The sequence below is a fragment of the Bos taurus genome, chromosome 17 (genome assembly GCF_002263795.3).
Source record: "Bos taurus isolate L1 Dominette 01449 registration number 42190680 breed Hereford chromosome 17, ARS-UCD2.0, whole genome shotgun sequence".
NCBI lineage: Eukaryota > Metazoa > Chordata > Mammalia > Artiodactyla > Bovidae > Bos > Bos taurus.
The window spans coordinates 63,376,164-63,516,172 of record NC_037344.1 but is presented as its reverse complement, the minus strand read 5'-3'; the positions used below and the strand labels follow the sequence as shown (position 1 = coordinate 63,516,172).

Below are 140,009 nucleotides of genomic sequence, written 5' to 3'. Positions count from 1 at the left end.
ACCACACTGCCCCCCCTCGCCCCCATTCCATAGGTAGAGGGAAGCACTGCAACTTGTTAGCCAGGGTCCCCCTACGAGTCAGGGGCCATCGCTATGGAGGGAGTCTGGCCTCACCTATGTGTCTTCCCACACTGAAACCCGGGGACCCCCTTGGCTGGCCCGCAGCTGGTGGTAAAGACAGGATGCTGATGGAGCAGTGATAGCTTTGGCTCCCCACTCAGCCTGCGAGTCAGGAAGGGCCCTACGCAGGGGTGCCATGTGACTCTCCGTACGGAGACCTGCCAGGCAGGGGAGTGGCAGAGTGTTCTGGGCGTTGGGAGTGGGCCACGTAGCAGGCCTGAGTGCTGGGGTATGCTGGATGAGGGGATGAGGTGGCCCTGGGGGTGGGGGTGGGGGGTTGTCCCGGAGACTTAAGTGATAGAGATTTAAGCAGGGGAGACAATCCAGTGTGGGCTCCTCTGACTCGGACAGTGACCCTGGACATCCCTTCCAGTCCCGTGCAGGGAGGGGCAGAAACCTCTGAGCAGTCTCCTCTCTCAAGGTTAGCTTCCTACCTGCCCCCCTCACCAACCCCCCACCCCCGCAGTAATCCTTATCACAGGCCTTAATTCCATATAAGCTCACCCACCCACCTTCTGAGCTGCACAGTTGTGGGCCAGGGCTGGACTAGTCTGGGTTTCTTAACACCCAGGGGCTCATGATTAAGAGCCCACTTGTTGGCTGTGTGACCTTGGGTGAGTAGCTTTGCCTCTCTGAGCCTCAGTCTCCTCCTCGGTAAGGAGGATAGCATCAGTGTTAAAGGATTCACTGAGGGCTGAGGACAGGCGATGGCATATCACAAGCCTCCCATAAATGCACATGCTCATGGCCAGTGGTAGCCTTATCTGCAGAACCTGGGCCTTGAATGGCTCTTCCAGTCCCTTTTGGAGCCAAAGATCAAAGACCCGAGGGCAGGTCAGGGACCCTCATCTTTCCAACTGCCTGTGCTGGGTCTCCCACCCGCCTTCCCAGGGCACCCCACGTGGTGAGCACACGTGGCTCTCATCTGAGTCCCAGGGGGGCCTGGGGCCTGACCAGGGGGTCCCCTTCCCCTGTCTCCCTTCCGCCCCTTCCTCCCTCCAGCCACTCTCCAACCGGGAGGAAGCGAGCCGAGCAGCTCATATTCATGAACCGTAATTCAATCAGGCGGAGATTCCTCTGGGCTCGGGGCGGGGGTGAGAACCGGGAGGCGCGCACAAAAGGGCCGCTTTATTACCTCCCGCGGGCCGGGAATTGCTGCTCTCCCCCAGCAGCGGCCGGAGCCGCCTTTATTGTGTTAACCCATTTGCGTGTCAAGAGCTATTGTGCGCTTTCTCTCCCGGTGTGGGGCGGGCTGTGCGCTGGCCGGTCACCTCCGTGGGCGCCGCCCACCGCCCTGATTGGTTGCTAAGTGATTTGCATCCAAGGTAATCACTTTTATCTCAGAAGGATGTCGACTATAATTATAAGCCACTGACATCTTTTGAAATCTGCCTAATGACTATTTTAGTCTTGCACGGGCTTGGGGGTGGGGAGGGGGTTTCTGGAGGGTGGAGGGGGTGGGGTGGGGGGGAGGAGGCTGGAAGCCGGATGGATTCCTCCCACCTGGACCGTTTGGTTCGTTAGTTGAGAAATATTGGAGTGTCTGCTGCGTGCCTGGAACAAAAGGGGGGTTGTGGATATTGAGGAGTTGGGGGGCGCGTTCCTGAGGATGGAGTTAGTACCATTTCAGAGATGGAAAAAATAGAGGCCCTGGGGACTAGCCACCTGCCCAGAATTATACATCCAGTAAGTGGTCAGGACCTAAGTCTGTCTGACCCTTAAATTCATGTGCTGGCCACTGAAGTGGGGTGTAGACAGACATAATAATAGTAATCATTCCTGTCTGGTACCTCCCAGGGTTTATGTCATAACCCTAAGACATGCAGGTGCTGTTACTACCTGCATTTTACCTGGGAGAAAACGGGGGCACAGAGAGGTTACATTACTGCCCAAGGTCACACAGCCAGGGAGGGGCAGAAACATGAAGTCTGTTAGCGTGACAGCCAGAAGCAGAGGTGCAGTGTGGGAGGAATGGGTAAGCGCGGGTTCCTGCCCCCCTCTCCCCTGCCCCTTTGTGGTTCCATTCAGTAAACAATGGGCATCAGGGTTGAGGGTACCCTGCCGGTCACTGTCTGAGTGGCAAAGCTCTAAGGAATCAGATGGCCCACAGCCTCCACGGAGCGTAAGATGAGTCTGCAACTGACTTGAATTCTACACAGAGCCAGAGTAGGGCTGGAGGAGGGACACTGGGCGGGTGGGAAACTGAAGCTGGTCGTGGAGGGCTTTCTGATAGAGGAGACTTTTGCTCTGGGCCCGGAGCACTGGCTGGATCTGCCCACTGGGGAGCGAGTGGGGATGTCACTGGGAAGGAGTTGGAGAATGCAGGGGCATGACCAGAAGGGCAGGGAGAGCTTATAGGAGGGTGGAGGTTAAAAGGAGTTAAGCTACAGGAGTGTGCAGGGCCTTGAGTGCTGAGCTAAGTACCTGATTTGTCCAGAGGAGCAGCCAGAAGCCAGTGAGGGTACCTGGTGGGGAGGGGTGCAGTGTGATCTGGGCACCCTGAGGCCAGTCTGCCAGCCTTGTCGGGCTTTGCAGACTAAGATGAACCCTGGCTCCATTTTCATTGGCTCTGTGTCCTCAGACAAGTCACCTTACCTCTCTGGGCCTCATTTGCCTCATCAAGGGCGTAATAGCAATTTTTTCACCGGCTTGTGGGTGGGATGAGGTTGAGTGTGTGGAAAGCTTGGGGGAGCTCAGACTGAGCCTTTCAGAGCTAGGTGGGCTCAGGCCCAGGCCCCAGGCAGTCCTCCTGGCCCCACAGCAAACCAGCATCCTGGCCACAGCAGCTGTTTGGGGCCCTGGGAGCCCCTGTCATTGTGCCGAGGGCACTGGGGACAAAGGCCCGGGGGGTCGAGGATAAGGCCGGGGCTGACTGTGAACAGGCTCCTGCGGATGGGGACTTAATGACTCAGGACTTAATGACCTAGAGTCTGTGGGGCGGGGCCTCCCTTAAAGGAGGAGGAGGGAGGTCCAGCCACCAGCTGTCGGCTCCAGGATTCGCTGCCAAGGCAGGGGCAGCTGCCCTGCAAAGTCCAGTCCTGAGCTTGGCACAGGGAGAAGCGGAGGTGGCAGGGCCTCCTGGCCTGCAGTCCCCAGGCCTGAACTGGCGGCTCGGCTTTCCGCATCAGCTCCCACATGACCTCAGTCTCCTCATCTGTCAGGTGGGCCAGAGGTCCACTTTGGAGGGCAGCTGTGCGGCTTGGCAGGAACCGACAGCAAGTAGGCAGTAAACAGGAACTGCTGTTTTGGCTTTTTGTTCATCCGTTCATTCAGGGAGATTCACAGCTCTGTGCTAGGCTCCCTGCCAGGAGCTGGGGATGCACAGATGAACAAGCCTAGTTGCCTTGAAAGGTGGTGAGGTCTCAGACACACACCATCCCAGTATGGTGGGTGGAGCGCCATAATACAGGAATTCACAGTGTGCAGGCCAGTGCCAGGAGCAACAACAGAGAATAAGGCAGATAGAGCCCCTGCTCTCTGGGGCCCTCAGCCTTCCAAAGCCCACTAGGAAATGAGAGATGGAAATGACTACTTCCAGCTGTAGTAGCCAGGGAGGCTCCCTGGAGGAGGAGGCACTCTCTGTTGCTAGCTTCGGGGACTTCTGTCAACATTTCACCGTTTACGGGGATCATAGGACCCTGCTAGCCATCTGTTTGCCAGACAGAGCTTTCCGCTTTGGCATTTTAATCCTCTCATGTTTCCGGGAAGGGCGTTTTGGTCCGAGGTGAGTAGGTGAATGCACTGAGGCTCAGCAAGGTGAAGCAACGGCCCGGGACCACGTGGCAGGTCAATAGACTCCCCTTCGTTATCCACACAAGCTTTGTTATTTGTATTAAGTCTATTTTGGCGGGGGGCTGCTCTGGATCTTCTGTGCTGTGTGCGGGCTTTCTCTAGTTGCGGCGAGCAGGGACGGCTCTTCGTTGCGGTCTGCAGGCTTTTCACTGTGGTGGTTTCTCTCGTGGAGCATGGGCTCTACAGCGTGTGGGCTTCAGTAGTTGTGGCTCCTGGGATGAGTTGCCTTGTGGCATGTGAAATCTTCCCAGACCAGGGATCGAACCTGTGTCCCCTGCATAGACAGGCGGATTCTTATCCACTGGACCACAAGGGAAGTCAGGTTGGCACAAGCTTTTACTAGTCCTCTGCCTGTGAGGGCCCTGGGCTGACTGGGGCTGTCACGAGAAGGATCCTTGTCACGAGAAGAAACTGAGGAAACCCAGTTCCGGGCCAGCTGTTGCTTTTATGAGCTCACGACCTTGAGCAAGTGACCTTCCAGCCCAGCCTCAGCTGTGTCCTCTGTAAAATGTCAAGGATGGCAGATCTGTGGCAGGTCTGGCTTGCCTTAGACTGCTGTGCCCTTGGCAGACATCGCCAATCAATTGCTGCCCTCTTTCCCCCCACTGAGTTCTTCCCCTGACCTTGGGTTCTTGCCAAGGCTCAGGGCAGGCTGCACCAGTCAATCAGCAGGGGCCTATGAGCTGAATGAAGCCCGCTTGCCTGCCTGGCCTCCGTGAGCTTGAGGGGTCCCTTCCACCCATCTCTGCAGGGTTTAGAGGACTAGGGTATCAGAACGAGGGATTTCTGGGGAGTCTCCTGAGGATGTGGGTGGTTCTGCAACCATGAGGACTGAGGAGGTGTGAGTCTGTCTCTCCATCTCCCAGAATGACCCACGTCCCTGTCTGCACATCCCAGCACACGCTCAGCGTGGAGTGTTCGAGCAGATTCAGGATGCTTTCAGTCTGGATAATAATAATGGCATTTATTGAGCTCTTCCCGAGAGTCAGGTCCTTCCTGGGCATCCTCTCATTCATCATTCCTCAGAAGCACCCGCAGCGTGCCTCTCAGCACTCTTAGGAAGAAATCTTAACCCATTTTAGACATGCGGAAACCGAGACGAAGAGCCAATAAGCAGAGTGGGGTTACGCACCTGCTGAATGGCTGAGCTGGCATCATCCTGATCCAGGTTTGGAAGTCCATAGCCCGGTACAGACCAGGCAGCCTTCCTGGAGGAGGTGTCGTGAAAGACCAGAGCCTTAAAGTTCAGTGGACTTCTGACCGGCAGAGCTGGGCCTTCTGGGCAAGGGAAGGGGTCTTTTGGGGTGGAGAGAATACCATGAGAAGCAGCTCAGAGGCTACAGGCAGGAGTGTTTAGGTTGTGGGACTAGGGTGTGGCTGGAGGTGGCTGGAATGTCGGTGGGGAGGGGGCCATGGTGGCCTTGGCATTGAGACTTGGCCCTCCCATAGTCGGGAATGATGGCAACTCTTGGAGCAGAGGAAATGACCCAGTCCTAAGTGTATTTATTTAGCACCTCACCTCCTGGGTGAGGTCAGCTGGTGCTTGGGGCTACCTCTGGTCAGCTGAAAACTTTAGCCTAGAACCTTGCCTGGCACATAGTAGGGAGGCATCCAAGAAATGTGTGCTGAATGAATCGATGGATGAAAATGCTTGCCGGATGGAAACACTCCTCGCTAACTTCCCCAGCTGCAAGGGGGAGAGAGGCCGAGTGCCCCTCTCCAGGAAACGCTGAACATCAGGCCTGGGGGCGGGGACCGGGGGAGTGAGCCGGGCAGGTACCTGGGGTGGGGGCTTCCCACCCTCCCTGACCCTGCTGCCTGTCCCTAGAGCCCTCTTAGACCTTCCCGCCTGGCTGTCCGCTCTCTTCACCGCCAGGCGGTCCGCTCTCTTCACCGCCAGGCATGGCAGGCAGTCTGGACCCAGCACTTATGGGGGGATAAAAGATGAAGGTTCGTGACCATTTTTTAACTCAATAAAGGGAGAGACAAGCTGCAGGCTGCAGGCCGGAGATATAATTAGTTCGCAGCAGTGGCGCTTTCTTGATTTAGCTTCTAAGAGAACAAGACAAGGATGTTATACCCAATTAGCAGTAACATCCAGTCGGAGCCTCAATAGGTGAGATAACAAGCTATTTTTATGACTTTTCTTTTCCAGCTTGGAGGGGGTGGGGAGAGGGGGGAAAGGGGGTATCGGGGCCTTACTTCTTTTCATCAGGGAACAATTATGAGTGAATGCAGGATTTCCCCAAGCCGAATGATGCATTTGTTAACCCAAATAAGCAGGCATGCCGGCGCGGCAGCTGGGACAGCAGGCTGGCATTCGGAGGCTGGGACTGGTGGGAGGGGTGCAGGCCCCTCACCCCCACTTTGGAAGCCCTTGGCAGAGGCTTCACATGCCGAGAGCCCCTAGGTGTGTCAAGGGGGAGCCCAGGCCCTGGAGATGTTCTGAGTGGCTGCCTTGATTTTCCTGCCTGCTTCAAAGAGGCGCAAGGAGGCGGCACCAGGTCCCCCGGGGGTGAGGATGGAGCCGGGTCTGGCCCTTGGCAGCTCTTCCTGGCACCACTCGAGACCCTCTCTGCCAACTGGGCCAGAGGTCCTGGCTCCTCAGCCTTGAGCCTGGCGTTGCACTACGCCTGCTAGACCTCCATTACGGTTTGCACTGCCCGACCACCCTCCTGCCTGTCCTGGGTCCCAGCCCCAGTGTCTGGCAGGGTCTTGAGGGATAATTACCTGCACTGTCTCCATCCTCATTACCCCCGCAGCCGGGGCACCCAGCACTGGCCAAGTCTCTGCCGGGCAGGGAGGCCCTGCCAAGCCCCACCCCAGCTTCCTGGCCACACTCCGGCTCCTGGCGAGGGCTGGGGGATGCCCAGAGAGGGAGCTGGCATGGCTGTCGCAACAGCCCATCGGCTCGGGCCCCAAGCCCAGAGCAGGTTCCTGGGCCTCCGCGCTGTCTTGCAGGATGCGGCCCTACCCCTGCCCCAAGTCCCATCTCCCCGTCCGTCCGTGTGGAGCCCCGCGCTCATGGCCCACACGACTGACAAATCCAGCCATGCAAAGTGGGAGTTTAATTGCAAACAGTTTTTATGGATCATGGGCCCATCTGTGCCACCATATGCAAAAGGAGAGAAAAAAAATTCCCTGTAAAAAAAAAAAAGTGTTTCTCCCTGTCCCATCCCCCAGACTCCCAAAGAAACAGTCGCCAAGGTTTTTCTGGCTGGGGGCAGGCATGGAGCTGGGATCCACTGTGGGGGCTTCCTTCACTGTGGGCCTGGCAAAGTCGGGGGGGGCGGGGCAGGGGTGAGCTGACCCCTGGGGCCTGACTGCTAAGAGGAGGCTGTGGTGTGGGGGTCCTCAGTAAACTGCCAGAAGTTCCTGAACCCATCGGGTTTTCTCTGGGCACTGGGCCTTTGCGTGTGCCATGGAGCTGTCCAAGTATCTACTGTTCTTTTTCCAGCCACCCCGAGGATGCTACTTGCAGAGCAGGACTTGGCACAGAGTGGGCCATGCGTAGTGTCAATATAAATGTGGGCCTGAGTGGGGTTCACGGATGAGGCACTTCCTTTGCCGTTTCTCGCCCAGGAGATACAGCCGCAGGAATTCGTTTCCCCCAGGTCGCCCAAGCCTCACAGACTTCCTCTCTTCCCAGTGGTCCTGGTTTCCTGGCCTCCTGCCCTGGTGCCCAGCCTGGCTAGGCAGATGAGGCCTCTCCAGGGGGTCAGCAGACCTCAGGAAGGGCTGGGTGGGCTTGGTTGTCTGAGGGCATTCGCCTCTGGGGCAGCCTGCCAGGGTCCTGTTGCTGCACCAGCTCATCCCAGCTGGGGGGCGTCAGATTGTTGTTTCTTCCTCTCTGTGCCTCAGTTTTTCCGTCTGTAAAATGGGGGTAAGAAATGGATGCGATACTGCCTGTGAAAAGCCTCTATATCTGTCATATCTCTTGACTCAGGGTCTTTGTTCACTGATGTATCCTCAAGTTCCTAAGCAGGACAGTTGACATTTAGTCAGTGAGTGAATGAGTCAGTGAATGAATGAACGCATGTGTGAGCAAGATATTTGGAAGACTCTCTGGGGGAGGGAATGAAACCCATGCTCCCGGCCTGCCAGAAACTTAGGGTTTTTACACCCTTTTTATTGGCGTCTAGAAACCACTCTGCAAACTATGGGGGTGATGAGTTCCATTCTACTGATGGGGAAAACTGAGGCTCAGAGAGAGCCAGGGACTCTCCCAAGGTCATGCAGCTGAAGAGAGGCCTGAGGGGTACCAGAACCCTCATCTGACCATGTCTCTGACTCTTACATTGTAGGTGAGGACGGGTAAGCCCAGCGTGGGCAAGGAGTTCAGCCAAGGTCACACAGCAAACAGCAGGCAGCGTTTGAGGGGTCCTTCCTAGTCCCTTGCAAGCTGAGGCAACTCAGCCTCTCCAGCCTCAGAGCTAGGAGAGCCCTCATGCTCCTCCCTCCTCCCCTGCCTCCCCCATCCCCCGGGTCTGCCCCAGGATCCCTGTGCATGTGGGTTTCCCCATCACCTTCATAAACTGGCAGCTCCAGGCCTCATGCTGGGGCGCTGATGCCCAAGGCCCCATGCTTGGTGCAGCCCTCCTGCAACAGGTGGTGGGGAAAGTGGGACCTCCTGGGCAAGCATGGGCCAGCCAGGCCCCTGGCAGGAGCCCAGGCCAGACACCAGGCAGCCCAGTCCCCGCCCAGCAGTGATCACCAGCTCCCGTTGTAATCATTAAAACTATTAGAAGGAAACGTTCGCTTGAAGCAAATGTCAGGCGCCGAGTTGTGCTTTGTAAACGCTCACAATTAATGCCAGTCAGGCCCGGAAAAAAGCCGGCCCGGAATCCTGTCTGTTTCGTCTCATTTGTCAGCTGGTGCCGCTCCGTGTTGCACATTTTCATACAATTGCTATAAACATAAAAGGGAAACTCCACAGTGTTCCCGGCGCCCGGATGGTGCGCGCCGGCTTAATTACTCGGGACTCTGCTGTTCACTTGGCTGCCCTGCGCCATTGGGGGAGGAGGGGGACTTCGTGCGGTAGGGTGAGGGCTCCCGGGGGTCAGCCAGGGAGATGGGTCGGGCTCCAGGCCCAGGTCTCCAGCCCTGCCTTCCACAGGTGGAGAATGACTGGGAAGCAAGAAGAAGAAGAAAAAAAAAAAGCCGGCTAAAATAGATGTGCAAGGTCCTCAAGGAGAAAAGAGGGGCTCAGTGCCCACCCGACTTTGGCTGGGAGCCCCAATTCCACCTCCTAGGATGATGCGTCAGGTATAAGGTTCATTGGCTGCCCGCAGCATGCCAGGCCCTGAGCCACTTGCCAACTGGGCTTCAGTTTCCCTACCTGATTTGGGAGTCATAGCGCAGTAGGTCAGGATTTCAAGCTTGCTGGGGCCAGGCTCTGGGCTGTAGGCATGAAGCTTTTTTGAGGGGGTTGAGATGGGCTACTCTGAGTCTTAGTTGTGGCATATGGGATCTAGTTCCCTGACCAGGGATTGAACCTGAGCCCCTGCATTGGGAGCACAGAGTTTTAGCCACTGGCCCACCAGGGAAGTCCCAAAGCAGGCTTTTCTCATTTAGTAGTTGTTGTTCAGTTGCTCAGTCGTGTCCAACTCTTTGTGACCCCCAGGGACTGCAGCACGCCAGGCTTCCCTGTCTTTCACTATCTTTCAGTTTACTCAAACTCGTGTCCATTGAGTCGATGACATCATCACAGGAACCTCTTGAGGGCAGGCAGCTCTTAGCAACAGGGAGCATGAGGCTCAGAGTCTCGCAGCCAGAATCGCTGGACCTGGGTCGCTGGCCTCTGAAGCCCAGCCTGGTATGCCCTTCCAGAACAGCTGGAGGGTCGAAAAGAGATGATGGAACTAAAAGTCCCAGCACACAGTAGGTGTTTTCATAAGCAGTGGCTGCTGTTATCCTGCTGCCTGCAGATGGGCCAGAGGCAGTCAGGGGCTCCGGCCAGGGCCTGAGGGTCAGCACCAACACATGTGGACCTTGCTGGGAGGAGAGTAGAGGAGGGGAATGGTCTATGTGGGGGGAAGCTGCCTGCTCCCCCCACCCCTAATTGCCTCTAATCTGCCTCTGAGGTGCTGGGTGCACGCCAGGCTCACATACCTAGCCAAACCCTCCACCCCTAGGAAGGTGGGTGGGTTGTCATCATTGACCCCATTGTACAGATGAGAAAACCAAGGACCAAACTGACCTAGGGCTGCAGAGCGAGAAGGTGGGGAAGCTGGAGCCAGATTCAGGTTTGGTTGCTCCAAAGCCATTTTCCTCCTGTCTAGCCCCCTCCTCATTGTGGCCTGGATGGAGGCCTGGCCAGCTTTACGAATCCACCCTTTTGAGCTCTCTGTGGATGGGGTCTTCCGAGGCCAGGCCGGCTTGGCAGGGACACGCCGGCCTTTGTGTCCGGCTCGGGCCAGGCAGAGCAGCCAGGGGAGTGGGGCGAGGGCGGTGCAGCTCAGCCGGCCAGGGACAAACGTTCAGAGCAGGAATAGAGGCCCCTTTGTGTGGAGCTCAGTGGGGGAAGGGGTGCTGCCAGCTGCCACCCTGTGTGACCGGGGAGGCCTGAGCCCTCCCCAGAGGCCTTGCAGCCACCCCCAGCGGACTGGCCGGGGAGCCTGCCACCTCTTTCCGCCATTATTTGCCTTCCTCTTGTTTCCTGGGAACCCCTGGCTGCTAGAGAAGCCAAGGTCAGCCACTAACCTGGTTTGCCGCAGGCCAGTATGTGCCAGCAATGGGCCAGACAGTCCACTAGGCCTGCAGGTCAAGGGCAGTAGTCCCAGGTTACAGGTGAAGACACTGGGGCTCAGGACAGGCGACTGTGCTTAGTCACACAGCTGGTCCTGGGGCCAATATTGGGCCGACTTCAGAGCCTTTTCTTCCCATGGAGTTGCCCTGTGTGTCCTGGGTCCAGGACATTTGAGATGCTGCCTCAGCTGCTGGGGTGGCCTGAGAAAGGCTGCCGGCTGTCTCTGTTGCCTGGGCAACAGGGTACCAGGCGTCCATCCATCCCTCCATCCTGGCCAGGGTCTGGGCTAGTGGCTGCATCTTAAAGTGGAGACCAAGCCCAGGAACCTGTTGAGGGTTGCCCTACCCATTAAACCTTCTCTGAGCTTCCCTTCCCTTAGCTTAAAAATGAGAATGAAATAGAATCTACCCCTGGGAGCATCAGGGATCTGGGCCGGGGCGGGGGCACCTAACGTGGTGATCTCAGTTACCTGCACACACCGGGCTGGGGTCTCTGGGAGAGGTGAGAGGGCAGGCAGTGGGTGGGTGGCAGGGATGTGAGGGTGACTCTTAGGAGCACAAGCGCGTGACAGGGGCTGGCTCGCTGGGTCCCTGCCAGAGCCCCATTTTGCAGGTGAGCAGACTGAGGCTCAGATCACTCTGAAGTGGCCAGGCAAGGGGCCCAAGGCCCTAAGGAGCCCAGGAACACAGGGAAGGTGGCTTCCCAGAAAGCCCAGCTCTTAGTTGTCTTCCTGGCCTCCCCCCGGCCTGCTGGACAGGTGCCCACTGCAGCCACTGACCAAGTCCCATTTGTCAGCCCAGCCTGTGGAGGCCCAGAACCGCCCACAGGAAGCCCCCAAAGGCCACATGGCTTCCATGGCACATTCCAGGAACCTGGGACCAGCTTGCACCCGCCAGGCCACACCCACCTCTGTGCCTTTTTGCTCAGGCTGGGGCGCCCACGTAGAGCACCTTCCCCACCCCACCTTCATGTGGGCAATCATGTGCCTTCTCTGCATGAGTGACTCCAACTCTCCTCTCCCCTAGAAGGGCTTCAAGTCCCTCCCCTGGGCCCCATACCCGACTCACCAATGCCAGAGCCCCGAACCTCTTTCTTCCCACTCTTGATCCACAGTGTGGTGCGTAGTTGGTCTTCAGTGAAGTCTGAACAAATACTCAGCCCTAGCCGTCAGACTCCAGGCCCCTGCCTGGCTTCGTGGCAGAAACAGATACAAACGGATGGGTGATGAGGCTGTGTTTCTGAGGCTGGGGTCAAGTGCAGGACACCCGCGGATCAGGCAGGGCTCACCCCAGGTCTCCCTCCTCCACCCAGGGAAGCAAACACTCCTGAGCCCTTACGATGCTCCTCCTGAAAGCTCGGCCACCTCCGTTTAATCCTCCCAGGGGGAGGCGGGGAGTTTACGGATGAGACAGGAGGCTCCAGGCTCCAGAAGGCAGGTGCGGGCTGAGGTCACACATCTTCTGTGGGTGGAGCCTCTGATGCAGCCTTGGACCATCTGACCCCAAACCCAGTGCCCTCCTCGCCCCCCACTGGGTTGAAAACTCCAGTGCCCACAGGGGCCAACCAGGTGACGCAGTGAGCAAAGCAGCTGCCACTGGGTCTTGTGGGAAAGTAGGCTCCAGAGCTGCCAGTTCTAGTTAGTTTTCAAGAGAAACCAGACGATGGGAATTTTGGGTGGAATTTTAGTTCTTCTTTTCAATATTGGCAACCACGTCACAGTTTCTTTTTACTGCAGCCAACAGGGCAAAGAAAAAGATGTTTGTGGGTGGCATTTACACCCCTTCAGTGATATGATGTTGTCTGGGTAGGGGGACGATGGGGGTCCTGGGGTGTCCCGCCCTCCCTATCCACACCCCTGCCCAGCAAGAGCCCCCCAGAACCCAGCGGCAGCTCCATGCACCCCCGATGGCACCCCCAGCCGCCGCCTTCACCACCGGAGGCAGGGCCCCAGCCCCACGAGGGCACCACCCAAATAGCTATAATCAGCAGCCTCGCCAAGACTTCAAACTCACCCAATTATCCTGCGAGAGAAAAAAAACACAAAATGAAAACAAATTAACATGTTTGCATAGAAGCTGCTGCAGCAACACACACAGCCGTGCACACACATGCTGGCGCGTGCCCCAGCGAGGCTGGGAGACGCCGCCCCTCCCCAGGCCTGGCACCCACCTGGCCGGGCTGAACTGGGCCAGGCTGGGCCCACTGTCTGGGGCCAGCGTGTGCCCTTGGCCCGGCAACTTGATTGTCCCCAAACCTGGCTGGGCACTAAGTCCACCAGCTTCCGCTGTCTTTACTTTTTTTTTCCCCCAATTTAATAAACACATGAAATTCAGTGTATGCAAAAATTCAGCCTCATGGAACTTGAAGCTCGTTCTTCACATGGGGAAACTGAAGCACAGAGAGGTTAGCTGACATGCCCAAGGCTGTACAGCTGGTGAGTGGAAGAGCTGGGGTTTGGACCTAGATTCGTCAGCTGTGGCGCCCTTGCCATAACCACCACACCTCCGCGGCTCCCTCTGGTCTGCGGGTCACGTGTCAGACGCCTTCGCCTGCTGGCCTTCAAGCCCCACCCTCCCACCCCTCCAACCTGTGTGCATTTTCCCCTGTGTGCGCTCTCATGCCAAGGGCTGTGGGTGTGCTGGTCAGGATGGCAGAGCCAAATGGATGTGAGTTCAAATCCCTGATCCATCGGTCTCTTGCTGGATGGCTTTGGCCAGGGGGCTTTTCCACTCTGTTGCCTCTTCTCCTGGAAGATTGGGATGATAATAGTCCCTTCCTCCGGGAGGTGAGGAGATTCAGTGTGTGAATGCCTGCAGAGTCCTACCTCCGGTATCTGCCCATGGGGTGGGGTCCCCTCCTGGCCCCACACCATTCAGCTAGCTCTTGAGAGGAGCCCCGAGTTGGGTGCCTCTGGGCTCCGAGCCAGGCACTGCACTCCCCAGAGCCCACAATCAAGGGTGCTCAGAGCCCTTTTTTCCAGGAAGCTGCTCATCCCGGGAAACCACCCTGCTTGTCTGGGTTCCCTCGAGGCTCTGTCTGATCCGGGGATGGGGTTGCTGGGCACGTGCCCGATTGCTGCTGCTGTTTCTGATTCTTCTCAGGGTCCCTGCAGCCTGGCACACCGCCAGTGCTCAGGCAGTTTCAGTCAGTGGGAGATTTAGTTCCCTCACCGCTGAACTGCGCTCACTGAGCACTTGTCTGTGGGAGCTGATGGAGAAACAGTGCTGGAAGGGCTTGGAGTTTAACATCTTGGAGCCCAGGGGTCCCCAGACCAGGGCTGTGGATGTCTCCCAGCCCCCTCCCCCTGCCCTGCAAGACCGCGGACAGACCCCTTCCCCTCTGCAAGCCCCTTGCAGTCGTCTCTGGCCCATGACTCTGAGAGCTGGAGTGGACATTGCCACATGGTAGACTCCCCATGGGTGGTAGATTTGAAGTTGCTGAGCGGGCAGCAGAGTTGCCCCTGCCCCTGAGTGAGTGACTACACTGATGATGCACATATCACGCAACTTGGTCCTCACCACGATGCGATGCGGAAGGGGCGGTTTCTAGCCCCATTTTACAGATGGAGAAACAGACCCCAAGGGACTCCATGAGACTTAAGAGAGCCCTCCTGGTAAGCGGCAGAGGTGGGGTTCAAAGGGAACAGTTCTGGATCGTGCTTTAGACGCGTGCTGCTCGGTCCCTCCTGGATGCTGCTGGTCTGGAGCTTAAGGGGGACATGCCTTGCAGGTCTGGACAGTGGGGACCAGCAGGGCACTGTCTTGGTGTTGCTGGTGCTAGAGGGTTAACTCCATTGGCCTCAGGATGGCCCCTCTGGCATCAGCTTCAGCCTACAGTCACGCCCACCACTCAGGGCCTGGGTGCCCCCTCCAGGGGGGCAGTGACCTAGTGCCCACCCCGGGGATGGCTGGTGCCCAACCAGCCCTCCCTTGGCACAACCCCATCACCAGGCTTCACGCCCCAACCCTGCTGTGTGGCCTCGGAGGAACCCTCGTCCTTTGTCACCCTGGGAGAATGGGAGGCATGGCTGCGCCCGCACCTCTCAGGATGGGACGTGGCTCCAGTGCATCGTTGCTGCTGGAGAAAGCAGCCCTCCCCTCCATCCAGAGCCTTCCCAGCCCTTGCATCTCGTCCTTGGGACAAGGCCGGTGTGGCCTCCAGCCGATTCTCTGCTCACCCACCTGCGCTGACGAACACCGGCTTGGTTCTGTGGGGGCCTGGGTATTCCAGATGTGTGGAGTGGTCTGTTGGATGGATGTGGTCAACTCTGCAGTGAAATGTTGGTGGGGGAGACTCCCAGGGCCAGAGCAGACGACTGGAGAGGAGCTGGGGGAGCTGCGAGCCCTGGGTCTGCAAGGAGTGGTCAGGAAAGAAGGGCTGCAGAGTATGGTCTGTCTGTTCAGTGCGGACTTGTTGACCATCTGCTATGTGCCTGGCCTCACAGTGGACTAGAAATGGGTGTATGAGTCCCCAGGCTTGGCCACCTCCCTGCTGTGCACCTCTGGGCAAGCCACGCAGTCTCTCTGGACCCAGCTTCCTCACAGGGGGCTGTGGAGATGGTCAAGGTGGGGTGACATTCATTACAAGGTGGGTGAGAGCCAGGGAATCACACATTTGGAGATTCAGACCTCTTCCCCACCCCTTGGGGGACGGTGGAAGCTGGTTCTGTGGCTGTATGTGGCAGGGGGCATAGCCCTTGACCCTGAGAGCAGAAGCCCGGAGCAAGTGGGGTTCAAGAAGTGGGGAGAAGGCTTTTTCCTCCCCCACAACGGAAGTAACATCGCTCTTTTAGTCATTTTGACATTTGGAAATGAGTCTGATGAAGAGAAACTTGACTGTCACCCAGCTGCCCAGAGCTGGGGACTTGGTCTCATACCGGGGTGTAAGGCCCACGGGGAGGGCCTGACTTTGCATGGCGTGAATGGCCGTCCCAGTCCAGCTGGGCTCACGGGAGCGGGTGAGCGGACTCGGTCTTGACGGTCCTGGGTCCCGCACTGATCGGCACATTCCGGCCCCCGGCTCCTGGAGCCGCCCGCCCGCCCAGCAGCCCATTGTCTGGTGCTGGGGGAGCTCGGAGAAGCCGTTGTTCTGCACACATCTGATCCCGTCTTTTCCACATCAGATCATTTGTAACCGTCACCAGGCAATCGGCCCCGTCGCTGATTCAATCTCGGCTTTGTGCTGTCACAGCCGTTTTTCTGCGCCGGGCTGATTTTGAAAGGAGGCCCATCTTCTGGGCCTGCTTTTCAGAAGCTGGGGGAGGCAGGGAGGGTCTTTACGTATATGTGTGTGTGTGTGTGTTCATGTCCCCCCACACACACACAACGTGTGCGTACACACACAAGCCTCTGCCTCTCATCACTGAGGGTCAGATTTGAAATGAGGTAGGGGGACGAGGGCCCCAGGCTGACCCCCTTCCCCTGCCACCTGCTTACCCTGAGCACCTACTGTGTGCCCCCGTGTACAAACCCAGCAGAGCCTGTGCACCAGGAGGGAAACAGATGTTAAAGTGTTCATCAATAAGGTCATTTCAAAGTGGCCATGGCAGTAAAGCGGCGACAGGATAGTGGTGGGGCCAGAGGGTTGCCTGCTTAGGCGGAGTGGTCAAGGAGGGCCTCTTGGAGGAGGTGACATTTGAGTTGAGGCGTGAATGAGGGGTTGGAGCTGGTCCAGCGAGTGCCACCCCAGCTGAATTCTACATGTGAAATCTTCCCCCAGACTTCAAAGACATGTTACCAAAAAAACACAAAATATCTCATGAGTCAGTTTTGAATATTGATTATATGTTGAAGTGATACTGCTTTGGATATATTGGATTAAAGACAATATATTATTGAACATAATTCCCCCTGTGGGTACTAGACAGTTTATAATGACATTATATTTCTCTTGGAGAGCCTTGGGTCTGGAACAGGGTCCCCAGCCTCCAGGCCATGGATCGGTACCCCTGTCAGATCAGCAGCAGCATTAGCTTCGAAATCAAGTGCACAATAACGTGATGTGCTCGAATCACCCCCAAACCATCCCCCACCCCCACAGTCCTTGGAAAAATTCTCCCAAGAAACCGGACCGTGGTCCCAGAAAGGTTGGGGACCACTGCTCTAGAGTATTTACGTAGAAACAAAATGGGGATTGCAAAGGTCCTGGGTGAGACCCAGGCTGGCCTCTTAGAGGAACAGGTGAGCCAGCAGAGAGGGCCAGTGGCTGAGGAGTGGGGAAGGGGTTCCCGCAGGGCCTCAGAGGACTGTCAAAGATGACTCGAGGCCAGTGGGGGAGTTCTGAGTGGAAAAGGCGGTGATGTCCGTGGGAAGCTCAGCCTGGCCCCTGCAGGGCGTGGCGTGGCCTGAGGGGAGGCCTGGAGGTCATGGGCCACATGGTGGGAGAGGAGCTTCTTTCTGTTTGTTTTTGTTCATAATTTTATTTATTCACTTTCGTCTGCACTGGGTCTTCATCGCTGCGTGGGCTTGTCTCTGTTTGCCGTGGGCAGGCTTCTCATCGTGGTGGCGCCTCCTGTGGCAGAGCACAGGCTCTAGGGTGCGTGGGCTTCAGTGGCTGTGGCTCCCTGGCTTAGCCGCTCCGCGGCACGTGGGATCTTCCCGAATCAGGGATCGAACCTGGGTCTCCTCCGTTGCCAGGCCGATTCTTTTACCACGGACACCAGGGTGGCTCCTTACAGAAGAGTCGTTGACAGGACCCCTGGGAGGTTGGCTGGGCCAGATATGCTTCTCTGCTTCCCTAGGCTAAAGTTTACTATGTCCATCTGTCCATCCCTCCACTCCTGGATTTCAAAGCTTCCGGGCCTTTCTCTCCTCCTGCCTCTCCCCCGCCCCGCCACCTCTACCCTCTATGGCCACTGCCTCCCTGAGCAGCTGCTCCCTGTCGAGTCTGTGAGTTTACAGAACACCCCAGCTTTGTCTCCAGGTGGTCAGTGGTTGAAATCCCTTTCGAAATTTTTCCTGTTTTTTAAAAAATTTATCTGGCTGTGCCAGGTCTTAGTTGTGGCATGTGGGATCTAGTTCCCTGACCAGGATTGGACCCGGGCCTCCCGCATTGGGAGCACAGGGTCTTAGCCACTGGATCACCAGGGAAGTCCCTGAAAAGTTATTAAAAAAAAAACAGAAATGATGGCCTATTTACCATAGAAAAATTATGAATAAAGGAGAAGCACAAAGAAGAAAAATCAGAGTCCCCAAGGGGTGGGGGGGGGCCACTGTGGCAGAGCTGGGGCTGGAACCCAGGGGGTCTGGCTCCTGCACCCCAGCATGAAAATCCAGGCGCCCTGTGGCCAGAGGACACGGAGGGAGCTCCCCGACCCGGGCAGGGCTTGGGAACACTGCATGCCCAGCCTCCCTCACAGCGAGGCCGCAATGGGAGACCTGGCCCATGTAGGGGTGGGATTTGCCACTCGGGCTAATACATTTACATCTGTGCCCGAGTGCCCTGTCCTGTTTCCCCACCCCTCTCTGGATGGTGGTACTCACCTCTGCCCCAGCCTGACCCCCAGAAGCATCTGTTGATCCTTGGCTTAAAGACTAGCCCTCACCGGCCACGTTTGATTCCCTACCAGCCGCTCTGCCCCACCCTTTCTAGGCTCTTCTCCCCTAAGCACTCCTGGCCCTTCCTGCCGGGGGGGGGGGGGGGGGGGGGGGCCCGACCCAGGCCCACCTCTTCCAGCCCCTCCCCTTCCTTGGGCCGCTTACCCTCATGGGTACCCAGACCACGCACCAACATAGTCGGCTCCCTCCTGCTCCCGAGCCTGGGGTGGGCTAAATGAGGTGATGTCTGTAAAGTGCTGAGCCCATAGGGAACACTAAAAATAAAAAAAAGCTCCTATTACTGCTCGGAGTATTAGATTTTCTCCTTCCCTGTTGCTGGGTTAACCCTGAACTATGGATGCAGGGCCCTGGAGCAAGGGGAGGACGGCGGGGCGCACCCAGCCCATCTTGGCTCTGCACTGGGTCTTCCTCCTTCCAGACCCGTTATCCCTAGAGTCATCTGGTAACCTGTTGCTCCTCCCGGAAGGTTCTGTGAGCTCCACCCCCCAAAATACTGGGTTGGGGCCTTTCTACTGGGTTCCCCCAGCCCCCATGATAGCATCATAGTGCTAATGACATTGGGTATTGATTCCAGGCTGCAGACGCCCCCCCACCCCACCCCTTTGTCGGAAGGCATCTGCCATTTGCCTTTAAAGGGCCAAGGCCAGAGCTAGGAGAGGAACAAATGACTTGTAGGATCAGACCCTGCCTCTAACTTCCCCGACTTGGGATCTGGCTGTCAGAGAAGAGTGTCTCAGAAAAGTTGGGTAGGGACTTCTGAGGTTTGGGGTCTTTGTTCTCCCTGCTCAGGTTTCCTGGAGGCTCATTTGCGTGAGAATGAGCACCGCCCTTCACTTACTGTGGTGGGGGCTCTGGGAGAAGACCAGCCAGGCTTGTGGCCAGTGGCCGTGAGAGCCCAGCCCATCGAGTGGGGGTGGGGGGTGGGTGCGCGACTCTCAAGCTTTTGTGAAACTGCCACTATCCATGCACCAGCACCCGCTCTCAGCTTCTCCCTGCCCTGACCCAGCACCTGTCCACAGAAAACGGCTCTCCCACCTTGAGGTCTGGGGGACCTGCCCCATCCCCTCTGTCCTGGTGACCTGCCTGGCTGGGCACAGGTGGGATGCTCTTGGTCTTCCCAGCAACCCAAAGCTGCTTCAGGTTTTCTGTACTCGCCAGTTCTCTCGAGTCTCCATACGCTTGCCTGTGTGATTCTCCACTTGGGACCTCCTCTCCTAGCCTTCACTTGGCCCTTTCTTACTTACCTGCTGATAATAATCACAAATGATACTAGCAACAGCTACCACTTAGGGAGTTACTACTATGACCCTAGCACTTTATTTGTACTAAGCCATGGTAAGGGGTTAACCCCTTTTTCAGTCAAGGTAACTGAGGCTCCAGTACTTTGGCCACCTGATGCAAAGAACTGACTTATTTGAAAAGACCCTGATGCTGGGAGGGATTGGGGGCAGGAGGAGAAGGGGACAACAGAGGATGAGATGGTTGGATGACATCACTGACTCAATGGAAATGAGTTTGAGTAAACTCCAGGAGTTGGTGATGGACAGGGAGGCCTGATGTGCTGCAGTCCATGGGGTGGCAAAGAGTCGGACACGACTGAACGACTGTACTGAACTGAACTGAGGCCCAGAGAGATGGAGGCATTTGCCCAAGGCTAGACTTAACAGATGTGAAGAACTGACTCCTTGGAAAAGACCCTGATGCTGGGAAAGATTGAAGGCAGGAGGAGAAGGGGACGACGGAGGATGAGATGGTTGGATGGCATCACCGATTAGATGGACATGAGTTTGAGCAAGCTCCAGGAGTTGGTGATGGACAGGGAGGCCTGGCGTGCTGCAGTCCATGGGGGTCACAAAGAGTTGGACACAACTGAGCGACCAAAGGCTTATAATAGATAAACCTGGGATTTGGTTAAGGAACAAAGCCCAGGCATCTGGCTCTGAAACCTGGGACACAATATGGTCACCCTCCTTATGAGGGAGTGGGGCTGTCCCTTGTCCCTAGCCTTACCCCCCAGGCCAGGTAGGTTGGCTCCATCAAGGGTATGCTTGCCTCCTTGCCTCATAATTGCCCTTCTGATGCACACACCCGTCTTCTGGCATCTGCCTCAGCATCTAGCCCAAGACCTGGCACATAGTAGGTGCTGAATTTGTCAAGTCATCATCTGTAGAGGTTGGAGTGTTCCCTGGGCCAGTTAAGGCACGGTAGCTCCCTTGGCAACTGACCTTAGGCTCCCAGGCTCCGCCCCGGCCCTTTCTCCCAGGTGTTTGCCTTGGGAGCTGGCCGTGGTGCTGAAGGGCCAGCAGCCCACCGCAGTTCTTAGCTCTGTGTCCCGTTTGGCTACTTCCTGAGCCCTGCCTAGCCCCAGCTCCATGGGCCAGCCCATCTTTCTTTAATGAGACGGTTTCCTGAGGGCCTGCTGTGTGCAGGCTCCGTACACCCATGGAGCAGGGATCAGGGACAGCCACTTAGGACACTCCAATTATTCATCAAATATTTATGGGGTATCTTTATGTCTCTGAAAAGCCTTTGAGCAACCTGGGCTTCAGTTGAACACCAAGTAGAACTTCAAGGGCTTCAAGCAGAAGGGATGGCATGGGCTAAGGCCTGCAGGTGTGGAGGTGAGAGGCACGTCTTGAGGGATGCCCGCCTCTGGACTCTGCTGTCCACCAACCCGAATTTTTGATCGGCGATTCTCTCTTTGGTATCCCCTGCAGCCCTGAGCCACCAGCATCAGTGGCTCCAGTGCCCTGCCACCCAGGGTGGGACCCAGACAAGGTGCTAAGAACTGTGGGGACGAAATGGAGGGGTGCCAACCCCTAAGCAGGAGGCTAGCATCTCTGTCCTGGGAACAGAGGGAGCCAGGTCATGTTCTGTGGCCAGATTAGCATTTTAGAGAGACCTCTGGCCTGTGTGGGGGCAGGGATGGATGTAGTGGTAATCCTGGCCATGGATGAGGCCTCCTCTTGAAGGGGCCAGAGCCCTCCTCCTCCCCCAACCTTAAAAAGAGTGAAAATCCCCTTTCTGGTTCTGCTGCAGCCCAAACAGCAGTGGGAAATAATCACTTTTCACAGGCCTCTTATCCACAGCCAAGCCCTGCTCCCGTTTAATCAGCAGTGCCAGTGTGACTTGAAGATTCCTGGGCTTGAGAGATCAGGAGAGGGGTTAAAGAAAATTACCCTCGCCTCCTCCATGCTAATGTAATCTCTAACCAGATCTGCCTAGCCACAGCTCAAATTGCTTTTTAGATTAACATTTAATTATTAACAGGGTCCCCTGGAAGGCCTCGGGCTTGGGGCTTGGAACGGGAATGGGGGAGGGAGCGGTAGGAGGGGGTGGGGTGGGCTAGTACTCTGGCTGCCTTGCAGAGAGAGTTGGGGGGGTTGGATGGGGAAGGGGCAGGGGAGAGTGGGGTCAGGAAAGGAGTGAGAAAGGAGACAGCAAGGAAGAAGAGAAGCGCCAGGAGAGAGGGGCAGAGAGAACAAGCGACAGAGAGACAGGGAAGCAAAAGACAGACAGACAGTGGACCCGCCTGTCGTAGGGGAGGGGCCGTGCACCCTTGCGGCACTCTTGGGTGAGGGTCCCTCCACCCTTCTGTCCTGGTCAAGGTCAGGCAGATCCTGCCCCTTCCAGTACAGGGGGGCCTTGAGCTTTCTGAGGCCTTGTGCTGGCCCGGCCCGGCTCGGCTCGTGGTGGTAGGAACCCATCCAGAGAAGGGAGCCACTCAGGCCACACAGTCAGGCTCCAACCCAGCTCTCCATGGCTCGAAGTCCAGTGCTCATTGCCCCTCCCAGATCCTGGTCCTCCTGCCTCAACTTCAAATTCTTCCTGGCAGGTGGGGCTGGGCTGGGGGCAGAGAAAGGGTGAAGGAGAGTGAGGCTTCAAGTGCAGTGCAGGGGTTGGAGGTGAGAATTGCGGGGTTAGGGGGGAGGTGGGCGGGGGCACTGCAGCCCGCGCTGAGTGAAGGTCATGAGGCCTGGGGAATAGCAGGCATCGCCTTCACCTGTTGTTGGCGAACTTGGAGTCCCAACTGTCCACTCGGCACTTAACAGCATGGGTTTTATCAGCCTCCTGTCTGGGCTCCTCTCGACTGCATTTAAACCCCGCTGGGTGTGGACTGAGCCCTGTGTCTTGCACACAGCTAGTGTCCTGGATTGTGTTGGAAAACCACACAGTAATATCGCCTCCTCCGATCGTCTGGGCCACTCCCCATCAGGATCCCACGAGGGAAACTGAGACTCAGAGAAGGGTTGTGACTTCAAGGTCACTCAGCCAGTCAGAACCCTGGGGCTTGGCCCCTGCCTGGCAGGTGCCATCCTAAGGCCTCCGGGGCTGGCCCTCTACTCTAAACTCCTAGTCCCACTGGACGCCAGGACGGCCTGGCATGACCTCTTCTCAGCCACAACCCATCTTTGGCCTTGAGTGGAGCCACAGAGGCCAGAAGGGGCAGCTCCCGGGAGGAGGGAAGGCTGGGAGCGGCCTTCACAGGGTCACAGCCGCCTCCTGCTGTGGAGGTGTGTCCCTGCCTCCCACCTGCTCAGGGCCACCCCAGCTGGCATGGCGAAGGCAGACTCTGACCTACAGGATGCCTGGAGGAGAGTTCTGCCCACTGGCTCTTTAGGGAGATATCAGAGGCCGAGGGGAGAGGCCAGACAATTCCACTTCAAGCAGGCCGGCCTTGGGAGCATGCAGTCTGGTTGGATATTCTGTCTTGGCAGGATGTCCTCACAGATTTCCATCCTCCCAGCACATGGCACAGGGCTGGTCCCCAAAAGATGCTCCAGGAGTGTTTGCTGCCTGAATGAGTGAATGAATGGCTGGGTAAACGACGGCCACCTCAGAATAGTTCCCTCCTGGAGGCAGGGCCTTGCTCTAGCCATCTCAGGATTGCTCTGCCCACATGGCCCTCCCAGATTGTCCTCTGTGAATGTGCATGGGATGAATCAGTGGCCTCCTGGGGGCCCTCTCTTCCTCCTCCCCTGCCTTTCGTCTCTCTTTCTGTGATCCTAGAGCCTCCTGGAGAGGAGCCAGAGACTGGGGAGAAGCACGACCTTGCTTCTGCTCCTTCCTGCCCAGCTGCCTGCGAGATGGGAGGTGGCCCCAGCCCCCAGCATGGAGCCAAGGCTGGAGGCCCGAGGCGGCAGGCCCTGGCTGGGGTTGATGCCCTCAGGCTGTGCCCCCTGAAAGCTGTGTGACCATGGGCACATGACATCCCCTCTCTGTGACCGGTTCCTCATCTGTGAAATGGGCCTAGAGATAGAAGCCACCAGGGAGGCTGCTCGGAGGACGGGCTGAGGTGTAACAGACTGGATGCGTGTGGGGCGTGGCCCAGAGGGAGCGTTCCCTTGATGCACGCTGCTATTATTAGCACCAGCTGTGTATTGTTAGTTTCAAGCTCCCTGTTCCCACTGGCAGCATGGGGAGGGGTGGCTCCCCAACACCCCCTGCAGCCAGACAGGCTGGAAGGGATGACAAAAGGCGGGCAGGGCCAAAGGCCCCAGTTCCCTGTTCTTCTAATAAATATAAAGGCAGCCTTTAGACATCTGTCTGCTGTGCATTGTTCTGCCAAGGCGAGCAGCAGACTCAATTCCTCCTTGGACTCAGGAAGTTCCTTCCTTTCTTTCCCCTCCCCTGTCACATTTCCTTTATCTAAATCCTCAGCTATGAAAGGGCATATCGACAGCTGGGGGCATTATCTGGTGGAGGGGACCTTTTCCTAGGGGTGCCTCCGAGATAAGGCATCTTATCAGCCCCCGAGTCAGGGACGGTAGCCAAATCAGTCTAATCATTGAGGCTTGAGACGTTCCCCCCTCCCCACCCCCCACTTTTATATTATTAAAGTCACAAAAGACCTTGGGCTTCTAAACAGCCTGATTTGCAGATAGGGTTTCAAAATGAGCAGCTCTCCCAGGATGGTCCCTGCTGAGGGAGTAGTCATGAGTCGGGGTGGGGGCTCTGGGCAGCTGGCTTTCTGCAGGCGGGTTGATGCCAAGCAGAGAGGGGGTGTGGGAGGTCACTGAAAGATCATGACTGTCTTAAGCACCTGCTCCAGTCCTCTCTCCAGTTTGCTGTGTGACCTTTTGCAGGACACTTGGCTTCTCTGGGCCCCACATCACTTCATCTGACAGTAACTAAATTCATGGATTTGGCCCATCATTCAACACCTCTTTATTAAGCGATTGCTCTCTGCCAGGCTTTGGGGAGAAAGAGACAAATAAGACACGGTCCTTGCCCCCGAGAAACTCAACAGTCCAGCGGAGAGAAACAGACACGAAAATCGGCAGTTACAACTCTGTGTGATTAGGGTCATGAGTGGGGGTGCCCAGAGGAGGGGAGCCCGAGTCTGAGTTACAGGGATCAGGTGGCAGTCCCGTAAGTGGACAGACCAGCGCCAGCAAAGGTTTGGGGGCCAGTGGGCTGGAGGAGCAAGGAGAGATGGCGGAGGGTGGTGGAGCAGGTCATGGTGGCCTTGAGGGCCAGGTAAAGAGGGTCCGGCTCTCTTCTGGCACCAGAGAAGCTTTGGGCCAGTAAGAAGGTTGTTTTGTCTTGTTTGCAGATGATATGTGTGTATGTGCTCAGTCGCTTCAGTCACGTGCGACTCTTTGCGACCTCATGGACCATAGCCTGTCAGGCTCCTCTGTCCATGGGATTCTCCAGGCGAGAATACTAGAGTGGGTTGCTGTTTCCTTCTCCAGGGGATCTTCCCAACCCAGGGATTGAACCCGTGCCTCCTATGTCTCCTCCTTTGGCAGGCCGGTTCTTTACTGCTGAGCCACCTTGGAAGCAGTAGATAACGTGGGTGATACCAGACTGTCCTCTGCCCTCCCTCACCGGACTCCACCCCGCACCTGCCCCGGTAGCAGGGCACAGGGTTCCTGGGAGAAGGGGCAGGGGGTTGGGGTACTGGGGGCCCAGGAAGATATCCCTCTTCTCCACGTGCAGCCGGCCGCTCAGACGGCTGGTCCTCCACGCGCACGGGACAGACTGAGCCAGGCGGCTGCTCCAGGAAAGCTGAGCTGAGGCCTTCCCGTGGACTCCGTCTCCCCTGGGGAATCCTCTGTGGCCCCCAAGCTGGGCCTCGTGGTCTCTCACATACCCCAGAACTGCCTGGGTGTCCACATCTAAGCACGCTGAAACCAGAGCCCCATGGGAAGGGCATTTGCTGGGGTCTGGTGTTAGTTGATCAGTCGTGTCTGATCATTGTGACCCCATGAACTGTATGTATCCCACCAGGCTTCTTTGTCCACGAGATTCTCCAGGTGAGAATCCTGGAGTGGGTAGCCGTTCCCTTCTCCAGAGGATCTTCCCGACCCAGGGATCGAACCCGGGTCTCCCACATTGTAGGCAGATTCTTGACTGAGCCACCAGGGGAGCCTGAGAGAGGCTGGGGAGGCCCCAGAATAGGCGGCCTACCCCTCACCCAATAAGCACTGCAGCCCCCGGCTTGCCCTTTTCCACTGAAAAGCAGGCTAGGGTGCTTGACCCCTGAGGAAGGGGGTGTGCTGGATAGGGGCTGGGCTTCTGGGCACCTGGCGATTGGCCAGAGGTGAGAAGGACCATCCCGGGTGGCTGGCTGGGCCAGGAACCTGGAGAAGACTGACCTGGGAGGGATCACAGAGGTGCTTTTACAAGGTCAGCGAGGGGCAGGGACTCCCCGGGGGTCACACAGGCATGGAGGTGGGGGAGCTTCTGGGCCTGCAGCCCAGGTTTCCTCTGGGTGCTGACCTCTCTCCTTCGCTGCCCAGCACGGTGCCAGCCTGCGGGCAGCAGTGCAGCCCAGTGCAGAGGGGCCAGGCTCACCCAGCCCCTGGCAGCTGAGGGCCCCGGGGAGGGCACCGTCTCCCTCTGGGTTTTGTCTTTGAAAAGAGAGGGCTTGCTGGGGCCCGGCTGGCCTCTCCCCTCTGTCCCCCTAAGTGTCAGAGCAGCGAGAGGTGGCTGGTGCTCTGGGCTAGAGTGGGGACCTGAGGCCGGGCTGCCAGGGTGCCCCCAGGCCTCTCACCTTCCAGGCAGGCACAAGATGGTGTGTGTGTTTCCGTGGACGGCCCGTGTGTGCTGAGAGGTGCTGGAGGGGCGTGTCACTTGGGGTGGGCGAGGGTGCGTCCGGGTGTGCCAGGAAAATGGATGTGGTGAGCGCCTCCGGGTGTGTGCGGACGCCCAGCACGGTGGGTGGCGTGTCCGAGGGGGCCTGGCTGCCCCCAGGAGTGTGGTGTGTCCCCAAGGGCCCCCAGCGCGGCCTACTGCCGGCTTGCTCACGTCCGGAGTCTCCGGGGAGCGGCACCTCCTTCCGCAGTCAAGGGCTTTCGTCCCTGCAGTAAACCCCACTTCATTCCCTTCTTCAACTGTGTAATTTCTGCCTGATTGTAATGGCATATTTTAAAATTACCAGAAATCAAAGCCAGGAAGCGGATACCGAAGCTTTTATCGCGTCGCTGCGTTAAGGCTGGCGATTGGGGGGTTGGGGAGGGGAGGCATTAGACCCACCGACCCTCCCCCATCCACCACCCATCTCTCTCTCCCTCTCTCTTTTTTTTTTCTGAGACAGTAATAGGAGAAAATTGGTTTTGAAACTGAATAAAAGTCCCTTTCAGAGTAAATCATTTCTTTCAGGGTACCTTTGCTGAAAGTAAAATAGAGCATAATGAAAGGTGGGGACGTGATTGTCTTTCATTTACCGAGAGTCCAGGACAGACAGGGGGCTGCAGCCGTCTCGGGGAAATACAAGATTGGAATAATTGCTCGGTAACAAGGAGCTTGTTGTGAAATTAGTATCTTAAGAAAGTAGTGAAAAAAGGCTTTTCCTCATGAATACTTCATTATTAGAAGAAAGCGGCAGAATTTAGGGCTCCAGACACCTGTTTAGTATTAAATAACTTCCCTTTCTTCCCCTTCAACACACCCTCCCCTCCGCTTTCTTCTTTTTTAAAACCAGCCGCCCCGCTTGGCAGCTCAGGCCTTGGCGGTGGGGGTGGGGATGGGGCACCCGGGCTGGGTGATCCTCAGCAGTGTCCGGGGTTGAGCCTATACCTGGGCCCACCTTTCCCTGGCAGGAAACATCCCGCCCTCTCCCCATCCATCCAGGGCAGGCCCTGCCCGTGTCATCTTGCCCCTCAGAGGCTCCAGGTTCTCGGGGAAAGTGAGGTTTTGTGTAGCTAAAAATGCTCACTTCTGTGTGAATCTGGGTGAGTGAGCCCACGTGGACCTGTCCGGAGCCACGTCTGAGCCGCCCTGGGTGGGCCTTGCCTTTTCTGTTTGGGCTTGGGGACTCATTCAGGGGGCCTGGTGGCCTTTCGGGCCTGGTCTCAGGGCTCAGTCTGAGACCAAGGTCAGACTCAGCACAGGTCACCCCCGGTTCTCGCAGGGACCCCACCCTGGACATCTCACCCTTCCAGGGGTACTGTGAGAAGTCTCTAGACTGGGGTGGTGGCGGGGAGACCAACACTTCAATGAGTGGGAACCCTGTGTGTCACGGGCAGTTCCCAGACACCCCTCCCCTCCGTGTAGCTTCCCGAGATGACCCTACAGATGGGAGGTCTGTGCCCTTCATGAGCTCAAGGCTGAAGGTGGGGAGCGGGGAGGAGGAGGGAGGGGGGTTGGTACAGATTTGCTGGCAGGTGGTTACGAGAGAATGGAGCCCACCGCCACCTGAAGGAACATGGAGGGGAACTGCTGAGAGAGCATGGAGTGGGCGAGGGTCAGAGCACGCCTGGGGGCATCTGGGAAGCCCCTGGGAGCAGGGGTGAGTCGGGCTGGGTGGGGAGCTGGGAGATAGGCCTGGAGCGGCCCATGTGACCAGCACCTCCTCTCCCCTCTTCACAGGGACCCCACAGCAGAGCACGCCCCGCTGTGGGCCCCCAGCTCAGCCATGCTGGCCTGTCTGCAGAGGACCCAGAACGCCCCCGGCCAACACCTGGCCTGCCCGACCAAGAGCCTGGAGCTGCGCAAGTGTGAGTGACATGCCCTCCCCGCAGCCCTGGCCCCTACCCCTTCCTCTGCCCGCTCCAGGCCCCGGGGCTGGCATCCTCCGGGACACGCCGAGTTCACCCCACCTCGGGCCGTGGCAGGGCAGCTCTCAGGCGGGGAAAGCCGTCCCCATTCCAGCGTGTCCCCTTACTGCCAGCCTGCTCTGGCCGCTCTGTGCCCTCCCAGGCCTCTGGGAGGCTGGGGTCCCTCCCTGACAGTGGCACCCACTCCCTTTGCCTGGCTGACACCCATCGGGCACGACCTTCCTCCCCAGCAGCCTCCTCTGGCCACTTACCAGCACTGGGACCCCAACCCCAGCACTTCCTCCGTGGCCTGCCACATGCCATGTCTGTCTGTGTCAGCAGAGAGTAGGATCACGGGAAAGCAAACATGCTTAACCCTGGGACAACGCAGGTTTGAACCGTGTGGGTCCACTTATACATGGATATTTTTCAGTAGTGAACGCTATAGTACTCCAGGGTCCGCGCTTGGTGGAGGAACCGAGGACGTGGAGGGCCAACTGTAAATTATGTTCAAATTAACCCCCATATCGTTCAAAAGTCAACTGTCGTCCCAAATGGGATCCAGCTTGGGGCTTGGATTGCTGTGTGGTCTTGGGCATGTCCTTACTCCTCTCTGGACCTTGGTTTTTTCAATGGGTCAAGTTAGGGATCTGGACTTGGTAACTTCCAAGGGTCTGTCCTCCTTTACCATACAGGAGAGGGGTCCCAAGCCCTCTGAGCCGATTATTCTTAACCACCATAGATTTGTTGTTGTTTTTGTTATTTTTTAAGTATTTAGAAACATTTTAAAAAGTAGGGAGATATGCATAAAAATCTGGATCTAGTGTGTCTTGAATCAGAAAATCTGGTAACACAGGCCTGTGTTCCTCCTGTACTGCAGCTATCGGTTAGAACAGAACGCCTGCGTCTTTAAAGGGATATTCCTCTCCAGTTCACCACAGTCCCCAGTCCCCACCCTTCCCTATTGTAGCACAGGATTACCATTTATTACTGTGTTTATATTGTTGCTTTATTCTTTTTTTAATATGTATTTATCTTTAGATAGGGGCTTCCCTGGTGGTTCAGAGGTGAAGAATCCACCTGCCAGTGCAGGAGACATGGGTTCGATTCCAGGTCTGGCAATATCCCTCTGGAGAAGGAAATGACAACCCACTCCAGTATTCCTGCCTGGAGAATCCCATGGACAGAGAAGCCTGGGGGGCTACAGTCCATGGGGTCTCAAAGAGAGCCGCTGAAGAACAATCTTTAGACGATAATATACTCACGTAGTCCAGTGTTCCAAAGGAATAAAGGGGTAGAGAGACAAAGCCTCCTCTCCACTCCTGTGTGTTCCCCAGATGTTCTATGCACGTGCCAGCAAGTACGTGTGTCTGCACAGACCGTACCCACTGTCTGACGCCTCACTTTTCTCACTTAGCAACACATCCTGCATGTCAGCATCCGAAGAGCTCCCTCATTCTTTGCACGTAGTTTCTTGTAGCGCGGACGATCCATTGTTTTCTTGGCCCGTCCCCTAAGGAGAACCGTGCCCCACCTGCCATTACAAGCAGCGCAGCAACAAACTGCCCCTGGGTATGTGCCACAGAGATGTGAGTAAAACCACACCGTAGATTTCTGCAAGAGGAAATACGGGCTCAAAGGTATGTGCATTTGTAACTTTGACGGATGTGGTTTGATTTATCTGTTCATCCTCTTGATCTATTTTTCCCCCACTGGGTCTTGTCCTTATTGATTTATAGGAGCTCTTTGTATATGATGGAATTAGACTTCTGTCTCTTCTATGAACTGCAGATGTTTCCCCCAGATTGTCATTTGTCTTTGATTCTGTCATGGAGGACTTTTTTTTGGTGAAGTGAAATTTGTCAGTATTTCCTTTTATGGACTTTGGATTTTGTGTCATACTTAATGTCGTTTCTCATTCTGAGGCTGTTAAAAAAAAAAAGAGAGAGGGAGCTTCCCCAGGGTTTCTTCTAGTTCTTCTCTGGTTTAATTTTTAAAATATATAATCTTTGATATGTTTGGTAATTTATCTGGTGCAAAGTTGGGGTATGGATACAAGTATATTCAAATATCAGTGCAATGCTGGTTTAATTATTGTAGCAGTATAATACACCTTTGTTGAGATATTATTCACGTACCATACAATCCACCCATCCGAGTGTACCCTTCAGTGGTTTATATACTTACAGAATTTTGCAACCATCACCCCAGTCCATTTTAGGGCATTCCTGTCAGCTCAGAAGAAATCCCTTTACCCACTCCTTCATCTTCCGTTCTCTACAGGTTCCTCTCTCTCGGCCTTTACTGGGAAGGGACCATACAGTACGTGGCCTCCTGTGACTGGCTTCTTGCCCCTGCACAGCGTTTGCAGGGCTCACCCGTGTCATAGCATGTGTGTAACACATTTTAATACTTGGTGGTGCTTCCTGCTTGTTATTCATCATTCTCTTATGCAAAAACCTCTTGGTTCTATTAGTTTTCTGTCTGGACCACAGAATCAACTTATCTAGGTAAGAACAAAATCCTGTTTGGGTTTTTACTGGGATTGCATGCAATTTATAAATTAATTTAGGAAGAAGTGACACTTTTGTGATGTCTTTCCCTCCAATAACATGGTCTGTCCCTTTCTGTTTGTTCAGACTTTCTTCCGTGTCCCTCAGGAACGGGTTAGTACTGTCTTCGTTTAGACCTTTGCACATTTTTAAAGTTTCCTGCCTCTGGAACATTAACCTTTCGTGGCTAATCTTTTCTTCTGTAAGTGTTTAAATAAAGGCTATTAACTCCTGCCACCTTACTGAATTTTGTTGTTTATAAAGCTTTTTCAATTTCATCTCTTAAGTTTTCCAGTTACACTATCAAATCATTCGTAAGCAATAATTTGACCTCCTGCTTTGCAAGTTTTATACCTTGATTTCTTTGTCATATTAAGGTTGCCTACTATCCCTGGAACAATAAAAAATAATCGTGGTCACAATAGACATTCTTGCTTTGTCTCTGACTTTAACCAGAACCTTCTAGGATCTCCTCATAACACAAAATGCTGGTCTAGGGGCAGATACTTTATCAGGTTAAAAATAAGTGTCTACCTATTCCCGTTGTATTAAGAATTTTAAAAATCAAGACTGGAATTTGAACTTCTCAGTGTCTGTGAAACTGATCATAGGTTGTTTTTTTTCCTCCCTTGTTCTCTTAATGTGAATAATAATACAGATTTCTTAGTAATGAACCAACCTTGCCTTCCTGGTTGGTTCCCACTTGGTCATGAGAAATATTTCTTTGTAACATACCATGGGGTTGCATTTTCTATTTAATAGTTTTACTTCAATTTCATCAGTGACATTCGGCTTTAGTTTTCTTTCTTGGGAACAGTTTTTGTTGGGTTTTAGCGTCAGTGTTACACTCACTTCACAAAGACAGTGGAGGCTTTCCTCCTTCCTCTGCTTTATAAGATCGTAAGTAGAAATGGATTATCTGTTCTTTAAAGATTGGTTGATCCTCCATGAAGCAGTCTAGGCCAGTGCATTTATTTGGGGGAGGTGGAGGTCTGGGTAGCACTGAGATATTCGCCATTCCTTCCGTAATGATCGATTTAAAGGTTCTTGAATGAATTTGGTAAATTATGTTTCTCTAGAAAAGTACCCATTTTATCCAGGTTTTAAAATTTATTTGCCTGAGGCTTCCGAAAATAAATTCCTTTAAATGACTATGTTACCCTTGTTTCTGATACTGTATATTTTGTGCTCCCCCTTTTGATTAGGTTAGTTAGCTAATGAGGTTATCTACCCCCCTCCTTTCCAAAATGAAACATCTTTAGGATCCATTTATTAGTAATTACCCTTTTCTGGTTTCTAATTCATTAATTTATGCATTTGTCTTTATTAAAAGGCTCCTGCTTTGCTTTTTAAAAAAATTTTTGAGAGGCTTAGATCTTTATACTGCTAAACAAGAAAAAAAGGAAAATTAAGGCTCTGAATTCTCCGAGCACTGCTTTAGATGTATCCTATAGGTTCTAACGTGTATTTTTATCAGTACTTTCTAAATACTCTATGGGCTTCCCAGATGGCCCTAGTGCGTAAAGAATTCACCCGCCAATGCAGGAGACACAACAGACTCGGGTTTGATCCCTGGGTTGGCAAGATCCCTGGAGGAGGGAGTGGCTACCCACTCCAGTATTCTTGCCTGGATAATCCCATGGACAGAGGAGCCTGGCAGGCTACAGTCCATGGGGCCACAGAATTTTGGTTCTGATTTCTTCTTTGGCTTCAAGCTCATCTGAGTTCCATCTATGAGCCCAGGTAGTGGGTGCTTTTGTGTTTTGTTATTTCTAGTTCTATTGCATTATAATCAGATAATACTAAGATTTCTACTTTTTTGGACTTCAGTGAAGTTTTCTTTGCCATATGATCTCTGGGTTTTTTGTGAGTTTTATGACTTTTTATGGGAATTTGAAAAGATGTAGCTTTTTTTCAGGGCTCAGAGTTTAGTATTTACTAATTATATCTACCCCATTAATTCAGTTCAGTTCAGTCACTCAGTTGTGTCCGACTCTTTGCGACCCCATGGACTGCAGCATGCCAGGCTTCCCTGTCCATCACCAGCTCCCAGAGCCTGCTCAAACTCATGTCCATCCAGTCGGTGATGTCATCCAACCATCTCATCCTCTGTCGTCCCCTGCCTTCAATCTTTCCCAGCATCAGGGTCTTTTCCAATGAGTTGGTTCTTCGCATCAGGTGGCCAAAATATTGGAGTTTCAGCATCCATCCTTCCAATGAATATTCAGGACTGATTTCCTTTACAATTGACTGGTTTGATCTCCTTGCAGTCCAAGGGACTCTCAAGAGTCTTCTCCAACACCACAGTTCAAAAGCATCAATTCTTTGGCGCTCAGCTTTCTTTATAGTCCAACTCTCACATCCATACATGACCACTGGAAAAACCATAGCTTTGACTAGTGGGACATTTATTGGCAAAGTAATGTCTCTTTTTAATATGTTGTCTAGGTTTTTCATAGCTTCTCTTCCAAGGAGCAAGTGTCTTTAATTTCATGGCGGCAATCACCATCTGCAGTGATTTTGGAGCCCAAGAAAAGAAAGTCTGTCACTGTTTCCATTGTTTCCCCATCTATTTGCCATGAAGTGATGGGATCAGATGCCATGATCTTTGTTTTCTGAATGTTGAGTCTTAAGCCAGCTTTTTTACTCTCCTCTTCTATTTTCATCAAGAGGCTCTTTAGTTCCTCTTTGCTTTCTGCCACAAGGGTGGTGTTATCTACATATCTGAAGTTATTGATATTTCTCCCGGCAATTTTGATTCCAGCTTGTGCTTCATCCAGCCCACCATTTCACATGATATACTCTGCATATAAGTTAAATAAGCAGGGTGACAGTATACAGCCTTGACGTACCCCTTTCCTGATTTGGAACCAGTCTGTTGTTCCATGTCCGGTTCTATTGCTTCTTGACCTGTATACAGATTTCTCAGGAGGCAGATAAGGTGGTCTAGCATTCCCATCTCTTGAAGAATTTTCCACAGTTTGCTGTGATCCACACAAAGACTTTGGCATAATCAATAAAGCAGCAGTAGATGTTTTTCTGGAACTCCCTTACTTTTTCGATGATCCAGCAGATATTGGCAATTTGATCTCTGGTTCCTCTGCCTTTTCTAAATCCAGCTTGAACATCTGGAAGTTCTTGGTTCACATACTGTTGGAGCCTTCTTGGAGAATTTTGAGCATTACTTTGCTAGCGTGTGAGATGAGTGCAATTGTGCAGTAGTTTGAACATTCTTTGGCATTGTCTTTCTTTGGGATTAGAATGAAAACTGACTTTTTCCAGTCCTGTGGCCACTGCTGAGTCTTCCAAATTCGCTGGCATATTGAGTGCAGCACTTTTCCAGCATCATCTTTTAGGATTTGAAATAGCTCAGCTGGAATTCCATCACCTCCAATAGCTTTGTTCATACAGATTGTTCCTAAGGCCCACTTGACTTCTCATTCCATGATGTCTGGCTCTAGGTGAGTGATCACACCATCATGGCTATCTGGGTCATGGAGATCTTTTATGTAGAGTTCTTCTGTGTATTCTTGCCACCTCTTCTTAGTATCTTCTGCTAGGTCCATACCATTTCTGTCCTTTAGTATACCTATCTTTGGATGAAATGTTCCCTTGGTATCTCTAGTTTTCTTGAAGAGATCTCGAGTCTTTCCCATTCTATTGATTTCCTCTATTTCTTTACACTGATCACTGAGGAAGGCTTTCTTATCTCTCCTTGCTATTCTTTGGAACTCTGCATTCAAATGGGTGTATCTTTCCTTTTCTCCTTTGCCTTTTGCTTCTCTTCTTTTCTCAGCTATTTGTAAGGCCTCCTCAGACAGCCATTTTGCCTTTTTTGCATTTCTTTTTCTTGGGGATGGCCCCATTAATTAGGTCTTGTGTATTGTACTTACCTGTCATGATAGAGAAATGGAGTAGATGCCTACTGGTAATGTGTGCCAGTCTGCTGCTGCTTGTAGCTCCTAAAGCTTTGGCCTTATAAATGGTGATGCAATGCTATTTAATGCACAGATATTAGTACCTTAAATCTTCATAGTGAATTGCATCCTTCTTGGCTGTATTTAATACTTTTTGGCTTGGATTCAACTTTATCTATTAAGATGGTAACCTCATATTAAGATGCTTTTTTAATTCACAGTTTTTCTTGAAACCTTTGCCAGTCCTTTTATTTCAACCTTTCTGAATTACTTTGTTTAGCTGTGACTCATATAATATAGAGTTGAATTAAGCTTTGTGATCCAATCTGAATGCCTTTTAAAAAATGTTTAATAGGAGAGTTTAGCCCATTTACATTTATTGATGCAACAGATGTCTGGTATTAGTTCAGTCATGCAGTGCTTTGTTTCAATGGCTTTGAAAAGTCTTTCCCCGTGTGATCTAAGTTCTCTGTGTACCTACTAATCATAGGAAAGGCTGGGATCCTTTTTCCAGTGCTGCAGTGTTCAACAGTTCCCTAATTTTCTATTTCTTTGACACGGCGTCTATTCCATCTACCCTAAAATGAACAAAATGATGAAATTAGTGTATATCCTTCTCTCTATAGCATTTTCTCGGTGTTCACGTCATCCTTTTAAACCTCTATTAACTGACTTCAGCTTTAAATATCTTTTGATCCCAGCTATTAAAAATGAGGACACCTGTGTATTTATTTATACTTCTGATCCCCTCTCTCCCTTCTTATTGATACCATTACCTTCCTCCCAAGGGCTTGTGCTGTTAGCGTCTGGTTGCATCACCACAGGCCGTTCCGTCGCAGGGTCCTAGATGACTAGGGGCCGTGCTCGCCACCAGCTCTCTTGCCTTGTTGCCCATCATCTGAAGTTGCCCTCTAGTCCACAGCTTAAGGCCTCCTGTGAACCACACTCCTGGAATCCCCACAAGTTCAGCACGGTCTGGAACTTTCTACTTGAATGAGCAAAGAACTCATTCCTGGGTCACTCTGTTTCCTTGAGGATTTTTTTGCAGACCTTGTTCTGTTCTTTTCGAGTGTTGCATGTTACCATGGAGAAGCTGAAGCCTGCTCCTTCCTCCTCTAGGTTTCATTTTGATCTTTCCACATCTTTCATGCCATGACTCTCCGAGCGGGAGTCTTGGGGTTGACCCTTCCAAGTCTGTCTTTTCCTGGAGTCCGTGCCCTTCGACAGGCAGCTCCCAGGCGTGTGCTCTGTTACTCCAGTTTCCTTTTGTGTGTCTTCCCCATGCGCCCTCTTCTAATGAATGCCTTCCCAACTGTCTCCCTTGCCTTTTGCTCACTCTTCATCCTGTTTTCTGTGCCGCCTTTTTTCTCCCTGTGCTCATTCCATTTCTCCTTTCATAAGTTTCTTTTTATCCTACTCTTTGCATTTTTGCCTTAGAGAAACACTTGCTTACTACATTATTGGCTTCACAATGAAATATTTAGCCAAAACCTTCCTCTCTTCTGTGGCCACATTTTTTTCTGATGCAGAGTGGTTTGTTTTTTTCCCCAACCATTATGGCCTTTTCCTTCCCTTTTCTTATATATTTTGATTAGGTCCTAGGCTGGTTCAGTTTTGATTACTTGCCTCCGGAGGGTATTTCCAGGAAGACAAGGTTGGGGGGGGAGGGGGTGGACCTAAGATGTTATATCAACATCCTCAGAACTGAAGGTCCTCGGATGGTGTTCTTTCGGAGATAGGGGTTTAGAGAAATATTTGTCTGCCTCATCAAAAACAGAACAATGACAGATAAGCTGGAAGGGCTTTCCGTTTCAAGGAAAAGTGTTTTTCATGCACAGCCCCTCTTCCCTCCTTTACACAGCCTCCAGGGAGAACACATTTTCTTTTATAAAATTAGATACTTCACTGAATAGATTGTCCGTGGCACATAATTCAGAAAGCATAAGAATTTACAGTGAAAAATAACTCCCCTTCCCAGAGGAAACCAGCATTAGCAGTTTTTTAAATACCCTCCCGAAAAATGCATGCCTGTGGGAGGGACAGCAAATACCTTTTATGTCAACATGCACAGCCCGATGCTTCTCGGCGCCTCGCCTTTTTCTCCTTCCTGATGTAGCTGGGAGATCACTCCCCACCTGACAGGAAGCGTGCCCTCGCCCCAGGTTAACGTAGCATCTTGACCCGTCTCTCCATGGACGGACATTTAGGCTGTTTCTAGTCTCTTGCTCTTCCAAACAGGGCTGCAGTGAACACCACCTTCGGCCATGTATGTATATCTGTGCAAAAATAATATTCCAGGATGGGCTTGCTGGCTTAGACGGTCTGTGCATTTTAACCACTGTCCAGGTGCCAGGGTTTCCTGCTTGCCCTCTGCTGCCAGCAGGCTGGAGGCAAGTGCTGGGCATGATGACCCGGCTGGTCCTCCCCGCTCTGAGGCCGGAACCAGAGAATGTGGTGCGCGTGTGTGCTCAGTCTCTTCAGTCCTGTCCGACTCTTTGTGACCCTATAGACCATAACCTGCCAGGCTCCTCTGTCCGTGGGATTCTGCAGGCAAGAATACTGGAGGGGGTTGCCATGCCCTCTTCCAGGGGATCCTCCCAACCCAGGGATGGAACCCAGGTCTCCAGCATTGCAGGCGGATTCCTTTACCATCTGAGCCACCAGGGAAGCCCCAGAATACTGGAGTGGGTAGCCCATCCGTCCCTCCAGGGGCTCTTCCCAACCCAGGGATCAAACCCACATCTCTTGTCTCCTGCATTGGCAAGCGGGTTCTTTACCACTAGCACCACCCGGGAAGCCCCACGAGAATGTGGAGGGCACCAAAGATGTCCCACTTGCCCTGCCCGCTCAGACCCTCTGACATCTTTGTACTTCCTGCAAGAGTCGCTGACTCTGCCTGTAATTGAAGAGCATGGGAAAGAGGGCAGCCAGGATGGGAGATAAGCAAATTGAATTGGTGCCCTGCTGCCCGGTCAAGGCCTGGACAAGACTCCCGAGCACCCAGGCCGACCCACTTGTCCCTGTGGCGCTCCCCCCCACTTCCCCCAGGCAGAACCCAGACGGGAAGTGCTGGCCCTGAGCCTCATGGCCAGACCTCAGGCTGTGCTGTTTGTCACTAAGGGACAGAGGTCTTGACTGGGCCACATGCAGCCTGACCCTGGGTGAGCCCGTTGGGTCTCAGGGCTGGAACGCTCCCTTCTGTGAAGCGAGGGGCCAGAGCACCTAAGAAGCCATCCCCTGTGATGACGATGATGTCAGAAACCCAGTGGGGAGAAGACGTGGCCAGGTCTGAGCCCCTCTCCCGCTTCTTCCTGGGTGATGGCATCAGAGCGGCCTATCTGCACAGGGCTGCCCAGCACTGACCTCCACGAGCTCCCCGAACGTGCCAGCGAACCAGAAACGGCTGCAGTTCACCCCTGGGACCTGAGATCCGGTAGGTGGAGGACCCGGGGGCCGCGGGCAGCCACGTGTCCAGGAGCCCAGGCGGCTGGCTGCTGTATCCTGATCCAGCTGACCAAAGTGACCTGAAAGGTTGGGGGAGCGGGGAGTGAGGCGGGGAGGGAAAGTCCATCCCCCTTTCCTGCCTCAGGCCTGAGACCCGGGGCTGCTCCCAGCTGGGCAGGGCCAAACAGGACCCGCCCACCTGGGGACCATCCCCTTAATGAATATTTGACTTTCTTATCACGGTTTTGATAACACACACTTTGAGTCATGCTCCCCTGAGAGCACGGGCCAGGCAGAGGGCCCCGGTGGCAGCACGGGGGCTTGGCTGGTGCAGGGGGTGGGGGTGGGGGCCTTACTCAGTCGTCCAAGGTGGAGGGGTCTACCCCCACCCCCACCGCCCCAGGCGGCTGCCCTGGGAGAGGGTGTGAGCTTCCGCCCTCACTCTGTGGGATCTTGGGGGAGGGGTGCAGCCTTTCCTCTGTAGATGCGGGTACAGTGACCGCCCCGCCCTTGTCCCCCTGATCCCCCAGGGCACCGGCTCTGAGACCTGATGGTCTGGGGGTCAAATCCTGGCTGGCCCTGAAGGGGATGTGTGTGTGGTCTTGGGCGAGTGAGTGGCCCTCTCGGGTCGCAGTTTCCTCCGCTGTGATGTGGGAATGAGAAGAAAAGGCGAGAACCCCCAGAGCCTGGCAGCAGACTCAAACCCTCTACCTGCCCCATGTCCCCCAGAGGCTGGGAGCCCTTTCCCCACACCCAGCCCGCAGAGGGACCACAGGCTCCCCAGCCTGTCTCTCCCGTCTTAAAGGGGGAAGCATCCAAGGGGTGGTGAACCCAAGAAGGTCCTGGAGCAGCTCTTCTCCCCAGTGCCCACCCCTCCTCACCCGACTCCCACCCGTCACCCCGGACCCCAAAGGCAGGAGCCCCCAGCCCCATGAGTACTCCTGCAGGTACCACTGCTTCCACTAACACTAATAAAATAAGGAAGAAACAAAGCGATTTAAGATTCCAATAAAATGAAAAACCCACCGCTGGCCACACAGCAGATTCAATTAAGTAGCCGTTGCCAAGTGCAGCCAGGGAAATGGAGGGACAGGCCAGGGCTGCCCCCACCCAGAACGAAGCCAGGAGGGGATGGAGGCTCGGAGGTGACAGCCGGGACAGGCTGGGCGGATGCAGCCCCCTTTTACAACTGAACGAATAAAAATAAGGTCTCAGCAAACTAGGACGACAGGCGACTGCTTCTATTACAGAGGTTTCAACCGCAACCCACCACAAACCAACCCGAGGGCCGATAAAGTCAGAGGAGGACGAAGACCCAGGTCACTGCCTTCCCACACTGTGCGGAGGTGCTGGCCGCCTCAGCAAGACAGAGAAAATAAGTTTTAAGGATTAGAGAATCTGCCTGTGGTGTGGGAGACCCAGGTTCAATCGCTGGGTTGGGAAGATCCCCTGGAGAAGGGAATGGCAACCCATTCCAGTATTCTTGCCTATGAAATCCCATGGACAGAGCAGCCTGGTGGGCTACAGTCCAAGGGGTGGCAGAGTGGACACAACTGAGCGACTAAGGGTTAGAAGTTAAACTGCACAGAAGTTCCAAGAGAAGAATTCAGCAAGATTCTCAGAACATCAGCACATAATAAAGAACGTACTGCATAGCACAGGGAACTCTACTCAGCATCTTATAATAACCTATAACAGAAAAGAACCTAAAAACATATATATAATGCACATCCTTGTGTATACTTTCTTTGGCTGCACCACATGGCTTGTTCCCCAACCAGGGACTGAACCCAGCCTTTGGCAGTGAAAGTATAGAGTCCTAACCACTGGACCACCAGGGAAGTCCCTTGCTTATCTTTTAAATCATCTCTAGATTACTTGTACCTACTCCAATGTAAATACTAGGTTCATTGAGTTCAGTCGCTCAGTCGTGTCCGACTCTTTGCGACCCCATGGACTGCAGCACGCCAGGCCTCCCTGTCCATCACCAACTCCCCGCATTTACTCAAATTCATGTCCACTGAGTCGATGATGCCATCCAACCATCTCATCCTCTGTCGTCCCCTTCTCCTCCTGCCTTCAATCTTTCCCAGCATCAGGGTCTTTTCCAATGAGTTGATTCTTCGCATCAGGTGGCCAAAATACTGGAGTTTCAGCTTCAGCATCAATCCTTCCAGTGAACACCCAGGACTGATCTCCTTTAGGATGGACTGGTTGGATCTCCTTGCAGTCCAAGGGGCTCTCAAGAGTCTTCTCCAACACCACAGTTCAAAAGCATCAATTCTTCGGCACTCAGCTTTCTTTATAGTCCAACTCTCACATCCATACATGACTACTGGAAAAACCATAGCCTTGACTAGACGGACCTTAGTTAGTCTGCCACTGTTTCCCCATCTATTTGCCATGAAGTGATGGGACCGAATGCCATGATCTCATTTTCTGAATGTTGAGCTTTAAGCCAACTTTTTCACTCTCCTCTTTAACTTTCACCAAGAGGCTCTTTAGTTCTTCGCTTTCTGCCATAAGTGTGGTGTCATCTGCATATCTGAGGTTATTGATATTTCTCCCAGCAATCTTGATTCCAGCTTGTGCTTCATCCAGCCCAGTGTTTCTCATGATGTACTCTGCATATAAGTTAAATAAGCAGGGTGACAATATACAGCCTTGACGTACTCCTTTTCCTATTTGGAACCAATCTGTTGTTCCATGTCCAGTTCTAACTGTTGCTTCCTGACCTGCATACAGATTTCTCAAGAGGCAGGCCAGGTGGTCTGGTATTCCCATCTCTTTCAGAATTTTCCAGTTTGTTGTGATCCACACAGTCAAAACCTTTGGCATAGTCAATAAAGCAGAAGTAGATGTTTTTCTGGAACTCTCTTGCTTTTTCGATGATCCAGGGGATGTTGGCAATTTGATCTCTGGTTCCTTTGCCTTTTCTAAAACCAGCTTGAACATCTGGAAGTTCATGGTTCACATATTGCTGAAGCCTGGCTTGGAGAATTTTGAGCATTACTTTGCTAGCATATGAGATGAGTGCAATTGTGCAGTAGTTTGAACATTCTTTGGGATTGGAATGAAAACTGACCTTTTCCAGTCCTGTGGCCACTGCTGAGTTTTCCAAATTTGCTGGCATACTAAGTGCAGCACTTTCCAGCATCATCTTTTAGGATTTGAAATAGCTCAACTGGAATTCCATCACCTCCACTAGCTTTGTTCATAGTGATGCTTCCTAAGGCCCACTTGACTTCACATTCCACGATGTCTGGCTCTAGGTGAGTGATCACACCATCGTGATTATCTGGGTCGTGAAGATCTTTTTTGTACAGTTCTTCTGTGTATTCTTGCCACCTCTTCTTAATATCTTCTGCTTCTGTCAGGTCCATACCATTTCTGTCCTTTATTGAGCCCATCTTTGTGTGAAATGTTCCCTTGGTATCTCTAATTTTCTTGAAGAGATCTCTAGTCTTTCCCATTCTGTTGTTTTCCTCTATTTCTTTGCATTGATCGCTGAGGAAGGCTTTCTTATCTCTCCTTGCTATTCTTTGGAACTCTGCATTCAAATGGGTATATCTTTCCTTTTCTCCTTTGCTTTTCACTTTTCTTCTTTTCACAGCTATTTGTAGGGCCTCCTAAGACAGCCATTTTAATTTTTTGCATTTCTTTTTCTTGGGGATAGTCTTGATCCCTGTCTCCTGTACAGTGTCACCAACCTCCATCCATAGTTCATCAAGCACTCTATCAAATCTAGTCCCTTAAATCTATTTCTCACTTCCACTGTATAATCATAAGGGATTTGATTTAGGTCATACCTGCTGAATGCTCTAGTGGTTTTCCCTACTTTCTTCAATTTAAGTCTGAATTTGCCAATAAGGAGTTCAAGATCTGAGCCACAGTCAGCTCCCGGTCTTGTTTTTGCTGACTGTGTAGAGCTTCTCCATCTTTGGCTGCAAAGAATATAATCAGTCTGATTTCGGTGTTGACCATCTGGTGATGTCCATGTGTAGTCTTCTCCTGTGCTGTTGGAAGAGGGTGTTTGTTATGACCAGTGCATTCTCTTGGCAAAACTATTTGCCTTTGCCCTGCTTCATTCAGTACTCCAAGGCCAAATTTGCCGGTTACTCCAGGTGCTTCTTGACTTCCTACTTTTGGATTCCAGTCCCCTATAATGAAAAGGACATCTTTTTTGGGTATTAGTTCTAGAAGTTCTTGTAGGTCTTCATAGAGCCATTAAACTTCACCTTCTTCAGCATTACTGGTTGGGGCATAGACTTGGATAACTGTGATACTGAATGGTTTGCCTTGGAAACGAAGAGATCGTTCTGTAGTTTTTGAGATTGCATCCAAGTACTGCATTTCGGTCTCTATTGTTGACTATGATGGCTACTCTCTTTCATCTAAGGGATTCCTGCCCACAGTAGTAGATATAATGGTCATCTGAGTTAAATTCACCCATTCCAGTCCATTTTAGTTCACTGATTCCTAGAATGTCGACGTTCACTCTTGCCATCTCCTGTTTGACCACTTCCAATTTGCCTTGATTCATGGACCTAACATTCCAGGTTCCTATGCAATATTGCTCTTTACAGCATCGAACTTTACTTCCATCACCAGTCACATCCACAACTGGGTGTTGTTTTTGCTTTGGCTCCGTCTCTTAATTCTTTCTGGAATTATTTCTCCACTGATCTCCAGTAGCATATTGGGCACCTACCGACCTGGGGAGTAAAGAGTTGTAAATATGATGTAAATGATATGCAGATGGTTGTAAATATGATGTAAATGCTATGAAAGTAGTTGCTAGTGCGCAGCAAATTCTCCTTTTGCTTTTTGGAATTTCCAGTCCTCTGCTGAATCCTTGGATACAAAACCTGCGGATATGGAGGGCTGAGTGCATATTTATAAAGGATATTAGTCTATAGTTATTTGGTCAGTAAGATCCCCTGAAGGAGGAAATGGCAACCCACTCCAGTGTTCTTGCCTGGGAAATCTCATGGACAGAGGAGCCTGGCGGGCTACAGTCCTTGGGGTCACAGAGTCAGACACGACTGAGCAACTAAACAGCAACAACAGATACTAGCCTCACAGAATTAGTTTACAAATGTTCCCTCTGAGTCTCTTTTTTAGAAGGTTTGTGGGAAAATTGATATTAATTCTTTAAACGTTCTGTAGAATACACCAGTGAAGCCTTATCTAGGCCTGGGCTTTTTTTGTGGGTGTTTTGGTTACTAGTTCAATCTCTCTCTTTATTCAGTTCAGTGGTTCAGTCGTGTCTGACTCTTGGCGACCCCATGAATCACAGCACGCCAGGCCTCCCTGTCCATCACCAACTCCTGGAGCTCACTCAGACTCACATCCATCGAGTCAGTGATGCCATCCAGCCATCTCATCCTCTGTCGTCCCCTTCTCCTCCTGCCCCCAGTCCCTCCCAGCATCAGAGTCTTTTCCAATGAGTCAACTCTTCGCATGAGGTGGCCAAAGTACTGGAGTTTCAGCTTTAGCATCATTCCTTCCAAAGAAATCCCAAGGCTGATCTCCTTCAGAATGGACTGGTTGGATCTCCTTGCAGTCCAAGGGACTCTCAAGAGTCCTCTCCAACACCACAGTTCAAAAGCATCAATTCTTGGGCGCTCAGCTTTCTTCACAGTCCAATTCTCACATCCATACATGACCACAGGAAAAACCATAGCCTTGACTAGACTGACCTTTGTTGGCAATGTCTCTGCTTTTGAATATGCTCTCTAGGTTGGTCATAACTTTCCTTCCAAGGAGTAAGCGTCTTTTAATTTCATGGCTGCAGTCACCATCTGCAGTGATTTTGGAGCCCAGAAAAATAAAGTCTGACACTGTTTCCACTGTTTCCCCATCTATTTCCCATGAAGTGATGGGACCGGATGCCATGATCTTCGTTTTCTGAATGTTGAGCTTTAAGCCAACTTTTTCACCCTTCTCTTTCACCTCCTCTTTCCCTCTCTTTATTATGGGTCTATAGAGACTTTCTATTGTGTATTAAGTCAGTTTTGGTAGTCTGTGTGTATCTATAGGAATTGTTCATTTTATCTAAGTTATGATACTGTTACATTTACTAGGGAACCTAAATTTATTAAATATTAAGGAATATAAATATATTCACAAAAAGGTAAATAAATGACCTCTATGGAGAAAAAAATTGTTTATATAATGATAGTTTTTAAAGACCAAAACAGACTTATGTCCTGTGTGTGGACAGATATTCAATATGGAGAAGATCTGATCCAGTCCTCCATCCTAGCCGTCCTGTGCATAACCTGAAGACCTCACGTGGAAGTTGATAAAGAGCAGAGGGTCAAGAACAACCCAGGCGCTTCTGATGAAGAAGTGTAGGGGCCAGTTCTGCCATGGCTAGTCTGAAGCCATGTGACTAGCAAAGGGAAAGAGGGCACCAGGGAATGGGGCAGAGCGTCTAGAAATGGACAAGGCAGGCCTTGCGGATCACGGGGGTGGGTAGGCATTGCCAGGACCGCTGGTTATCCAAATGCAGTGAATGACACTGCAGCCTCACCCAGCACTACACCAACAGGAACTCTGGGCAGACCAAAAAACCCACACCGTGGGAAGCAGACAGCGGTAGCACCCAGGCCTGACCTCCAAGGCCCACCGGGGTGGTGGGCCGGGCTGGGGCAGGTCGGGGTGGCTGGCAACCACCCGGCATCTCCCCACCTCCTCCCAGCAGAGAGGCCGGAGAACAGCTGCTCCCCGCCCCCCTCCTGGGCGGCCTCATTAGGGATTCTGCCGGTGCCACCAGCTAATTAGTGTCGCGTTAATCGAGCATCAGAAGGCTGCCACCAAGGGCAAGAGCGTCGGCCGCAGAGGGGACGCAGGTGTGGGCGGCTGCTCCTGGTGGGCTGGGGCCAGGCCCTCTGCCCGGGGACCCCCCGACCGCTGCTCCTGGTGGGCTGGGGCCAGGCCCTCTGCCCGGGGACCCCCCGACCGCTGCTCCTGGTGGGCTGGGGCCAGGCCCTCTGCCCGGGGACCCCCCGACCGCTGCTCCTGGTGGGCTGGGGCCAGGCCCTCTGCCCGGGGACCCCCCGACCGCTGCTCCTGGTGGGCTGGGGCCAGGCCCTCTGCCCGGGGACCCCCCGACCGCTGCTCCTGGTGGGCTGGGGCCAGGCCCTCTGCCCGGGGACCCCCCGACCGCTGCTCCTGGTGGGCTGGGGCCAGGCCCTCTGCCCGGGGACCCCCCGACCGCTGCTCCTGGTGGGCTGGGGCCAGGCCCTCTGCCCAGGGACCCCCCGACCGCTGCTCCTGGTGGGCTGGGGCCAGGCCCTCTGCCGGGGACCCCCCGACCGCTGCTCCTGGTGGGCTGGGGCCAGGCCCTCTGCCCAGGGACCCCCCGACCGCTGCTCCTGGTGGGCTGGGGCCAGGCCCTCTGCCCGGGGACCCCCACCTCAACACAGATAACAGCCGTCTACTTCCCGAGCTTTAGGGAAGAGGCAACAGGCGAAAACTGGGAGGGCATGAGAAAGAGACAGCATGCACTCGAGGCCCGCCCGTGCTCAGGCGCCCGGCACACCACCCCTCCGCCAGGAAAGCTGCAGTCAGCCCCCGTCACAGTCACCAAACGTGAGGTCCACCGAGGGGACAGGTTTGCCGGGGGAGGGCGGGGGGTGCCCAGTGGCTCACTGGAAGCCGCCCTCGACTGCCCAGGGACCAGCGTCTGTCCAGTAGGCGCCCGGGCTCCCACCGCAAAGCCTGGCACGTGGGAGCAGGAGTCCTGGGCTAGGGTCCTGGCCTGGCCACCCACCTCCCCCACCTTGATGGACAGGTACCGCATGCCTGCCAGGGCCAAGTACCCCGGATGCACCCGCCCCTTCGGCCCCAAAAAGATGAGAAACTGAGGCTCTCACACCCAGCCGCTGCCCAAGGTCACCCCCACGAGTGGCCGAGCGGGCATCAGACAGCCACGGGCCTGCCTCCAGCCGGGGTCCCACTGCCCACCTCTCCCCAGTCTCAGCAGCACAGCCCCCCACCTTCCACCCAGGCTCCCCCCACCTCCAACTTCTGGAAGGCAGGCTGCCGCTGAGGTCTCCCTGTAGCCACATTAAACCCCACTCAAAGGGCTGCTTTTAATTGGCTTAATATACTCGTTAATAACTGCGTCTATTTAACACACCTGTAAAAGGCCCATAACATTAACTTAATGGCAGCAATGGCCTGCCCGCACTGCCAGCCAGCCAGGCAGCCTTTCAAATTTGCTGACAAGGAGGGGCCACGGCGGGCAGGCAGTGCGGGGGCAGCGGCGGGAGCGGCCCAGGTCACAGAGGGGCCGCCTGTGTTTCTGTACACGGGACCCAGGCTCTGCCCCCACAGGCTCTCGGATATTCGCTGGAGCCCACACCATCATTCGTGCGATGGTCCCGGGGCACCTGCTGTGGTTCCAGGCATTCTTTCAGGCATGAGGGTCCTGAAAAAGAGCAGGGCCTGCCCTCAAAGGCCCCCAGATCCAGCCCAAGAGACAAGCCAACAGCTACAGCAGGCAGTGCAGGGGGCAGGCAGGGAAGGCTGCCTGGAAGAGGAGGCATCTCAGCTGAGACCAAGAGGGGCACAGTCAGCAGACCAGGGGGTAGGTGAAGACCAGACCTCCTTTTCCTCCTCCTAGTGCATAATTCAGGCCTTCCGTGAACTAGGCACCACATGGACCATTCCGCCCCACCCCAGATTCCCCTTCCAGATCAGACCTTGGGGAGACCTGGACATGGGGCACTTCTTCCCAGGGTGTGGGGCGGGGGAGACAGACGCAAGATGACCAAGGTGTCCGGGCTACCAGCATCAACCTGAGAGAACCCATCCAACCGTGGTGTCCACGGTGCCCAGTGATTGACAGCAGGGGTCTGGGACATGGATGCCCAGGGCATCCTGGTCCACCAGAAGCCTCAGACTGGCGGCGCCGCAAGCCACAACCCACCCACTGGTGTGTGGTGTGTCCTGCTGGTATCTGAACACTCTCAAAAGTGTTCCCCTCTGGGCATGCACGCCTCCCCCACCCCACCTCGGTCCCTGCCCCTCCGGGGCCTCCAGCTCATTTGCAGTCCATCTGTCCACCAGCGGTCAGCAGAAACGTGCAGAAATCTGTGTCTGCAACCCCCACCTGAAGCCCTGTTCCGTGAACATCCCACTCCTCTTCCGAAACGCAGGACCTTCCTCCCAGGGCCTCCACGGGGCTGGCAGAAGGGTGAAGCCGTGGGTGTTTGGGGCAATGCCTGGCCCAGAGGTGGCCCTCAACAGTGGAGGCGGGGGGTCAGCATGTAGAGGAGACCCGGGGACACTGCAGCGGACCAGGGGTGGCGGTCCTGCAGAGGGAGCGCAGGGCCGTGGCCTAAATGCCACCCTGAGCAGCTCAGGCTTCATGCCAACGGGGGCTCACGGGAGGGTCTGACAGGGAGAGGCACGTGGACTTTAGTGAACTGCTCCCCAACAACCCAGGCACCCCCCGAGGGCAGGCACCCTTGACAGTGCTGACCACAGCTCTCCAAGGTCAGCGACGTCAGTCTCATCCCCATTCTACACAAGAGCAAACCAAGGCTCAGAGAAGGGCAGCGGCCTGCCTAGGGTCACACAGCCAGGTGAGCGTGGTAGGCCCGGATCTGACCATGAGGCCTTCCCAAAAAGCGGCTGACCGCCCTCTGTGCTCCGCCCAGGAGCAGACGCCGGCCCCAACACGGGGCACCAGGGAGCCCTGGGCTGCTCAACCCCCGCCCCGCCCCACTCCACCCTGTGGCCGAGGCAATTACAGAAAAGCACAGACGAGAAGTAAAACGCCTCCTTCCCAGGCCAGGTGCTGCTGGCGTCCGGGGCTCTTTCCCTTGGTGTCTTGGTCCGACCCCCTTCGAGAGGGAAGGGGGGAAGCAGTCGGCCCCCTCTGTGGCCTCTTTCCATGTCCCCACTTCCCTGCCTCGTCAGAGCCCCCCCGACACCCGAGCTTGGCGCACAGTGGGGGTCTCCTGGGCGCTCTGTCTCCCAGGACGGTCGGGCTGCTCCCAGGGTAACCTCGTCTTGTTTCCCACCCAGGAGCCTCTGAGGGGTCGTGTTAAAACCCTCCTCGGCTCATGGCCTTTCTCTGCTCCCAGCCCTCCCACATGGAGCAAAGCCCGGATCCTCTCAGTGCCCCCCACCCCAAGGCCCTCCACGTGCCCCCGCCTCTCTGGTGCGTCTCCTATGACCACGCCTCCAGCTCCGCTGCCCCACACAAGCCCGTCCACTCCCCCATCAGAGGCCACGCGGCTCACCCCCTCACCTCCTTCCACTCTCCTGAGGGGCCACTTAAATCAGGGAAGCCTCACTGCTGACCACTGTGTCCAGACCAGGCTCTCCCATCGCATCCCTCTGCGTCCCCCACGCCGCCCAGCTGTCCCGGCTACTCTGTCTGCATAGCAGGTCACCCCAAAGCCCAGTGGCCTCACACGCCATGTCATACGCTCAGACTATAGACAGGACACGGTGGGGTGGGGTGTCTGCACCGTGATGTCACTGGGGACGGGGGACATGATGTCACTGGGGAGGGGAGGCAACCCTGCTGAAGACCTAGGCCCGGGCTGGAATCTTTGGAAGGCCTGTTGTTCGGTCGCTTAGTCACCTCTGACTCTGTGACCCCATGGACTGCAGCACGCCGGGTCTCCCTGGCCCTCACCATCTCCCGGAGTTTGCCTAAGTTCATGTCCATTGAGTCGATGCCATCCAACCATCTCATCCTCTACCGCTCTCTTCTCCTTCTGCCTGCAATCTTTCCCAACGTCAGAAGGCCTGCTCCTTCATAAATCAGGTGGTGGATGCCGGCTTTGGGGGCTCTGGGGCACTCAGACACCAAATGCGGCTTCTCCACGTGGCCCGAGCTTCCCAGACCAGGAATGGACGTCCTGAGAGGCAGAGATCCACTGGATCTCCGGGTGGAAGCCAGATATACCTTTAGGACTGAGCTGCGACACTCACCAGCACCATTTCTGCTACCTTTATTCATTAAAATCGAGTTGCTTAGTTCATGTTTAAGTGGAGGAAAGTTAGGCTCCACTACCCATGGGGAGAAGTGCCAAAGAACTGTGGGTGTGTTTTAAAACTACCGCACCAGGGGACTTCCCTGGCGGTCCCATGGTTAAGACTCTGCGCTTCCAATGCAAGGGGGCACTGGTTCGATCCCTGGTTGGGGGGTACTAAGATTCCACATGCCGCTCAGTGTGGCCAAAATAAAATAATAAGAAGGAAAAATCATGTTATTGGGAAATTGCCTGACTTTATTAAAGAGTCCTGTAGAACTTCAGGTTAAACTACCTTTAAAAACAAAACCAACCACGGCTGCTGTCTCCTTCACAGGGCTGTCGCTGCCTGAAACATATGTTACTGTCTGTCTCCCTGAACTTGGGCTTCCCTCGTGGCTCAGCAGTAAAGAATCCACCTGTCAATGCAGGAGACCTGGGTTCAATCCCCAGGTCAGGAAGATACCCTGGAGAAGGAAATGGCAACCCACTCCAGTGTTCTTGCCTAGGAAATTCCATGGACGGAGGAGCCTGATGGGCTACGTTCCACAGGGTCGCAAAGAGTGGGACACGACTAAGTGACGAAACCACCACCACTACCCCCGACTAGCTCCAAGAGGGTAGGCACTTCAGTTTGCTTTGCCTGCTGCTCATCTCCAGGCCCAGGATGGAGCCTGCATGCAGGAGGGGCTTCGGAAATACCCGAGGCACGCCGACCTGGGTGGGGGCTCATCTCCACAGGGCTGTCTCTGGCTTCATTCCTCCCAAGACCCAACTCTCCCAAGGGTGGAGACTAGTGGGTAACAGGGGCTCCCAGGCTGGACAGGTTCCTTCTGGCTGACCACAGCCTCGTTGTGCGTTCAGCAAGGCTTCCCTGAAGAGTGGACAGGCCAGCTCCAGGAGCCCCATCTGCTGGGAGAGCAGGATGAGCCCAGGGGCAGGCGGCATCTGCCTGCGGCCACACCAAGCAACCACCAAACCTTTGCCAGGGTCCCCTGAGCCAGCTCAGGGGAACCCAGGAAGGTAAGGCCTGCAGGGCCACAGGTCCCTTCCTCTGCCCCCTCCCCCCAGGCAGAGCCCCCCTGGACACGTGCTCGCCTTTGGGTGGCCCTTCACCGCGTAGAAGCCCACCGCAGACAGCTGGCTTGGCTGGTTGCTCTGTGAGAGGCCTTTTTGTGCCATATTTGTGAGAACGGGGCTGTGTGATGCCCCTGAACGCTAGCGGCTGGGCTCACCTCCAGGCGAGGGTCTGGAGCCTCTTCCTACAGGGGCTCGGAGGCCTGGCCTGGCCCGAGTGACCAGGGAGCCCCCCACCCCCAAGCCGCGGCCACTGTGCTCTGCTGGGCAAGGCTGCATTTGAGGCCCCGGGTGGCTCAGGAGAAAGCCCTTTAGGAACAAGGTGTGACGTAGTAGAGGCTGCGGATGCCAAGGCTCACAGGGCGCGGTGATCACACCAGGTTTGGACAGGGTGACTCTGGTCCATGGTCACCCGAAGGCGAGCACATGTCCGGGGAGCTCTGCCCGGGGCTGCCTGCGCGGTTGTGTGTCCTTGGACAGAACGCCTCCCGCCTCTCTGAGCCTCCAGGCTGACGTGATGGTCCCTCCTCAACACTGTCTGCCTCCTGAGTCTATGGAAGAAGACGGTGGGGTGGGGGGCGCGGGGGGAGCTTCCTGGGTCTCCCAGCCTCGGCTGGGGCCTGCCTTGGGGTACAGGGGGAGGTGACGATGATGTGGAAGCCGAGCCCCAGCTCTGCCCTCACCAGCTGTGTTTCGGGGAAGTCCCATTTCTTTCCTCTGTAAGATGGGGGCCTGGATCAGTTATCTACTGCTGTGTGGCAAGTCACTCCAGAATGTAGTGGCTTAAAGCAGGGGTCCCTACCCTCCAGGATTTAATGCCTGATGATCGGAGGTGGAACTGATATAATACTAGAAATATAGTGCACAGTACATGTAATGAGCCCTCCCCCAGCCCTGTCCCAGTCCAGGGAAAACTTCTCTTCCACGAAACTGGTCCCTGGTGCCAGAAAGGCTGAGGACCGCTGGCTTAAACGGGTCAGTCGTTAGATACTGGCTCCTGTTTTCCGTGGATCAGGAGCCCCCTAGCTGGTAGCTCTGCTCTGTGTCTCTCATGAGGCTGCGGGCAATTGTTGGCAGGGGCTGCAGTAACCCGAAGGCCTGCCCGGGGCTGAAGGACTTGCCTCCCCAGGATGGCTCACATGGCTGCTGGGCCTCCCTGCAGGCTGCTCCCGTGTCCGCACAGGGCAGAGCAAGTGATCCTGCCCTGGACTTCTCGCCCCTTCCCTTCACCGGACCACCGGGGTCTCGCGACAGGTCTTGGAAGCTGCCTGCCAAATGCCACAACTTGTCTGCTGCCTTATTTGTGAAATGGGACTGCCTCCCAACCCCTGGGAGGTGGGTTGGGAACCCCAGGTGCCGCAAACAAGAGGCTTGGGGCAAAGCTGTAGGCCCAGAGCCTCGCACATACTAAGCGCTCGCAGAAGACAGCCTCTCGGGGTACCACCGCCATCGGCTCCCACAAACGCTGGAGGGACCCCAACTGGCTGAGGGCCCTTCTGACCAGTGGGGGGCCAGGCGGGCCCCTTCTGTCCACAAATGGGAACAAGAAACAGGCATTGCCGTTTTTTTTTTTTTTGCCTCCTTCTTCAGGTTTTAAACACCTAATTTATTCCATCCATTAGATAGATTTTGTAGATTTAATCATTTTCACAGTTGGTGGCTCATTGGATACTCAAGATAAACTCCAAATGAAAGTATAATGGTGAGGACAAATGAGTTTTCACACCACAATGGCAGAAACTTGCTTGGGAAGAGAGTTTAAGGGGAACAAAAATACATACAGATATCATTTTTTTCCCTCGGCAGCCGCTTTTGCTGACTATAGTAGGTTACCACAGTTAATTTCACCAGTTTTGTTCATCTGTAAAATTGCATAAAAGTGACATTTTTGTGCTCATTATAGCAACTGCTGATTTATGGCTGGTAAATGAAGAACTGGGCCCTTTTTTGTGGGACTCTCCGAGCGGCGCTAAGTGCCCATGAAATTGCTTGTATAATGTAGTTTAAATCCAATCTCAGAGAAAGATTCCCCCGTTGGCCAAAGTGACATTTCCATTCTCCACACCGAGTTTATTTTAGGCCACTTGTGGTGGGGAGGGGGGTCGGTTGCCCCAGGCAGGGTCAGGATGGGGGACCTGGGTCAGCTCCACCCGCCCAGCTCTCATCGGGGCCACAGGGATGGGTGGGTACTCTGTCACCAGCCTCCTCCTTCCCCGCTGCCCTGCCCAGCTCAGGGCAGAGGAGCACCGTCCTCCTGATACATGGTCTTCCTGGCCTGCTCCTCCCTGGCCAAGAACCTTCCATGGCTGCTGAGGCCTTGGCCTAGGGCTCCTGAGGCAGCACGGCTGACCCTGCATCCAGGCAGTTCCTTGTGGCCGGGTTTCTGTCCTGGGCACCGCATCCCTGACCGGTACCCACGAGAGGCCATGAGACCCTCTCCCCAAGTTAGGATGACAGAACTCGTCTGTGGACGACATGGCCAGTGTACCCTGGGGACAGAACCATCGGGAGTTCCTGCCCCATGGTGAAGAGGCCCTGCTCGGGCCTGACACCCTCCTGAGCTGCCTGGGGTGGTCTTTCCTCCCCGCACACCTGCCCTGCGCTTCTGCTCCTTCTCTGGTTCATCATTCCCATGGGGGCACACTGCCTCGCCTCCACACCTTTGCCCGTGTGGCTTCTGCCTGGAATACGTTCCTCTCCTTCCTCACCCCTTCAGCCCTGCCCTAGCAGAGACACTCTCTCTTCCAGAAAGCTGTCCCTGGAGCCCCCGGGGTGAGGATCCCCTGTGTCCCCACGCTCCCTGTGTCCCCATCATAGCACTCGGTTTGCTCAGATTGGCTGTGAGTCCTCGAGGGGGTCTGCCTGCCAATGTGGGAGACGTGGGTTCGATCCCTGGGTGAGGAAGATCTCCTGGGAGAAGGAAATGGCAGCCCACTCCAGTATTCTTGCCTGGAGGATCCCCTGGACAGAGGAGCCTGGTGGGCCACAGTCCATGAGGTCACAAAGAGTCAGACACAATTTAGCGACTGAGCACATATGCTTACGTCTCGAGGGGTTGGGGGTGAGGCTCGGGGAAGGTGGGATGTGGCGGGTGACCTTCCCGTTGGTGGGACTTGCACTCTGTCCCAGCCACGATGCCAGGCCCACCCGTGCACATGCCCTGCCCCTTCCTCTCCCGGGAAGACCGTTGTTGTGCCCGGCAGATGGGGAGGGTCATAACACACGTGGAGAGACCCACTTCTGCTGAGGCTGCGCCACTCGACTTGTTAAACCTCACAGCAGCCAGGAGAGGCAGTGTTAGCAGCAGCATAAACCCATTTTGCAGGTGAGGAAATATGCTCAGGGTGGTGAACCCCTCCCTCGCCTCCCCCAAGACTCACTGCTGGGCTCCAGGGGATGCCCTTGGCGGGGCAGGAAGGCAGTGCGCCATGAGAACTTGTAGGGTCCTCCTTGCCCAAGGGCCCAGTCAAGTCTTGGTCACCCAGGACCTGCTGTGCGCTGCACCCCCTGGTGGGCCGCTTGGCACAGACGTTCCCCGAGGCCGCCCTGCAGACCTGGCACAGTCATCCCCATTCCACAGGTGGGGAAACTGAGGCTCAACCAGACCAGCCACTTGTCCAGGACCACACAGCCCCACAAGCAGGCAGGACTCCACCCAGGCTGCCAGCTCCAAAGCCCTGGGTCTCTCCACCTGCTTCCTGCAGGCCCCTCGCTCCCCTCCCTACTGCAGAGAGGGTCGCGGACAGCCCCGAGGGAGGTCTCAGGACTGGGAGGGTCTCTGGAGGGGACAAGGGGGTCTGCCCGCCGGCCACCTGCTTCCCCCGCTGCATGGGCCAGCTGTGCCCACCGACAGTGGGATTGCCCTTCAGGGAATCCCCTAGTGGTCCACTGGTTAGTGCTTTCACTGCCGAGGGCCTGGGGTTCAATCCCTGGTCACGGAACTAAGACCCCACATGCTGTGCAGCACAGCATGGTCAAAAAAATTTTTTTAATAAAATAGCTGGTAAAGAATCCACCTGCAATGCAGGAGACCCCGATTCAATTCCTGGGTCGGGAAGATCTGCTGGCGAAGGGATAGGCTACCCACTCCAGTATTCTTGGGCTTCCCTGGTGGCTCAGCTGGTAAAGAATCTGCCTGCAATGCAGGAGACCTGGGTTGGGAAGATCTCCTGGAGAAGGGAAAGGCTACCCGCTCCAGTACTCCGGCCTGAAGAATTCCATGGACTGTATAGTCCATGAGGTCTCAAAGAGTTGGACATGACTGAGCAACTTAGCAAAGAAGGAAATGGCAACCCACTCCAGTACTCTTATCTGGAAACTCTCATGGACGGAGGAACCTTGTAGGCTGCAGTCCATGGGGTCGCTAAGAGTCAGACACGACTGAGCGACATCACTTTCACTTTTCACTTTCATGCATTGGAGAAGGAAATGGCAACCCACTCCAGTGTTCTTGCCTGGAGAATCCCAGGGACGGGGGAGCCTTGGTGGGCTGCTGTCTGTGGGGTCGCACAGAGTTGGACACAACTGAAGCGACTTAGCAGCAGGAGCAGCAGAGTGACTTAGCACACATGCACGCACACCAGAAATGACCCAAACGCCACTAGCAGTAGGAAGGATGAGCAGGACAAGTGTGTCCTGCAGTCACACTCCAATACCCCAAGGCCATGAGAAGGGACAGGCCCTGCCCCCACAGCTCCCCAGATGAACCTGGAAAAGTAACCTTGAGTGGGAGAGACCCGACACCGTGTGATCCCTGCTCACCTGTGCCGACACCAGGAGTGGTCAGGAGTCTGGAGGGCCTTCCCCTTGGTCCCCTTGCTGTGGTTCCTGTCTGAGGGCGGGCACAGGGGTTGCTCTGGGGACTGGCCACCTGCCCCCCTCCCCCAACCTGAGTGTCACACCAGTGTGTTCTGTGTGTGAAAGTGCAGTAAGTCTGTGATGCGTTCAGTTTCCTTGACATACTTTACACTGTGATGCAAAGCTTAAAAATTTAGAAGGGGGGACTTCCCTGGAGGTCCAGTGCTTTAAGATTCTGTGATTCCAACTGCAGGGGCCCTGGGTTCGATCCCTGGTCGGGGAACTAAGATTCCACATGCCACATGGGCACGGCCCAATTTTTTTTTCTTTTTCATTTAAAAAATTTGGATGAATGAAGGAGCAAGGGAGGCGCGGCTGGGGAACCCTTCCAGGGAGCCGTAGGGGGCGCGGCCTGCAGGTCGGCCCTCACCTGTGCATCCTCCCCTCCCCGTGTACCCCTGCAGGCGAAACGGTGGCTAGCTCCATGCATTCCTCCCGCTACCCGAGCCCGGCCGAGCTGGACGCCTACGCCGAGAAGGTGGCCAACAGCCCGCTCTCCATCAAGATCTTCCCCACCAACATCCGCGTGCCCCAGCACAAGCACCTCAGCCGCACGGTCAACGGCTATGACACCAGCGGCCAGCGCTACAGCCCCTACCCGCCGCACACGGCCGGCTACCAGGGTCTGCTGGCCATCGTCAAGGCCGCTGTCTCCTCCTCCTCCAGCGCGGCCGCGCCCGCCGGGCCCGCCAAGAGCGTGCTCAAGAGCGCCGAGGGCAAACGGACCAAGCTGTCGCCGGCCGCCGTGCAGGTGGGCGTCGCGCCCTACCCGGCGCCCAGCACGCTGGGGCCCCTGGCCTACCCCAAGCCGCCCGAGGTGCCCGCCCCGCCGCCTGGCCTGCCCGCGGCTGCGGCCCCCGCCGCCGCCGTCATCCCCCTGCCCGGCCGCGGGCTGCCCCTGCCGCCCTCCAACCTGCCCTCCATCCACAGCCTCCTCTACCAGCTCCACCAGCAGTGCCAGGCCCCCGGCGCCGCGCCCGCCGCCTGCCAGGCCGTGCCGGGGCCCCCGCCCAGCCCGGCCAAGCACGGCCCGGTGCCCGGCTTCCCCCGCACGGCCTACTCTGCCACGGCCGGCCCGCCCGAGTGCCGGAAGGGCGCCGAGTTGGGCCAGGGGAGCACGCCCGCGGCCTTGACGTTGGCCGGGGCCGCCAAGCCCGCGGGCTACGCGGACGGCGGCCTGGATTACCTGCTGTGGCCCCAGAAGCCGCCCCCGCCGCCGCCGCCGCCCCCCCAGCCCCTGCGGGCCTACGGCGGTGGCGCGCTGGCCAGCAAGTCCCCCGAGGCCTGCGGGGGGCGGGCGTACGAGCGGGCCAGCGGGTCGCCCCTCAACTGCGGCGTGGGGCTGCCCGCCAGCTTCACCGTGGGCCAGTACTTCGCCGCCCCCTGGAACAGCGTGCTGGTGACCCCCACCAGCGACTGCTACAACCCCGCAGCAGCGGCGGCGGCGGCGGCAGCGGCGGCGGCTGCCGCTGGGACCGAGCTGGGGCCGGGGGCCGCCCGGGAGCTGGCGGGGCCCCCGGCCGAGACCCTTTCGGGCCTGCCCAGCAAGAGCGTGTGCAACACAGCCGTGCTCAGCAGCAGCCTGCAGTCGCTGGAGTATCTCATCAACGACATCCGGCCGCCCTGCATCAAGGAGCGCATGCTGGGCAAGGGCTACGAGACGGTGGCCGTGCCCCGGCTGCTAGACCACCAGCACGCCCACATCCGCCTGCCCGTCTACAGATAAGGCCGGCCCGGCACACGCACGGACCAACGGGCAGGGCGCCGAGGAGGCTGGGGGTGGGCAGGGAGAGGGAGGCCGCAAAACAGGGTGGGCGGCACGCGGGGCGGTGGGGATGGGGGACATCCCGGCCCCGAGTGCCCCCAGATGCCCACAGGGAGGCCAGGCTGGCGACCCGCCAGCTGCCACCGATGGGGAGTTGGCCAGCTCACGACGCCCCTCCCCACCATCGGCTGCCCCGGCCCGCCCCCCGGGGGAGGCCTAGGGGCAGCCACCCCCCAGGTCCATGCCTCCCTCCATCCAAGCTGGCGAAGGCCGGGAGAGAACAGAAGCGGTTCTTCCGGGCTGTCCAGGAGAGGGGCTCAGGCCGCAGTGGGGCGCAGGAGGAAATGTGATGGCCTGGGGGCGGGGGTGGGATCGGAGCAGGCCCCTCCCCCCGGGCTTAGCTCCTCCCTCTTGAGGTCCCAGTCTCCAGGAGAAAGAGCAGCGGGGGCCCACAGCACCCCCCCACCCGCACTGTCCAATCCCGGTGAAGACCAGACTACAAGAGGCTCCGGGGAATGCTGGTCCCTCTGCTCCTCCCCTTCTAGACCCTCTTCCCCTCCCCATCATGCCTTCCCCACACAGACTCCCATCTCCATTCTCCAGACCCTGGACCACCACCTTCCCCCTTCCCACCAGGACCTCTTATGGGGGGGCTGCCGGGCACAGTTGTGCAGGTTGTGTACTGCACAAGGGCAAACTCATCCGAGGAGACGTCATTTGCATCCTAGACGTGTGTGTTTATGACAGCAAATTTTCTGAACCTCGAGGAAGGGGCGGCATTGACCTATTCGCACAAAGGCGCCATAGGGGCTAACAGTGTCAGAGGGCTCAGACCCTGCTTCCTTCAGGGGTCCTCCCAGGAGCCAGTGCCAGGGCAACCTGCTGGTTTTAACTGGGAGATCCAATCCACCCACTTTTCCTGCAAGCCACCCTCCAAGGCCTGCCCCACACCACTTGGGAGGGGGGATCACGCAGGCATGGGGGGGACCCCCATTAAGTTCCTAAGGCCCAATTTTCCCAAGTCCTGGCCCCTCTGGCACTCTGGAAGCGGTACTGTATCTCTCTCCAAGGCCTGTTCAAGCACTAAGTGCATTTACGAATCTCTGAGAATGTTTTTTTTTATATACTAAAATTGACCATTATATTCTACTGTGAGAAGTACGGTCTGCACTATATTGTTTTAAAAACGAAGAGAAAGAAAAAAAAAGGAAAACACAGATGGTGTCTCAGCTGTGGGATTGTTTCGTTAAGCTCTTGTGTTTGTTCGTTCTTCCTTCCTCCACCACCCCCAACCCTTCCCCCGCCAGGAGTAAATCGGGCTGTCTTCTCCCCTGGCAGGGCTCGGAGCCCTGGGGAGCAGGTGGGGAGACTCCCGGCACCCCCTCTGCTGAGCCACTTTGTAGGTGATGTTTCATTTGCTCCCCTAGGTCTTCTGACCCTGTTAACGTGTCAGCCACTCGGCAGGGCCAGCGACCGGTCCATAGGGCAGCCGAGACAGAGCCGAGCCCAGGCCCCACTGGCTCATTCCCTGAGGGGTACAGAGGGGATCTGGGGTTGGTGTCCCCCCTGCGTCACTAATCCCGCCCCCCTCAGTGCCTGGCACCCTCTGTGCGTCCCCTTAAGCAGTGTGGCTTGGGGACAGGCCAAAGTGGTTGAGCAGTGGCCATCTCCCTGGCCAGCCCCAGCACATACACACCCCATGCCCCAGGGGCCTGGGGATATCCAGGAGACCTCCCTTGCCCCAGGATGCTCAGCATGTATCAGGTGCTTACTGGGCGTTTTCCTATACACAGCATCTCTTGGGAGCCTCGCCACTGCTTGTAAGGTGTGCTGTGCTAAGTCACTTCAGTGGTGTCTGTCTCTGTTGTGACCCCCTGGTCTGTAGCCCGCCAGGCTATGAGGATTCTCCAGGCAAGAATACTGGAGTGGGTGGCCATGCCCTCCTCCAAGGGATCTTCCCCACCCAGGGAAGTCTTAAATCGACTGCACTGGCAGGCGGGTTCTTTGCCACTAGCGCCACCTGGGAAGGAAGCTTGTAAGGTAGGGGTGTTCTAGAGGAAGAAGCTGAGGCTCAGAGATGTGAAGTTACCTGCCTGAGGTCACACGGCAAGTCTGTGGAAAGTTGGGGTTCAAACCCCACAGCATAGACTCTTGTTCACATCCTGTCCCCTCCTTCCTCCCTGAACTGCTGGCCCAATGTCTGAACAGAGGGGAATGGGAGGTATCCCCAGTCTGATTCAGGCCTGCCCTCTCATGCATGGAGCCCCATCTGGATGCCTGGCATGGCAAGATTCGGGGAAGAAGAGGGACAGAGGGGACACCCTGGATGTGACCTTGCAGTGGGGACATCCACCTCCCTAAGGCCAGGCCCCAGAGCCTGGCAGCACACGGAGGTTTCAAGAAGAGGCTGTGTCCAGGGCAGGACCCAGGCCCTTCTGAGCCGGGTCAGTGAGCCAGACATGTCACCAGGGCCTGAAGAGCAGGAGCAGGGGTCCGGCTGGGTGACAGGCCAGGGAAGCCATCGCTGCGTGAAAGGCCCCTGGTGGTGGTGGTTTAGTCGCTAAGTCGTGTCTGACTCTGCGACCCTGTGGACCAAAGCCCATCAGGCTCCTCTGTCCATGGGATGTCCCAGGCAGGAATACTGGAGCGGGTTGCCATTTCCTTCTCCAGGGGATCTTCCTGAACCAGGGATCAAACCCAAGTCTCCTGCACTGGCAGGTGGAGTCTTTACCCCTGAGCCACCGGGGAGGCCCGAAGGCCACTGGGTTTGACCACAGACAGGATGCAAAGGAGCACCGACACAGTGCTTTTCTGACCTCATGTAACTGAGTCTCACAATGGCCCTTTCAGGTCATAATAAAATCATCCCTGTTTTACAGATGAGGACACAGAGGATCTGAAAAACAGCCACAAAGAGAGGAAGAGGGAGGCGGGTTCTGGCATCAAGCCCCACACTTGGGCCCAGGCTGCCCCCAGACGTTCTACCTTCACACATCTCTGAAGCTCACCAGGGGCATCGCAGCGCCCAGGGCTATCCAGCCTCTGGAGGGAGCATGCCCTAGGTACAAGTCCTACCATAGGTACTTTAAGTGACCCAGAACCAGTCCATCCCCAAAGAGGGCAACACCAAAACCAGGAATGGAATTCAAGGAGACCACAGTGTGGGCACTTGGGACAGGGGCGGGGCAGAGCAGGCTCAGCGCTGGGGGCGGCAGCCCGTGGACTGGCTGTCCCCGGGGCTACCACTGCAGCCACCTCTGCACCAATGCTAGGTAGCCCAGGTCCCCAGGTCCTAGGCCTACCAGCAGGCCCGCCAGGCAAGGGGACAGAGACTGCAGCCACCCTCCAGGCCAGGTCCCTCACATCCAGGGTGAGGACCCGTCCCCTATCAGAGGAAAACCTCCTGACCCCTCTGCAGGGCGAGTGAAGAGGCAAGCAGGTGGGGCCACGGAGCACAGCCAGTCCGGGCCTGAGCCCAGGACCCAGCTCCGTCCTAGTACCAGCTCCCTGGGTGCCTTGGCCGGGTTTCTTCTCCCTGGGGGCTGAGGGAGCTGAGCTCAAAGGGCTCTCCAGCCTCGTTAAAACCACGTAGAGGAGCAGTGCAGGTGTTAACGATGTTATCATCACTACAATTACCGACAGCCCTGTTCCTGCAGGCCAACAGGCCCAGGCTCAGCGCTAAGTAGTAGGTAGCTCTCACCACAGTTCAGGTGTACGTGGTATACTTGAGGCCAGCAAGACCAGAGAAGGGCGATCACTTTGCCTAAGTTCACGCAGTTCAGGATGGAGCTCAGAGAAGGGGCAGGCGGGGGCAGAACACCGGCCTTCTGATTCAGAATCGAAGCTCTTAACTCCTATGCAGAGACTAAAACCACCACCGATCCCTGAACACGTCCTGCCTGGCTCCAGAACGCAGATCCAGCATTGGTTCCCACACCCTGCGGCGCTGCTGGGACCTCCTGTGGGTGATGGACGCAGAGAGGAGCCACCTGCTCCCCCACCAGAGCTGCCTGCCTTCCCTTTATAAAGACACTAGAAGCTTCTCCCTCTCTGGGTATCTGGGGTTCATCCCTAGTTAGAGGTGAGCTGTCTAGTCCCGTAGGCATGTGCTGGAACCACGTATATTACTACCACTTCCCATCATAACAACAGTTAGATCACTCCATGTTCCAGAGGCCTCAGATGCGCGTAAGGGCTTCGGCAAAGCTTTAATTGCAGGGGAGTCCATGGCAGGGACACTCACCTTTGTGGGCTAGCTCCACGTCTTCTTGTCTCATCCCAGCCTTTAGATCCCGCTCCCATTTTCATTCCCGCGCCTAGCCTCCAAGCAGCGACTTCGACCTCGCTCCGCAGCGCTGAGCTGCACCTGGGACTCCTCGTGCCCCGCGTGCCCTGCGCCAGGGTTTCTCCTACTTGCGCTGTAGTGCGCATGCGCGTTTCGGGAGTCTTTAAAGGGCCCACGCAGTCACTACGGGGCCCCCTTCGCTGGCCATTGGAAGGTGGGGCCCAGCCATGGTGGGTGGGCAAGCCCGGGGGAACAAAAGATTTTTTTGTTTAGCTCACCAGAGAGTGACAAGGGGAGAGGAGGAGGCAGGAGGCAGGAAAACTGGCCGGTTCCCATAGACTCGACGTGTGGCCATGGGCCTCGGTCGGGAGTGGTGGTGGCATTTGAAGGGCTGGGACAGCATCACGTGATGTGTGACCAGGATGACAGGGCAAATTAGTGCTGTGAGTGGGCCCTGCCTCCCCTTGCCCCAGGCTGCCTCCCACCAGCATGTGGCCTTGGCAAGTGGCTGCCTCTTTGAGCAGTTTTCTCAATGTCAAGTGCGTCTGTATCACAAAGCATGCACCACATGCGGCTGAACATAGGCAAAGGGCGGTCAAGTCTGAGGGGCCCCTGGTGGCTCAGCCGTAAAGAACCTGCTTGCAATGCAGGAGACCTAGGTTTGATCTCTGGGTCGGGAAGATCCCCTGGAAGAGGGCATGGCAACCCACTCCAGTATTCTTGCATGGAGAATCCCATGGACAGAGGAGCCTGGCGGGCTGCAGTCCATGGGGTGGCAGAGAGCCGGACATGACTGAGCGACTCAGCAGCAGCAGTCAAATCCTCTAGGCGGCATGGAGCCTCTTCTGAAGGTGGATTATTCCTGTCATCACCAGAGGCTGATTTTCACATTGCAAAATGGGTTTCTAGGTTAAAAGAGTTTGAGAAACCGAGGCCTGGTTCACCCTCCCTCCAGCATCGTGGAGATGTATATTAGTATATTATTTGCACATGGATTTAATATGGTAAGTCACATTAGATATTAAAGGTTCTGAAAAGTCCTGCAGGGTAGATGTGCATGCTTGCGTGCTCAGTCACTTCAGTCGTGTCCAACTCTTTGCGACCCCGTGGACTGTAGCCTGACAGGCTCCTCTGACCATGGGGATTCTCCAGGCAAGAATACTGGAGTGGGTTGCCATGCCCTCCTTCAGGGGATCTTCCCAAGCCAGGGATCGAACGCAGGTCTCCTCCACTGCAGACGGAGTCTTTACCATCTGAGCCACCAGAGAAGCCCAAGAATATTGGAATGGGTAGCCTATCCCTTCTCCAGAACTTTCCAACCCAGGGATCAAACCCACATCTCTTGTCTCCTGTATTAGCAGGCAGGCTCTTTACAACTTGTGCCACATGGGAAGCCCGTGGGGAAGATAGCCTTCCAGATTTAGCCCAGCATTTCCCTAACTTTTTCCTATCAGCTAAGTTTTTGTTTGTTTCTGTTAGCATCCCAAGGAACAAACGGGACTTCAGGAAATACTGAGTCCTAATTTGTGTTGCAAGTGGGAGAACTAAGTCTCCTCTCCCCACTGGGCCTCAGTTTCCCCATCTGCAACACAAAGACTCCTCATGGGTTTGCAGCAGAATCAGAACTGGGATCCAGACCTGCCCTGGAGTCGTTGGGCCTCATGTCCTAATTGGTTTTTGTCCACCGTGTTGAGCTGGGCTCCAAAGAGGGGAAAGACCACCAGGAAGAGAGAGGAAGCCCTCGTTTGAGAAGTTGGGATGATGTCCTTATTTTGAAAATGAGAAAAGTGAGTTTCAGAGGAGGGAGGCAACTCGCCTGAGGGCACACAGCAACTAGGTCCTAGACTCCCCGGAGGCAGAGACTCCTTTTTCACCTGGTGGGAGTGGCATGGTGGGGTTTCCTTGGCCTGTAGCTTCAGCCTCACCTCATGGGGAGCTCACGCTAGGGGCTCCTCCCAGACCATGGCGCCAGGTTCCAAGTTTCCCTACGGCCTCCTCTGAGGAGGCTCCTGGGCATGACTACAGCAGCCTCTGGTGGCCAGTCTCTACAATCAGCTGCCCCACCCTGTAGCAGCCAAAGGCAGATCTGTGGGATCCAGTGAGTATATCCTAGACTGTGGGGGTCTCAGATAAAGCAGGAGGCTCTCTGACATCACTGAGAACCTTGAGATGCAGAGATGAGCCTGAGCTCAGATATGGGGACCTGGGTTTGAGTCCCAGCTCCACTTAACCTGTCCTGGTTTCATCTGTTAGAAGCCATCAACAGCCTGTGGGAAAAACAAAGTCCTTGTGCTGTGGAAAAGCCACATAGCTAAGACTGACGAAAAAAAAAAAAATCCTGCCACCTCCCAGCAGGGGTCTCCTTCTAAGACAGAGGGTTCAAATGCTGGAGTCCACCACATCCAGGCTGTGTGTACTTAAGCAAATGCATTTACTTCATTGAGTCTCACTTTCTTCATCTATAAAACAGGCAGAAAAGTTTGTTCTTGTGTCTTCATGATTTTGGCAGAGTAATAGGAAACCCTGACGCATTGGTATAGATGAGGAAAAAAAATTACTATCTCAAACAATCATAAGAAACCCTAAGGCAGAGTGGCTCCAGGGTTGGTTAATTCACTAGCACAATGGTGAGATCAGGTACCCATGTCCTTTTCTTCTTTCTGCTCCACTAAGCCCCTTCATGATCACAAAATGGCTGCTACAGTTCCAGGCATCACACCCAGTCCTGATGGTGCCTAGCAAAAGAGAAGACAGTGTTTCTTATATTTCTCCAATTTCCCCCAAATCCCTCTTCCTTCAGCAGACTTTCTCTTTTGTCTCATGGTCCAGAACTCATTTATGTGGCTATTCCTATACCAGTACCTAGTAAGGGAAATAGAATCACAGTGGTGGGTGCATCTGGATAAAGCCCATGACTGTGGAGCAGAGTGGAGAACTCTGAACAAACTGAGGTGCTGTGAATAAGGAAGAGAGTCTGCCTTCCAGAGAGGCATCCACACCAATTCATAAGCGCTCACACATAGTCCCTGAGATTGAATCCCAAGCACTGAGCACAGCACCTAACACACGGAAGATGCCTTACATGTGCTCATTTGTCCCCTCCTTTTTGTGTTTCCCTCCAAAGTCACAAGACTCCCAGCCTGGCCTCTCCTGACCCAGCCTCCTGCCCTCCTTCCCTGGGGCCTGGGTCTCTACTGCCCAAGGCGGCTTCTCCTCTGTCCTCTGGCTCCATCACCACCACCTCCTTTTGTTTCTGTCCCAAAAGGTTGGGATGAACAAGGATCTCCCCATTGTTCCCCAGGACTTCAGATTCCTAAAAAATAAAAAGCGGGAGGTGCTTGATTCTCATGTAAATGCTTTCACCAAGGAACCAGAAATTAATAACAGTATGAACAGAGGCCTGGAGTATTTAACCACTCCATCCAACAACCAAAATGATCCGAATACACCGTTATCCAGGCGAGGTGTAGAAAATTGACTGCCGACTACGACATTATTACATCGGAAATGTCAGGAGCGTGTGAAAGCCAGGGGGAGATGAACAGTGTGGTTGAAAATGGCTTTTGATTTTTTTAAAAAATTCCCAGCATTCATCTAAAACAATAATAACAGCTAATAATAACAGGGCATGTAATAATGAACTATTCATAGGCATAAGAGGTAATTGTTCAATTAAGATCCGAGAGTTTCTGCGACTGTCTTCTCTGATGGGGTCCCTTTGTTTTTGACTCTGGTAGCACTAATTATTTCCCGGTGGTGCTTTAAACTTGGGATGAAAAAAGCCCTGCTGTCATATATGACATACAAGTGCTTTATCATTATTAAATACACACGCATGCACACAATAAGAAATCCTTGTTGGGATAAAGTTAGGGGTATGTTTAAACTGACAGTCTCCGGGGTTCAGCATTAGCGATAGGAGACAACCAGGGTCTTCACCCACAGCAGAAGTGATCTGGCCTCACTAACTCTCACCCCTCCAGGCATCAGAGTGTTTTTCTCTCTGGCATGAGAATACATGAGTTCAAATCCCACCTCCACCACTTACCAACTGGGTGCCCTGGGCACAAGTCTTCCCCTCTCCGAGCCTCTGTTTCCCCATCTATAACATGGAGTGCAATGGACATTCAGGTTTTTGCAGCCTGACCAGGTTCCAGTTACTCTTTTTCCTGTTGTCTGTATTTGTTAGCTATTGCCACAAAATTGATGATTTGCACTTGAACAAAATCGCGAAAACTCAATAGCATACCAAAAAAAAAAGTTTTGGTCCCACGTTGGTTGGGGGCCCTCTGATTTCTGTGAGGCTTGGCTGGGCTGGCGCAGCTCTGTTCCATGTACCCCTCATCTTCCTAGGTGCTGGCCTCGGCAGGTCTGCTAACACCCCATTGGTTAGAACAAGTCCTACTCTGCCCACAGTGGAAAGAAAAAGAGGTACTGGAAAGGAACGGCTAAAGGGGAGAGTCAGGGCCATTGCTGCAGGCTAACACAAGTATCAGCATCCCAAATTGCCTCGGGATCTCTCTCCCCTCATCCTCAGTCCCTGTAGTCCTGGAGAAGTTAATATCATTCCTGGTTCTAGCTCTGCCTTTCGGAGATTCTGAGCCTGGGGTTTTTCTCCGTAAAGAGAGATTCATGTTAGGAAGGCCTTAAAAGCTCAGAAGCATCAAACAGAGACCACGTCATAATCAGGAGGGATATTTTTCTCTAAGCAATTCTATGGCCAATGTGTCCCCTGAAAATGTTTTGACCTACCACCAGTTCACGCCCAGTCCTTTGAAGGACATTGGCAAAGGTCATCATTAGGATCTCACAGGAACAAACAAAATCTCAACGGCTGGAAAATATTTGAAATTCCCCTGAAACAGCTTTTGAAAACCTTACAGAAAATCAACACCCACACCATCAAATTATTTAGAAAATCACAATTGAAAAAGTTGCTATCTATTTAGCTAAAAATGTTCCCATAGGAAAAGTCATAGCCTACAATGATTTCACTATTTTAAAAGAATGCATTCTGCATTCACCTCAATAATTTATGGAATCTTTTTGAGTTAAGAGGGTGTTTTGATTTTGTGGGCCAACCCATCACAAAACTCCTAGAGAAATGACCTCCTTATGGCCCCAGGATAAGTCACAGTCATGTTCCGTGACAATGTTGCCTGCCTTCCAGTGGAAAGATGGGGTGGCGGGGAGGGCATCTGGCTGCAGAGGCAATAGTGGTTTCCACATCCTCTTTTCCCACAGAACCAAGACCTGGCTGGGGAAACTTCCTTTCTCTATATTGCTTTCTGCTGCTTTAGGACAACTGCTGCTTCCAGCCTGCTGATTGGCTGAAGCACAGGCCACATGACACAATTCTGGCCAATAATACAAGAGGGAACCTTGGCTGGGGGACTTTAGGGAAAACATCTCTCTCATAGAGAGACATAGGAAGTACCATTTCTCCTTCATCTGGATGCCCCTGAACAACAAAAATGTGAGTTGCTCAGTCGTGTCCAACTCTTTGCAACCCCATGGATTGTAGCCTGCCAGGCTCCTCTGTCCATGGAATTCTCCAGGCAAAAATATGGGAATGGGTTGTCATTTCCGTCTCCAGAGGATCTTCCCAACCCACAAATTGAACCCGGGTCTCCTGTATTGCAGGTGGATTCTTTACCATCTTAGCCACCAGGGAAGCCCTGGATGCCTCTGAATCTGGGTGAAATGCCCGAAACAGTGGCTCCATCTTGTGTCTTTGATGGAGCCCCACGGCTTCCCTGGTGGCTCAGACAGTAAAGAATCTGCCTCCAATGTGGGTTGGAGACCTGGGTTCGATCCCTGGGTTGGGAAGATCCCCTGGAGGAGGGCATGGCAACCCATGCCAGTATTCTTGCCTGGAGAATACCCATGGACAGAGAAGCCTGGTGGGCTACAGTCCATGGGGCCACAAAGAGTCAGACATGCCTGAATGATTAAGCACAGCACATGTGAGGAAAAAGCCAGCACGCTTGGTGGGCGGTGACCAGCACAGTGCCTGATAAATGCCTGAAGGAATAGTGAGCTGGCAGAACCCTTAATGAATCACAGAGACTGAATTAACAAGCCTTACTGCCCTCCCTAACTTGGGACATCTTGCTGAGATATTAAATATTCTTTTCTTCAAGTCAACATAAGTCTTCTGTGACTTGCTGCCCCAAACATGTTGATGTATGAACACCACAACCACAATTCTCTCTTCTTTGAAAAGCCCAGGGAATCACTTGACCTTCACAAAGTCAGCGCCCATTTTACACATGAGGACACCGAGTCTCAAGAGTTTAGGAACTACCTACCATTTCGTAGAAGCCTTGGCTCAGCCAGGGAGGGTATCCCATCCCCCAGGATAGGACTGGCTCAGGTATGACTTGTGACCCATGTCCATTCAAACAGAATGGCTCTTGGGACCTCCATTAAGAATGCTGGAGGGCTTCTCTGGTGGCTCAGTGGTAAAGAATCTGCCTTCCAATGCCAGAGACACGGGTTCCATTCCTGACTGGGAAGATCCCACATGCCCCAGACCAACTAAGCCTGTGCACCACAGCTACTGAGCCTGTGCTCTAGGGCCCGCATGCTGCAACCACTAAAGCCCAAGTGCTAAAGCCCGTGCTCCGCAACAAGAGAAGCCACCGCAATGAGAAGCCCGTGCACCGCAACCAGAGTAGCCCCCACTAACCACAACTTGAGAAAAGCCTGTGCAGCAACAAGGACCCAGCACAGCCGAAGATAAATAAATAAAATTATTAAAAAAAAAAAAAAAAGAATGCTGGAATGAGGAAGAAAGTATCCTTGGGAGAAGCTGGGTCATCCATGGACCACAAGGGCAGCCCATCAGCCCTTGGAAGCCAACGTAAAGGGAGACCGAAAGAACGGGTCTGTGGGAAGGCTGGCGCCCCCCCAGCCACCCTCAGTGGTAATACGAGTCTCCCCTTCATTCTCCGCTTCATTCCGATAGCCGAAGAGATTCCCATCCTTCAAGTAATTGACATCCTTCTAACAGACAGGGAACAAGGAGGCCCAGAGAAGTGACCTCTTGCCACTGTTTGGGCAGAGGGTACAAAGCCGGGTCTTCAGACCCCACGCCCTGTGTCTCCCACTGCAGCTGTCCTTGGCCAGGTCCTCCAGAGTCCCAAGCTCTTCTCAACTGAAGCTTCAGAGGGGACCTAAGACTGGGTCCAAGCCAGGATCAGGGACCTGGGAGGTCAGAGGAAAACCAGAGGGCCCCTTCTCATGCCCGGAGGCTTGGAGCTGCCCCAGGGCTGGATCAGCAGTGGGGTGTGACCTGGGGAGAATGGCAGCCCTCGGAAGGGAAGCTCCAGCTCACGTTCACAGCTCCCCTGGTGCGTGGTCCCAACCAAAGGTTCTCTCTCGACTCCAGTGGGCCCCGCTGTCCTTATTAGGGCTGCTCTCCCCCTCACCATCACCCCACTGGACACCGGATGGCTCACCCACCTCCGTGGCTGTCGTCTCCGCCTCTGCTCTGCCCCTCCCAACTGCTTGCCTACTCCCCCTGAACCCGCATCACTCCGCCATGATGAGCTTTACCATCTCCCCACTGGCACCATTTTTCCCCACCAACGTCATCACCTCTCCCAGCACCTCTGGAGACTTAACTGTCTCCCCACAGCACCGTTATGCCTCCACCAGTACTCTCTTCTCCTCACTCCCTTCATCTCTACCTCCCCATCACACCCCAAGCTCACCCCCATCTCTCAGTCACCACCACCGCCGAGTCCAGCCCCTCCAACCATCACCCTGAACACTTCCTTGGTTGTAACTCCTGCCCCGGCTTCTTATCCCCACCCTACCCCCAACCACAGAGGTATCTCTTTGCTCACGGTCTCCCTGCTGTCTTCCCCCCATGCCTGCTACCACTGCCCCCACCATCTCCACCATCAATGAACATTTATTGAGCACCGACAATCCCAGACCCACCCAGGGCCCGGCCCCTCATCAAAGCCACCGCACTTCAGCCCAGGGTGGCCTGTGCAGCCGGCCCTGCACCTGGGATCCGGTCCTGGGGCCCCGGCCATGCTCCGGTTCGGGGCTGGGGGTTGGGCTACTTTCCTGAGAGCAGAGCAAATAAATAAATGAAGAGGCAGGGAGCTGAGTTCCGGTGGGCGGAGACCCTGGTGTCCCTTACTGTGACTCCATGGGAGTGAGACAGGCGACCAGGCGTCCCGTGCCCGGGCCAGGGAGGTGGGGCGGGGGACGTGGGGGGCGGGCAGGAGCCTGGAGACCAGAGGGTCCTGGGGCCTCCCTGGGATGTGCCTGGCCCTCACCTCTGGGGGTCGAAGGAGGGTACGGGGCGGGGCACACCCCGGTGGGGGGCACCTCTGAAATGCAGCTGGACTGGAAATGGGCGGCGGAGAGGACCTTGCTCCTGCCTGCCGGCCCTAGAGCGGGGCGTCGTCAGTCCTCCACTTAGGGGGGTAACTCTGCTGGTGGCCGTCGCAGCTGGGGTTCCCTACGTTGTCCAGAGGCACCACCACCTCGTCCGGGTTGGAGTTCTTGTTGAGCTCTACCACGCGGGGCACCACTGAGGACCAGCGATCTGCAGTGAGAGCGGTGGAGGGCGGGGTGAGGGTGGCCAGAGAGCGCATGCGCCCGTGTATTGCGCGCCTTCGATGTCCCACGCACTCAGCAGGGGGCGAAAGGAAAAGGAAAGTGAAGTCGCTCAGTTGTGTCCAACTCTTTGCGACCCCATGGACTGCAGCCAACCAGGCTCCTCCATCCTTGGGATTTTCCAGGCAAGAGTACTGGAGTGGGTTGCTATTTCCTTCTCCAGGGCATCTTCCCGACCCAGAGATAGAATCCGAGTCTCCGCATTATAGGTAGACGCTTTACTGTCTGAGCCACCAGGGAAGTCAGTGCTCTAAAGCGGGAGGTATATTATCCCCGTTTTACAGAGGTGGCAACTGGGGCTCAGAGAGGTCATGGAGCCCGCCTCGGAACATACAGGAGTAAAATGAAAGAATCAGGATTCAAGCCCAGGTCAGGAGGCCTGCGAGCCCAAGGCCTCCCGACTGTTCTCGGCTGAGTGGAAGAGCCCAGGCTTTCACAGGCAGCAGAGGAAGCTCGGCGGCCAGCCCATCACACCCTCCCATTCTACAGACGTGAATACTGAGTCCCAGGGAAGGGACAGGACTGCTCCAAACAAAACGGTGCTGAGGATAACCAGGGCTCCCCCTCTGTGCCCCTCAGTCTCCCCCACACCTCCCCTGACCGCCCCGCCAACTCACCCCTCCGGAGGCGGCCCACGGTGTGCGAGAAGCCATAGTACTGGTAGTTCTCGTTCTTGCCGGGGTCCTCGTTAATGATGCCCAAGTTCTGGTTCCAGTGAGACCAGTTCACCTCGTCCACCCTGGTGGGGCCACAGCAGACAGAGGGTCAAGGAGAGCCCCCTTGCCCAGAGAAGGCACCCCTTCCCCACCCCCAGGCAGCCTCTAAGCTCCAGCCTTCCAGCACACCCTCCTGCTTTTTTTTTTTTATAACTGCCTCTGAGTCTGCTTCCTCCAGCAAAGGAGAGAGCAGTAACACCGGCTGCTTCAGGGTGTCTGCCCCAATGTGCGTTGGGTGCTGGCCGGGCACATCTCATGTGCCAACCCGTCTAATATGCACAGCTGGCCAATACAGTGATGCTATCATTGTCCCCATTTCACAGATGAAAAAAACGAGGCTGAGAACTGAACCCACAGGATCAGGCAGTGGAACTGAGCTCCGGTCAGGCCCCTGGGGGCTTCCATGGCTCAGAAGTGGCAATGGGTAGAAAGCACAAGGAGGCCCGGTGGTCTCGCCCAACCCGGCCTCACCTGAAGCACCACCTGCGGTCTGGAGTGCCGTCCGAGCTCTTGCCCACGGTCACCATTTCACCGGAGCGGAAGGCCTTCCTCAGGAACACGGGGAAGGAGCGCTCGATGTCCAGGATGGTGGTGGCCCACTGTGGGGAGAGAGGGTGGGCGGGCGGCGGGTGAGCCACGCCCGGCCTTGCCTAACTGTTCTCAAGGCAGGAATGACGCAGAGAACCAGGCTTTCTAGCTCCCACCACTCCTGCATTAAAGACTCAAATACCTACAGGCGCCTGGCCAGAGAAAATGAATGAAGGGTCAGCAGCCTGTGCCCCAGGACACCAGTGTCCCCTCAGTGCTGGGCATCCCCAGGGAGGGGTGGGGATGGGGCAGACCTGGAGGTGCAGGAGACCCCCACCCCGTGTGAAGGGGGCAGCCACCTCTCATTCATCCAGGAATGTGGGCCCTCCTGCAAGGCTTCCAACTTTTCAAGAAAGGCCAGAAATCTGGATTTTTCTATGAAATCTCTCAATTAAAATTTTTTTGCATTAATTTTTTAAAAAATATATAGTGATGCAGAAAACAAATAAATCTTTGCTGGTCAAATCTAGTCCACAGGCTGTGAGTTGGCATGTTACAAGTTACATCCAGCAGGGAAACTGAGGCCTGAGGGAGGAAGTGGTAGAGATGAAGGGTAAGAGCAGGTCCCATGGTCCCCTGAGACCCAGACCTCGGGGGAGGACCTCGTGGAGTTATTTTTCCTCACTGTGCCGTTTCCTGAAAATGTGCCAAGTCCCGGTAAGTGTGGGTGCTGCCTTGCCGGGCCTCGTGGTAAGGCTGTTTATCGGGAACCCGGGTTCTTGAACTGCCTGCAGCCAGGCAGGCAGTGACACCCTCCCCCCAGGCCCTCTGCTCCCTAGGCTTGCACGGAAACCTGCGGGAAACAAAGGCAGCAGCTCCCCAGCGCATCCACACCCAACACATCTGCCTGGGGTTGGGGGGGCAGGGGGAGTGGGGAGCCCCTCTGATGACTATGCTGATGCTTCCTGGCTCTGGGGTGGCCTGCTCCCATGCCAGCCTGGTGTCTTGGGCCCGGCTGGGGCACAGAAGCTGCCCCCGGGCTCCGTGCGGAAACCCCACTGAAATGTGAGGCTCTCTGAGCATTTCCGGTGCCTAGAGCGCTCCCTCCCTGGAGCTGGGGGGATTGCATTCCATGAATGGGACCGCAAGGGCAGCTGAGCTGCAGAAGCCAATGGAAATCAGCTAGGTGGCTCTGGGAAACAGACCTGCAGGCTTTATCTGTGCCCATTAAACAGACTGGGAAGTGGAGGTGGAACGGGGTGGTGCGGCTCGCCCAGAGCGCCAGGCCGAGGAGGTGCAGCAGGCCAGGTGGCCCCAGGGCAGAGCGGCCAGCGGGGCGGGCTCACCTGCAGCTTCCAGATGTGCTTGCTCTCCTTGGACACCTGGCCCACTGTCTCCCCCATGAGGGCGATGAGCATGTTAAGGAGCAGCACGAATGTGAGGATGATGTACGTGACCAGCAGGATGATGAAGACCACGGGGTACTTGGTGCTGCTCAGCATCTCCAGGTCACCCATGCCGATGGTGAGCTTGAAGAGGTCCAGGAGGAAGGTGCTGAAGGTCTCGCTGTCGCGGCATGAGGGGTAGGTGGGCACTGTGCAGTTGGCGTGGTCCTCATCGCACACCTTCAAGTTGGCACACGGGTTCAGGAGCGAGACCAGGGCTGCGGGAGGGACGGCAGTGACGGTCATGGAGGGTGAGAGGTAGGGAGGCCCCTTCCCATTTGATGGAGGGGAACACTGAGGCCTGGGGAGGGCGGGGAGGCTGGCCCAAGGTCACCCAGAGTGGAAGCCAAGCCAGTGGTTGAATCTGGGTCCTCCTGCACGCAAAGCCTTTGCTCTTTCCACAAACTCTTATTAACAAGGAAGAGGGTCCCAGGACTCAGCCTAGTGGTTCTCAACCGGGGATAATTTGTCCCCCAGGGCACCTTTGGCAGGTTTAGAGACATTTTTGGTGTCACAAGTGGAGGAGGGACACTACGGGCACCTACTGGGTCAAGACCAGGGATGCCGCCCAACATGCCACCATGTACAGGACAGTCCCCACCACAGACAACTGTCTGACCCCAAATGTCAACGGTGCCAAGGCTAGGAGAACCTCATTGAGCTGACTGTTCTTACAGGTCTTGGCAGTCTGGGATGCCAGCATTCCAGGGCAGACTCACTCTCGTGTTCCTGTTTCCCAGCTCACAGCAGCACAGAAAGGAAGGGAGGAAGGTGAAACCAGGCACCAGCCTTGACTGCGCCCAGAGCTGTGCTCACTACGGCCGTCACCCCCTCCAGACATCAGCTAACTGTGGCGCGCCTCCCTTCCCATGAAGCCCAGATGAAGCCTCCGAGTGCTGCTCCTTTTGGATCCTGGGCGTCGGGTGGCCGGTCACCCGCCCCTGGCGACCAGCCCGACAGCTTGATTACCTTCCCCAACCCTGGCCCTGCCCCCCTGTGCCACTGAGGTCCCAAGGCATCGTGACATCAAGGATACAGCCTAGTAGAGGCTTTGTAGCTCCTGCCACCAAGAGGGTAGAATCTATTTCCACACTCTTTGATTTTTACTCTTTTTATTTTTTGGCTGTTCGCACGATATATAGGATCTTAGTTCCCAGACCAGGGGTTGAAGCCAGGTCCCCTGTAGTGGAAGCGCTGAGTCTTAACCACTGGACCACCAGGGAATTCCCCTGTTTCCCCACTCTTTGAATCAGGCTGAGGCTTGCTTTGGCCAATAAGGTGAGAGAGAGAGTGACGCTGTGCCAGTCAGTGATCTCGAACACTTCTGCTTACATCTGGGAACCCTCAGACCACCGTGTGACCAAGTCCAAGCTAGCTAGCTAGAGATGAGTGACCCCGAGGAAGACAGCAAAGTCACTCCCAATGGAGGCCAGCCCTAGCTACGCTAGTCAGCTGCAGCCAGTCCGCCAGCGAACACAGACACGGGAGCCCAAATCTGGCCCAGGTCAGCACAAGCACCCAGCAGACCCATGGACTTGAGCATAATAATAAATGGTGGCTGTTCGGGGGTCTTCCCTGGAGGTTAAGACTCCATGTTTCCACTTTAGGGGGCACAGGTTCGATCCCTGGTTAGGGAACTAAGATCCCACATGCTGCAGAACATAGCCAAAAATAAAAAGGGTGGTTGTTTAAAGTCACTAAGTTTTGGGGCGGCTTCTTTTGTCACAGTAGCTAAGATGGCAGTTTTACCGTTTCCTAGCTTTTGAACTTGGGCACGTTATTTAACCTTACTTAATCTAAGCCTCAGTTTCCTTAATTGTGAAAGGTCATAAGAAACGCACTTCCCTTACAGACTTGTTGGGAGGATTAAATGAGGCAGGGATGGGAGAGGACTTGGCTCAATGCCAGGCACACAAAGAGAACCCTACAAACGCTGGATATTCTCCTCCAGACACCATGGCGGCTGCTTCAGCCCGGGTGCCACCCCCGCCAGGCCCGCCTGGGCACCCGGGGCTCACCTGACGCGTAGCCGATCATGAAGAGCAAGTAGACCAGCAGGAAGCGGAAAAGGTCTTTGAAGAGGATCTAGACACCCCGGTGGGAATAGGAAGCAGAGATGAGATACGTGGTTTCTCGCTTTCCCAGCTCCTCATCCCACACCTTCTCTCCAGCTCCACCCTGCCCCGCCCCATGTCCAGGCCCTGCCCACTGCCCCTACACCACCCCGCAGCCTCAGGGCCAGCGGCACTATCTGTGCACATGTGGTATGTGTGGCTCCCTCCAAGGACACACAAAGCCCAGGGGGAACCGCCTGCCCTGTACCTTCTGGATCATGATGCTATAGGTCCCCGTCAGCTTCAGCCCGCGGGTGAAGTAAAGGGCGTTCATCCAGCCCAGGACCAAGGCAAAGACCATGACGGCCAGGTACGCCTCGATCCCCGCCAGGTAGAGGGCCGCTGAGACAATCACCAGCACAGAGTAGATGAAGCTACAGGGCAGCAGAGGGCACGAGAGGAGCCAGAGGGGAGAGGGGGAAATGAGACCCTGGACAGGGAGGCAGGCCCCCAAGCCCTCTAGGTACTAGGACATCCCGACGACACCCAGAAGAGAGACCATGAGACCATGTGGCTTCATGGGGTTCCCCAGCATCCTGATAACCAGAATCCTCAGTTAACTGGCAACTGGGCTTCCCTGGTGGCCCAGTGGTTAGGAAGGCGCCTGCCAATGCAGAGGACACGGGTTCAATCCCTGGTCCAGGAAGATGCCATGGGGCAATTAAGCCTGTGTGCCACAGCTTCTGAGCCTGTGCTCCACAACCAGAGAAGCTACCGCAAGGAAAAGCCCGCACACCACCACAAGAGAGTAGCCCCTGCTCGCCGCAGCCAGAGAGCCCGCACGCAGCAATGCAGACCCAGCGCAGCCAAAAAATTAAATAAATAATTGCTTTACAAAGTTAATTGCCAACCGATGTGTGTGTAATTGTCCTGGGGCCCTACCAGATCCCAAAGTGATGTCCTTTGGAGTTGCTAGAGGAAGATTCAGTAGTTCTCAGTGGAGATTTTGTGGCTAAGTGAAATTTTTTTTTTGCCCTACCATGTGACATGTGATTTCCTAGTTCCCCGGCCAGGGATCAAACCTGTGCCCCCTACAGTGGAAGCGTGGAGTCCTACCCCCCCAGAATTTTCATTGTTCTCTAACTCTAGGAAAAAGGGGAAATATGTAACACACATGCAGCAACCCAGCCTGTACCCCAGGCAGACATCATTAATCAATCCCAGCACTCTTTCCCACTGAACACAGACACAGCCTTAAGATTCTTAACATGGGCACTCCTGGCAGACGTTAGCAATCAATCACAAGCGTAAGAGGTTAAATTTATTTCTACCCATGGTGTATATAGTGATAACTCTCTAGCAACCAGAATCTTGCTTTAACCAGAGGACTCTTTTACTTGACAACAGCATGACTTTGGGCTACAGTAGCTGATCAGACTGGGTGAGTTCACTCCTAATAAGAGTCACACACACCCTCTACCACCAAACCTCGAGGATGTCCCTCCCAACCCCACCTTCCTCACCCAGAAGCTGCCACCCCAGGGACCTCTACTCACTAGAGTAGCTGGAAGGAGCCGTCGATGAAAAGAGAGTTCACTCCAGGGCATTTCTTCATGAACAAGTCTTTGATCTGAAGGAGGGGACGGGATGGGTGAGAGAGGTGGAATCAGCAGAAGCGTGGAGCAGACAGTGGAGTGAAGAGAGGTGGAGGGGGACTTCCCTGAAGGTCCAGTGGTTAAGATTCGGTGTTCCCAATGCTGGGGGCATGGGTCTGAGCCCTGGTGGGGGAAGCTCCCCGTGCCATGGGGTGTGGCCAAACATTAAACAGATTAAAGAGGTGGAGAGAGAGGAGGGTCCAGGCAGGGTAAGGCTGGGGCCAAGTGCTCACGTTGGTGAAAAAGAACAGGATCCCAGTGAAGAGTGTGATGATCTCGCCGGCCAGCCTCAGGTAGTCCATTGTGGTGCGGTAAGGGTATGGCGGCTAGGGGGCAAGGGGCATGCAAGTCCTCACCCAGCCCCTCCAAATCCAGATGCTCCCCAACAGCCCAGCCTCTGGGTCCACGGAGCCTCCTCCCTCACCGTCCTCCCCCTGGGCGTGGGGGCGCCTTCCCACCCTGTTCCAAGCCTTCTCCAGCCCCTCCCACAGGGGGCCCAGCTGTGCCCCAGCTCCTGCCACCCTTGCGGCCACTCACAGTGCCCTCGAGAGGCTGGTAGTAGGCGGTGAGGGTAAAGATGACCATGGCACACAGATAGGAGACCACGTTGATGTAGAAGGAGACAGCCCCGAACTTCCGCCACTTGTCCCGCAGTAGTTCGTTGATGGGTTCCACGGCCAGCATCTCGTGGCGGTTCTGTGGGGGAGCAGGGTGGGCAGGGGGTGGGCAGGCTGACTCCAGTGCGCCTTCCCCCACCCTCTGCCCCGAGAGCTCGTTCTCCTCCTGACCCATTCTTCAGACACCCAGACTTCTGGGCTCAGCATTTAAGGCTCTGCCCAGTTCTGTCCCAACTTACCTTTCTAGCCTGTTCTAGACACACAGAACCCAGAGCTAGAAAGCTCCTGAAAGAACATCTATTCCTATGGTCCCCAAACTCTAATCAGTGGAAGTTGCCAAGTTGCTGGCACCAAAATCACCTAATGAGCTTGTTAAAAAACATAAATTCCTGGGGACTTTCCTGGCAGTCCAGTAGTTTAGACTCCGAACTCCCAAGGCAGGGGGCACGAATTAGATTCCCTGGTCAGGGAACTAAGTTTCTGCATGCTACAGCCAAAAAATTTTTAGTGCAAATAAATAAATAAACCCCTGGGTTTCAACCTCAGACATTCTGATTCAGGAAGTGGGAACTGGGAAATTTAGCCCCAGGATGATAAATACTTGACTCACCACAATTTTCCAAGTCTGAACCCAGGACAGACAGCAATAATTGAGTCCCACACAATAGTTCTCTATACAGTTTCCTGGGCAGACACTACCAATCAATCAGAGTTTGCAGCAGAGATGCTAAAACTTACCACCACCCCCAGTTTAAATCAGGTTGGTCACTGATTTGAAAGATGAGGGAAGTGAGCTCCGGTATGAGAAGGCATCTGTCCAAACTCACAGAGCTGGGGCTAGAAGGAAGACCTTCTGTATGCAAGCCCCAGGGCTTTCTGCCCCATTTGTGCAGCATCCTGTCTCTTTAAGGACTTGAGTTTCTTTATCATCAAGCACATGTGCAATGATGTAGCCACAAAGATGCCACTGCAATCTTATTCCTGATAGTTAGGTGCAGAAAGAAACTCAAATGACCAAGAATAGAGGAATGGTTAATTAGAATGTGGTACATTTCCACGCAGCAATGATACTGCAGAAGAATATTTAATGGTGCAGAACGATGTTCATAAAATACTGCTAAGTTAAAAAAAGAGCTTTTAAAACTTCATATAACAAATGCTAATGATAATAGCTGACACATAATGTTTACCCTGCGCCCGGCTGTTCATTTGGTCCTCCCAGCAACCCAATGGGAAATGCTCTATTTTTATCTGCATGGTACCAAAGAGGAAGCTGGGACTCAGAGAGATTGGGGAGTTTGTCCTGAGTCACACAGCATGTCACTTACAGTGCCAGGCTCCTAAGCCAGTCCTGCGTGCCCCTGAAGTCCGACCCTTACAATCCTGCCATTCCTGCCCTTGCCAGATGCCATTCTGGGCACTCAGTTGGCCTCTTCTATTGCACCCAGTCCACAGACTCACTGCTCTGGCCCCTCCTGCCCTGCGCCCACCTCGATCTTGCTGTTGTACACCAGGATCTCCAGCACAGAGGTCTCCTCCCCACATGTGTCCAGGGAGGAGAGGTCGTAGAGCGAGGAGTACACCGGCCCATAGGCCCAGTCCTTGAACTTGCGCGACAGGTGCCTGGTGTCCTCGTCTGTCACCTCCCGACGGATGATGTGTTGGAAGATCTGTGTGGGAGGAGTAGGATCAGGGGGTTTTGGGGGGGCGTGGGCAGGGGTACTGCCGCGGCGCAACTCACGTGGGAGGGACTCCAGCAAATAGCACCTCCCCAGAGAGCAGGATGGGCGAGGGAAAACATTTACTGAGCACCTGATGGACGCTTTCCTCACATCACCTGGTTTAATTCTTGCCCTCACCATCCTGTTTGACAGATGAGCTAATAGCATGCGTGATAAGTTGCTTCAGTGGTTTCCGACTCTTTGTGACCCCATGGGCTGTAGCCTGCCAGGCTCCTCTGTCCATGGGATTCTCCAGACAAGAATACTGGAGTGGGTTGCCATTTCCTGCTCCAGGAGATCTTCCTGACCCAGGGATTGAACTCGTGTCTCCTGTACTGCACGTGGATTCTTTACCACTGAACGATCAGGGAAGCCCCCATGAGGAAACAGAGGTTCAGAGAAAAGGAGGATGTTCCTTGAGGCCACACAGCAGGTTAGGGGCTGAGCCACAACCCCGGCCATGGAGGGCAGAGGAGTACTGCAGGGCTACAGCTCTGGGGCGCAGCTCTCTGTCAGTGGCATGCCCTGGCTGGTGGGAGTAGGGCAGTGAGCATCCAGCGGGGTGGGATGAGCAAAGAGGCTCTGGGATGAAGTTGAACAGCCTTGCTGGACAATAGGGAGCCACAGCAAGTTCTTGAGCTAGAACATCTGCAGTCTGGGGTGGGCAGGATGGGAGGCGAATGTGCACATTAATAACACACGTCAGCTGCAGCCTCCCTCGTGTGTGTGTGTGTGTGTGTGTTTGTATGGTGACCCCGGCCCCACACGCACCCCAATCTTGCCCGTCTTGGCGGCCATCATGAGGGGCGAGAGGCCGTCATTGTTGAGCACGGCCTCCAGGTTGCTGTCGGGGAAGAGGCGGGCACACTTGAGCAGCAGCAGGTCGTACATCTTGGTGACGAACTTGGTGTTCTCGCGGGTGTTGTCGGCAATGGCCACCAGTGCGTGCAGCACCGTGTTGCCGCGCGAGTCCTGGCGCCGCATGTCCGCCTTCTTGTGCGGGTTCTCCGTCAGGTAGTTGACGATGTGGGGCTGGTTGGTGCAGGCAGCCAGCGACAGGGGCAGCTCACCTGCGGGGCAGGTGGTCGGGGGGCCGGGTCAGGGACGGGGCCCTCCCACGGGAGATGCCGTGACGATGGACACAGCGCCCATGGCCAACGTGAACCAGCCCTGGCCGACTGCAACTGTCTGGGGGCGATGTCCCCGGGGAGACGGACGTGGCTATTTGAGGCATGGCCACGCGACTTGGAGGCTGTGAGGGACTCTTTGAGGAACTTTATCTCTGAACCCCGAATAACATGTGTCTAAGTGGGGGTGAAATTTAAAATCTTTCATGGGTCCAGCTGGGCCATAGTAGTGATGCCATTTGGACCCTGCATCTGACCATCAGTGCCAGCTTAAGTCAGACCAGAGGATGCGAGTGATAAGGTGTGTGTTGGGGGGAGGGGACAGCCCACCACAGCCCTCTGATCCCATTACGATGCCCACAGCACAGACGGGACAGCTGAGGCTCAGGCAAGCGAGGTGACGCTCCACCCCTCAAAGGTGAGACCTCAGTGACCAAGACCAATGAGGCGGCCTGTGCCCCGGGCTCCGTCTGGGCCTGCGGTCAGCGCGGCCCTGGGTGTCTCGGGAGGTGTCAGGACTGCCAGCACCACCAGGTACCCTCTGCGGCCCCCAGCTTCGGCTCCATGTGCCCCAGCCCCCACCAGGCCTCTCCTCACCGAAGTAGAAGTAGCCGCCCTCGTCCTTGGGCTGGAAGAAGCGGCCCCGCGCCTGGGCATGGACGTCGGCTCCTTGGGCCACCAGCAGCTCCACATAGTGTTTGCAGCGGCGTTCGATGGCGATGTGCAGGGCGGTCTGGCCTGGGAGGGGGTGGGGGACTGTCACTGGGGGGTGGGTGGGCGCACAGCCCTGACCAGGTGTGGGGGGTGCTGGGGCGCAGAAGGTGGAGATCCACCCCAGGGCAGCAAGGGGACCTTCAGACGTTCCCGGATGTGGAGTCTCTGAGGCCTGAGATCCCAGACCTGCTGCGTCACACCCACAAGAGTTTAGGCTCACGGGATATCTGACTTGGAGGACCCCAAATGTGGAGACTTTGCAGACTCGTAAGAGCCTTTCACGCCAGAGGAAACAGTGGCATCGTGGTCTCACAGGATTTGGGACACAAAATTCACAGCCTCTGAATCTGACATCCAGGAATCCAAAACGTCAAGGTGGATTCATGGATCTCAGAATTTAGACCCAGGGAGCTGGGCCTGGTGACACCGCTGCCTTTTCAAGCTGTTGGCTCACAGGACTATTGTCACAAAGCCTCAGAGTCTCCAAACCAGAGCATCTTGGGTCCGGGATTCCAGGTTCACAGCGCCTTTGGCTCATTACATGCAAGAACCTTGGAACCTTCAATTCTGAAACTCAGAATTTAAAAGTTGGAAGGGGTAGTTATTGTTGTTCTTCAGTCCGTTCGTTCATTCATTCGACAACTGGTTCCAGGACATGCTGGCACTCGTGGCCCAGGCTGAAATGAGGTGTTGCTGGGGGTGGGGAGGGGCTGGACAAGTGAAGAGGGAGCCCCTCTCCCGCCCGGCCCTGGGCCCTACCTCGGTAGTAGATGTCTCGGAAGGGCGAGTTGATGAATTCCCGCATGTTGCCCGTGCGCTCGGCGATGTCCAGAAGCACAGGGATGGTGTCATTGCGGCCGTTGCTCAGATTCAGCAGGGCCTTGGGCAGGCAGGTCTTCCCGGTGGACGGTTCTGCGGGGAGATACGTGCAACAAGAGGAGTGTTCGGCCCGAGGCCCAAACTGCTGGGCAGCAGGGGACAGGGCATTGGGCAGGGAGCCAGAGGTCCTGGCTGCGTTCTCCTTCCTGAGCCCGGCCCCTATCTGCTCCCCGACCCCACCCCAGGGTACTGAGAAGGTCAAAGAAACTCAGAGGAGCAGAAGTTCTTTAAAACATGGGAAGCTGCAGCCTATAGAGACATGGTACTTACCAAAGCATATTTGGAAGGACTTTTCTTAAATATGGACCATTAAAAAAATATATATATATATATATATATATATTTATTTGTATGCATTGGTTTATTTGCAGCAAGCAGGATCTAGTTTCCTAACCAAGGATTAAACCCAGGGCCCCTTCTTTGGAAGGCAAAGTCTTAACCACTGGACCACCAGGTAAGTCCCTGGAGGGGACTTTTAAAAAATCAGATAAAAGGGCGAATACTGAGTTAATCAAAGCCAATCGCCGCCATGTCTTCACTACAGGACTTCTCAGAGCCTTTAATCTGCTAATGAGGACTGGGAACCTCTAAAAACAGACCCAGGAGGCAGTCTTTGCTTGAACACAGATCCTTTACCCATGAAGCGGGTGCAGTAGCGCCCCTAGAGGGGAGGAGAGGGAGTGCAGCGTTTCCCGAAGTAGGGGCTGTGAGCCATAATAGACAGGAAACTATCTTAGAGGATTTGGGGGCTCCTGCAGAGGCAGCAATAAAAACAGCAAAAGCCCAAATGTGCAAGGTGTCAGCCCCTTGTCAAATCTCTCCCGTGAAGTCAGTCTCCGTTTGGTACTAAGGGGTCTTTAACACCTCCCCCTAATGCTTACTAATGTGCCTTTGCAATTTTCTTTCCCTTGTATTAATTTTTATGGTGATGTGAGTGGATTTATATCTTTAAAAGAGAGAATCAATGAAAAGAGAACTGGCTCTTAACCAGGCACAGGGCAACACAGCCCGATGCAGGAAGGGGCCCAGGAACGGGACAGGGAGTGGGAGAGGCAGGGGTGGGCTGAGGGGCTGGCTCTGGAGCCAGGATCCCTGGGGCTCACATCAGGCTTTGCTCCCCATTTCTGATTTGTGTGTGACCTTTTCTCCGCTTCCATTTCCTGTCTAACTACATTAAGCCTATGAAGGGAAATCATAGGCTAATAGATAGCTGTTGAGCCCAGCACCAGGTAGACAGGCATTCTCAGTAAGTCATACGGTTGCAGTTATTATTCTACCAGAAACGCTTTCGAGACTCTCCTTAGATACCTGGAATCAGTGGAGAGAACGGGAAAAACCTGTGGACGCAGAGAGACCTGAATTCCAGTCCCACCGCCCCTAGGAGTGAAGTTGCTCAAACCTCATTCTGGCTATTTCTTGCTACGTCCCTGGCGCCCAGCCCAGTGTTGACAGCAGGTAACTATGTATTGAAAAATAACAGACTTCAGCTTTCCATCTGCATAAGGTGGGGGGGGGGGGTGCCAAATGCTGGCCCAGGCCCCTGGGGAGTCTGCTCAGACCCACGAGCCTGGAGGTGGATCAGTCCGTTTCCTAACTGACAGGGAATTAGAAAATTAGAATTGTGGCAACTCTCCATGCTGACCTCATCATCTTGCATTCCCCAAACCCCAACCCGATCTGCACGTGTCCCCTTCTTAGACACTGATGTCCCTAGCCAGCTGAAACCTCTGTCCCTCGCCTTCATCTTACCCTTGGCGCACACCCTCTCCCCCAGCAAGTCCCCACTGGTTTCACCTGTTTCTCCAAGCCCTCCACCACTCTCCATCTCCATTGCCACCAACCTGGCCCAGCCAGCATCTCTCTCACATGCCCAGGACACCTGCCTGGTTTCCTCTGGACATCCTTGAATCCTGGACAGCCTCTCTGGACATCCTTGAATCCACTTTCCACATAGCAACTGAGTTCAACTCTGGTCATGGTTAGCCACAGGGACTTTGCACATGCTGCTTTTTAACCTTCTCTCTAATCCTTCCCCACCTGTTTATACCTGCTGCTGCTGCTGCTAAGTCGCTTCAGTCGTGTCCGACTCTGTGCAACCCCATAGACAGCAGCCCACCAGGCCCCGCCGACCCTGGGATTCTTCAGGCAAGAACACTGGAGTGGGTTGCCATTTCCTCCTCCAATGCATGAAAGTGAAAAGTGAAAGTGAAGTCGCTCAGTCATGTCCAACTCTTAGCGACCCCATGGACTGCAGCCTACCAGGCTCCTCCGTCCATGGGATTTTCCAGGCAAGAGTACTGGAGTGGGGTGCCATTGCCTTCTCCAGTTTTTACCTGGTTAACTCTAATTCATTCAAACTCAGCTCAAGTGTCACCTCCTCCCAGAAGCTCTCCCAGATTTTCCTGATCAAGTCAAATCCTCTAACACAGCTTCTTTGTAGACACACAGTTACAGGTTGTAATTGTGTATTTGTTTCTGTGATTGCTTAATCAGTGTCAGTCTCACCCCCGAGACTGAGAGAAACTTGAGGTCAAGTCTGCTTTGTTCATCATTTTTTGCCCCAGGCCAGTACCACTCCTGACGATCGGTAGGGGCCCAATAACCACTTGTTGAGTAAATACACATTCAGTGAAGGGGCATGCTGTGCACTGCAAGGAATTCCAAACCACAGGGGTTAAGTGGTTTATGTAGGATGTGGGACCACACCGTTGATTTGGACTGTAGCAGGGTAAGGGGCTGCCAACCTGGGTCCTGGGATAAGAAGCCATGAACAGGGCTCAGCCAGAAATCAGGCGTGGTTGCAGTCACAGGACTCCACCACCAGGTGGCGAAGTGGCTTTGTCCATTGGGGAGGCTGGAGCCAGGGGCCCTAAATAAACTTCTGTTGGAAGTTGTCAAACTTTTTAGGGGGTGGTCACTGACTCCCCTAATGAGCTCATGAACCTCTGGCTATAAAAACATGCAGGGGTGGAGCCAGTGTTTGCGGAGCTCGGGACATGCAATTTGGGGATCCTGTTTATGAAAATGAACACACAACTACAAATTCCAAGTTAGGTCCACGGATGTACTGGGGGCCAGAGCAAGAGAGGGTCCTGAACCCTAAGTAGTGGGCCTCACAGTAAGTCCCCCTCTACACCTGCCTTATTCGGTACAATGTCAGGGACCTCCCCCCAGCCGGTCTTAGAGCCCCCGACCCAGGCTCACGCAGACCCATTTGCCCAAACTCAGCCTGTGCTCAGAGACCCAGTCCTGAACTCAGGAAAAACCAGAAGTCTTGGCAAGTCCAGCCTGGCGCTGCTCACCAAAGGCAAAGCACCACGATCTCTGTTTCACAGGGGCTCCCTCTACCCCAAAGCTCCCTACTTTTGCATGGTGAACTTGGGGGGCTAGGTGGGGCTGTTTGGCCAGGGCTTATATGTGGTTGATCTCCAAATGAGATTGGCAGCATCATGGAGACCTTCTGAGGGGGGAGGGGGACCCCATCCCCCTACAACTCTAACCTCACGCCCCAAACAAGGCCACACCATCTGCGCCCTGGCCGGGCACCATGAATGAACGCTTTTTGTAAGTCCAGTAATTCTCTTCTGATGGACACAGTGATACAGCAGAGTACCATTTTGGTGTTCAGAGTCTGGCTGGTAAAGGTATATGTGAAAAATACACTGCAGACCTGGTCAGCCTATTTAGGCACTTAATTTGCTTGAAATACCTAAAGTCTCCAAATACCTGATCTCCCTGGAGCTTCGTCAGCCCTGTTACTGTGGCCAGCCCACCTGAGACAGGCCCTCCTTCCTGGCAGGTCACAGTTCTTGACATTTTATATTGATTTGTGGGGTCATTTGGCCAGTTAATGACAGCTCACCTGGTACCTGGCACACAGTACGTGGCTGACTTGGGTGGAGGGGTTCACAGGCTCCCCTCCCAGATGTGCAGAGAGGCCGGGGCAGCGGAGGGAGCCATGGCCCGGGGCGGATGTTTGAGCCTGGACGAGGCTGGAGGGAGCTGTCTGGGCTACGTCCCAGGGCAGGTGACTGGGCTCCAGTCTACAGTGGGGACCCAGAATATTGGGCAGGGGCGGGGCTCGAACCTGGAGAGCAGAAGCAGGAATGACGGGCAACCCCCTCCAGAGCTCCCCCAGACAGGACAGGGGCTTCTGGGACCCTGGCTGCCTGTGCTCAGCACTATGGGATTCTCTGTCCGCAGAGGCCAGGGCTGTGCTGTGATTATTCCCCAGGGTACAGATGAGGAAACTGAGGCTCAGAGAGGCCAAGGATCCCTTAAGTGGTAGAGGTGGGATCTGAGCCCAGGTGTAGACTCTGGGCTTCCCTGGTGGCTCAGATGGTAAAGAAACAGCCTGTAATGTGACCTTGCTTACCTATGACACTTTCCATCAATAAAGGCTGAATGAAGAAAGGCAGCCAAGGCCCAGAGAAGTTAAGTAATATGGGAATGGACACACAGGACTAGACTCCCTGTCCAATGCTCTTCCTGGTTAGTGCAGCCCACTGACCCAAGAGAAGACGCTGACGGAAAAGGGGGCCCCTGACGCCAGGCCTCCCCCAAGCCCCAGCTGGCCTGCCTGCTATTCTTGGGTGGCTCACCCCGGAACTCCTCGTCCGTGAGGCGCTTCTTGTGGGTCAGCAAGAAGGGGAGCAGCCCATCCAGGTCAGCTGTGGAGCCCCGGGACACGATGTCAAAGAGGATAGGCCGGTTGAAGACTTTGAGGATGGGAGGCGGCTGGGGTGCGGGAGCTTTGGGGCTCTGTGGCTGCTTCCTGAAGGGGGAGGAAGCGGGGTGATAGGAGGGCTCATCCCCTGCCCACCCTCACGGTCTCCAGCCTTAGAGGCTGGAGGATTGTAGGGGAGGGCAGCTGGAGCCCTAGGGAGGGGCCAGGCTGAGAGGGGAGAGACATCTGGAGACACAGAGGAATGTTTTACCCCAACACTACCTGGCACCTACTGTGTGCTGGGTGGAGACAGACAGAAGCTCCCAAGGTCCCCAACCATCTATCCAAACATCCATCCACCCATTCATACATCCATCCATCCACCCATTCACTCACCCATCCATCTACCTATCCATCCACTACCCACATTCCCACCCCTCTACCCATCCATTCACCCATCCACCTATCCACCCACCCACCCACCCATCCATCCTTCCATCCCTCCACCCACCCACCCATTCACCCACCCATCCATCCATCTCTTTGTCTTTTATTAAGTGCTTAATAAGCCAGAGACTGGAAGAGACAAAGATACTAAGGACAGAAAGGAGGAACACCAGACTAAAAGATAAAGCAACTCTATCATTTATTCAAATCACTCACTGCTTGATTTATTCATTCAACAAACATTTGAGACAAATGAGGCCATGCACGTAGATGCTTAGCTCAAGGCCCCACCACAGTCAACGCTGGTAAATGTTAGCTGCTGTTCCTGTTATTATTTAGTGCTACTGGGTGTCTGGAGCCTGTATGTGTGGAATAAACGCTGAGCTGCAGAGGCGGGTGGAGAAAGAATAAGGTGGGGAGGGCTGGGGGAGGAGAAGTGATGGAGAAGTAAAGAAGGGAAAAAACAGACAGTCAATCAGCCATTCAATAAGCATTCACTGGGCACCTACTGTGTGCTAGGTTTTGAGAGACAAAAAGCTGGCGCAGAGCTAGCCCAGGGGCACCGAGGTCGCATCCTCACCCACCCAGCACCCAGCACACACAGGGGCAGGAGGAGGCTGTGAATGAAGACAGGACGGACAGGAGAGGAGGAGAGCGTGCAAACGGGAGAGTGGAGGGGAGCAGAGAGGGAGCCAGACAGGAGGCGCGGCCCAGGGCCGTTCCCAGGCCCAGACCTTGCCCCCCAGGACGGGGCCTCCAGCAACGGGGCACCAGGGAAGGGACAAGAGGTGCTTCTGGACACTAGGGTGGGGGTCACACAAGCTAGGGCAGCCCCCATTTCACCTGCTCCTGAACTGTGACCTTTGAGCCAAAAAATGAAAAGAACAGCCTCGCCCCGCCCCCATCCTCACTGAGGCAGCCTTCGGGGTCTCTGAAGACCTCAAGTGCTCAGCCGCACCCCGCTCCGACTCCTCTGCAGCCCCTCCAAAGCCATCAGCCCTAGCTGTCTGAGGTAGTGGTGGGGATGAGGGCCTGAAGGAGGGGGAAAGGGAGACGAAGAGCCCACCAGCTTGCAATGCAACCTTCCAAAGAGATCGGGCACCAGGGCACCTTACTGTCCTGGGCCTGTCTCCACTTCTGAGTGGAGCTTACAAAGTTCATCCAGCAGCTTGCAGACTGCACTCCTTGGAGACCTCAAGCTTCTCCAGCCTCCACCTGGAATGTTGTTCAGTCACTCAGTCATGACCGACTCCTTGCAACCCCATGGACTGCAGCACGCCAGGCTTCCCTGTCCTTTACCATCTCCCGGGGTTTGCTCAAACTCATGTCCATTGAGTCTATGAGATCCAACCATCTCATTCTCTGTAATCCCCTTCTCTTCCTGCCCTCAATCTTTCCCAGAATCAGGAGCTTTTCCAATGAATCCCCTGTGTGGCTGCCCTTTCTCACTCCTTAGCTTTGGGCTTAAATGCCAGCTCCTCCAGGAAGTCCACCTGGATTATGTTTCCTGTATCAGCTCCCAGTCTCACCTCAGCACCTCCCCCAGAGTGAACTATTTCTTTTTTTCAATTCTACCAGTTTATTGCTACCAACCCATCTCCCTCCACCCTCCTCATGCATGCGGGCTCAGTCACGTAACCCCATGGACTGCAGCCCGCCAGGCTCTTCTGTCCATGGACTTTTCCAGGCAAGAATACTGGAGTGGGTTGCCATTTCCTTCTCCCAGAGTCAACTCTTTCTTTCTTTCTTTTTGACCAAGCAGCATGCGTGATCTCCCCCGAGCAAGGACTGAACCCATACTCCCTTCATTGGGAGCATGGAGTCTTAACCACTGGACCACCAGATAAGTGCAAAGTGAACTGTCTACTCACTTGCTTATTAAGTGTTCTGCCCTCCAAACTGAAAGTGCCAGTGACAGCTACTCAGTATCTAAGCTAAGCAGGGGCAGCACCTGGCCTGGCTCATTCCTGGAGCCCCAGGACCAACCCCTCCCCTAACCTGGCATGTGGTGGGTAGTCCAAAAACCTTCACTGAACAAACTGATGACTCGGTAAATAAACAAAGGAGACAGACAGTTCCTGACCAAGCAGGGGCTGAGAAGGTGGCTGGGCTTCATCCAAGGGCATAAATGAGTCTGTGATCAGCATGGGGGGACAGAAGGACACACGCAGACTTCAAGACTGCTCCAGACACACACAGAGGCCTGAGTGGGGTCTAACGGGTTTTCATGTGGAGATGGCTAGACAGAGAGATGGCAGATGAATAGATGGGTCGATAGGTATCCGAATGAGTGATGATGGAGGATAAACTGGACAAACGGATGGACAGGTGGAAAGGCGGGTAGCTGGTAAGAGAGAAAGAGAGAAGGAAGGAGAAATAACGAAAGAGAGATATGAAAATGGAATAAATGAATGAATGATGAATAGTTTGATAGCTGACTGGCTGGATGAATAGAAATGGAGAGTAGATAGAAGAATGGACAGCTGTTTGGAGAGTAAACAGTGGACAAACGGAAAGCGGGTGGTATGAGAGGACAACTAGATGATGGATAGAAGGGCAGACAGGTACTTGAGGGAGTCGATGAAGGACAGGTGGACAGATGGATGGATGGACTGGACAAGTGAATGGTTAGGTGGAAAGACAGGTAGCTGGATGAATGAATGAGTAGATGAAGGGTGGGTGGGTGGATGGATGGGTGGATGGGCGAATTCAATACAGAGGAGACCTTGGCCAGGCAGCCAGCAATACTCACTCTATGACCTTCCTCCTCCACCGCTTGTTGTCACTGGGGTGGTGACGATAGGTGCCGTAGTCAAACAGCGAGTCCATGGGCGCCTTCTTGGGCCCGGGCACCACGGAGGACTCGTACAGGGTGGACTCCAGCAGGTCGATGGGGTTGGGCACCCCCTTGCGGAAGGCGCCCTGGAACTTCATGCGCAGGTTGGGTCGCCCGTCGCCTGGGCCGGTGGAGCGACCGCCATCAGCTGGCGAGGGCGACGGGGAGCCGTCTTCCCCCTCGAACAGGTTGGCCAGTGATGACAGGGGGAAGGCCTCCCCGCCGGGGGGCCCACTCTCATCCCCGGGCGACTCGGCCATCTCCCCTGGCCCCACACGAGGGCCTTCGCCAGGATCCGCCATGCTGCCCTGGGGACCCGTCCACACGGCTCAGCCTGCAAGGGAACGGGAGGGGCATCAGGCCGGCTCCAGGAAGCCCCCCTCCCACGTGGGCAAACAGCACTGCTGCCAGCTGCTTCAAAGCCACCCTTGTAATGACAGGGGTGCAGGGTGGCCACTCCCAGATGTGGTTGGCCGCCAGCCCCCGGCAGGAGCTGCAACAGGAGCCCCATTCAGGGACCTGGAAACACAAGTCCGCCTCGCGTCCAGCTACCCTGAACATCAGCTGAAGAAGGAAGGGCCTCAGAATCACACCAGGTCCCCAAACATATGAGCCTGGGGCTTACTCCTGGCCAACCAAACCAGCTTTGGAGCACCCAGAGCAGGGTTTGAATCCAAGTTCCGCATTTAGCCATCATATGATAGGAAAGCCGATGGTTCACAGCCTCGGTTTCCTCATCTGTGAAATGGGGATGAAGCAGAGTGCATGCAATCCAGTGGCCTGTGCTGTGCCTGCCACACAGAAAACACCTACTAAAACATAACCATTGAACGCATGCTGCAGGCACACGAGGTGCTCAGCAAATACACATGAACTCATTGTGGGAGTCAGTCGCCCTCAACTTGCCAGTGTCATCATTATGACCCCATTTCACAGAACAGGAAACTGAGGTTCTGAGGGTTCAGTTAGCCGTGCCCAAACTCTGCTCCCCAGTGCCAAGCGCTGACCCCTTCCCTCCCCTCTTTGCCCGGTTAGCTCCTGCCCACCTGTGTTCCCAGCTTGTGCTGCTTCCTCTGGGAAGCCCCCTCGACCGTGTGTTCGTGGGATTAGTTAATCCTGGGCTGTGAGTACCAGAGGGCAGGGAAGGCCGCTGCCTGTCCATGCCTGCACCCCCGCCCCTTGAGGGGTGCCACATGGACACACGACCTGATGACAAAGGTAGTCTCTATTCTCGTTTGTCAGGTGCGGAGAATGAAGCTTGACGGGGGCCAGTCACACAGCTTGCAAGGAGAAGAGCTGGACTTGAACCCAGGTCTCTCTGCCTCCCAGGCCCAATGTTTAGCCAGGAGAAGGGCAAGGGAAGGACCAGGGCCTGCTGGCTGTCAGCCCCCTGCCCTCTGCAGCACGCACAGGGTGGGCTGGACACCAAGGGCGAGTTTCCTGGAACTCCTCACATCCCGCCTGGGCTGCAGAGAAACGTCTGCAAAGCTCTCTTTTCTACATCTCTCCCTCCGCGCACATTAGCAGAAGAACAAGTAAAGATTGGTCCCCACCTTGTTTGTTTTTGGTTGCCAGGAGAGAAGGCGAGGGCCCCTGCAAGAGGCCTCTCTTGGCGAGCACAGCAGGGCACACACAGGGTCAGAGCTCCTGCCTCGGACGGGCCCCATTCCGGGCACAAATGGGGAGGCAGAGCCTGGACTTTAGACTTTTCCCGGCCTGGGTTCTAATCCCAGCTAAGCTATTTCCATGTAGCATGACCTTGAGAGAGTGTCCCAAGCCTCAGTCTCCTTGTCTATAAAATGGGTACAATAGTAGTAGCTTTCTCATACATTTGCAGGAGGAATTAAATGAGATCGGGCATGTCCAGTGTTGACCCTGGGATTAACCTGGGGGCTGTCGATGAGCACAATCACAGAGGGAAGGAAGGGCTAGGTGCACAGGTGCTGAAATCGGTTTTACCCGGTTCCCCTCTGGGCCCTGGTTAGTCAGCAGCTGTGAGATCTTGGGCAAATCGCTTCCTCTCAGTTCCCCACCTGTAAAACCAGGGTAACCACAACACCTCCTAAAGCTTGGGAGATGCCAAGTGCCTTCAAGAATTTGAAGCATGCACTAGGTGCCGGCGCCTAGTATGAGTCAGGAGACATTAGTTCCAATCCACCTGCCAGGCCGGTAATGGAGACCCCCTAGGGGCTGCCCCCTGGATCCCAGCTCTGTGATGCAGGAATGAGGGTATGTTGAGGCAGGGAGGGCTGTCCACCAGGGTGCAGGCACTAAGGGGGAGATTAGACTTCCCCAGGCACAGTCCTGCTCACCTCAGAGGGGACCCCAGGGTCAGGGGAAGAGAAGGAGTTTAGGCACATACTTCTTAATTACTGCACCCCCTCCCAGGTCCCCACGGGGTTCCAGACACCCTCCACCCAAGGTGGGGGCCAGATGAGGCAGCCCCTCCAGCCCCCACCATGCCTGTACCCCCTCCCCTAAGAAATCTCAGCTCAGACAGCATCCAGGGTTTCTGGGGCTCCACAACAGGGGGTCTGGAGTCAGCCAGCCCCAGGTTCAAATCCCCGCTCAGTCACTCACTCACTGCCAGCATCCTTGACAAGGCAAACAGGGATCAATGTCAGCGTATTAATTATGGTGAAGCGATAATTATGAACTAAACCCCATCATCACCATGATCATGGGGCTCTTGAGGGCCCAAGTGCTTCACACACATGCTTTCGCCTGGTCCTCCCTGGAACCCTAGACCAGTGGTTCTCAGCCAGGGTGCCTCGGGTCCCCAGGGACACTGGGCAATATCCAGAAACATGCTTGGCTGTCACACTGTGCAGAGGAGAGAGGGCTAATGGCATCTAGTGAGTCAAGGCCAGGGGTAGCGCCAGACACCCTACAAGGCATAGGACCGTGCCTGCCACAAGGAACTACCCGGCCAGAAAACAGTGCTGAGGTTGAGAGATCTACCTCTGGAGGTAGGTACTCCTGTAATACTCCTTTCACAGATGAGGAAAACTGAGGCTCTGAGAGGTTAAGTGACTTGCCTGAGGGCACATTGCAGGTGAGTGCCAGAAAAAGTGAAAGTGAAAAGTAAAAGTGTCAGTCACTCAGTTATGTCTGACTCTTTGTGACCCCATGGACTGTAGCCCGCCAGGCTCCTCTGTCCATGGAATTCTCCAGGCAAGAATACTGCAGTGGGTAGCCATTTACTTCTCCAAGGGAATCGTCCCAACTCAAGGACTGAACCTGGATCTCCCGCATTGCAGGGCTTCCCTGGTAGCTCAGCTGGTAAAGAATCTGCCTGCAATGCAGGAGACCCTGGTTCGATTCCTGGGTTGGGAAGTTCTCCTGGAGAAGGGATAGGCTGCTACCTACTCCAGTACTCTTGGGCTTCCCTAGTGGCTCAGATGGTAAAGAATCTGCCTGCAATGTGGGAGACCTGGGTTTGATCCCTGGGTTGGGAAAATCCCCTAGAGGAGGGGATGGCAACCCACTGCAGTATTCTCCAGTATTCTTGCCTAGAGAATCGCCATGGATAGAGGAGCCTGGAGGGCTACAGACCATGGGGTCGCAAAGAGTTGGACATGATTGAGCAACTAAGCACAGCATAGCACTCCTGCATTGCAGGCAACTTCTTTACCATCTGAGCCACCAGGGAAGTGCTTAGTGACAAAACCAGGACTCAAACCCAGGCAGTTGGCTGTGGAGGCTGGGCTACCCTAACCCCTCAGTTGACAGCATGGCCTGGGGGCCGGGTGCCACACCAAACCCTTAGAGTATCTTGTTCAAGGTGCACAATGGCCCCTCGAGAGGATTATTACCATCAGCCCATGCTAACCTCTCTGAGCCTCAGTTTCCCTGCATACAAAATGAGAGTTGCAAAACAGCTTCTATCCTATAGGTTAATGGGCAGGTCAGGTGTCTCTTGGGCCCCTAATAAGCACCTGACAAATGTTTTTTGTATTTTTGTCTATTTTCTGGCCACACTGTGCAGCATCTTAGTTCCCTGACCACTGCAGTGGAAGCACCCGGTTAAGCATCTTAACCAGGGAGGCCCCTTGACAAATACTTGAATCATCATCACCATTATGATACAATCCCAGCATACCCACCCTCCCCAGGTACACGCACGGGGTGGTCCTACAGCCATGCATTCACAGTCCTTATTAACATTCACCAAGTCCTCCCAGCCTCTCCCTCAGTTAATCCGCTAGGGCCTGGTGAGCAAAGTTGCAATGCTCCCATTTCACAGCTGAGAAAACTGAGGCCGCTGAGATGACGCCACACAGAGTGGGTGACCTTGAAGAACTGGACTTTGGACTCCCTCCACAGCGCACAACCCAAGTGTGTACAGACACCAGCGTGCACGTACACGCCTGTTCACAAGCGGACACACACAGCCTGCTCTGTGGCAGTCCCCTCCCCAAACACTGGCGTTCTCTGTGGTTGGGGATCGAGATCACTCCCTGTTCTCATTTGCCCTGTAGGCTGTTATTACACATTCCAAATCCGTGCCAGACTTAGGGGGAAGGAGGGGTGCCAGCCAGGACAGGGAGGCTGAGAGTCCTCCTGACTCTCCTCTGCGTGTAAATATCGTGTATGTTTCCTCCTCTCTTTTCCCCCTGTGCTCATGCGCATGCGTGTGCCCACTGTGAGCCCCTGGGAATGCCTCTGCAGGGGGCAGCGCCCAGCTGGCACCAGGAGCGTATCAGGGGCTCAACGAAGGACATTTACGCCAAGTGTGGACGTCCCCACAGGCTGTGTGACCACTGCATTCATTTAATGTGGCGGATTTCAAACGTTTTTAAGCAAACCTATCTATATACACACACACACACACACACACACACATATATAGGCTTCCCAGGGGTCTCAGATGGTAAAGAATCCACCTGCAATGCAGGAGACCTGGGTTCAATCCCTGGGTTGGGAAGATCCCCTGGAGAAGAGAATGGCAACCCCACTCCAGCATTCTTGCCTGGGAAATCCCATGGACAGAGGAGCTTGGTGGGCTACCGTCCCATGGGGTCACAAAGAGTTGAACACCACTGAGTCACTAACACACACACCCACATCATAATATATACTAGGCAGCAGTCCACACACAGATAGTAATTGTGGCAGGATGGACGCGTCTGAATCCCAGGGCCCAAAGAACAGGACTGGAAGCCATTCACCCATGTATTTACTCAACAAGTGTTTCCTGAGAATCTATCATGTGCCAGGTCTTGGGGGCACAGATGTGAGCAAGACAAAGAACTCCTGCCCTCCTGGGGCTGACCTGGTGAGAAAACAGAGCAAATAGCCAGACAGAGCAAGAAGCTGAGGTATGTCTGGGGATGAGAGCTGGTTAGACAGGAAGGGCTTGGGAGCGGTGAATTCACGGGTGCAGGACGAGGAGATCAGGAGATACAGGGCTGAGCCAGGGTCCCCCAGGTCTTCCTCTCTGCCCGGGTCAGACCCCAAGCTCTCCAGAAACATGGCTGAAGGTCACGCATTTGGCTCTGATGGCCCTGAGGACTCGGTCAGGGCAGCTAAATCCACACTCCCTGGCCCGACAGAGGAGGGTGCACCTGGTGGGAGCTGGTGGGTCTGGGAAAGAACGTGCATGTTGACGTCAGACCGATTGGGGTTGGTGCCCAGACCCTACTGCTCATTAACCAGGTGAGCCTGAGCTAGTCACTTGGCCTCTCTGAGCCTCGCAGGCCTCACTTGCCCCGGGGGACTTAAGTGGGTCACCCTGAGGATTATAGGAACTGAGTCAAGCACCTGGCACACAGTAAGCCCTCAATGAACAGCAAACCGCAAGACCGCATGAACGGCAGGTGCTTCTCCCTGGCAATCCCGGGTGCAGCAGGGGTGGGCTGGAGGGCTTTGGCTCCATACCCCGCACCCTTCTTCTGGCAGAAGAAGGGGCCCACCCTCGCTGTTACCCCAGGGCTTTGCCTGAGCTCATGGAAACCCTGGCACGTCCTTGTCAAATCCCATCCTCCTGATTACGTGAGCGAGGAAAGCTGCTTAGATCTGGGGGCAAGTTCAGGCGTGCAGGGGCTGCTCCACCCCAGGGGGAGGAATGCCAGGGAGCTGGGACCGATGCACGCCAACAGGCATCTGCTGAGTGCCAAGTGTGTGCAGGGCACCGAGGAAGCAGAGAAGAGTGGAAACTCGGGGAACTCAGTCTAGGAGGGGAGCAGATGGCTGACCTGCTCCGGGCCTTTGCCTGGGCTGGTCTTCCTCCACTGGCTCCCTTTCTCTGGGTGTCATCTTAACCAGCACTTCCTCTGAGAGGCCTTCCTCCCCCTGCCCCACCCCACCCCACCCCATTCTAAACCAGCTCCTTGTGCTCACTCTTACAGCAAACTGGGCCTCCCTTTACGGCACTTCTCGTGATTAAACTTTGACCTTTGCTTATATCACCCTTTCATTCATTTTCTCTCTTCTCCTCTGGAGTGTGAGCTCCATGAAGGAGGGACTATTCTGTGCTGGCTGTCTCCCCGGCATTCAGCGTTATGCCAAGGCACCAGTAAATATCTGCTTGCTTAAACAGTCAGGCAAGGTCCACTGAAGTTCTGAAAGGAGACAGGCAGGAGGAAGCGGCACTGATTGATTCTGACGGGCCCAGGAAGAGGCAGCGAGGAGGAGGGCTTGACACGAGCGACAGATAAAAGAGCAGAGGAGACAGCAAGGTCCGGGGTGTGGGGCCGGGAGACAGCAGGGGGCACTAAGGACCGGGCAGCCTGAGGTGTTGGGAGAAGACAGGAATGAAGAGAGACGAGATGGGTGAGTGGGCGGGCGGAAGGTGGGGGGAGGCAGGCAGATCAGGCGGAGGTTCTGGGCTCCCAGACAGACTGCTCCCTCCATCCTGTGGCTCTCTGCCCCAGCTGTGGGGTCCCCCACTTCCTGCAGTAACCTGGACTAGCCTATCATTCTAGATCAATCCTGGAGGGATGGCGTGGGTGGGGAAGGGCCTAGGAGGACAGAGCCCAAGGCTTGCTGGCACTGAGAGAGAAAACGCCAGCTCTATCCACCTCCCCACCCGCCAGGTAAGGAAACGGAGGCTCAGAGAGGTAGAGTCACCCTTACAGGGTTGCCCAGCTCCTTAGATGTGGAACCAGGTCTGGGACTCACACGGCCCCAGGACCTGTGCCTTTAGTGGATACTTTATTATTTTTTTATTTGAGCCACACTGTGGGGTATGTGGGATCTTAGTTCCCTGACCAGGGATCAAACCCATGCCCTGCACACTGCAAGTGTGGAGTCCTGACCACTGGACTGCCAGGGAAGTCCCCTCAGTGAATACTTTACCAGGACCAGGGGACTTGAGAAGAAAAGGACGGATGATGGGGGTGGAGGGAGAGTGGTTCAGGGTGGGTGGTGGGGACCATGGGCCCCAGAGGCAAACTGCCCACTCACCAGCTGTGTGACCCAGGGCAAGTCACCCGGCCTTCCTGTGCCTGTTTTCTCACCTGTAAACGGTGATGGCCGCAGCGCCTGCCCTGGGGTGGTTGACAGAGTCAAATAAGACAGTGTGTAAAGCACTGATCCTAGCGCCAGGCAGGGAGCGCCGTGCTGCACTCAGCCGCGTCTGACTCTTGGCGACCCCACGGACTGTAGCCCGCCAGGCTCTTCTGTCCGTGGGGATTCTTCAGGCAAGAATACCGGAGTGGGTTGCCATGCCCTCCTCTAGGGGATCTTCCCCATCCAGGGATTGAACCCAGGTCTCCTGCGTTACAGGCAGATTCTTGACCATCTGAGCCACCAGGGAAGCCCAAGAATACTGGAGTGGGTAGCCGATCCTTTCTCCAGGGGATCTTCCCAACCCAGGACAGGTGGATTCTTTACCCGCTGAGCTACCAGGGAAGGCAAGGAGTACACACCCAGCAGGAGACGGTTGCTGTCGGCAGCATCGGTGTCACTGAAGTATCTTTACCAGAAGATGGATAAACAGACAAACTGAGGATCAAGGAAGGTGTGACAGCCAGGAGGGCCAAGCAGCTGGGCCCAGAGCCTGGGATGCTGGCAGCCACCTCAGAGCAGCCGCCACTGGGAGCTTGGCTCCCTGGCCAGGCTGCTGAGGCTCCCCCGGCCCAGTGGGTGGGAGCAGCAGGGGGCATCATGCCACGCAGGGCACCTTCCCCAGCCAGCCCGTATTTACCCAGCAGGTCTCGGCCCTGCCTGCTTCCTGTCTGCTGCACAGTGGTTGCTTGTCCAGGGCAGACAGAGCCCCAGTGTCCCGTTGGGTCCCCCCCACCCAGGAGGGGCAGGGCTGGGGTGACTCACCAGGCCCCACAAAGGGCAAGGCTGATGTGACCACGACCTCACTCGGTCATTCTGCAAGTCCTTGGCTGGAGGGATTCCGACAGGACACACAAGGATCCCTCTGAGCTCTCAGGGCCCCCCATTCGCTTCCAAGGTCCCCGGCCCCAGGGTGGGAAGCACCAGGAGGTGGTGCGGCTGAATGGGTTAAGAGCACACTCCGAGCAAGACAGAAGGTGAAGTGTGATAGGATCCCATGTACAGGAAATGTCCAGAACAGGCACGTCCATCGAAAAGAAGCAGAGAGACAGCTGCCAGGAGCTGGGGGGAGTGGGGGGACAGTGACCTAGTGGGGATGGGGTTCATTTTGGGGATGATGAAAATGTACTGGGGTTAGACAGTGGTGGCGTCTCTAAAACCCTGAACATTCTACAAAAACACTAAATTGCACACACTGAAAGAGTGAGTTGCATGTGAGTTACATCGCAGAAACCCTTTGCAGCTTGATGACCTCGGGAAAGTCACGTCCCCTCCCCAGCCTCAGTCTCCTTGTTTTGACAAGGAGATGTCGTGAGCTTAGATGCTCATAGAGGGGGCAGCACAGGGACTGGTGCACAGCAGGGGACTCGAGGACATGAAGGTTCTGTCCCAGGAGGCTCTGGCTCCTTCTCCCGAGGTCTCGCCCCCTCCCATCCCTCTAACCTAGCCCTGCTCAGAGCGCGATGCTACCCAGCCCAGGTAGCATGGAATATGGAAGCCCCGTCTCTCTAGCCCAGCCCCTCTACCAGAGGACAGTCACAGCCACAGAGACTACACCTCCCACCCCTGGCCAAGGGAGGATTCTGCAGCCTTAGAAACCACCCAACCCGTGTTCTCTTCCCCACCAGCCACTTCCTGACAGGGTGGCCAGGAGCAAGTCACTTCTCTCTGGGCTTCAGCTTCCTCATCTGTAAAACGGGGGAAATGATCACTGCCATGTGGGAAGGATAAACTCACATATTTGCTTTATAGTTACTGGTTGGACTCTGCGTTCACGCTTTGAATGAAAAAATAAAATGGTAGCTCTTACACCAAAAGGCTGCCATGAGGACTGAATGATCATGGAAGATGATGGACTGAATTGATAATTCACGAGTTTAAGCCAGTGCCTGGTGCGTGGTAAGTGTTAACAACGGCAGCTGCCTTTTATTTCTTCAATTAACAGCTAGAGAGACAGAGCCCAGAGAGGGCAGGGCGGAGGCAGCTCTGGGACACAGACATCCCAGGTCCAAAGCCAAAACTCGTGATTCTGCTCGGAGACCTCGCCTTCTGAAAGCCTTTTCTCCCCTCCTCGTCCCCATCTCTCCTGCATCACTGTCCCGTTACCCAGCTGGGAGACTGAGGCCCCGAGGAGGCAGGACATACACCCATGCAGACCAACACCCACCCCTCCATCTCACACCCCTGGGCAAAATTCAGAGAAGAGAGCAGACACCAAGGAATGAATGGGCCAGGAAGGAGCCAGGGAAGGGTGCCCCAGGCAGCAGAAAACCAGGTTCAAGATCCTCTTGCTGCCCCGGCCTGCCTTACCTGCAGCCTACACCAACAGGAGGCTGTGTCTCTGGCTAACTGCTTGAATGCCCACGTTAGCAGTGCCCACAGCCCTCTGGTACATATCACATACACCTTCTGTTTTAATCCAAAAAAATAACTCTAGAAGTTATTATCATTTCCATTCTCAAGGGAATAAACTATGACTGGAGAGAATGGAGGGGAGGGGCTGACATTTATCCAACACCCATCGTGTGCTGAGCACGCTTGCACTGACCTCTCAGCCCCATGTCACAGATGAGCAAACTGAGGCTCGGAGAGACCAGGAGACCCAGCTGAGGTCACAACTCCACAGGAGGGGAATGTGGTTGGGATTCCAACCACCTGCTTTTAAGCCCATTTGAGTTCATGCCTTTAGAGTGTATGAAGCCCTCTCCTTGGGGTCACTTTTCTAAATGCCACGCCCCTTGGAAGTCTCGGGGTGGGCCAGAACAGACTTGTAGTTTTCATTGTGCCTTTGCTGCTTAGTAGCTGTGTGACCCCAGGCAGAGTGTCACCTCTCTGAGACTCAGTTTCCTTGTTTCTAATTTTGTTTTGTTTTGTTTTGTTTGGCTGCACAGCACAGCATGTGGGAATCTTAGTTCCCCAACCAGGGATCAAACCCATGACCCCCCTGCATTGGAAGGGCAGAATCTTAGCCACTGGACCAGCAGGGAAGTCGCCTCACTTCTAAGAGCAGCTAATCACAGCACCCACCACTGGGTTGCCTGGGACTGTGGGTGTCAAGAGGGAGGCTCATAAAACACTGTCCCAGATGTTGGGAACTTGGACGCCAGTTCTAGGAGAGCGGGGGCCTCTTCTGTTACAGTCACCCGAGTTCCTGGGGCCTAGAACAGGGCCTGGCACATCGCGGCTGCCCAAGACATACTTGCCAAATGAATGACCAAATGGATGAATGCAGAGATATAAATGAAAGGAATCGCAGCTAAGTCCTTCTCCACAGGACAGACAGCCCTTCACAGCTGCACCTCTGCCCAACTAACCAGCTGGACACCCCCTCCTTCCCATCCTTGAACAGATAACGTACTGAGCGCCTGCTGCGTGCTGGGCTCTCTGACCTACGATGTTCAACATCCTCCCGCGACAGCGATGGCAACAGCTACCATGTGTCCATTTTGCAGATGAGGAGACTGAGGCTCAGGCAGGCCAGGACTCTTGCCTGAGTCCCTGTCTGAATCTGAGCAGGCGGGTTTTCCTGATGCCCCCACCTGGCTGATCTGTCTGTTGAGTCACTCGGTCCTTCCTTGCTTCATCTGTCTGCTCTATCCACAGGTATTCCTGAGTCCCTCCTCTCTGCCACGGGGCACAGGGACAGGAGTGAACCAGGCCAGCTGGTCCCCGTCCGAGATCTGTGGGCCCTTTGGCCGCCGGGGTCTCCCCTGAACCTGGAGGGCTCATTGGGGACACGCACTGGAAGTGCCTGCTCCATACACACCCTTGACGAGCCGTCCCAAAAGGTGGTCAGCCTTCCTGGTCAGTGAGGTGGAAGCCAGGCCACTCCACCCTCGGGGAAAAACTGGCATCCGGTGAGACTGAGGAGCTCTTTGTGCTGCGGGTGGGCAGGGCAGGGGCGGGAGGGATGGCCGTTACTCACCACCCAAAGAAAAATAAGCGCACTCCCATTTGGTCAATGGCCCTCCTGTCTGCCCCCACACCACCACCTCCTTCCCGAGCCTTTCCCGCCCTCTGATCTCATCTGGAGCAGACCTGTGAGGGCCTCCGATGCCCCTGGTGTGCCGTCTGTGACTGTCACTGATGAGGAAACAAGCTCAGAGAGATGGCGTGACCGGCCTGAGGTCATACAGCCAGAAGGGCAGAAGGGGGAAGCCGATGACCAGGACGGGGCTCAGAGGTGGGAAGGAAATCGGAGTCACAGTGAAAGCGAGGGCCTGGCCTCCCTTCCTCATTCCTGCTCGGCCAGGGTGACAGCTCAAGGGAACTCCAGGGCACCTGAGGCAGGGGGAGCCCAGGCCGGGGCAGGAGTGGGCAGCCAGAAGGATCCAAATCCCCCTCAACTGCTTTGCTGTGACCTCCTGCAAACCCCAGGGGTGGCAGCCCCAGGAACAGAGAGGTTAAGCCACTTCCTGAAGTCACACAGCAGCGAGTGGCTGAGCTGGGATGTGAACGGAAGTGGGTCAGACTCTAGGACCGGACAGTCCCAGTGGCTTTCTGGGAAGGAAGTTGGGCCAGCCACTGGGCTTTTCAGGGACCCTAGGGGTCACGGGACCTAGCTTTCAGGTCCAGCTCTTCCATAAGCCAGCGGGGCATCCCTTGGCAAACTGCTGCTCTCTCTGAGCCTCGGTTTCCTCTGCTGTAAAATAGGACTCAGCATTCCTGCCCTGCCCAACTCCAGTGCGGGTGATGCTGCGACCCCATCAAGGCAATAGGCCGTCAGGCAATAAACACTGGTTACATGCTGAACAGCCTGTGCTGCTCTGGAGACTGTCCACGACCACCCCAACAAAGCCTGCACAGTCGTCACCCCATTTTACAGGTGAGGAAACTGAGGCCCCAGGAGTGAGGGAACTTCCTGAGACTTGGGGTGTGAACCAGGTAGCTAGGCTCCAGCCCTCATGTAAGCACTAAGTCAGGAAAGTGGGAAACTCTGACGGCCCTGGCGCTCAGCCAAGGCCTGTAAGCACTTCCGAGCTGCAAAGGCAGCATCTCTTGTCCAAGTGCAAGTCCAGCTTTGCCCCTTGCTCCCGCCTTCCTGGCACAGAGGGGCTCTCGGAGGGATGAGCTGCAGGAAAACGCGCCCTGGAACAGGCTGGGGGACAGGATGAGGAAGCAGACGGTGCTCGGAACCCCCTCCATGTGCTCTGGACTGTCCTTGCAGAGAGGGGACTGACAGCCCCATTTGGCAGATGAGGAAACTGAGACTCAAAAGTATGGTGACGTGCCTGAGCTCCCCTGGGGAGAAGGCAGCAGGCACAGGAGTTAAGTCCGGGCCTGTCTAAACAATTCAGGCTCTTACCTCTAAACTGCAGACTATCTTCCCATGACCCCAGATCTAGACAAATGGGGACAGGCCACCTTGGAAGTTAAGGGACATGGATTTTATACGTATCTACTTTTATTGATTTGGCTGCACTGTGTCTTAGTGGCGGCATGCGGGATCTAGTTCCCTGACCAGGAATCGAACCTGGGCTCCCTGCACTGGGAGTGCGGAGTCTCAGCCACTGGACCACCACGGAAATTCCTAGGCACTGATTCACAGTCAGATAAATGGAGTTCAGACCTTCGTTCTGGCCCTCCTCAGGTGGGCCAGCAACTTTAGCATCCTGACCTCAATTCCTCCCTCTCAAAAATGGGTATCATCCTAGCTTCGCATCCAAATGTACTTAGTCTCGGGCTCAGTGTCTGGCACACAGTAAGTGCTCAGTAAATGCTCACTGTCATCATAATGACTGCTAACGCAGCCTATGCTTGGCTGAAGCCAGACAGAACCTTGCACCCAGAGTTCAGAGTGGCAGCTGCGGGTCTCAGGACCACAGGCATCTTGAGAGGTCTGAATTAATCTTTAACAGGTGAATTCCACCCCAACCTGGCAATACGGAGCATTCCAGAGGGCCTGCTGGCAGGAAATGTTCCCTCAGCTCCCCAGATCCTGCGTGAGTCAGGAGGAGCTGGTCCTTGGGTTCCCCCGTGAACTGAGGAGGGGCCTGGAATGTTTTTCCTAGAGTCGAATGGGGGAAACTGAGGCACATAGCAGGTTGAGGGCCTGGGAGGTGTAGAGCCGCCCGCTCTCCATGTGGCCGCCTCCCTCCCAGGGACACACGAAGGACCTCAAAGGACTCTGGCCCTCTCAAAATGCTGTGTTCGGGCACTCAACTGTGCAAGTGGGGTTAATTGCGCACCATGTGCCAGGCGCCCTGAGATCAAGTCTTGCATAGTGCTTTCCCTCCATCTTCCAGCCGCCTACTGGGGGTGCCAGCCCCTACCTGGGGCCTCACACCTCTGGCTGGATGACTTCTCCACCTGGGGACCGGCCTCCCCACCCAGCCCCGACTCCACGGGCCTTTCCAGACCACACATCCGGCGTGGCCCTCCCAGGCTGGACTTGCAGGGTTTCTGGGTCTGACCCAACCCACTGCCTGTCTGATCCCTTGTCCTTCCTGTTCGTGTCACGCTCCAGACAAACGGGACAATGTCTCAGCTCTGCTAGTTTCACCACCTGGTGACGAGTAGAAGTCAGGTCTTTACCTGAATACCCTTTCCTCCAGCATCTGCATTTACTCCTTCAGGTGAGCCTCCAAGGCCACCTTGATCAAGCCCTTCCGGGTTCCCGATCATCACAATCCCACCCACAGCCCGCTCCCCTGAGCCCCAGCCATCCGGAGCACACACGCTCCCTGGCTGGGTGCTCTTGGGGCTGGTGTGGGTGTTGCCTGAGGGCAATGCCAGGGTCAGGGAGACAGCTGCGGGGGAGGAGGCAGCCCTCCCTCCCACCCCACGGGCTCTCTTGGACCACCCAGGTCACCGACCCCCTCACCCAGGCTGGGGCTAGGCGGGGGTCCGACGCCTCAGTGCCCAGTCGAGGGCTGGCCCAGGGCAGCTTTGCAAGGGGGTTTTGATGGACAGAGGAGGAAATGGCTGAGGCCCAGCTCACACCTGCACAGCTGATGAGGTGGGAGGGGAGTCCACAGCCCAGGCTGGATAGAAGGCATCTGGTCTGGATTTCGCTTGGGGGATTCGAGGCGTCTTTACTAGTCTCTCACACACTTCTTCCTCAGGCGCCCATTCTCTAAACCTGGGGAAACTCCACTTGGAAATGACCCCACCCTGCTTCTATTAATACAAGTGTGAACCTGACTGGCCCAGGACTCATTTGTCGTTTGTCTTAGGAGCCCCTCCCCGCTCCGGTTTACCAATAGAAGTGGGGAAAGGGGTCCCTGGCCTTTCTGGCTCCCACCACCGTTCAAATAGAATGATCTAGATAAATGTGGAAAAGGCCAATTACCTTTTTCACCCCCTCCATTGGGCTTCCCTGGGGGCTCAACTGGTAAAGAATCTGCCTGTGATGCGGGAGACCTGGGTTCAATCCCTGGGTTGGGAAGATCCTCTGGAGAAGGGAATGGCTACCCACTCCAGTATTCCGGCCTGGAGAATTCCATGGACAGAGGAGACTGGTGAGCTGCAGTCTATAGCGTCCCAAAGAGTCAGACACAATTGAATGACTTTCACACTTCACATTTCACCCCCTCCGTTGAGAAGATGTTGGGGCAACAATCACCAGCGCAAACCTCATATCCTTAGGCTGGGCTCCAGGCAGTGTGGGGCCCCTCGCAGGGCGGCTGTCCTTGCTTCAGCCCAGGGGCGCCCTCAGCCCACCCCCATTTTCTAGATGAGCTGTCTGTCTCTCAGACAGCTAAAGAAGTAGCCCGAGATCACACAGAAGCAGGTGGCCAAGTGAGGGTTCAGACCCACACAGGCCCCACTTTTAACCTCACAGACAATCCACGCTTGACCCTCATACCTGACCTCTCTTAAGAGGCCACCTCCTCACCCAGTGACCCCATCCTTGCCCCTATGATAAAGGGGCAAAGCTCAAACCCTCCAGAGGGTCTCAGTGTCCGAGATCACGCCCCACCTCCACCCCCCAGCAGAAGTCCTTGGTTCTAGACACTCCGTGGCCATAAGTCCACCCCTCCTTGGCAACTTCCACGACAGCCCCTGGGCTCCATGCAGGGAGGACGTTGGAGCTGGACAGCCCTGGCTTTAAATTCCCCTTGGCTATATCCCTGACCTGGGCCTCAGTTTCCTCATCTGCAAAATAGGGAGAACGGATGGAGGAAACCGGCTGGTGCTGGGCCAGGCAGGGGTGTCCATGGCTGGAAACCGCCAGGCACGTGGGAGGGTAGGCGGTCTCTCCCAGTTCTCAGAGACCTCCCAGGGTGTCCCCGCAGAGCTGGAGGGGAGATTAGAGATCTTCCTGCCTCCTGGGAGACGAGCCCTCTCTCTGGGGCTCAGTAATGAAGAAATGATCTTTGGAAGCTGCAGACTCCCAACCCTTCCTGGAGATTGAAGGCAAACCCCCAGGCACCCAACTCCCTCTTCCAAGCCCACCAAAAAGGAGGTGACCGCGAGGTGGGCTGCAAGGCCTCCTGTGTTTGGTTCCTGGGCTTGGAGCTCCGGGGGAGCGGGTACCTCCCTCCCCCAGGCCTGCATTCCCGGAGCCGGGAGCCGAGGTTAGCGCCCACTTGGCAGGTAGGGAAAGGGAAGCCCAGAGAGGTGGTGCCCAGCCCAAAGGACCCCCACGGATCCCGGGCCCCAGGCTGGCACTCCGCAGCCTCCAAGACGAACCTGGGGGTTCGCGGGGTCCTTGGCTGTGCCGTCTCTCCCGGGGGTCCCCGCCCCGAAGGCCCAGACCCCACTCACCTCCGAGAGGGCTCTGCGGGCGCCGGCGGCCGGGAGCGCGGCGCTTCCTGAATCCCGGCAGCCCGCCCCGCGCCCGCCCGGAGCCGCCGCGTCCCTCCTCCCCGAGCTCAGGTTCCACCGCGCGCGCCGCCCCCGGGCTGCACCCCCCGGGCTGCACCCCGCCCACGCCGCCCGCCCCGGAGGCGAGGCACCAAGCCTACCCCGCGCCTGGGACCCGCGCCCCTGCGGGAAGGGCGCGGGGAGTGGGGGGCGGAAGCGGGGCCTCAGTTTCCTCACCTGGAAAACGGGCGTCATTACCCCAGGTACAGGGGCAGGCGCTTCGTGGGGGGCGTGGGGTGCCTCTGGCTGGAATCCTGAGACCACCGGCTCCTGAATTCGTCAGCCCGGGACTGCTGCCCCATCTGGTAATGGGCTTGTCGCCGATTCCTCCACGCTTCCGCTCATTCAGCAGTCAATTCAGAGACAGTGTGCACTAGGTCCCGGCCTTTGGGTAGCTCCAGACTTCCAGCAGCGGAGGCACCTGTGTTACAGACAGAACCATCCGGGACTAAACCAACGCGAGCGCCTTTGAACCTCACCTCTTTACCCAGCTCCTAGCACAGAGCCTGGACTGAGTAGGCCACCAACCAGTGTTCTTTTATGGAGAAGGTGAGCCCCACCGCGCAGTCCCACTTTCTACCCCAGACACTTGAATACCCTCATGGACAGGCAGCTCACTTCTGCCAGGACTGGCTCGACTCCTCCAGCCAGACTCCCGGAGCCCAAGCCCTGGCTCTGTGACTCACCAGCTGAGCAGCCAGTCCCTACTCTGCCTCGGTTTCCCCTCACATCACAGTGAAGAGGCTGAGGGCACCAGGTCCATGCAGAGGCCGAAGAACAGCCTTAACCCTTTTTATTGTTATTCTTTTCTCTAAACTGAGCTGACTCCCACATTGGGAAGATGGTGGGGTGGGTCCTTCCTCAACAGCTTGCAAGCAGAAATAGCTGCCAGGGTGCGCTGGTCCAGCAGCCAGAAAGTGGAATTTGAGAATTGTTGGAGAGAGAATCTTAATGGAAGTGCTGTGTTCAAACCACTGGTCGAGGACTTCCCTGGTGGTCCAGTGGTTAAGACCCTGTGCTTCCACTGCAGGGGGCACGGGTTCGATCCCTGGTCGGGCATACATGCTTCAGTCAGGTACGACTCTTTGAGACCCTATGGACTGTAGCCTGACCAGCTCCTCTGTCCATGGAATTCTGCAGACAAGAATACTGGAGTGGGTTGCCATTTACTCTTCCAAGGGATCTTCCCAACCCAGGACTGAACCCGAGTCTCTTATGTCTCCTGCATTGGCAGGTGGGTTCTTTACCACTAGTGCCACATGGGAAGCCCCTGGTCAGGGACTAAAGTCCTGCATGCCTCGCAGCCAAAACAAACAAAAAGAAAACAAAATGCAAACTGCCAGTCTGAAACAATTACCAAAAAAGAAACCTTAGTAAAGAACTTACTGAGCAAGAGGTGGGAGTGGGGGTGGAGGGTGTCAAGTAAACCTTCCTCCCCCAAGGCTGTGCGGCGGGGATTGCTGTGCCCATTTTACAGATGGGAGATGGGGGCTTGGAAGGAACCGTGACCTCACCAAAGCTCTGTCCCTGAGGATTTGAGAGAGAGGAATCTCTCCTCTGGGCTTCCAGGATCTTAAACAGGGCAGACAGGCAGTTATCTGGCAGTGAGGAATGTAAACAGAGGGCCCCTTATACCTCCCTGAGGAGGAAAAGCCCTTCTGTTTGGGGCCTTCCGGGCTGGGGGTGGGTCAGGGCGGGATGCAGAGGAGTCCTGGGCATATCTAGTCTGGAGCCCATTTCTGGAGAAAGCCTCTTGTTAAAAGAAAGAAAAAGAGGGGCTTCCCTAGTGGCCTGGGAGCTAAGCCTCTGCGTTCCCAATGCAGGGGAGCCGGGTTCAATCCCTGGTTGGGGAACTAGATGCCACATGCCACAACTGAGACCTGGCACAACCAGATAAATAAGCAAATATTGATTTAAAAAAAAAAAGGATAATTCAGTAGGAGGATGCTGGGGGCTTCCCTAGAGGCTCAGATGGTAAAGAATCTGCCTGCAATGCAGGAGACCTGGGTTCAATGCCTGGGTCAGGAAGATCCCCTGGAGAAGAGCATGGCTACCCATGCCAGTGTTCTTGCCTGGAGAATCCCATGGACAGAGGAGCCTGGCGGCCTTAGGAGGGTGCTGGAGGGGACTGGAGGCGGTAGGGTCAGGGATGATGTTTGCTCTTCTCCGGAGTGAGGGGGAAGAGGCAGGAGCCCTCCGCGTCAATATGGCTAACCCTACTCCCTCCTGACCCCCATTTCACAGACTGGCCCACTGAGGCCCCATACAAGGAAGTGACTCATCTTGGGCCGGGAGGCTGGATCTTGGCCCCTGTGCCCACTGTGAGTTCAAACTCTGCTTTGCCGCTGATGAGGTAGGGGCCGTGAGCAAGAGCCTCTCCCTCTCAGTGCCCCGGTGTTCTCATCTGAACAATGGGTATCAGTTTCCACGAGGCAAGGACCATGTCTGTCTTGTTTGCTGGACAAGCCTCTGGTACTTAGTAGGTTCTTTTAAGATACTGGTTGGTTGAGCTGGAGGGGGTGGGAGTTTAATGGGTATAGACTTTCAGTTTTGTAAGATGACAAGAGTTCTGGAGATGGATGGTGGTGATGGGCACTGCAGTAACCACCTGCGTGAGTTATCTTATGACGGGAGGTCCTGGTAAGGAACATGGAACTGACAAGCCACCACCAACCAGAAGAATTCAGGAAAGGTCAAAAGGAGAGCGGAGACTCCAGTCCATCTGTCCTGCTGACCTCCCAGAATCCTTCCCACTGGAATCCATCCTAGCTAAGCTCTGTGTGCACCACCAGGAAGGGCCCTGAGTCGGAACGATTGGCCAAAGACAACCTGGAAGCTAACCCCATCACCATAAAACCCGAGACTGCGTGCTGCGGGGCAGAGCGGTCCTCCTGGGCTCCCTTACCCTGCTGCTCTCCACCCAGGGTGCCCCTCCCCAGTAAAGTCTCTTGCTTCATCAGCACGTGTGTCTCCTCGGACAATTCATTTCTGAGCACTAGACGAGAGCCCACCCCCGGGCCCTGGAAGTGGGCCCCCGTTCCTGCAACAGTGATGCGGGTACAACAGTATGAATGATCTTCACGCCACCGAACTGTACACACAAATGGCTTACGAAAGCAAATTCCGTTACGTGTGTTTTACCACAAGAAAAGAAAAATTGGGGGAACGTACTGGCTGATTGAAAGCCTGCGGGCCTGCCTGGCAGGAAAAAGGGGAGTAGGAAGAGAAAGCAGGGTGCTCAGGGCACCCAGCAAATGCTCACTGGTTTGACTAAATAGGAACAAGGGTCACTGCTAGGATGTGACAGCAATGGCGGTCACTGTTTTTGTCGCTGGCAAAACTGCCTAGCCTCTGCTTTGAGAGGACGACAGATTCTCAACAGAAAGAACTTTTCCTCTTAGGGAAGGAAAAGATTTCAAAGCCATTAAAGCAAACGGAGAGTCCTGTAGAGGCTGCAGGGTGGCCCAGCGCCTTGTCCCACACGGGTCTCAGGGTCCCCAGGCAGGCAGGGGGCTCGGCCACTTCCACTAAGGGAGGTTCCTGGGCAGCACTGAGGGTCTGCACTTAGCAAGTGCCTGCTGTATGCCAGAATCAGGGCCAGTGTTGGGGAGAGACCGTGAACCGGGTGGGGTGCATCTCAGGAACTTTATACAGACCGCACCTGCCCTGGATTATAAAAACAAGATGTGTGTACCTCACTGTACAGTTAGCATAGCCCTGATTCTGCGGGTCACCTCCTGACAGCCAGGAAGGAAGGATTCCTTTTTTCTTTAACTTTTTATTTCGTATTGGGGTATAGCTGATTGACAATGTTATGATGGTTTTAGGTGGACAATGAAGGGACTCAGACATACACATACATGTATCCATCCTCCCCCAAACTCCCCTTGCATCCAGGCTGCCACGTAACATTGAGCAGAGTTGCCTGTGCTCTACAGTAGGTTCCTGTTGGCTGTAAAATTGAGATTCTTATGTCATTTCCCATGAAGGGACACAGAGAGCCCGTGTGCCCGACAGACTACAGCTGATAGCATTTGAACCCAAGCCTGGCAGACTCTGTAGTACAGCAGGGTCAATGAGAATACAGTCTCAAAAAGGCAGATTGTAACATGTTTTAGCAAAGAAATAGGGAAGCTGGGACCCTCATGCATGGCTGGTGGGAATACGAAATGGTGCAATCACTGTGGAAAAACCTGGCAGTGCCTCAAAAAGTTAAATATAGAGTTACCATATGACCCAGCAATTCCACTCTGTGGGAGACAGCCAAAAGAAACGAAAACAGATGAACACAAAAAACTTGTATACAAATGTTCGCACAACATCACTCATAGCGGCCAAAACTGAAACAATCAAATAATGAGCAGATAAATGAAATGTGGTATATCTATACTGTTGACTATTATGCAATAATAAGAAGAACGAAGTAATTCCCTGGTGGTCCGGTGGTTAGGACTCTGAGCTTCCACAGCAGGGAGTCTGGTTCAATCCCTGGTCAGGGAATTAGCATCCTGCATGCCACACAGCGGGCTTCCCAGGTGGCTCAGTGGGTAAAGAACCTGCCTGCAATGCAGGAGATGCAGGAGACGCAGGTTCGATCCCTGGGTCAAGGAGATCTGGAGGAGGGCTTGGCAACCCACTCCAGTATTCTTGCCTGGAGAGTCCCTGGAAGGCTACAGTCCACAGGGTTGCAAAGAGTTGGACACAAAGTGATTGAGCGCACGCACACATGCCATACAGCTAGGCAAAAAAAAATGGAAAAGAACAAAGAATTGATATATGCTACAATGTGGATGAACATTATGCTAAGTGGAAAAAAACACCTTGAAAGCATGCTGAGTTAAAAAAGCCAGACATCAAAGGCCATAAGAGTACCCCTACACGAAATGTCCAGGAGAGACAAATCCACTGAGACAGAACTTAGACTAGTGTTTTCAAGGGGCTGGAGAGGCTTGGAGGAGTGACGGTTAAAGGCTATGGTTTTTTTTTTTTTTTAGGATGATGAGAATGTACTAAAATTGCTATGGTAAGAATTGCATCTATCTGTGAATATATAAAAACCACTGAACAATACACATCGAATGAGTGCACTGAATGGTTTGCAAACTGTATTTCAATACATCTGTTACAAGAGATTAAAAAAAAAAAAAAGAAGAACATGCTCTCTGAAGTCAAAAGGATCTGGAGGATCTGGGTGGGGCTGTACTGTATTTTGAAGCTGTGTAACCTCGGGCAGGTACCCCTGCTTCTCTGAGCTTCACTCCTTCATCTGTAACGTGGGGACAGTAACCTACCTCACGCGGTTGGGAAGGTTAAACATGATGATCCTCATGAGGGCTGGGCAATGCCGGGACAGAGCAACGCTCAGTAAATAGTCCTGTGGGGGCACCGTGGAGTCCTCACCAAGACTAGCGTCCCCCTCAGAGCACTCCCACGTTTACCCAGCACTCCCCCTTACGCATCTTCCTTCCCAGTAATCTGGTGAGGTTGGCATCAGCGTCTCCATTTTACAGATGAGAACTACTGAGTCCAGCAGACAACAGGCCTCCCTGGCAGAGAATGGCTCCCTCTGACACCCCCAGGCAGAAACATTTTTCCTCCCCCTCCCCACACCCCACGTGGCTCTGTCTCTGCCTCTCCCCTCTTTCTCTCCCATTAGGCACCTCTTTAGCTCAGCTGGTGGTCTCACGGCTCCAGAGCTCAGTTTAGGCCAAGAGTTGGTGTTTAGGTTCCTGGAGGCTTGAAGTGGTTCTCAGACTCAGGGGTGCAGCCAAAAACCAGCACCTGCAGACCTGGGCCATCTCATCCGCTCCTCCCTACAACCCTCAGAGGGGTGGGTCTTTTCCAGCCCTTTTTGCAGATGGACAAACTGAGGCTCCACACAGTGAAAAGCCCTCTGCCAGAGGAACCTGCTGGTGATGCAGTCAGGATTTGAAACAGGACTGTCTGAATTCAAACACCCACTCTCCAGCCCCTCTAGCAGCCACACTGCCCCCTGGACCTCAGTCCCCTCACCTCTGACGTGGGAAGCCCTGCTCGCATCCACCGAGGTGAGACTGTGGAGCATGGGGTTGTGGGGATGAGCAATTCTGATTGGCCTTTTAGCTCTTTCTCTGAGTGCCAGGGACGGGCTCAAGTGATGAGGAGAAACAGCAGGGGGTGGAAGGGGCGCATTTATGCAGCAGCAGCTGTGTGCCAGCCGTTTCATAAGTCTTGATCCTCACTGATCCCCCTCCAGCTACAAGAGAGGAAGGCACTCAGAGAGGTGAGGGAACCTGCCCCAGGTCACACAGCCGGGAGGGTGTGGGGTCTGACGGTCTTCCTCTGGGAGCCGGCCCCAGCGGGGAGCAGGCCCCCTGTGAGATCACATCCCCCACATTCACCCAGAAGCCGTGGAGACAGGATACCCAGAGACTGGGGACAATCAGCTGGCCTGTCTATCTAGGGCCTACAAATTGCTGGCCTTGTCCCAAGGCCTCGCCCTGCCAGGGACCATCAATGGGGCTGTTCTGGAATTCTCCCTGGGGCAGAAACCTGAGGCCAGGTGGTGAGGAAGCCCTTCCCCTCAGACGCCCGTTGCCATGGACACAGCCACTCTCTGCTCTCAGCCCCTGGCTGTGATTTCAGTCTGCTGGGCAGCAGGCCTGGTGGCCTGTGGGTGCGGTCACCCAACCACAGCTGGCCATGGGCATTTCAAAGTTAGCTTCATCTGGAGCTGGGGCCTAGAGGGGGCGGGGTGGGGGGCCTTGGTGCCAGTGGATCTGAATAATTCCAACCTTCCCACATGGGGTTCTTGGGGGGGCCATGGGGGATTCTGGGAGGCCCCTGGAGTGGTGACCGAAATTGTGAAGGGGCCTGAACACTTTCCTGCGAGGCCCAGGACTTTCGCAGAGGTCTGGGACCCGGATCCCCAGCACATAGGTGATGAAGGCTCAACCTTCTCAATCAGGAAGAGGCAGAGGGTGGGACGAAGGAAGGATCCCAGCTAACAGCTTTTTAAGCTGAGGACTGGCTTCGTCACCCTCTACTCACAGAGGCTTATGATTTCCTTTGTTCTGAAACAAAAACCAAAGTCACATGGACCTCGGCATTGCTAGGTTTCCTCCCTCACTGTCCTTGATTATCAGGCTCCAGACACTTTGGACTCTCTCTGTTCTAAGAACACAGTGCTCTCTCTTCTGCCTCAGGGCCTTTGTACCAGCTGCTGTTGTTCAGTCGCTTAGTCATGTCAAACTCTTTTAGACCCCATGGACTGCAGCACGCCAGGCTTCCCTGTCTCTCACCATCTCCCGGGGTTTGCTCAGAAGTCATGTCCATCAAGTCGGTGATGCCATACAACCATCTCACCCTCTGTCACCCACTTCTCCTCCTGCCCTCAGTCTTTCCCAGCATCAGGGTCTTTTCCAGTGAAAAGACCAGCTGTAGCCAGCTTCTTTTCATGGTCTGCTCTTTCTTCCTCTTCAGATCTCAGCTCAAATGTTACCTCCTCAGAAAGGCTTTCCCTGTTCCCCACCCCTCCCCATCTAAATCGCTTGCCTTGGACCATGAGCCCCTTGGAGGGTGCAGGCTTATCTAACTCGGGGCTCACATACAGTAAGTGCTCAGCAAACAGAAGCTGAACGACTCGCCTTCCAGACACCTCTCGGGGCTAGATGGAGAGCTGATTAAGAGTTCATCATCATAGCTGCCCTTTATCAAGCACCTTCTAGGTACCAGGCGCTGTGCTAAGTACTCTGCACACGTGGTCCCATTAGATGTCACAAGGAGAAACCCACGTGCCCACGTGTGGATGGAAAGATTTTCCTGGAATTATGAATACAAACCAGGGACTGTCGCAGTGACAGTCCACTGTAGATGGGCAGAGCTAGGAGGGCACGTGGAACTGTCCAATCTCCTGACTTTACAGAGAGGGAAACTGAGGCCCAGAGGGGAGAAGGCATTCGTCCAGATCACACAGCCGATAAGGGCAGAGCAAGGAATCACTGCCTTTTTCTGGGGTGTTCCTGTTGATGCGTCGCTCTGTGCCCTGCGTTATCTTTCAAAACAAGGACGAAGTGAACACGCTACGGTTTAACTGCATTAGGGGGCCCGCTGCCCCTCAGGAAGCCCAGGATTACATGGGCTATAGTTATGGAAGCTGAACGTGAACCCTAAACTGTGAGGTGATGGTGGGGGTGGTACTACTAGCAGCAGCAGTGTAGCGCAGCGTTAAAAGGAGTAGTGAGAGCGGCGGCAGAAGCCAGAGCAGTGCTAATAGTCGCGGTGGCGGTGGTAGTCGCAGCAGCAGCAGTGGTACAGAGGCGGTGCTATATTACTAGTAGTAGCAGCAGCAGCAGCGGAAGTAATAAGACACATTTTGACCCAGCAGCAGCAGAGCAGTCGCCCTCATCCGAGTAGTAGAAGTATTAGGAGATACCCTTGACCCAGCGGCTGACATTCAGTCAGAATCCCAAAGCACCCGCTTACGAGGCTTCAGACTATCCCAACAGTGTTCAAATAGGGCTCCTCACGTAGCCCTTGGAAGCCACCCCGAACACGTCAGTGGGGCACGCCTTGGGTGCGGGCTGGAGTTCTAGAAGGTGCGGACAGGCGTGGGGGACTCGCCGCTCCCGGGGAAGCGGCTCTCTGCTCACAGCGCCACCTATCGGGACCCGCGGGACCTGCAGGAGGTCGGCGCGCAGGCGCAGCGGCGGTGGGGCGCCCAAAGCCGCGACGCTGAACCAAAGGAACCCATTGATCAGCCAAATAAACCCAGGAAATGGAATCGTCCTCCGTTTTCCCGTAAGCTTCTGTAGAGGATGACCAATGGGTCAACACTGGACAATTAGCAGCCAAGCGCTTGCCTGGGCGGTTTCACTGATTCTCAGTGAACTAAGAACTGTTAGTATCCCCATTGTACAAGACAAGGAAACTGAGGCTCCGAGAGGTGCAGCGATTTGCCCAAGGTCACTCAGCTGATAACTAACAGAGCCAGACTCCGACACTTGGTCACGTTACCATACACATCACACACCAAAATATTCGTGCAATTTAACACTAAGACAGCTTATTTCATAAGTTTCTAATTGTTTTACAAATAGTATTTATTTATTCATTCATTCGTTTACTTTTGTGTGGCCCCACTGTGCAGCTTGTGGAATCGGTTCCCTGACCAGAAACTGAACAGAGGCCCTGGACAGTGAGCGCTGGGAGTCCTAACCACTGGACCACCTGGGAATTCCCTACAAGTACTTAATGTAAGCCTCACAACCTCTGAGAACGGGTACTGGCGGGACCCCCCCACCCCACCCCCCGCCCCGCCCCCGTATGGAAAAGGAAACAGGCTTTTTATGGAGAAATGAGCGTCAGTTCCTTGTCTATAATAGAAAATTTGAATCACATTTCAGTGAGATTTAACTAAATGCAGCAACGAGTAAAGAGTCCTTTTTTTTTTTTTTTTTTTAATATAATTTATTTTTAGAGTCTTTGGCCACACCACACGGCATGCAGACCTTACCCAACCAGGGATGCAAATGGTGCCCCCTGCAGTGGAAGCTTGGAGTCTTAACCACTGGACCACCAGGGAAGTCCCAAGAGTCAGTCTCTATCAAACTTTTGGGCTCACTCTGTCCGCTGGCATCCAAACGGGCACAACTTGGGGGAGATGAGTCTGATGAGAGCCCGAGGTGCCCCCAGACCTGGCAGGATCACCCTGGCTGAATCCTCTTGCCCCATCCCTGGGGTGTTCAGTCTCTTAATCTGATAAATGCAGCTTCTGATGCCCACGTCAGGGCACTTGTGAAATGATGTATACAAAGTACTTGTGCAGGGCCTGGTATACAGCTGGTGCTCAATGTGTGTTCCTTCCTCCCTGCCCCAGGCAGAAGTGAGTCCCACTCTGACAAGGATGACATGAGAAGGCATAGTTGCACTGCTGACTTCATCTCTGGGGTCACAATCCCAAAATGCTCCTGGGGCCAGGCAGGTACCAGGAATAAAGAAGGCTGTCCTGGGAAAATTCTGACCTTCCACAGAGAAACTGCCTTCCTGGTGTCACTATATTATGTTGGAAACATGCAGGAAAAACTTTTTTTTTTTTTTAATGTGGACCATTCTTAAAGCCTTTATTGAAAATTGTTACAATACTGCTTCTGTTTTATGTTTTGGTTTTTCGGCCATGAGGTATGCCGGATCTTAGCTCCCCAACCAGGGATCGAACCTGCACTCCCTGCATTAGACAGTGAGATCTCAACCACTGGACTGCGAGGGAAGTCCCAAAAAGCTCTTTGTAATATATATATACACACACACACACACACACACGGAATTTTAAAAATTTGTTGGCAGAATTTTATATTCAAAGGGAAAAATCCTAAAAAGCAGTTAGAGCTTAGAAAGATCAGCGGCATTCTTCCTATCAGCAATGTTAGGAAACATCATGAAATCAGAGACAGCAAAAAACTTTACTTCAGACTTCTAACCCTTGGCCACATCAGAGGGAACCTTCCAAACTGGATATCCGACTGATTGTGCAGAAGACCCCTGAAGATGTTCCAGTTTTCAGAGTCAAGCTCAAATTCCTCAGTGGCATGATGTCTCACATACACACACAGCCTGCTCTGGGTCAAGCCAAAAGGACATTGCCTACGAACTGGAGTGTCCCCTCTTCCTCCTCTATTGGGATCCTCACAACCCCAACTTTCCCATCGAGGTTCAGTGTGAGCCCCAATCTGTGGCCTCAGGCTCCCTCTGGGCACCGACCACGCTATATTACCTCTGCTGATTTACTGGTCCATCCTGCCCACTAGACTGTGTGTTATGCAGGAGCAAAAATGAAGTAAAATATTTTCCCCCACATTTAACCCTAGTACCAGAAAAAGCACCCGCCCATGATAAAGTACAAATAACCAATGGTTACAGGGTTGGGGAGGCAACAGGGATTGGTGGAGACCGAGGCAAAGTGAAAGTCTATCTACCCAATCGCCCCATCCAGCCAAGGGAGCAGTCACTTCTCACTTTCAGCCAGGCAGTTTGATTTCTCTAAGAAGCTAGAAATAAAGATTTTTTGGGGACATATCAGTTTCTCAACGTGGCAGCCAGTTCTATTTTTCAAAACCAGAAAATAGGAACCAGAGACTAAAAAGCAAGTCCTTGGCTGGTTCCCAGTTGTATCCTTTGATCCAGAAAGAACAAGAAAAAAAAAAAAAATCAAGAATCAAAACAGCACACCAATGTGATTCCAAAATAGAGATTTATTTATTAAGGATTATTTAGTTTCTGCATAAAAATCACCAATTGTTCCTCACTGGGTTTTTAAACATACATCATTTTTGTGGGTTGCTTTGGTCATCCCGACACTTTAAAAAGACAATTTTTTTAAGAGCCAGGAAGGACAGTTAAGGCAGTAAGGCATGTTCATGGGTTCATCCTCTCCCCCTCAAAAGAATACACATGGTAGGTAGTTGCTTAGGTTGGAAAGGCTGTCCCTGAAGGTAATTATGCAGAAGAATGCAAATGCAATCATCTACGGTTGGTTATTTGTGTCTGATAGCTTTAAAATAAGCCTCCCCTTGGTCATCAAAGGCTTGCTGGTTGGTTTCAGCTATAAAAAACACTGTCTGGCAAAAGACAGTAAGAGAGGGCTCTAATGACAGTGCCGGAGGCTCGGCTGTGCAAACCACATGAGAACACACACCAGTTTTCTTTAAAAAGAAAAAAAATCCCACAAGAGGGGCCCTGTATAATTTCAGATCAAACCCCCTCATGGTCCTTAAAACACTCAAAACATCATTCAGCCAGCTCCTCAGAAAGACACGTGCCTATTTTCAAAGTGACGGATCTAACACCACTTACCCCAGAGTCATGCTCCAAATGGGGGTTGGAGGGGACCAAAAAACCCTAGGACTTGATTTATTAGAAATATTAATTGATTTTTACCACACTGAAATGAAGGCATAAAGTCAGTCTGTACTGTCATGAAATTTAAAGGAGATTCTAAAGTGTGACAGTTATTTATTGCTCCAGGAGGACAGAGCCCAAACGTGACTTTTAAAAGACCAGGGCCGGCCCCCTGTGGACCCTGGCCTGACTCAAGGCTGCTCTGGGGGCGCGCCACGGGCAGGGGGCAGCTAGCCAGCCAGATTCACAGTGATTCGGGTTTGCCTGTCCCTGCAGGGGGTCTGCGGTCCAGGCTGTGCCGTCCAGAGTACCCGCTGTGGAGCTGGCCTACACCTTGTAGTTGAGCTCGGCGTTCATCCTGGTGTACATCTCGTAGATGACGTCGATGGTGGCCGTGTAATTGACCAGGAAGAGGCGGATCTTCTCCAGGCATTCCTCCTCCGTCACGTTCTGGCCCTTGGAGAGCGCTTTGAGGAAGTCGGACTTATAGGGGGCCGCGTACAGCGCTGCCTTGAGATGGGTGACAGGGGGTGGCACAGTGTTAGAGGAGGGGAAGCCCAGCCACCAGTCAGGTTCTGGGAGGGAATGCCCCCAAGGTCTGCACTGGGCATGAGGCCTGTGTTATTCATGGCATTGAACAGGAAAGGCCAAATGTGGTGGTGGCGGGGGGTTGTGTGTGTGTCCCTTTCTACCAGGTGAGGGACAGCAGGAAGCTTTGGGGACAGACAGACCTGGCTTCAAATTCCAGCTTCTACTGCCGACTAGCGGTGAGCCTTGAGCAAGTTACTTAGCCTCTCTGAGCCTCAGTTTCCTCATCTGTAAAATGGGGATAACAATGGCACCCGCCCAACTGGTTGCTCTTGTCAGGATTAAGGAGGTCGTGCCAAGTGCTGAGCACAGCACCAGGCACACAGTAGGTGCTCTGCAAGGATGGCCCTCTTCCCTCCGGTGGGTTCCCTGCTCTGCAGGTGAACAGCTTCCTCCTGAGATCCACTATCTGAAGGGCGGGGTGGGGAGAGGATGGCGGATCTGTGCTGTTCCTCTTTTGACCTTCAGGGGGTGACACTTGCCTAAATTTCAGGGCTTCCCTGACAACTTGAAAAGCCCAGAGAACCAGAAATTCATAGCATTTCCGAACTAGAAGGAAAACAATGCAACTGGATAAAAAGGCTTAAGAGTACAAGTTTGAGAAGGGGCGGGGGGTGGGGGTGGAAGGGAGGGAGGCTTAAAAGGGAGGGTATATGTGTATACTTATATCTGATTTGGCTTCCCTGATAGCTCAGTTGATAAAGAATCCGCCTGCAATGCAGGAGATCCCAGTTCAGTTCCTGGGTCAGGAAGATCCCCTGGCGAAGGGATAGGCTACCCACTCCAGTATTCTTGGGCTTCCCTTGTGGCTCAGCTGGTAAAGAATCCGCCTGCAATGCGAGAGACCTGGGTTCGGTCCCTGGGTTGAGAGGGTCCCCTGGAGAAGGGAAAGGCTACCCACTCCAGTATTCTGGCCTGGAGAATTCCATGGACTGTATAGTCCATGTGGTGGCAAAGAGTTGGACACAACTGAGCAACTTTCACTTTCATGTCTGATTCACCTTGTACAGCAGAAACTAACACACCATTGTAAAGTAATTATCCTCCAATTAAAAAAAAAAAAGAATCAAAATAGAAATAGCTTCAACACACCAAGCACTGTATACAGAATAATACATAGACTCTTCACAATGAGCCTGTGAGGCAGGGCCTATTTTATGTCTATTTGCAAGATGAGGATACTAAGCTCAGGAATCCTGGCTCAGGAATTTCTTACTGTGTGACCTCTAGCAAGATACTTAACGCCCGGGGCATCAGTTTCCTCATCTGTGAAACGGAGCCAAGGACAGGGCCTCTCGTGAAAGTGACCCTCCATGGGCAGCCCGCCTTGAGCTAGGCATTTAGGGCACCCAGTTATGGCGGTGGTCGTGAGGCCTTCACAGGGGGCAAGGCCCTGTGGGCGGCGGGGGGGCAGGGCTCTTGCAGTCCCTGCCCGGGATGGGTGCTGTCTCCAGCCTTGCCAGGGCGGACGGACGGCCCACAGGTGCCATATTTCCTGCCTGGATTCAGTTGACGCCTGACCCTGCCTGCCCATGACCTGTGCCATGCGGGACAGAGACCCGCCCTCAGAGCCCCATTCTCTCCGCAGAGAGGATGGGCGGGCAGGGGGCGCTGTAGGAGAAAGGGGGACCAGAACAGTGTGCAGTGCACCCGTGGGCTCTCGACGCCTCTCCGGTGGTATTCTCCCATAGCCGGGCTGGTGCCGAAGGCCTGTGGCCACCATCACCCCAACACAAGTCACCAAGAGCCTCGTGAGCAGATGTCCCTTCAGCAGACACCCCCGTGGGTAGGCACAGGGGCCCTTCCTCCCCTCCCCACCCGCCTCCAGTGCCAGGGTCCCAGCTGAATCCAAGGGGCCAGTGAGGTCAGCCCACCGTCAACCTGAGGGCCTCGTCTCTGTCCTGGTTCTTCTCATGGTCTCCCAATCAGGCCCCTCGTCAGAGCTGCCACAGAGCACTTAGGAAAATGCCCACCGTGCAGCAAAGGCCGCTCATCACACCAGTCTCATCCCAGACAGACGGGGGAGAGCCCCTCCTGAGCCCAGGGTGGGCAGCGCAAACACGGACACGGGGCAGGGGTGCCACAGCGACGGAGCGTGTGGCGGAGGGCGAACCCCACAACCAGGGGTCCCTCTGCGCCCGCGGGGTGGCTCACCTGGAAGATCTTCTGCACAATCCAGCCGTGGTACTTCTTGAGGGCCATCTCGTAGGCCTTGGTGGCGTTGACGCGGATGAGGTTGGGGTGGTTCTCATCCCGCTCGCCGTCGCAGATGCTCTGGAGGAAGACCTGGATGAACCGCAGGCCTCTGCAGCCGGAAAAGAGCGGGTGCGTCAGGGCGCAGCACGCTCCCGCTGGCCCCGCCCACCCACCGCACAGAGACCCGGATGTACCCTGACCCGGATGTACCCTGAATAAAGCACTTCCCGTGACCCTGGAATACCAAAGCTGACAGTCGCTCAGCTGTCATGTCTACACCAGCTTCTGTGTAACGTGACACACCCCCCCCTCCACTTCCAGGGGATCACCTCACGTGTCCCAAGTACCTCGTCTACACCTGGCCTGGGGCTGACCCCGGCCACGGCCTCTGCTGGGCTGTGAAGTCTATAGAGGGCAGGGTCTGGACGCACTTTGCCCATTTCTATGGCCATGTGGCCATCCGTGCTTGAGGGACGAAGCCAATCAATATAGTGTTGAAGCCCCAGCTCTGGTCCTCAAAGGGCTCAGGGACCACAGACCAGGGCCATGCAGAGAACATGAGCGAGTCTGATCCTGTGGGCTCCCCGCTCCCATCCCTGCCTGTGCCGTGGTCCGCATCCTCCCGTGGCCACTTGAGCCCTTCCTCTGAGGTAGGATGATGCTCCAGGAACCAGGAGCAGGGTGTGGGTCATGGCAAGGCCACCAAGTTTAGAATCAGATCAGTGCCAGCCCTTTATTCCACATCATCTCATCTGCTCCCCTCAGTCCGTCCGGTGAGACTGAGCTCAGCACAATCTGCCCACTTCACGGAGGGGAATACAGAGGTACTCCAAAAGCCTCAAAGGCTGAGATATAAGTTCATATCTCAGTCTCATATCTTAGACAGTGAGAGCCTGTCTCACTCCCTAACTGGGCTCCTCTGCTCCCTCCCTGCAAGGGGGTGGGGATCAGTTTGGGGGGTTCTTGGGGCAGAAATGCTTGGCCCGAGGACTGAAAGGATAAAGCTCAGCTTTATCACGTGTGAGGCGAAGGAACTCCTCCATGCTTGGATCACAACTCTCAATCACTGGGGATCAGCCTGGACTGTGAACCACGCTCAGGGTCTAGTCCCAGCCCTGCCCTGACTGGCCACCTCTCCTGAGCCCCTGCTTCTCCCAGCCTTTATGGTCCTCCTGCTGCCCAGAGCTGGAGTGAGTCTTTGTCAAGCCTCATTTTACCCCATTGCTGATGCCCCTCCGTGGCATCCCAGGACCCCCAAGGAGGCTGGAATTCATCTTTGACCAATTGCACCTCATCTTTCCCTGCTCCCACCTTGCATCTAGGGCCCTGGCTGGACCAGATCCTCCTGGAGGGGTGGATACTCTGTACCTCTCCTGCCCTCCCACCCCTGCAAGGCCTCTTCCTCCTGGGACCCTGCTGCTCAGTCTTGGAGATGCTACTTGGTAACCCTCCTCCAGGAAGCCCTCCCTGATTTCTCTCTGCTCCAGGTTCTGATATCCTGCTGTCATGACCTGCCCGGCAGCCTGACCCCCTGCCTGGGCTGGACTGTGATACCCTAAGAGGGACCCTGCCTCTCCAAGCAGCATCCCACGCATCCGGCACCAGGCACAGCACACAGCAGGTGCTCATTATGTGCTCGACTTATTGACATCCACCAGGATCTGCTCTCCCAGTCACCAGGCTCTGCCCATGTCTCCTCTGGACACAAACAACCTACTTCCTGACCTGAATGTCACTCTCTGCCTGGCTCTTCCTGAGAAACCTACAGAACCTGCCAGTGGATGGACCCAGGGGCATTCCTCATTCCAGGTATGTGACTCTCTGGCTGACACACAAGAGTAGGGCAGCTCAGTGTTGACAAGTCATAAAATAGGCCATAAGGGTGTTAGTTACAGCCCACCTACCCACTGATGCCCACACTGGCTACATCCTCCAGGGAGCAGACTCTTCCTGTTCCATTTTACCAAAGAAGTGCACAGAGAGTATGGGGTGAGGATTAGCTTCTGGGGATGGGGATCCAGGGAAAGTGTGACTTTCCTGGCTCCTGACTCCAGGCCCCAGAGAAGGGGCAATGTTGGGAACATCAGTGGAGGAGAGAATGGGTCCCTGGCTTCGTAGCTGCTGCCAGGGACTGTGGAGCCTCCATAGCTGAGGGAATCCAGGAGCTGGCAGAGAGCAGCATGAGCTCAGCAAGCGAGCTGCCTGGCCCTCTGAGCCTCAGCGGCTTCGTCTGTAAGATGGAATGACTCTACACGGTTCCAAGTATGTGCCACGAGGACAGTGCGTAACATGGTCACAAGCACTGTCAGCTAACTCCAGGGTGAGACCATCTGAGTTCAAGTCCCGTATCGGGGTGCCCTGCCCCCAGCCCACAGGTCGAATTTATGTGAATTAGAGTTCTTTTTTCTCTAGATGCTGTGGTTCTGTCAATAAGCTGTCATACAAATCTGCCATGTGCGTGATGTGACTGGCTGGTTGTAGTCAGGACGTCTTTGTGCAGTGCACGACCTGTGCAACTGCAGAGCTCAGCCACTCTGTCCCAGCCCTGGCCCTGTGCCCTGAGCCCACGAATTGGCCCCAGAAGCCACCAGCATCCTCCGCTAGGACATGGGATATATGGGGATGATCATACCTAACTCACAGCACATAAAATATGATCAGGCATCTAAAGAGCTTAGCACAGTGGCCAGAGTATCTGTGGGTTTGTTATGCATCTGGTGAGGCTGGAACCAGCAAGAAGTGTCACCATCAGGCAGAACTTGGCCCCCAGGGTGCTTTTTCTCTGTCACTAAGTAGCACTGCACAAGAAGAACGCCTATGTGGAAGATGGACGTGCCCGTCCGCCCCGTCAGAGCAGACGCCCTGGGGCAGTGGCAGGGTTGGCTGTCCGTCCTCTGCAGGGCAGGCCCCCAGCCCCCCGGTCACACAAACACCCCGCCACCCAAGCCCATCACCTCTTCAGCCACATCAGTGCCAGCGTGGCCCCCACTTTGGGCCACTCGGCCCCGTACATCTCCTTCTCCACCTCCAGGATGTTCTGCAGGGTCCGGAACTTGGTCGGGTTGGTGTCATAGACAGCTTTGATTTTCTGGAACAGAGCACACAGGGTTTCCCCCTGGGGAAGGCTGCCTCCATAGCTGCCACCCCAGCAGAGCCTCGCTGTCCTGCCAGGACCGGCGTGGGGGCTGGTCACGACAGTAGTAACCCCCAGGCCATCCGCATTCACTGGATGTACGCGGCGCTTCACAGCCACAGCCTTCTCTAACCCCACAGCAACCCTGACGTGCCTGCCGTCGTGCCAATTACAGATGAGGAAGCAGGCTCAGAGAGGCGAAGTGATGTGCTTAGGGTCACACAGCTGGTGCAGGTGGGAACGGGGTCCAGCCCTGACCAGATCCCAGAGTCCACGTTCTCCAACCACTACTGACAGCACCTTGAACCCCAAGTATCTGAAGTTTCGCTTCTGTGGACAAACACAAGTAGGTCCTTAGGATTCAGAGATGTCCAACAGGAAGAAGGCTCCTGAGTCAGAGGCAGGAAGTTTGGATGTGAATCCCACCCCTGCCACTTCCTTGCTGTGAGTCCCTCAACAGCTCTGGGCCTCAGTTTCCCTGTCTGTAAAATGGGGATAACGACACAGCACCGGCCTCATGGTGGGTCCTTGCTGGGGGAGGGGGGGCGGTCAGCGGTTGGGGGATGCCATAGGGAGCTCTAAGGATTGAGGAAGGAAAGGGCTGGGTCAGTGCAACTGTGGACCCCGGAGTTTATTTTTTGTTTGGTGGAGTGAATCCAAGTACCAGCCAGTTCCTTCTCAGGTCAGCCCTCCAGACTGTGAATCACAGTTTGGCTGTGACTGGATGGCATGACTGCAAGGAGAACCAAGAACCTGGAGCCTTGAGTCAGAGGAGCTGGGGGCCAGGCCTGTTTTCCACGTCTCCTTCTGTTCCTTAGCCTGGGGAGCTTGCAGTGGGTAGCAGGGCAGTGGTAACCAGGGTGGGATTAGAATCCTGATCTGGGTACTGGGGCTGCCAGGCCAAGTACATACGGTGATGTTGCCACTTATGTCCGCCTTGATAGGAGTAAACACTGGGGAGCCGAGGCAATCTGGGGACAAAACAAGAAGAGAGATGTTAGAATCCCAACAAGGGTGATATTCAGGACCGCCATGGGACAGGGGGAAAGGTCACTTGATGTGTTTAAGGAAAGAACTGTTTGTAGGTGTTAAAACAGTTCGTGGGCAAGTAAATTTGGAGTCCTGGGCTCCAAGTGAGACCGGTTGCTTACTGCAGGACTTGTCAGAGCCTTTAAAATACAACCAGATTCTCTAAGGGGCAAATGCTTTTTCTACAGCACCCCTCATCCTAGGATAAAAAGTTCTGTATCTGCACCATCTAATATGGGCCACATGTGACTACTGAGCACTTCAAATGTGGTGTGATCGAGGCACTCAATTTGTAATTTTATTAACTTTCATTCATTTAAATGTAATACCCACATGTGGCCAGTAGCTACCATATTGGACAGTACAGTGTAGAGCATCTCGCAAAACTAACACTCTGAGAAACCATCTTGGCCAACAAGGCAGATGGCTGCTAACAAACCAGCTGGCCAGGAAGCAGCTCGAGAAATCTTAGTCCGTGGGAGAAGAGGGGCCAGATTTATGAAAGATAACCTTCTCATTCACCAGCTTCTAAGGCAGAAGTGAGCTGGTGACCCAGAGGCCCCCCGGTCCTGAGACTCTGCGTAGGAGCCTGGGAAAAGCCACCAGCAGGGGGACCCCCGTCACTTAACAGAGCTTCATGAACTGGGGCTGCACACCTGCTCTGCAGACACTGCAGTCGGGGCTTGGGAGTATCCCTTCTGCTCCCCGAGCCTCAGTTTTCCCATCAAGCAAGTGGGCCCACAGAGGTGGTTGGAGCTGCTACGAGGATGACCTGAAACCACCCACTTCTGAGACACATACTTTGTTCATCTCTGACATCCGAATGCTCTCCCTTGGAGGCAGTGTTCCTTTCTTGGTGGTTCACAAAACAACAGACCACCTTAAAACAGGTGGCGCCTTGGAGCTGATGAAATGTGGACCAAGAAACTGGCAGTGCCTGGAACTCAGGGCTCCCTGGGAAATATAAGCAGTCTACGGCCTGTTTCTCCTCCTTTCCCGCCTCTGTGACCCCCCCAGCAGGCCGTCATGGGGACCAGAGACAGCCCACGGGTCAGAGCTCCCTGCTGAGGGCTGGGCATGGAGGGAACAGACAGGGAAGGGCCGGGTCTCTCCTGAGCAGACTCAACAAGGACTTCAGCCTCAGAGCCTGAATTCAGCTGTGCTTCCCTGCCACCTCTGAGCATCCTCGATACAGAGCCCAGGGGGCAAAGACACCTGAGCAGGCCACAAGTGGGTACCAAAACCTATGGGGGGGAAACTCCCCCCCGCCAGCTTCCCCTTGTCCGCAGGCCAGGCAGGGGCTTCGGGCACGCACCAGCCGGCTGCACAGGGGCGGAGGACTGGAGGAGGGCCACCTGTGGGCTGAATTCCACCCAAGGTGACCCGGCACACCTGGCCAACCATCTGGAACATTCTAACTGCATCTGTTAAGAGAGGTGCATTGAGGAAACAGCACTGGATGTTTTACATGAAAAAGCCCCAAACCCCATAGAAAGGAGGTCAGGTAGGAATCCAGACAGACTGGGTTTGAATCCAGGTAAGCAGGTCTCCTGCCTGGGCTCCATGTAACTTAGTTTCCTCACATGGCAAATGGGGCAGCATGCGTACGTACTAAGTCGCTTCAGTCATGTCTGACTCTTTGCTACCCCATGGGCTGTAGCCCACCAGGCTCCTCTGTCCCTGGGATTCTCCGGCAAGAATTCTCCTGGAGTGGGTTGCCATGCCCTCCTCCAGGGGATCTTCCTGACCCAGGGATTGAACCTGCATCTCTTACATCTCCTGCATTGGCAGGCAGGCTCTTTACCACCTGTGCCACCTGTACGTATTTCATAGCGTTGTGGTGGGGATTGAAATCCAAACACTGAACACATTTAGCAGAGTGCCCAGCGCAGCAACCCTCAGTAAATGAACTCTGACCGTCTTTATTACTTTGGGACACGACTAGGGCTAGGCTCCACGCTCCAGCAAACATCACCCAAGCTTGGAAGTCACCAGGTCCTCCAGGGCCTGCGCTGAGTGGGAACACAGGGCCCGAGCCCCTGGCCACCTCTACTCTCCTGACTCCCAACTGAGGCCCCCTTGGGGCCCGAGTAGCCGCGTGGCCCAACTGCAGGCTCCCGGGTACAAGATCCTCAGGCTGGAAAAACCCTCCTCTCAGCTTGCCAGCCTCTCTCCCACTCCTATGGGGTCACATCTCCCTTCCCAGACGGCGGCAGGAGCTGCTCTGGGGTGCCAGACGGGGGTGCAGACATCCTGTCCCACCAGATCCTGCCAAGGGCGTTAATGCAGTAATGACTCCACCCATGGTTTCATCCTCCCTGATGTATCGCTGGCCTCATCCTGCAAGGCCAACCTGGGAAGCCTGTGCAATTTGCTAGTCCTGCACCGTGTTCTCCGCCGGGACGCTTGCCACAACTCCCCAGAAGCATGATGATGCACAGTAATAATGCAGAGAACTTCCTATGGTCCAGTGGTTAGGGCTCAGTGCTTTCACTGCCCAGGGCGCGGGTTCAATCCCTGGTCAGGGAACAAAGATCCCACACGCCAAACAGAGTGGCCAAAAAATAAAAAGAAACCTCAAGAAAAAAAAAAATGTAAGACAGTCAAGACTCTCCACCGCTAGTGACTCTTTCCCTCTTGACTGTGTAGCCAAGGGTCGCCAATTCCGAGTCTCACAGGGGCCATGCAGGTGCCGTGGATGGGCTTTCTGGGGACCGGCAAAACTCTTCTAAAGGCATGACCATGGCTGCACCTCCTGGTCTTTCAAAAATATATGGTGCCCAAAGACATGAGGCGGGTTGACAGATGGACAGAGAGGTGGACAGACAGGTACAGTCAGATATAAATGGTAGAATCTAGATGGTGGCTACATGAATAGCTGCTGTGAAATTCTTTCAATTTCGTTATATGTTTGAAATTTTTCATATAAAAAACTGGAAGAGAATGTCAGGCTTTTTTTTCCTGCTCGTGAAAGTCGGACTTCTTCCTTCCACTTTTTCTCCAAGTTCACTGCACTGCTACCCTCGCTGTGGTTCCACGTGTAAGTCTGTCTTCCGTCCACCTCCCCCTGAGCGCTGAGAGGGCAGAGACCAGGTGGTCTTAGTCCCCTGCTCTGCTCCCCACCCCCGCAGCCAGTGGCATGAACAAGGGGGCAGATAGTGGGAAACATGAATCAAGAGGCACCCCACCGTGCTTTTTCCAGCCACATTCTTGTAGGGCAGACTGACCCAACGCACGGGTCTGAGGACCCACACAACTAAGATGGCAGAGGCCATGGGAAGGGGCTTGGCCTCGGTTTCCCCGTCTATAAAGGGACCGTCCCTGTGTGGCTGCTGTGATGGGGCGTGGGGGAGGCATGCCAAGTCAGGGCTCAGAGCCTGGCCGTGATTTGATTACCACTGCGGGCTGATTTTCGAGTAATGCCATCCTGCGTGGAGATGCGGAACCAGGGTTTGGCGATCATCAGCCACATGTGGGTGGCTTGCCAGCTTCTCACAGTGACTCAGGTCAGTCGACAGGCATTTTAGAGACACAGAGAGTAACATTCGGTTTCCCTGGCTCTGGAAATGGCTTCTGTGTGGTTCTGAGTGTCCTCCCTACCCCCAGATGGCAGGGAGAAAGGCTGTCTCATTTTCTCCTGACACCACGTGGGGCCCGAGGTCATCGTGGTCTGCAGGAGCTGGCCCCAAGGCAGCTGCTCTTGCAGGTCATGGCGACCGTGCAGAGACCAGGCTTCTGCTGAACAAGGGGTGGGATGTAGGGCCTGGATGGACTTCTGGAGCCGGGAAGGGAGCAGAAGGAGAGAGGGGCAAAGCAGGGCTGGGAGATGGCCCCCAGGAGAGGGGGGTGGTGTGTACATAGAGAAACACACACAGGAGTCGGGTCGGCAGCATCTGGACCGCCTGTGATCAGAGGAGGAGCAGCGTAGAGCTACGCAGCCTTGGTCCTGAGTTCAGATATCAGATCTGGCATCACTCTGGACAAGTGACTTAACCGCTCTGGGCTCAGGCCCCTCCCTTTTCAGAGCCCCAAGGTGCTGGGCAAACAGGAGGCACTCCAGGTGACCTGACGCCGGCCTCCACACGCCCTGTGGAAGGCTCTGGGCTGCTGTTTGCTTTGGCTTAGCCTGACGCCACCGGGCTCTGAAATGCCTCGTGACGGTGCAGGGTCACCTGGTGAGAGCCAGGCACTCACACACAATTCCAGACCCGAGGCTGGTACCAGCATCCTCTCTAGCCTTTCTTTCTAGAACGTTTCCATCTGTGTGTGTGTGAGCTCGGCAAAAGCAAGAGGACTCTGACCGCAAAACCGAAAATGATTTTGACCCCTGAGCACTCGGTGGCCTGCGAGCTGAAACTCACGCCGGCCCTGCTCTGGACACGACGCATTTCTTGTCCAGCCACCCAGTTTTACCTTTCATATAGAATACAGTCCTGCCTCAAATTACCTTTCTAGTTTTACCTGTTTTGCAGTTATCCCAAACTTGTTTTTCATTATTGCCAGCCAATGGGCTCTTTAGAATGGCACCCGGAACCTGCCAGAAGAGAGGGAGCGGGCTTGGGTGGCTTTCTAGTTTATCGTCTCACATCCAGAGTAAAAGGAAGCCATCTCAAAAACAAGAGAAAAAATCAAGTACATTCCCCCCATCTTACTTCATAAAGGGTCACAGATTCTAAACACAGTCAAGCCTTACCTTGGTCACCGGGAACACGTGGAAAATGGTCCCCTTCTCTTTAGATTTTTCCTAAGCATGCCACTCGGAGAAGGCGATGGCACCCCACTCCAGTACTCTTGCCTGGAGAATCCCAGGGACAGGGGAGCCTGGTGGGCTGCCGTCTCTGGGGTTGCACAGAGTCGGACACAACTGAAGCGACTTAGCAGGAGCAGCAGCAGCAAGCATCCCACTCAACCCAAAAGGCATAACAAAAAGGCCAATAAATCTGATTACAAACCCAAAAACCTTCTATATGGGATTGGGTGGGCATGGGAGGAAATCCCATCACCAATCAAAGCCAAACAGCAAACTGATTGGGAGAGGGGGTGACCCATGTAACAAATGTCATAGACCAAAGACTATTATCCCTAATATGTAAAGAGCTCTAACAAATTAATAAGAAATAACCTCCTTATAGAAAAATGGACAATTAAAAGACATTTAATCTCAATAATGGAAAAAAAAGCAGTGAAATATTTTCCATCTACCAAATTTGATGAATGTACCAACTTTCTCTCTAGTTCAGCTATCCTGGATGGAACTTATCCAAAAGTATGACAAATGTCCCTGCATTTGTACAGCAAGCCATTTGCAGTGTACTAAACAGGGCCATCATCAAAAATAGGAATTATGATAAAGATGTGACCCAGTGATATCAGAGGCCCCCTCAACTGTTCCCTAAATGGGTCTACATGGTATGCTTCCAGGGTTTTAGGACAGCGTTATGTAGGTTTTTTTTTTTTTTTTTTTGCTGTGCCCTGTGGCATGTGAAATCTTAGTTCCCTAACCAGGGATGGAACCCATGCCCGCTGCAGTGGCAGTGGAGAGTCCTAGCCACAGGGCTGCCAGGAAAGTCCCCAGCTTTGTGTAGTTTTTAAAAAATTCCTCTTGCTTTCTCGGCAGTGCTTTGATTCTGCGAGATACTGGGAGAACAAGCAGCCAACTCTGTCAGCATCACCGACAGAATAAGAGGAAGCAGACACCCAGCAACACTGTGACCTCTGTGACAGTTCTGCCCAGGTCTCTGCCATGGTTCAGACGGCTGAGGTTGTCCGGAGAGCAGAACTCCCCATAAGCCAGCAGTCCCCATGTGCCGCACAGAATCACATTCATTTCCTGTTTTTCTGGCCTCCATGTAGTTGGAAAGCACCTGCTGTTATGCTCCGAGCAAGCCCCCAGCACATACTTGGAAATTTCCATCCAAGCTGCCCCCTCTACGCCTGCCTCTCCAGGCAACCATCTCTTCCAGTAGGTGATGCTCCGAACACTGGGCCACAAGGTGACCGAATAGCCCCCACCCTCTCATTTCATCTCAGGAATAATTTTCACTCAAGAACAAAAGCATTCTGCTTTTAAGACGCACACCTTCACTTTCAGCCTGTGTGGTTCAGTGTGGGAAATCCGGGCCCAACCCGTAAATATTCATTTGAAAAAGGAAGAACAGGGTGCCTGTGTCAGGATGCTAGGGGCCTGGTTTGGGGAGGTTCTATTTCAAATTCAATTTTTTTTTTTTCAATAGCTGGATAGTAAGGTTTCGCTGTTAATCACGTGGGACAGATTAACTTTACAGATCCTAGGTTACAAGGATCATAATGGGAGGCACTCAAATTACAGCTGATGGAGATGAATCATTTATTAATCCCGTGGTATGTGGGGTGTGCATGTGTGGTGGCTCAGTCTGCAATTAGGCCTATTTTGAAGCGTAAGAGCCCGAGAATGCTCACCTTTCAAAAACTAGTTCCCACTCTAACTTCTATCTAAGAGGAAAAAATATTTACCAAATGGTACTTTTAAAAATCACCCCTGGGACTTCCCTGGTGGTCCAATGGCTAAGACTCTGTGCTCCCAGTACAGGGGGCCCAGGTTCGATCCCTGGTCAGGAAACTAGATCCTGCATGCTGCAACTAAGACCGAGTACAGCCAAATAAATAAAAGAAATTTTAGAATAATTTTTAAAATTAAAAAACAAAAATAAAATCAGCCCCGTGACATGCCAACTCTCTTTATCCACAATTGTCCCCTTTGGCAAAAACCAGCCAGCAATTAGGAATGCAAATGGGAAAATGAGTTCTCTTACTTGCTGTGTGGCCTGGGAGAAATTAGTTAACCTCTCTGAGCTGCAGTTTCCACATTTGTAAAATGAGGTTAATAACACACCCCATCTTATAGAGCTATTGCAAGGCTTAAATGAGGCTGTAGAAATAAAGGGGTTAGCATAATTTCTGGCTCAGTTTTTTAAAAGTTATTCTTTATGATTATAATAATTGTTATCATACCTTATAGCATCATTCTTTAGGAAAGAAATCCAGGAAAGAATGATTCCAATGATTAAGATGTCAAAAAGGGAATTCCCTCGTCGTCCAGTGGTTGGGATTCACTGCTGAGGGCCTGGGTTCGATCTTTAGCTGGGAAACTAAGATCCCACAGGCATGACAAAAAAAAAAAAAAATCAAAAGAGAAAGAGATGAAGACAGGGAGGAGAGAGAGGTAGAGAAAGGTGTGGATATGGATAAAATCAGCAGGAACTTTCCAGTTGTAAACTAAGGACTGTGCACTCCTGACCATTACAGTCTGAGATCTCAGCAGGGAGTGGTGAAGGGAAGGTGGCCTAATAGCAGCGCAGAAAATGAATCATTTCTGAGCCAGAGGAAGTGAGCTGGCCACAGAACTGCAGATGGAGAGAAGAGGTTTTATAGGACCCTGGGGAGCGCTGATCCATTGTAAGGACTTGTAAAGGCTCAGATACAGTTAACACAATAACAATTTTGGGGGGAAAAAAAGCCCTGATACAAGTAACTCGGTAAGAATGTAACACAAGCAGTTAACATCCATCCAGGCCCTTTTAAAACTGAAACAATGCAACCTAAGACCAGAACTCAACATTGCTATTCTAACAAGCTCATTGAAATGAGCACACTGTCAATGCCAGATGGGAACTGCCAGCATTTCCCCTCCCCCACAACAGCTCTAAAAGGTCCTTTCTGCTCTGAAAGACTTGTGTGCAGGGCTGGCCCCTTACAAAGCCCTTCCTCGTTACCTGACTTGGTCACCTCCCTTCACCACTCTGAGCCTCAGTCTCCTCTTCTGTAAAGTGGTGCCCATTCCTCCTAATTCATAAGGTCGTGAGGAGGAAGATTGGAAATGAGAGATCGGCTTGTTCAATGCTGAAGCACATGGAAGTCACTCAAAACATGGGTTACGCTAGCTATGGGGTCAGGCGTTATACCTTACAAAGCCGCCGTCACGCATTCTTTCCATTCCCTTTCAAGTTACCCGTTGGCTGGGCACCGATGCTCTGCCAGGCACATTGCCGGGGCCTGGGACACGATTCACAATGGGGCACTGTTCCTGCAACCAGCCCTACGCAGTGGACATCCCACAGATGAGGAACGAGGCGGGGGCTGGACAAGCTCGCAGGGGACAGAGCGGATGTCTGGGTCTTTTCCCTCTGGCTTCTCCATCTTCTTCCCTCCAGGAGCAGAGGCCAGACCTCCATCCTTGACCTCAGGGCTGGACTTTTCTGAACCCAGAGGATCAAGAAGATCTCCTTTTCGCTAGAGGAACAAAGGTGGTGGACACCACTGGTCTGTGCTCTGAGCTGGCCTTTGGATGTTATAAATGAGAGTTGCTTTAGCAGCCAGGCTGCTCAGCTGGCCCCTAGCCCTGGCAGCTAGTCACCAAGAGCCCGAGGAAGCTTCTTTTTGCAAGAACCTTGTTGCCCAAGGGCAGTGTGGCAAGAGGTGCAGATTCTCAGGCTTTCGGAGGCTGTCTACCCCACCTGTGAAAAAAGGTGGAGAGATTCTCGCATTGGACGCCAACATCATCTGGGGGAGTTAGCCTCCACCAGCCCCCCTGGAGGCCTAGCTTCCCCCTTTTACAGTCGGGGCTGCAGGCTTAGAGAGGGGAAGCTCCTGGGTGAGGACACACAGCTGGGACACCGTGGAACCAGCATTCAAGCTCAGGCTGGCTCTGCTTGATACCAATTTCCATCTATATGCAGAATACGTCATGAGAAACGCTGGCCTGGAAGAAGCACAAGCTGGAATCAAGATTGCCAAGAGAAATATCAATAACCTCAGATATGCAGATGACACCACCCTTATGGCAGAAAGTGAAGAGGAACTCAAAAGCCTCTTGATGAAGGTGAAAGAGGAGAGTGAAAAAGTTGGCTTAAAACTCAACATTCAGAAAACAAAGATCATGGCATCTGGTCCCATCACTTCATGGAAAATAGATGGGGAAACAGTGGAAACAGTGTCAGACTTTATTCTTTTGGGCTCCAAAATCACTGCAGATGGTGACTGCAGCCATGAAATTAAAAGACGCTTACTCCTTGGAAGAAAAGTTATGACCAACCTAGATAGCATATTGAAAAGCAGAGACATTACTTTGCCAACAAAGGTCCATCTAGTCAAGGCTATGGTTTTTCCTGTGGTCATGTATGGATGTGAGAGTTGGACTGTGAAGAAAGCTGAGCGCCGAAGAATTGATGCTTTTGAACTGTGGTGTTGGAGAAGACTCTTGAGAGTCCCTTGGACTGCAAGGAGATCCAACCAGTCCACTCCGAAGGAGATCAGCCCTGGGATTTCTTTGGAAGGAATGATGCTAAAGCTGAAACTCCAGTACTTTGGCCACCTCATGCGAAGAGTTGACTCATTGGAAAAGACTCTGATGCTGGGAGGGATTGGGGGCAGGAGGAGAAGGGGACGACAGAGGATGAGATGGCTGGATGGCATCACTGACTCGATGGACGTGAGTCTGGGTGAACTCCGGGAGTTGGTGATGGACAGGGAGGCCTGGCGTGCTGCGATTCATGGGGTCACAAAGAGTCGGACACGACTGAGCGACTGAACTGAACTGAACTGAACTGAGAGACTCCCATTCAGGGACTTCAGCCAACAATAAACCCGGGTTCAAAGCAACTTCTCTCTAAGCCTCCCAAGCAGCCAACAGATGAACAGGTTAACACACGGGGCCAGAGGCAGCCCTCTGTTTAGGTGTTGCTCGGCTCTAATCTGGGCCAGGTAAGCTCACGAGTGGGTCTCACCAACACACAGGAGATGCTTCTCAAGGTTAATAAGACCTCACTCCCTACTTGCAAATACACCTCCAATGGATGAGAGGAGTCAGCAGGCTGGTTCAGTTCAAAGTTGCAAAACTGGGGTTGGGGTGAGTGGGGGAAGTGGGGGAGTGAGAGGGAGGTCCAAAAGAGGGAGGATATGTCTACACACACAGCTGATTCACTTGGTTATACAGCAGAAACTAACACAACATCGTAAAGCAACTGTGTTGTAGTTTAGTGGCTCAGTTATGTCCGACTCTTTTGCAACCCTATGGACCCCGCCAGGCTCCTCTGTCCATGGCATTTCTCAGGCAAGAAATACTGGAGAGGAGTGGGTTGCCATTTCCTTTTCTGGGGTCGTCCCAATCCCGGGATGGAACCTGTGTCTCCTGTATTACAAGCAGATTCCTTACCACTGAACCACCTGGGAAGCAACTATACCTCAAAAAAGAATTTTTTTTAATTGCAAAACCCATTGCCTTAAGCGGCTGTAGTATCAGCGGAACCCATCCCGGTGAAAGGAAGGTGGTGGGCTGGAGGGGAGTGGTGCCCCGGGCAGTGAGACTCTGACGCAGGTATAGAGCCAGAAGCGAGTGATGTCATGGCGCCATCTCTGGGGCTGCAAGCCATTCAGAAAGGCTACAGCATGGATTTCAAGGTGGGGTAATAGGGAGCCACTGCAGCTTCTAGACAGAGAGTGACAAAACTAAATGATAACCAGGTCTCTCCCTTCGCCTCTCTCTCCCTCCATTCCCCACCCTTCAACTGCAAATGCTCTGGAATGGTTGTGTAATCCACCGTAAAAGCTGAGAGGGTAGGGCCTCACAGAAGTCAACTGCAAACTGATCAGTGGTGAGATCCGATTACTTGGTCAAGGTGGAGAAAGAAGATGGACAAAGGGTTGTTGACCTCTAGGTGGACACAGCAAAACCTATCCGGCTTGGGAGGCTCAGACCAGAGATACAGAAGAACGAGCCCAGGATACAGGTGCTCTGAACCACACATGACCTGCAGCCCAAAAGAATCAGCATTCATCAAGCCCAACCAATTCTGTCCCAAACCACATCCAATGAAGCATTAAGAAATGTGACTGCGCTAAACACATGTAAAGCCTTCACCTGCTTCGACCCAGCAATTTCCCTTCAAAAAATTAGAAATAACCAAAGAAGTATGCAAAGAAATATACATAAGAATGTTCACTGTAGCATGGTTTACTAGAGAAAAAAAGAAACAATGTGAATATCCAACACCAGGGGCCTGGTTAAACAGTTTATGGCTACATTCAAACAACAAAATTCTAAGTAGCTCTGGAAAATGACAGTTGACATGGAAAGCTAGTTATGCTATATGGTTGGGTTTAAAAAAAAAAAAAAAAAAAGCAGTTTATCCTTTTCCCCTTAAAGTTGGATAAAGAGACAAATGGGTCTGAAAGGAAAATAGTCTGAAATGTCACCACTGATTTCTCTTAAAAAAAACACGGGACTTTTCTGGTGATCCGGTGGTTTCCTGGTGGTCCAGTGGATAAGAATCTTGTGGCTCAGCTGGTAAAGAATCCACCTGCAATGCAGGAGACCTGGGTTTGATCCCTGGGTTGGGAAGATCCCCTGAAGGAGGGCATGGCAACCCACTTCAGTATTCTGGCCTGGAGAATTCCATGGACCATATAGTCCATGGGGTTGCAAAGAGTCGAACACAACTGAGCGACTTTGACTATACATTGAATGCAGAAGACGCAGATTCAGTCCCCGGTCCTGGAACTAAAGTCCCCTAGGCCGAGAAACAACTAAGCATACATGCCCAGTGCAGCCAAATAAATTAAGGTTTTTTAAAATAACAACAAAAAACTCTGTCTCAAAAAGCCGTGAAAGGATTAAGTGAACCCATCTACATAGTCTACTTAGCATGGAGTAAATGCTCAATAAAAAATGGCAGGGAGATTTTTAATTTATCATTTCTTCTTGATCAATTTTTCCTCCGAGAAACAGATCTTCCTTAAAGAAATAAATACTTTTTAAAAACACTGCTCTTAGCCCTCTGCTCTATTCGTATCAAGAGAGGAAGCTCTCAACTGGGGGTGACTGTTTCTCTGCAGGTATTTTTGGTTGTTACAACTTGGAGAAATGGGATGCTGCTGGCATCTGGCAGAGAGAGGCCAGGGATGCCACTGAACATCTTACAAAGCACAGGACAGCCCCACCCCCCCACTCCAAAGAATGGCCCAGCCCCGAATGTCAGCAGTGTCATGGTGGAGAAACCCTGCTTTGGAAGGAACTGCCACAATGCCATTCAGACTTATTGAGTTCAAACTTCAGACCTGCTCCATGCCAGAGACACACACGGCACCCAGATCACAGATCACCCAAGGGGCCAGACATTCCCAAGACCTGGACAAAGCCCATGTTTCAGAGCAGATGGGCCAATCTCCATCAAACCCGGTGTGCCAGGGGAAAGCCACTGGTGGGAGCATCCTCCCCAAACTTCAACCCTCGGGAGGAACCCTCCCCCGAGAAAAGCCTTAATGCTTCAGAACAGATCATCACGTTTTTCAAACAGTGCTAAGAATTATCCTCTGTGGGCCGACCCACTGAGGCTTCTGTATAAATGGCGGCTCTGTCAACAGATGTGACGGCCCACAACACCCAGTTCGCAGCAAAGACAAGGGTCTTTTGAGATCAGGGAAGGGGGAGGGGACGTTCTCCTACCCAGGCACCAGCTCACCACCCGCTCCAGCCACCACCACCCACCTCTTTTCCCGTCAAACTGGCCCGATACTTGCATCAAGTGAAGGCGGCCCCGAACGCAGAAACTGATGGACAACCTTGCTGAAGATGCAGGAGGAAAAGGCCACAGAACTTACCTTGGGGGTTTCTCCACCTTGAGAGACAGCTAACATTTGGGGCTGGCTCAGTTCTTTGTGGTTGGGGTCTATGTTGTGCCCTGGAGGGTGTTTACCAGCGTCCCTGACTTCCAGCTGCCAGTACCATCTCCCTGTGCCCCTTACCCACCGCCCCCCCAGGATGTGACAACCAAAAATGTCTCCAGATACTGCCCGTTGTCCCCTGAGGGGGCAAAACTGTTTGAGTTGAGAAGGACTAGATTAAACAGATTCTGAATCCTTATTCAGAGCAAATATTCATAGAACTAAAAGAGGAGGGAAAAACCCATCACAAAAACCAACAGTTCCTCAATGCTAAAATCAGACAGTTCGCAAGCTCCTGCCTGGAGATTTAGCATTATCTCAACATGGAGATACCAATATTAAGAATATTCTGTACATTTAAGTGCTGACTGAGCACCTACTGGGCACCAGACATTGTTCTGAGTATCAGGGATGCAACAGTAGACGTAAAGGACCCAGGTCTGAGAATCGTACAAACCAGGCAAAGGCACTCACTCAAACACTCATTAATCAATCATCTACGCTATGAAGGAACCAAAACTGAACTCAGGAACTTGTATAACAACCACGCCCCCAACAGCTAGGCATTTAAAGGCCTCGGAACCTTACACACTCCACCTCATTTAGTCCTTGCCACTAGCCTCAGAGATCAGCATGCCCATTTCACAGATGGGGACGGTGAGGCAAAGGGTGGAGGAAGAGAACAGGGATGTGACTTCATGTAGCCACAACCACCCCAGAGCCCACAGCACTGTAGCAACTACTGCCCACTGGGAGCCCTGATTACCCTCCAGGGGAAAGGGAGTGACTGCCCTGGGTGCCACCATCCCTTTAGTCCAAGTTAGTGTCAGCTTCTGTCAGTCTGCAGGTTTCTGTTGGACTCTGCCCTGGGGACTGGTCTCTTCCAGCCAGGCCACCAAGTAAACCAGCAGGGCGGGGTTTCGGGAAAGCCCACATGGAAGAGGAGAAAGCAGAGCTCAGGTTGCATTCTTTCCTGGAGACCAGCAAGGCAAAGGGCAGGGCCCTACTGTCTTCTGTTTCCCATTTTCCATCCAGGGTGTGGGCTGGGTTGGAGGACGGGAGAAACGAGGGTCTGCAACTGGCTTAGGGCCGCCTCCCAGTGTTCCTGTGCCCTCCCAGGGCATGACAGATGGGGGAGGGGACTTTTTCCTTTGGACCCCACCCCAAGCACCCAGTGTCTGATGTCACCCCACAAAGCAGGTCCCCTGGTCTTGACCCCTGCTCCAAACGGAGGGGAAAGTTTAGGTGGTTCTCCCCAAGAAGGGGGCCCAAGAGTTTTGCAACTCCATTTCCAAAAACCCCCTCCTCACTTTGCCAGGCTTTCTGCCCCTGGAGTGGGGGTGGGGGGTGGGGGGTCTTGGACTTGGAATTATGAGGAAAAGAAGGGTTCACACCGTCCCACGAGGGAGAGGATGGGAGAATTTACAGAAAAGAGGGGGTTTATCAAATGAGGGTTTCATTTTAAAGTGAGAGAGTTGGGAGCCATTCAGAAGAGGAAGAACGGGAGGATGGGGTGAGGGATAAAAGACCTGGGCGGTGGGGGACGGTGGGACGCTTTGGGGGAGACAGAGGACTGCAGAACTGGGGATGTGGTAGAGTAGGGGTGTTCGTGGGGAGATGGACGTTTGGGGCGCACAAGCGGGTGGAGATCTGCGGGCATCTGACGGATGAAGTGTCTGGGGAGACAGAGGATTTGTGGATGTCCGGGAAGAGATGAGGATGTGACATGTTCTGGGGAGAGAGGATCTGGGAGCGGTCTGGGATAGGGGAAATCTAGGGTGCTTGCAGAAAAAGGGGATCTTTGGTGCCTGGGGAAGTAGGATTTGGGGTGTCCACGGAAGGGCTGGTTTGGGGATATTTGAGAGAAGGAAGCGGGTGCATCTGGGAGCGCCCTGGGGCAGGGCTCCCGGCCAGTTCCCCCTTTCACCCCGGCTCACCGAAGAAGGGCGGCAGGTGGGACACCGCCTCCAGGAAGGGCCCCGTCTCGATCTGCTTGTCCGCAGGCAGGGGCCTCAGCAGGTGCTCCGCCAGCAGCGCCATTTCGGGGTCGAGGCCCGCGGTGATGCCCCAGCCGGCGCCGCGGGCGTCCACGCCGCCCCCCGGGCCGCCGCCGTCAGCGCCGGGGATGTCACTGCCGCCCTCAGCAGCCTCCGGGGACGCCAGCGTCGCCACTTCCGCCCGCGCTGCGCCCGCGTAGCCGAGCGCTCAGCGCCGCCCGCAGGCCGAGCGCCTAAACTGCTTGCCGCGCCGCCCCACCCCCGCCCGCCCGCGCCCAATCCGCGTCCGCCGCCGCGCCCGCCAGCCCAATCCTCGCCCACGGCCGTGGACCTCCGCGCCGCCATTGGCCGGGGGGCGGGGCCAACCCGCCCGCGCGGAAGCGCGGCGACTCCTACATTCAGGTACGCCCAGGTGAGCCGCTCCCAGGTGTCCCGTCCCCTCGTGTTTCCTGCCACCTCCGGCGTGGCACCCCGCAACCAGGCGAACTGGCTCGGGCCCCGTCCTCGCCTGATGGGCAAGGTCACAACTCACAACCCATCCACCAGCCCAGGTTACGGCCCAATCCTGCCAGCATCCTTCAGGACATTTGCTACCCCACAAACAGGGACTAATCTTTAACAGTCCCAAGAGGCTTTTTGGACCCTGCTGTGATCAAAGTTCTCTTTGGCTACAACAGTGGGGATCCTTGATTCTTTAGTGATCTTCTGCCTGTTGGACACTGGCCAATCACAAGTTAACTCAGTCATGCCTAACTAGGACTCTTGTCAGCTGAAATCTGGGGTCCAGTCTGACCTGTACAGTCTGATATTACCTGATGGACTCAGCCCAGTGTACAATCCAACTCAATCACCACCTGACTGGTGCATGTTTCCTCAAACCTGACTTCACCCCAATAGACCAAGGCACATGCTTGCCACAACCTGGAGCACAATTCATCTCAGTCACAACTCACCTTGATGCATGTATCCTAAAATCTAGCACATAGCTGTTGAGAGCTTCTCATTCATTCTCAGAATAAGCAATTCACTATGCTC

At 54.4% G+C, this 140,009-nt stretch overlaps 3 protein-coding genes and 2 long non-coding RNA genes across 15 annotated transcripts in view; 2 read left to right on the top strand and 3 right to left on the bottom strand.

Annotated features, from left to right (window-relative positions):
• Window positions 1-58,064, top strand: part of FAM222A (family with sequence similarity 222 member A) — a 61,253-nt gene extending 3,189 nt beyond the window's left edge. Inside the window, exons 1-3 of one of the 3 annotated variants that reach the window (XM_024977474.2) lie at window positions 28,070-28,160; window positions 29,617-29,839; window positions 55,454-58,064. In XM_024977474.2, the coding sequence (XP_024833242.1) occupies window positions 55,474-56,775 (1,302 nt within the window). In that variant the 5' untranslated portion in view covers window positions 28,070-28,160; window positions 29,617-29,839; window positions 55,454-55,473 and the 3' untranslated portion in view covers window positions 56,776-58,064. 3 annotated transcript variants of the gene reach the window in all.
• On the top strand, window positions 29,846-31,177 carry LOC132342632 (uncharacterized). The gene is made up of 2 exons (XR_009491096.1): window positions 29,846-30,709; window positions 30,839-31,177. It is a non-coding gene; the product is annotated as an uncharacterized lncRNA (long non-coding RNA).
• Window positions 35,026-40,233, bottom strand: LOC112442054 (uncharacterized). Its single transcript, XR_009491097.1, has 4 exons — window positions 39,139-40,233; window positions 38,032-38,192; window positions 36,719-36,944; window positions 35,026-35,246 (listed from the first exon to the last, which is right to left on the bottom strand). It is a non-coding gene; the product is annotated as an uncharacterized lncRNA (long non-coding RNA).
• A 10,938-nt stretch (window positions 58,065-69,002) lies between the features above and the next one.
• On the bottom strand, window positions 69,003-106,007 carry TRPV4 (transient receptor potential cation channel subfamily V member 4). 3 transcript variants are annotated; one of them, XM_005217903.5, is made up of 16 exons: window positions 105,639-106,007; window positions 89,061-89,478; window positions 85,797-85,969; window positions 81,076-81,228; window positions 80,200-80,340; window positions 79,247-79,545; window positions 78,245-78,424; window positions 76,675-76,833; window positions 76,371-76,463; window positions 76,039-76,112; window positions 74,751-74,916; window positions 74,447-74,513; window positions 72,330-72,646; window positions 70,927-71,054; window positions 70,357-70,478; window positions 69,003-69,668 (listed from the first exon to the last, which is right to left on the bottom strand). In XM_005217903.5, the coding sequence occupies exons 2-16, from the start codon at window positions 89,444-89,446 to the stop codon at window positions 69,511-69,513; spliced, it is 2,616 nt and encodes an 871-aa protein (XP_005217960.1). In that variant the 5' UTR covers window positions 89,447-89,478; window positions 105,639-106,007; the 3' UTR covers window positions 69,003-69,510. The 3 variants fall into 3 exon arrangements, with proteins under 3 accessions (XP_005217960.1, XP_005217959.1, NP_001179314.1); XM_005217902.4 differs by lacking the exon at window positions 105,639-106,007 and adding an exon at window positions 105,363-105,447; NM_001192385.3 differs by lacking the exon at window positions 105,639-106,007 and having other exon boundaries at window positions 69,004-69,668; window positions 89,061-89,446.
• Window positions 106,008-116,671: 10,664 nt separating this feature from the next.
• Window positions 116,672-139,144, bottom strand: GLTP (glycolipid transfer protein). Of its 7 annotated transcripts, none has more exons than XM_024977035.2 (5): window positions 138,915-139,144; window positions 124,165-124,223; window positions 123,074-123,207; window positions 120,078-120,228; window positions 116,672-118,753 (listed from the first exon to the last, which is right to left on the bottom strand). In XM_024977035.2, the coding sequence occupies exons 1-5, from the start codon at window positions 139,015-139,017 to the stop codon at window positions 118,457-118,459; spliced, it is 744 nt and encodes a 247-aa protein (XP_024832803.1). In that variant the 5' UTR covers window positions 139,018-139,144; the 3' UTR covers window positions 116,672-118,456.
• Between the last annotated feature and the right edge of the window lie 865 nt (window positions 139,145-140,009).

Coding starts and splice junctions, on each gene's coding strand:
- TRPV4 (XM_005217903.5), bottom strand. CDS start 89,446: ATGGCGGATCCTGGCGAAGGCCCTCGTGTGGGGCCAGGGGAGATGGCC. Junction 81,229..85,796: donor CACGGACGAGGAGTTCCGGG/GTGAGCCACCCA, acceptor ATCTCCCCGCAG/AACCGTCCACCGGGAAGACC. Junction 72,647..74,446: donor CATGATCGGCTACGCGTCAG/GTGAGCCCCGGG, acceptor TCCCTCCCGCAG/CCCTGGTCTCGCTCCTGAAC.
- GLTP (XM_059875886.1), bottom strand. CDS start 125,705: ATGCAGTTAGAATGTTCCAGATGGTTGGCCAGGTGTGCCGGGTCACCT. Junction 123,208..124,164: donor ACATAAGTGGCAACATCACC/GTATGTACTTGG, acceptor GCTCTGTTCCAG/AAAATCAAAGCTGTCTATGA. Junction 118,754..120,077: donor TTGTGCAGAAGATCTTCCAG/GTGAGCCACCCC, acceptor CTCGCATTGCAG/GCGGATTCTTTACCAGCTGA.